Here is a 136,881-nt window from a genome sequence, read left to right on the forward strand (position 1 = left end):
CAACAACCGATCAATGTGACTCACGTCAAGTCCTTATGAAGTCTTGTGCAGCCTAAGTTTCACCTCTCTAGGCTTACAGTTCAGGCAGACTCAATCGAATACAGATTATCCCAAAGCAAACAAATACTATTTCAATCTGGTGTTTTGATTTCTGTTTTTGGTAAGAAACATGCTTGTGTTTGGGAAGAAAATAGCTTTCTCTGACTCACAGATTTGGTTTCTCATCTGTGGTCAACGGAGAAAAACCTACACTAGCTCCTTCACAGCAAGTCTTAGTTGAAAGTAAAGACTAAAAGAGAGAACAAAGTAGCGAGAGCAACTAGGACAGGACAGGTGAGACTCAGAAGATGAGATTGGTAAATAGATAAAGTGGACAGACTGAAAAAGAGGGAGAGAGGGGTGAACACAGGAAATGGGAAATGGGGGAAGGTTTAGAAGAAGGAGATTGGGAACAAGGGAAAGACAGACACAAATAAGAGAGAAAGAAAGAATGACAGAAGCACAGGGAGAGAGAGACAGAGGGAGAGAGGGAGAGAGAGAGAGAGAGAGAGGGGGAGAGAGAGACAAACATAAAGGGAGAGAGAGAGACAGAGGGAGAGAGAGAGGGAGAGAGAGACAGAGGGAGAGAGAAAGGAAGGGAGAGACAGAGGGAGAGAGAAAGGGAGGGAGAGAGAAAGGGAGAGAGAGACAGACATAAAGGGAGGGAGAGAGAGAGAGAGTTGGTGAGAGTGTCTTTATTTATTGCCTTTGGGGCTTCACCTGTACCGACAAGGCTGGGAGTTTACAATGGTCCTGAAAGAGCTACAAGCAGCCGCTCAAAAAAATTCCAGGCCTCTTTTTTCCTCTCTCCTTCTCTTTCTTTCTTTTCTTTTTTTGAACAAGGGAACATTATTGTGGAACATTTGTCAGGCAGCCAGTTGCTGAGGCAGGACTAGCCTCTGATTTATGGCAACATCTGCAAGTTGGAAAAGTCAGAAGGGAAAAAAAGAGAAAGAGAAAGAAATAAAGAATTGACTCATATCTGCTTTTAATCGAGCACGGCCTCACAGCTCCATGGAGAAACAAAGGAATTGGAAAAGGGAGAGAGGAGTGTTGGGGGTGGTGAGTGTGTGTGTGTGTGTGTGTGTGTGTGTGTGTGTGCGTGTCTGTTTGCCTGACTGTGAGTGTGTCTCTGAGAGAGTGCGTATATGAGTGTGTATATGTGGGTTTGTGTGTGAGAGAGAGAGTTTGTGTGTGTGTGTGTGTGTGTGTGTGTGTGTGAGTGTGTGTCAAAAAGAGCAACAGAGAGAGAGAATGAGAGACAGACAGGCAGAGACGTGCATGAGTATGTTGGTAGATGAGAAGGAGTGTGTGTGTGTGTGTGTGCAAGAGAAAAGGACACACAGAAAAAGACAGACAGACAGACAGACAGACAGACAGACAGACAGAGAGAGTGTGGGTGTCTGATGAGGGCGTTTATACTGAGTGTCACAGAGGCGTCTCGAGGTTGGCCCGACTCCATGCTGGAGCTTTGGGAGCTGGAGGTGTTACAGTACCACTGGGCTGGATACACAGAACCTTTTTTTCTGTGCCCGTCGGCGCTTTACAGCTTCTCTGCTGATTCCATCAGATCCAACAGACACCGGTGGTCCCCTCCAAATGCCCAGACCCCCCTACCTCGTCCCGGCGCCGGCGGCAGCCGACCCGTCCCAGTAATCCAGCGGATCGTCTTCTGTTGCGTTTACGGTGCCGCGAGGGATGAGCAGCCGTCGGGAAGCGCAAGTCCCCCTGGCAACCCGTGCCGCGGTTTTGAGTTACTCCAGAAAGGCAACGGCAAGAGCGAACTTGCAAACAATGCATCTGAGTGCTTTTTCTGTGGTGGAGTTATAAAGGCATGGCTGACCTGATAAACTGGAAAATGCTGAGAAAACAGAAGGGCCACGGCCTTCAAGTTCTGCTGAGGCGGTTTAAATTTATTCTCGATGTTCCCGACGCACTTACCAAAAGAATCTTGAAAATTGTATTATATACTCAACAAGTACGAAAAATGTGGTTCCTCTCTCAACCCCCCCACCCCCCCACCCCCCAGCACATCTCCTCGGACTCACAACAAAAGAATAACAATTCCAGCAGGACTGCCCGGCGGCCATCGAATATCACAAACATCTGTCTCCGTCCTGCCACATCTGGCAGCAATGAGGGCAAATTAGCTACGAAATTCCCAGTGTCTGGCAGTGAGATAAGGCTCTGGCATGGTAAATTCATTTTCTGCACTTAGTCATATGGGTGGAGGCTACACTGGGGCCCCATGCTACAGGCCTGGGATCAGTGCACTGCTGCTCTCTCCTCATATGACAGCACAGGGTCTGGGTCAGGGACTAGGAACAGCTGATTTCTGACCGGGGGTGGGAGATTATGGGGGGGGGGGGGGGGGTTACGGGCGTCCCCCATGCCAGTCACTGGTGGTCTGAGGAATAGTTGATTTCCTGTCTCGTTTCTCCGGAGCCAAAATCAAAGACGGGAAATTATTCCGGAATCCGGGAATGTACAACCCCGAAACGTACCCCCCCCCCCCCCCCCCCCCCCCCCCCATCCCCGCGCCCTCTTTGCTCCCCTTCACACACACACAGGCACACACACATACACACACACACACACACACACACCCTACACTCCTCACCCCCACCCAACATCCCCGGAGGAGTCCACCATGTATTGGCTGTAGCCCAAGCATGAGGCGTCTCAACTCTGATTTTCACTTTGATCAGATTTTTCCCCCCATCCACCTTGTTTGGGGCACAATTTGTTTCTGGATAACACTTGTTTGAAGAGCGTGCCCAGAGCCGTGGGTAAATAAACTGTCTTAGCTTCGAACTAAATGTTTGGAGGTTAATCACATCCACACGCATGGCTTTTTAACGTGCAAGAAGCATGGGTTTGGATGAGCGTAAGGATTATGTCTTTCTTCAGCTGTATGCAGTTGTATTTAGGACATTTTGTATATTTTACTATGCTTAACTGTGAAAAAATATCTTAAATGGGACTTTAATGGGCGAATGTGTCTAAACTCTGCATTGTGATTTACTGTCACTGCACTATGAAGAGAAAGGCTAACTCCTATCTTCAAAGACCCAATGCAAAGTTTGACCTACTTAGTTTATTCTCCTCTTTGTCTTAGTCTTTGATCAACCCAAGGCTGGAACTCTAGAGCAGCAGCAGTTGGTCAATGAACGAGATCACACGGCCCCCATGGCTCAGAATGCTGAGCTTTGTCTTCCAGCGCCTCGCGTCAGCAGCTGTCCCCCAGGTGTTTTGGCGGTGTGTGGCTCCGCCATCTTGAGTTAATCCTGCACTCACATAAGGCTCTGGCACAACACACGGCTCCACTCCTCTCTGCTCACAGGGTTAAATGCACTGTTGGCAGAGTGTGGCTGGAGAAGGTGTATTCACAGCATGTAAAACTTGGGAAGGAGGTGGGGGTAGGGGGTGTAGCAGGGAGTTGCTGTCTGAAGTTTACATTAGCATGAATTACCGAGATCGAACACCCCCCTCGCTGGACGTGATCCCTAAATTCCCCTAAAACACATGGCAGATTTTCCTGGGAGCAAAACACCAGCCGCATTTTTTTTAAATTCGGGGTAGAGGCGTCGGAGACTGTTTAGATTGCGAGTTTACCTGCCGAGACCCCTCGTGCCACTAACACACACACACACACATACACACACACAGAGACCCCTCGTGCCATCAACACACACACACACACTAACACACACGCACTCATTAACAAACACACACAGAGACCCCTCGTGCCACTAACACACACACACACACACAGAGAGACCCCTCGTGCCAGAGGAGCCATCTCCAAGCTCGCGCGCTTCAGACAGCAGGGGAAAAAGACTGGCCGCAGAGTCACTTCCAAGAGCGCTAGCCGGCACAAGCACACCTTTTTCCTTCCATGCTGAAACGAGGGAGGGGGGAAAAAAAATCTCTGGGAAAACAAACCTTTAGGATGCGTGAGCCAGAAGACTGTTGGGAGAATGAGTCACAGGGCTGGAGCTGAATGCACAGAATGAACAGAACGCCTTGTGGACTGTGCAGGTGGGCTTGACCAGGCGTCTCTCCCCCTCCCTCCCTCCCCTTGCTAAAAAGCTCAGGAGACCTCATCAGGTGACCATCTCCTGATCCTCTCGCCTCTTGGCTCTCCAGACTCCCCTGGCTCAGAAATCCCTTCTCAGAGTCAACCTCTATCCTGCTCTAAGATGAGTTAAGAAGAAGTGTTTTTTTTTTCTTTCTTAACAGTAAATTCTAACATATTTGACCCACCACACACACACACACACTCGCAGACTGTCCCTGGTTGCTCCTAGGGCTCGGATAGCAGTGTGGGGGGTCGAAATGGCAGAAGGAGGCCGTCTGGGCCGGTTAGCCTTCCTGGAGGTCTGAGGTGGAAGCGTAGGGAGAGGCCACCCCCTATGCTGCCAACCTCGCTGCCCACAACACGTCAACAAGGCCCAGGCAAGGACTGAGAGTGGGGGCAAGAACAGCCGCTCTGTCCTTGACAAGGCCAACAAACTGGTGGAGAAGTCTTTGCCCTCACCCTCTGTCCTGGACATAGCCACAGGAAATTAATCGGGGTGTTAATGGTATGTGGTTTAATGACAAACCTAGGCAAGTTAACTCAGAGTAAGTGGTAAACGTCTAAATAGAAGAAAGTTATGGCTTTGTTTTGCTGGGAGAAGGAAGCCATACGTCTTCTATTAGGACCCAGTTAACTTACCCAGGTTTGCCACTAAATGCATTTATTTGAAATATTACTATAGATCTGTAGTAAAACCAATTTAAGCTAGAAGACCAAGGTTGCTGTCAATTAATCAAAAAATACATCATGTCTTTTCCTAACCACTTTCCCTTGACCTCAATGGCAAATGTCATGAGGTCAACAAATGATAATTGGATAATTCATCAGAAAACCGCGGTACTAAGAATTCGACTGCACGTACACTAGGTTAGAAATTATGTGACGGCAGATGTCATTGACGTGGGTCATGTGAATATTTGGTTGTTGCTGCCGCAAGGCATTGTGGGAAGATATAATCCACCTTCCTTTCATAATGGATGGTCCAAAAAAATTACTATTCAACCAAATTAAAGAAGATGTAACCGAACCCGTTAAGCTCATAATGAATTGGCAATCACTGCAAGATTAATGTACGTAGCAGCACATGGTATGGTGTTTTATTAGGTTATGGGTATGTGCAAAAGGGTGCTTTACTCAGCAAATAGCTTAAGCATGAGTAACTGGATACACTTGGTCGCAACATTTCATTTTTACAACAACTTTACATTTTCAGGGAAAAAAGTAAGCAAAAATAATGGTTTGTATGTACACTATTCATTTACAAAATATACTTAGACTTTGTATAAAAATGTATATATATATATATATATATATTTATATATATATTCAATATCTTGTATTGATGTAATTTCCCAAAAGTAAAAAAAAAAAAAAAAAAGACTTATTACTATACCCCAATAAGGTCTGCATTTACTTTGAAAGGTTTTACATTTTGTACAATGGTTTACAGAGTTTACATTCATCCTTTCACAACGACAAAAGGTCCGTACATGAAATTGTCCATTTATCCTTTCACAAAGACAAAAAAGGTCCGTACATGAAATTGTCCATTTATCCTTTCACAAAGACAAAAAGGGTCCGTACATCGAAGTGTCCATACTGAGGTAGCAGGTCTGTCTTTTTGGTCATCTTACCCCTTTCTGTCAAAATTACATTGAAACATGTCCATCAAAAAGAGTTCATTGCTAGCGACACATAGCAATGTTGCTACGTGCTAGCCTGTGTGGGTCCTTGAAACGATCCTTCTGTCCTGTTGATGTCGATCGGCTGCTCATAGATGCCATGACTCTGGTCCTGCTGGACGTCTTGATACCTCGGGGGGGTGGGGTCTTCTTCGTGGCTGGAGTCAGTATCCAGGGCGGCGTAGGGGTTCTCGTGGAGTGTGACCCCGCTTTGAGACACCCCGGTCGCTGTGACGCCAGGGTACACTTGCTTAGGAGGCCTCCAGGGTGTCTTCCCAAATGTTCCTAAGAAAATGAAGCACAATATTAGTCTGATGTGCTGGACTGCCCGACTGAAGCTGAGCCTGGTCTTTACATGATTTATTGATAAGCATATTTGTATATCTGTTAATGACAAATGTCACATAAGATGCACTGCTAAAGCCAGCTGCACAACAAACAATAAAACTAGTGATTTAAATATCCAAGCGTGGTTGGACGTATACCACTGTATCTGACCTGCCTGCAACCTCAGCTCACCTAACCACCGTCTCTGCTCTGACATTTACAGATGATCACACAACGCTGACGGCCAATTCACCTCAGCTTATCGTCGGTACCATGAATGTACATTTGCAGTGGATTTGAAGTCGAGAAAAGGAAAACCTTCACTGAATTGCCCTAAGTTCCTCTATCCTTGGGGGAATGTGCTGAAATTTGTTGGTGTGATGTAAGCGCAAAGTTTGGCGCTTGGCCGCACAAGTCCTCAAGGGCTTATCTCTTTTGGCAGTGGAATTCAGAGTTGAAAGACTTAAAATGGTATCCTTGGCTGACCCTGGTACTGCGTTTAGAGCATACCACTACATGTAAGAGTAATGGATGCTTTAACTGAGCCACTGACTAAAGGCAGGGATATACTTCACAGTTTATGTCAGGTCTGGCTACCCAAAGCTTGCAGAAACCTGTGATATTTGCTGTTGTTATTGACTCATAGATCTTTAGACTGAGCCTTAAGGCAAAGGTTTAGCAAGAGAACAAATCACAGAGACAGAGTGTGCTCAATAATCAAAGGGCCACAGACCAAAGAGATCATTAATAAATAAATAAATAAATAATAATGTTTTTTTTAAATTCACACGCAAAACTAAGACTAAGACAAACAAACGTACCCATGAAGCCATTGGAGGGGGGTCGTGGACGCCTGTAGTCGCCGCAGTCTGGGTCAGCCAGGTGGACACCGCCGTCGCTCGGGGAGAGCACCACCCCCTGTAGGGTGGCACTGGGCAGCTGCATGAGGACGCTGGAGGCCATGTGGTCGTAGGAGTCGGCCAGGCCGGGCGGGCAGGGGAAGTAGTCCCTCGTCTTGGAGCTGCTGAGGCTGCCGCTGTAGGAGTCGATGCACATGGACCTCTGGTCCATACTGCTGCCTAGAGGAAGAAGATGGTGGAGGGGGGAACGTTTAGCAAAAACATGCAGAAAAATCCATAGCTAATGCTAATACTAGCACTGTGGTTTCAGTACAACGTGATTCTGAAAAAGGATTTACTGAAAAAGGATCTAACAGACAAAACTGAGTAACGAACAGATGACGGAGGAATTGAAAAGAGGATAAAATAAGAGATGCAGAGAGGAGATATGTTGAAATATGAAAAAGAGAAAGAGAGATCTCTACCTGAGAAGACATCAGTGGGGTCTGGTCCATACAGGTTCCCCTGTTTGAGGAGCGAGCCGATGGGGCCCTGGTAATGGCAGAGTAGGGGATCAATGGCTGCCTCCAAGTCGGCTTCACTTCCTGTGTCCAGTTGGCATAGACCTGAAAGACAAAGACAGCAAAGCACATTCTCAATTATTCGCTTAAAAGATGCTTTTACCCCTAGTGACTCTGGGCATCAAACTCAAGTCATAGTGTTGTTAGCACTCTGTTTCAGCATTGGGAACAGAATATACTATTAGGTCACTCCAGTCATTTTCTAATTTAAACAACAACTGGAAGACCCAAGGGCAAATTCAAATACCAATAAGCACAATATAAACTATGTTGTACACTGGCATCTGGGAAACTCATAGAACAGCATCTATATGTGCTCATATGACTTCCATAAACTAACCATAGAGCCAAGACGATAGAGAAACTTTATTTTTCATTGAGTTCATTGAGTTATCCGAGCTGAGTCTTACCATTCATGTCTTTGGACTGCATGTAGAAGCCACCCATCGAGGGGGCCATGAACTGGTGGTTACTGCTGCTCTCCGATGGCACGTACCCATCCTGGCGGTCCGCTAGTGTGCCCTGAGAGGACAGGTAGCTGGGAATGTCGGCTGGAAGGTTAGTCTCATCTAAGGAGAAATAAGAGCGGCATTTGGTCAGTCAAATATCTATGTTCTGTTTTGTATACCTTGGAATTACTACATTTGTGTAATACAAACTGTACCCTGTGTATATAATTCTACATAAACAAATTGTGCATATTTGTGACAAATGAGGTAGTGCTCACCTGTGTTGGTGACACTGCAGTCCTCGTTGCGTCGGCGTGTGTGGTAGATGATGACCACCCACACGAGCGAGGTGCCCACCACGCAACACACCACAGCGATGATCACGATGCCCACCGTGGTCCAACCATCCTCATCCGGGTTGGTGGAAGTCGGCTGCGGTAGGCTGGAGTCGCAGTTGGGGTTGGGCAGCACCGCCAGACGCAGGTGCCCGCGCTCCGTCCCCAGGGGGTTGGACATCTCGCACGTGTACTTCCCGGCGTCACCTTCGGCCGCATCCACGATGATGAGCAGCTGGTTGCCCGCGGCGAAGAAGTGTCGCTCGGTGACCAGCAGTGGGCTGTCATCTTTGGTCCAGTTGAGGCGAGGCGGGGGGCTGCCCCCGGCGATGCACTGGAGCACGGCCGTCTCGCCCTTAGCGATGGTGCGGTCGGTCAGAGGACGCAGGAATGAGGGGGTTTCTGGGAAGGAAAACACAACAGGGAAATTAGAACAAGGACAAATATAACCACAATGGAAACTGTTTACAAATAGGTCTCTAATGACAAAATGGACTTTGAATCAAAGGCTACTCCAGCAAGTGTTCGTTTAGACTTTTCATAATTACCACTAGTCAACACCTATACCACTAGCTAGCACAGTGAATATAATGTCACAAAAAGTTTTTTTATTTTATTTTCACAGACTAAACATCACATATTATTGCTCGTCTTTACCTAGCACCGTTAGCGTAGCATTGGCAGATATGGCTCCGGCTGTGTTCTGGGCGGTGCAGCTGTATACGCCGATGTCCTCCGTTTTCACATCGACGATGAAGAACACGTCGTCCTCGGGCATCACGTGCATTCGCCGCTCACGGGCAGCGGGGAAGTCGGTGCCACCGTCCTTCTGCCAGGCGATCTGCGGGGAGGGATGCCCCACCGCAGCACACTCCAGACGCGCAGTCGCTCCAGCTCGGATGGTCAGGTCCATAGGCATTTTGGTGAAAGACGGCAGCACTGTAAGACAGAAGTTGATGTAAGGTCAAATTTAAATGTTAGCTCATTTGTTTTGGGTTGACCCGTCTGACCAAGACTTGACAAAGAAATAAATCTAAATTTGTATGTGACCAATGCATCAGTTTCTGCACTACACAAAAAAACTAACATGCAAAACATCAAAAGATGCTAAACTCGACACATACTGGAAGATCAACTATGCTAACTAACTAGAAATGCATTCTTCTATTCCTTTAATACTATACTAATAGTATAACACATGTAACACTTGCCATGGTGATGTACCACTTAATTAGAGAAGAAACCGGCACTTACTGTTGACTGTGAGCTTGGCCTTGTTGGAGTAGGAGGAGCCAAAGTGGTTGGAAATCACGCACTGGAACTTCCCCTCAGTGGAGAACTCCACGTGACGGAGCTGGAGAGTGGTGGTGTACTCCGTCACCTCTCCGCCCTGGGCCCGGACGTGCGCCTGGTTGTGGATTTCCGCGTCGTTCAGGTTCTCGTTGTCCTTCTTCCAGGCGAACGTCATGGGCGAGTCACTGGAGCTGGCTGCCGAGCACACGAAGGTCACGTTGGTGCCTTTAATGGCCGACTGGGTTTCGGGCTGCACCGTGATCTGAGGCTTGGGGAAGTCGTCTGTAAACACACAAAAAAACAACAACAAGGTGCTCAGTGGGACCCAGGGCTTCAGAAAAATACACAAAACATGGAAATAGACAGTTGAACAGTTTTTTGAGCCACATGAACCACAGAGCCATGGGAGACATATAAATGCATAAAAGATACACCGCGAAAACCCAGGGTGTCTGAAAAAAAAAAAACATGCACACAACCAACTATGTTAAACAAGGTTTTTGGTCCATGTTAAGTTGACCTAATAAACTGTCCTAAATAATCTTTTTTGCCACACCATACTGAGGGAAAATAACCGCATTCTTCCCCCCCTCTCAGACACCTTGTGAGCTAATAGGAAAACCACTGCTTTCACAGCTCCTTCCATTACACATTTTCCACCTGTGAGCGCAAAAGAGTCGTGCAACAGCGACCATCCACACAAGCCCGAGGAGGGAGGGAGGGAGGGAGGGGAGGAAAAGAGTGGAAGTCCACTCTCTCAGTCCAGGCCCTAAACCCTCTTGGACAGTGAGAGGAAAAGGAGAGGTTCAACCTGGCCCTCCTGGGTTTGTTTGAACAGTAACGAGGGAGCAGCTAGCCAGCGGGGCGCTCACCACAAACAAACTGGTCCTGGCTGACGATGAAGACGCTCTTGGCCTTGAGCATCTGGGGATGGGCGCAGCTGGCGTTGACCAGCGGGAGGAAGGCGTGCTCGGCCACCCACTGAGGGAACCACTTCAGCTGGCAGTCGCACAGCAGGCTGGACGTGTTGAGGTGGCTGTCGGAAAGAGAGAGACAGGGAGGGAGGGAGGGAGAGAGGGAAGGAGAGAAAGAGAAAGAGGATTAAGGACTAAGACCAGAACAAGCACATGATGGAAGAGTGGATGTCTTGAAAGATAACAGAAAGTAAGGCAAAGTAATACAAAATGAAAATAGTAGCCGGTTGCAGCCCAGAAATCACACAGAACAGAGTAGTTTAATGACATTGAATTCAGCCGCCTGTCTGAGAAAGATTGGAATCAGGATTGAGCAAAAAGGTGTTTAGCAGAGTGACAGAATGAAATAGTGAATATGGTGAATTAATAATGATGTGAACTTACAGCTCAGTCAGCAGTTTCATCTCAGAGAAGGCATTGGCCTGGATGGACATGATGGCGTTGTTACTCAGGTCGCTGTGTTGGGAAGACATGAGATAGATTGATCAAAAACGGCCGAACACAAACTACGAGTCACCAACCAGTGGATAACCAACACTCTTTACAGTACATATTCGGTTCATTTCTTAACTAAACAACATGCCTGACTAAGGGACTAGGTATAATCCATTTTAGACTGAGCAAATATATGGGTTCAGTCCTGTTATGCTATTCTAAACCTTAACTAGACCATCATGTTTACTTCTGGCATTAAACACACACCTCAACACACACTTCTGTACTAAATGGCCTAAGGGCATTTATATATTAAAGCTGGAAAGCTGAGTAATGACAGACCCATGTGGCTCGTGTTTGCTTTTTAGACCATAAGGTATATTAGGATGGAAGAAACAACCACTCACAGGTGCTCCAGCATTTTCAGTCCAGAGAAGGAACTCTTGGTGACGGAACGGATGCGGTTCCCCTGCAGAAACCTGGAAAAGGACAGACATTTTCTTTGTGGTCAGTTGCATTCCACAGTACACAACAGCCTCTAATGTAATTTAATTTAAAATTTCATGCCAGAAAAAAGAATAAACTATACAACAAACAAACAGAACAAAAAAAAACACAAAAACACAAAGCAACTCACAGCTTCTTCAGCTTGTCCAATACCCGAAAAGGCCCGTTCATGTCCTCGATGGTCCACGAGATTTCATTGTTTTTCAAATCCCTGTGAGAGATCAAAGCGCAACCACACTGTTAAAATCCACACCCCAAACCTCGAGCCGGCTGCATTCACAAGCCTTCAACGGCCCTGGGCTCGTGTGAAGAGAGTCGCAGAGTTAAATGGGAATTCCAAGTAGGGGCCCTATTTTGCCAGTCGGAAGTCTCGGAGTGCTTTTTGTGGGTCTTTCAAGAGCCGCACAATTGCTTTGCCCTCTCAAAGGAATACTCAGACCTTGCGTGTAAAATACTTTTCAAGCTGTTCCCAAAGCCATAAGTACTTCCTGTTACACTGACAAAATCATGGTACTCTAAAAGAATTTTTTTTTACATTACTGTCTGAATGTAAAATATTTTTAGTTGTAGCCCACTGTAAGACAACTTGAGGCAACCCGCACTTAAAAATGTTCATTTTAAGATTAAGTACGGATAATAATTTGATTAATACACAATTAGGATTAATACACAATCCTTTAAATCTTGCTAGTTCCATACCAGATGCAGTCGGCAGAGGTAAAGACGGTTAGTCCTTTCAGTCAACCACACAGAGTAACTAATTGGTACAACCCAGATGTGGAACAAACGGGCAAAATCAGTGGGCCCTCATCAAAACTCACGACAAGAATTTAACTTTCTGAACCTGGTGTAACAGGAGCCAACCAGACGACCCCAACGCCCACCTCCCAGTTGTGACCCCCCTAAACACACACACACACACACACACACACACACCACCCCCCCCCCCTCTTTTGATAAATAATTATTTCCAACAGCTAGTTTTCCCCTTTGCATGCCTGGTTACAAATGATTGGGTCTTTTCGTAGCTGGGGGTGTTGGGGTTTGTAACCCCCCCCCCCCCCCCCCCCCCACACCCCCCTTCACCCCAGCGCTCCCTGCCTCTGTAACTCCCTTCCCCCCCTGTCACCCGTCTGAACACCTGCCCTGTAGTGACCCCTCATGTATGGCTACCATTTGGTTCTGTTTAAGGCAAAATGGAGGGTGATGGTTTGTAGCCTTGGGGAGGAAGGGGAGAGAAGTAGTTAGATGAAACAGGGGGGTGTGTGTGTGTGTGTGTGAGAGAGAGGGGAGGGGGTAGGTCTGACATAGAAAGAGAAATAGTGTGTGTGCACGAGTGTGCATGTGAATTTAGTTTTTCTTTGAGCAGACTCGTTGAGGTTTTGGGATTTTTTTTCTTCGCCAACATCCACAGAGAAAGCCACAATGCGCTAACCAGTCTCACGTACCAAAACAAACACCAGAGGGACATTTCCACCAGGGAGAGGAGAGGGGGTGGAGGTTAGAGATGGGGGGTGGGAGTCTACTGGGCGAAAACACTTCACCCCAGACCCCAACTTAACTCCTCTGCTCTGGTGCGGAAATTTCAACCCCCTGCTCCTGCCCCAACCCCACTTGCTTTGGGGGTAAAAAGAAAAACCTTTGAGCTGCGAGAGAGAAAAACCTTGAACCGTCAAAGAGGTGTATTTTTTTCTCTCTTTTTCTGCTTTACTCACAGGGTCTGTAGCCGCGAGAGACCGCGGAAGGCGCCGTCGGCGACAAAGCTGACTTGGTTGTTGCCGATGTGGAGCTGGTCGAGTTCGCTGAGGCCCGCAAAGCTGGACTCCTCCAGCCTGGTCAGGTGGTTGGAGCTCAGGTCCCTGAAACGCAGGAAGAAGAGAGGCATGTTGGGTCAGGGGAGAGAGACAGGGTGCCAACCTAAACCACAGTGTCTGTCTCCCCACCCCTTTTCATCTTTTTAAAGGCTAAAGTCTTCGCTGGCATGGAGACCTAACACAACATTATTACCACAGATTGAGACAGACTGCAAAAATGCACAGCATATTTTTGTGTGTGTGTGTGTGTGTGTGTGCGTACATTAGGGCAGGCCAACTTCTGAATGGGTTAGGCTATGGTGTCTAATTATTGGCAGTTAGCAGTTACAAAAAACATATTCGAGTAAAGGAAATTTAAAAGAAATGCCCTCCCACTCTAACTGTACAAAAGAGCCAAAATATGTCTTAATAAGTATGTTTGCTCTCTCAAACTCTTGGTAACTTTGAGACTGACATCAGAAAGATGAGTAAGCAGTGGAATGCATTATAGTTGCAGCATACTTTAAAACCACTAAAAACATAAACTAGCCTCTCCTGATACGGCAATACATATTTCCTAAAGGTGTGCTCCAGGCTTGGAGATACATTTCCCCAAAACACACACTCATTATTGGAATGCTTTCTCTCGTGCGCAGCAGGTCCCCTGCTCAATGACAAAATGGGGCCCAATGTACCCATTACATTTCCCATTCATTTTCTAAGGGAAACTACATTCCTGAGTAGGGTTGCTCATGAAGTGAGATCCACCAACCCCCTTTAAAAAAAATTGAAATAGAACTAAAATGAATTCGATTTAAAAAAAAAAATCAAGAGGCGATGCTAGTGTAATTCAACTTCACACTTAGAGTGCTAATCTCAGACTGGAGTGATTTCGAAGCTTGCAGGGATAACATGCAGAAAAGACACAGAACTAACGAGAGTGCACACACACACAACAAAGAGGCAGAAAAACACTCCTGACCCCTCTACAGCAAATTGGCCAACACAGGCTGCTAGCTGTAAACAATAACCCCACATAAAGAGGTGCTGAGGAGCCAAGTGTGTGTGTGTGTGTGTGTGTGTGTGTGTGTGTGTGTGTGTGTGTGTGTGTGTGTGTGTTGGGAAAGAGGGGGGGTGACATATTTCTCACTGCTGCTCATGTTCCATCACACTGGGGTTATGGACCGCCCTCTTACCCACTTTCTTGTGGGTGTGACATGATGGGAGAGGGGGAGGGGTTTGGGTTATGGGGGAGGGCGGGGGCGAGTTGTTGGCTCACTCATGTTTTAGGCAGCAGAATGGCATGGGTGGTGCCCGAGAGAGAGAGAGAGAGAGAGAGCGAGAGAGAGAGAGAGAGTGAGAGAGAGAGAACAAATCAGACAGACAAAGCAAGAAACGAGTGGAGAGAGGGAACACAAGAAAGAAAAAGCACACGAGTCAAACAAAAGTGAGCAAGTAAAAAGAAGTTTGAAAAGAGAGAATAGAGAGGAGGAGAAAAAAACCTGTGAAAATGTGAATAAAGGCCCAACTCACAGCTCGCTGAGCCTCTGGCAGAACTCCCAGGCGTCGAGGCGGATCCGGCTGATGGTGTTGTGGGCCAGGTGCAGCTGCTGCAGCGTCAGGAGCCCGTACAGCCAGCCCTTGCTCACCTCAGTCAGGTTGTTGAACTCCAGCTGCCTGAAATACACACACACACACACACACACACACACACACGTTAGCACTTAATGCACATGTGAGAAACCACCCACAAACAAAAATACAAACAAAGCAGCATAAATATGTTTTACACACACACACACTGATATACAAAATAAGCACATGAGGGGTAGCACACACCTGCTGACAATAACAAACAGCTTAGTTATTATGCCTACTATCCTGCCACTCGCTTGGATTCAATGTCCAGATTCAAACATGTTTTTCAAATTGGGAAGAAACTACTTGACAGATTGACTGGCTTGGACGGTTGTGGCTACTTCGTAGTGCTAAAAGAAAGGTCTAGGAGTGAGAGTAAAAGAGGACTTACAAGACTTCCATGTTGCTGAGGCCCCAGAAGGCTCCGTCCATGAGGCGGGTGATGCCGTTCCGCTGCATGCGCAGCGACCGGAGCCCGATCAGACCGTGGAACGTCAGGCCCTCAATGCGTCGCACGCGGTTCCGGCTCAGATCCCTGTTAGGCAGAGCACAGCCAATCAGTGTCAGTGAGGTCTGATGAGCATGAGTTTCAGCCAATGAGATCAGGGGGACCAGTAAGAAGGGAGGACTTACAGATGCTGCAGGTTGGGGAGCTGGAAGAGCTTGGCAGGGATGTTGGAGATCCGGTTCCGATTGAGACGGAGAACTTGGAGTGTTGCGGACAGGTTCCCGAAGCAGCCCAGCTCAAGCACAGATATCCGGTTGTTGTTCAGGATCCTGGGAACAGTTTCAGGAGTCAACGACATTTTATTTTACTTAAAAAAGCTAGCTGAAGTGCAAAGTTACAATACTTAAGACCAAAAGAATGAATCTGTGCTGTTTATCCCAGCAGCATTAAAGTACTAAGACAATCAAAGGGAAGAAGAGAAAAACAGTGTTACAGTAGTCATATCAAAAAGAAATAGATTTGTTTTATAAAGTTATGATTTTCGCCATGTTGTGATGCCTTTGAGAGGAGAGGCTCTGTGTAGTATAGAGTAGGTTTAGGGTTAGAGCGGCCCTAGTGGTCGTTCTGACGGCTGGGTGGGTGGGGCTGGGGTGGGGTGGGCTTGGGGACTTACAGGTTCTTGAGAGGCAGGGGGGGCAGCGAGCCGCTGCGCAGCTCGGCCAGGTTGTTGTTGCTGAGGTCCAGCGTCTCCAGGGCCACCATGTGCTTCAGGTGCTCCGGTGACAGCCTGCTGATCTTGTTGTTTGCTCTGAAAACACAGACGCCGGCAGCTCAATTAATTACGTCCAAACGAGGGGGAGATATTTTAATAACACGGGTCAACGAGCTCACATTTCAACCCGCACACACGCAGACACAAACAACCCGGTGTAGATCGTCACGGAAAGAGGTGGATTCAGGAGGAAAAGAAACCATGACAGGAAAAAGAAATAGTATCAAGACATGGAACACTTTACACCCTGCTGTGTCCCTCTCTCTGCCTATGTGAGATTTATTCAGTTCAATTTTATATATATTTATACAGTGGGGAAAATAAGTATTTGAACCCCTGCCGATTTCGCAAGTTTGGCCACTTGCAAAGAAATGTGTGATCAATAATTGTAATGGTAGGTGTATTTTAACAGTGAGAAATAGAATATCAACAAACAAATCCAGAAAACTGCATGTTATAACATTTATGACTTTATTTGTATTTGATGCAGAAAATAAGTATTTGAACCCCCAAGCAAACAGCAAGAATTCTGGCTCCCAATGACCAGTTATGCGCCCAAGAAGCACACAGATTAGTCCTCATTAGGCCTAACAAGGTACACCTGATCTCAACTGGTGATGTGTATAAAAGAAACCGGTCCAAAGAATCATACTTCACACCTTCAACCTCACCACCATGGGCAAGACCAAAGAGTTGACCAAGGACGTCAGAGATAAGATTGTAGACCTGCACAAGGCTGGAATGGGTTACAAAACCATCGGCAAGCAGCTTGGTGAGAAGCAGACGACTATTGGTGCGATTATTCGTAAATGGAAGCAACACCAAACAACTGTCCATCGCTCTAGGTCTGGGGCTCCATGCAAGATATCCCCTCGTGCGGTATCAGTGATCATCCGAAAGGTGCAGAATAACCCCAGAACTATACAGGGGGAGCTTGTGAATGATCTCAAGGCAGCTGGGACCACAGTCACCAAGAAAACCATTGGCAACACACTACGCCGTAATGGTTTGAAGTACTGCAGAACTCGCAAGGTCCCCCTGCTCAAGGAAGCACATGTACAGGGCCGTCTGAAGTTTGCCAATGAACACTTGAATGATTCTAAGGAGGATTGGGAGACAGGATATGGTCAGATGAGACCAAAATCAAGCTCTTTGGCATCAACTCGACTAGCCGCTTTTGGAAGGGTAAGAATGCTGAATATGACACCATCCCCACCGTCAAGCATGGAGGTGGAAACATTATGCTTTGGAGCTGTTTCTCTGCCAAGGGTACAGGACGACTCCACTGCATCGAGGGGACTATGGATGGGGCCATGTAATGTGGAATATTGGGCTTGAACCTCATTCCCTCATTCCCTCCCATTGAAAACGCAACCTTAAGGATTTGGAAAGGATCTGCAAAGAGGAGTGGACCAAAATCCCTCCTGAGATGTGTGTAAACCTGGTGACCAACTGCAAGAAAAGTCTGACGTCTGTGCTTGCCAACAAGGGTTATTCCACCAAGTACTAAGTCATGTTTTGCTAGGGGTTCAAATACTTATTTTCTGCATCAAATGCAAATTAAGTCATAAATGTTATAAAATGCAGTTTTCTGGATTTTTTGGTTGATATTCTGTTTCTCACTGTTAAAATACACCTACTATTACAATTATAGATCACACATTTCTTTGCAAGTGGCCAAACTTGCGAAATCGGCAGGGGTTCAAATACTTATTTTCCCCACTGTATATAAAAAAATTGAACTGAATAAATCTCACATATATATATTGGCAACAAGCATTGTCTCAAAGCACTTTACAGAGCCCACAGCCTGAAACCCTGAAGATTTTGGTGTAGTGGCTGCACCAGTACTTCCATGGTTGACGTGACTACTGAGTGTCTTCTGACACACTGATCATTCACCAGGAATGGATTCATTTTTCTGTCCCGGTGGCCGTCTTTGCTGGGCAGCTTTATTCGCGAAACCCACGACAGTGCATCTTATGGCTGGGGGTCAAAACCAGCCGTGGGGGCTTTAGCTCCATGTTATTTTGTTTATAAGGTACTTACTAACAAGGTATTTAAAAAAAAAAAAAAAAAAACTGCCAATTACTCGTCTGATGAATGGCATCCCCTGAGCGAAAGCATGCCACGGCAGGGCCCAGCAATTTCCTGAGTTGCACGCCTCCCAAATTGCAGTGCGGGGATGGCCTCGGTTATAAACAGGGCCCTGTACAGTGTGCGCTTTGTGTATGGAGAGGGAGAGCGAGAGGGAGAGAGTGAGAGAGAGTTTGAGAGGGAGGGACGGAGCGAGAGAGAGAGAGAGGGAGAGTGTTTGTGAGAGAGAGAGAACGAGAGAGTGTGTTTGAGGGAGAAGTGGAGGGATAAAAAGGAATTCCGTCGTGCTTGCTGGATTGGGGGTCTCGCTTCAACACTCGCTGCAATCACGTAGATGGATTTGACCTCCACCCTCAGTGAGCACAGTATAAGCTGGAGAAATATCTGATGCATGGCTCTTTGATGTAACCGGATCAAACTGAACACTAATTCAGTGGTACACTCAGACAGGCCTCACATGATGGTGTTCTCCCCACTCTTAGTTGTGCATCATGTCTCACACACACACACACACGCCTCGAGACAAATTCTTCCCATTCAACACGGCGATAATGAAAACCTCTGTTTACACCATTCGTTGGTGAGTTTGTGTGGTAACTGAACTTCAAAGTTGACTCAGCATATCCGGCAACCTCTGTATTTTACCTAGGGTGATAGATAAATTCCTACACTAGCTTGTTTCCTTGCATGGTATCCTTTTTTGGAGGAAACAAAAAAAAGTCTGCTTCCAAAAGAGTCTTGACACTTCTGAAGAAAAAAGAATTACATTTTTGTTGTCTTGTTGCCTTTGGTTATTCAACTGTAGCGCCCAAAGCAGAGTGGATGGACAGATGGAAAGATAAAAGAATCCATGGAGGTCGAGGAGGACAAAGGAAGTGTCTGACCCGTTCCTCTGGCCCACTAAAGAACACCTAAGAGGTTTTCCTTAGATTCTCTCGGAACATTTTCGTAAACCATCAGCGGTATCAGTAATGCTGCGGTTCTCAGCTCTCCGAGGAACTTCCAGAGAGCCATGACTCAAGTTCTCCTTCACCTGGTCCACAGTCTGGAGCTGGGGTTCGGGTTGGTGGAGGGGTTATAGGTCATGCCAGCCCTGCCATCGCAGGTCTACCCTTCACCCCCTGGCACCTCATCAGCCAGAGAACCCGAGCCTCAGTGTGACCTACGCCAGCCTAGAACACATCTTGGGGAACGCAACACTGAACAGCAAAACACCGCGCATTCCTCCACTCTCTCTGTGGACGTCTCTGTGTAAAGCCTCGGCACCGTTTGCATGAGTCTATGGCCACGCTGCAGGAAATAAAGGGAGAGAGTCTTCAGAGATGACGGGGAATGTCGACAGCCAGGCGGCGGCCATGGCAGAGCCGTCCCCCAGAAGACAGGGTCGCAACAAGCCGGCCTTTTGTGTGCAGATTTGCAAAGGGCTTAGCACGCACCGGCGGCCTCTGGCCCGCATACAAAAGGAGCTGTGCTCCACCTGCGGCTCCTCTTTCACCCAAGACACACACACACACACACACACACACACACACACACACACACACACACACACACAATCTGTCCCCTCATTCACACCCATTCTGTCTCTAAATCTCTCTTCCTCTGACAATTACTGTTACACTCACTCTCCTGCACGCACACACACACACACTTTCACTCTCGGTATGTCTCCAATTCCAACCCATTGTGTCTGTCTATAACTTTCACAAAGTTGAACTCATCACCTCAGACCTCAGTTTCTGAATCAGATGCTGCTCATGCACAAACACATTTTGCAGGAACAACAGAAAACAATCTCACACACAAAGACAGACAGACAGACAGAGACAGACAGACAATGAATGCAAAGGAGAGGGTTGTGTAGATCCAGGACTTCCAGTTTTGTCTTAAGGCCTAGAGGGTGGCAAACTAAGCCAATAAATGAAATCTAGAAACCCACACACCAGGGGGATATTGCAAGTCACATAGAGTAAAGCAGAGAGGAGAGACCTGTTTATCAGATCTGAACAAAAGCTTTGTCTCTCCGTCTGGACACATTCTGTCCCAATAAACCTCCCACGGTTATTGTAGGCCCGACCCGTACAGAAATAGCAGTAGTTCTTCAACAGGCATCCTCTGAGGATGCCTAATCTGAGGACCTGAGGACCCCAGAGGGCAGGAGATTCCGTAGTAAAGGTGATAAATCAACTGGTAGTTCCACTCAAACCTCAATCAAAAACACATCTGTCTCTGTGCCTGCCTGTCGCTCTCTTTTTCCCAGCCCATTCTTAAGAGCAAATGCCTCTTGAGTTGTTTCGAGGCAACGCTCACACACAAACACATAGACATAGACAGACACAGACAGACACACACACACACACACACACACACACACACATCTGCCATGAGATCTATTGCGATCATCTCCAGAGCACCTCACTGCTGCCTGCTCCCGGACTCTTATCTCTCCATCTGCAGCTCCACAGCCAAGGCCAGGCGGGGGCCAAAACAACGCTGCCATTGTGCGTCCGACGCCACACAAATTTCAATTTGTTTCACCAGTTTTCTGCAAATAAGGCCATTACGTGCCATTACTTAAATGGGCTCAGCAACGGCCTGTCATTCTTCAAGCCCAGGCCTCTGCTACCTTTCACATGCCTACTCAAACACACACACACACACACACACACACACACACACACACACACAAACAGCTAGCCCATGCTAGAGTATCATAACATCTGAAAACAAACCACTTTTTAGCCTTAGACAGGCTGTCTAAAAATGATGTTGCTAAGCACTGGTCTATTTACCACTATTGCACCATTATCATATCATAGAACTGATTGACAATATCAATAGCAAATAAATAACCGTTTAAAGAAAAATAACCATTCCCCCTCTTAGATATAGATTCACATGAAAACCGCTGAAAGCGAAATCTATGTGAGGTGAAACAGTTGAGTGAATTTAATTTTAGTCTTTATTGACTGGGTCTCCCACAACAGGAACGTCACTAATCACCAATTCTCTGAGCTACAACAACAAGGCTAAAAGCTGATCACTGCTCTCTGGGTCACATATCTACCCACACAGAAGCCTTACTATTACTATTACTATTGCTAATGCTATCACTATTGCTTAACTGGCTTGGGACAAAGCTAGCATTTCATCCAATAGTGTACCATACTAACGTGTATGGCATACTAACATTTAAAGTCTTCTACTACACCCATGAGCTTGACTACAGTTTTCTTTCAGGTTTGACCTTTGCCACAGGGTTAGAGTGTACTGGGCTTCCTAGGGTGAGTTGATACAGAGCTTTGAAACAAAGCTGACGGAGTGGACAGAATGGAAACTCAAATATCTACTTCACGACTGCCTCTAAAATGGAGGGGTTTGGCATAATCTCAGGAATCCAACAACACGCACGGCAACAAATCCATAACACACACAAACAGACAGACAAACTAACATGAACATTCAGACAACCAAGTGAAGTTTATTTCGACTTCATCACAAACTACACACTCTGACTAGGGGAACCCAGGGACGTTTTCATGTGTCTTTGGATGCAGTGCTCTGGCATGCTGGGAAAAGGTTTCTACTTCCAGACACTTCTAGAGTTCTAGAGCAGCTGATCCGCAACCCAGTGTGTGTGTGCATGTACATGTGTGTGTATATATATATATATATGTGTGTGTGTGTGTGTGTGTGTGTGTGTGTGTGTGTGTGTGTGTGTGTGTGTGTGTGTGTGTGTGTGTGTGTGTGTGTGTGTGTGTGTGTAATATGTAGTGCCCACTGATGGCAATGCTGTACACTCTGCTTTCAACTATTATAGAAAACACACACCCACAAGAAAACTTGGCAGAGGGAGTGGCTGAAAAAAGCCTCACTCCTTCACACACACACACGTCTGAAAATCATTACTTTCACACAAGCAGAAATTCCATTTTGCCATATTTTCCCCATGCGGTAATGATCACTTCTGCATGAGATTAATAAGATGGCAAAAACAATGGAGCCTTCCCTAAGCCTCCTCTGACATCTCGTAGAGTCGAAGAGTTTTTCCCCCATCGAGAGAGAACACTCTCCAAAACTCACTCTCTCTCCCTATCACTCCCTCTCAGTCCTCCTCTTTCTCCTTGGCTTGGGGGAGGGGGGGGGGTGTACAGACAGAGCAGAAAGACTGAAAAAAGAGAGAGAATAGTGAGACCACCAGAGAGAAAGTAAAAAGGAAAGTGAGAGACTGAGATGGAGAAGAGGTTAAGACAGACAGACAGTGTGTGAGAGATAGAGAGAGAAAGAGAGAGCGAGAGGAGGCCAAGAAAGAAAGAGAGAGCGAGACTAAAAGAGAGAAAAAGGGGAGAAAAAAAGAGCAGCAGAGTATCAAATGCCACTTAGTTCTTATTCAAACAGTCAGGCAGACATAGTGGCAGCTCTCGCGGACTTCTCTGACCCTGGAGTCTACAGGAAAAACAAACGGCTCTCGTGCAGCAGCTGGGAGTAATTGAGTCATGATCATTTTAATTAATTGAACAATTTCCCAGGAATTTATGGGGGTTTAACCATTAAAGGGACCTCTGCTTTTTTCAGCAGTCACCAGTCACCACTCTCTCTCTCTTTCTTTCTCTCTGTGTATCCATCTCGCTCGCTCTCTCTCTCTCTCTCTCTCTCTCTTACTCTCTCAACCTGTGCTGGGAGGGTTGTTTGTTGGCAAATTGTTCTTTGATTGCAAGGCTAATTTGGATCGCACTGAAAAAAATGAAAAGAACTTGGGACTGCTTTGATTATAAAGAGTGATACCTTCTCAATCTCTTATCGTGTGTTTGTGCGTGTGTGTGTGTGTGTGTGTGTGTGTGAGAGAGAGGAGTAGGAGACAGATGCCAGAGTGATCTTTTCCATACACATTCTCATATGTTTCTCACTGACCAAAATTTAGGGCTTGCCTCACAAAATGTGGAAAAAAAAACCTACACCACGCACATTCCAGAACTGTTCCTCGCCAGCAAGCAGTTCAAAAGAGAACGAGCCAAAACAAATCTGCAGGCTCAATTTCCCATCTCATATCTTCAAAGCAGTCTGCATTTGATAGAGTAAAACTAAAAATGAAATAAAAGAAAAGAAATTGGGGGTTTAACAGCATTGAGGAGCTGACTGAGCTGAACAGAGAGTGATAACTTCACCCCACTGGATGCCTCACCAGTACCCTAGCCTTACACAAATGAGTTCTGACACACTTTTTTCCCCCCTCTCTCCCTCTTTTTCTCTCTCATCAAGGCGCCTTGGTATTCTCCCCCCCCCCCCCAATCCTTCTCTTCCCCCCGACACAGGCAGGCAGCCTGGGCTTGTGTTAGAGGCGCCACGGCATGGAGCACGCAGTCATCTGACGGCCCCCGAAAAACTGTTTGCCGTCCAATAGGAAATACCACACTTACTCAGGCGCATTCTCCATCAGCGCCTCGCCAACAGAGAGAGAGAGAGAGAGAGAGAGAGAGAGACAGAGGAGAGCGAAAGAGAGAGAGAGACAACCATGGAGTTTGCCATTTGGCATTTAAAACAACCCACTCCCCACCTCTCCTCTCACACACACACACACACACACACACTCCTGATCACCAATCCCCTCCTCTCCGCCCCAAAATAAGGCTTTTGGGGGTGGGGGAAGCAGAGCGGGTGCTGCTGATCGAAAGTGACAGCGTCAATTTTCACCCCGTTTGCCTGCAGCACTAAGCCCTGTTCCATCCCCACCGCTACCCCTTGACTAAAAAGACAAAAACCACCCCGACCGCCAGTGAGTTCTTCTGGGGACAGACTGCCGAGGCTCCTCCAAGACACCCGCGGCTCTTTGGAAGTGTTCGGAGAGCCTTCGTCAAACATTGACCGATCCGGAAGTCTTGATCCGGAGTCTTGTAAGTGCAAGATGCTCCTAGAACGGTCTTCCTCCCATGATGCAAGAGCTAAGCCCACAGCCGTGGCCTGACAACAGAACTGACATCGCCATGAAGGAATCTCAGATTTATCTTTTCATTCGATAAGGCCTCTATTTCGCCTACAGATACTGCTGCAAGCAATTGCCAGTCTAATAGTTTCCACATGAGAAAGAGCAATGCCAATGTCAGAAGCTCTCTTTTTTTTAACCAGACAGTTCATCTAGTGCTGATGAGAAAGCACATCCATTAGAAACCCATCCTTATTATAAATGAAGGCTGGTGATTTAATGCCAGCTGCTTTGGATTAAAGCATGCTATGAATGACGGCATGTGAATGTAGGAGGTCAAAGAGTAAAGAAACAATGGCGTTGGAGCCACTGAATAATAAATGGTTCTGCTACTAACACACCAGTAAGATTATTAGAGATTATGGTAAAAAAAAAAAAAAAACAACATCTAAAGGCAGAGTTGTTTAGGCACTATCAGCCATGTAAGGGTTGTGTTTGCTTACAATAAGAGCAAAAGTCAAACATTAAAAGGAGTTTAAGAGGCAAAATCTCTGTGTTTTCTTGATTTAATATTCTGGATGACACGCATATATATATAAAAACGACAGGCCTGCGGAAGCACTTCAACCACTGGCGGGCGAGAGCGTTCTTTCATTCACACCTGTGGGTCGTGGCCACGCCTCAAAGTGTGAACACACACACACACACACACACGACATCTGAACACCTCCTGAATGGAGCCTCTCTTCATGTCCTGGCTTGTTTGGCTGAGGGGGCCGCAGGTAAAGGAGGAGATAAACCCTGTTTTAGTTTTCACCTTAAAATCATGTTCCTTTGTGGACAAACGCATCCAGTGTTCCCACATGTGGGGCAGATGTACGAATTTAAAGATGGAAACCATTTGATCCTTCAATATCTACAGGTGAGGTGTGATTTCATGTGTCTGGAAAGGGTGGTGAGGCCTCACAAGTATTGAAATAGGACAAACTTTAACCACTATCTGCAGTGTGAAAATATCTTCACTATTACTAATCAACACACCTGGAATATAGATATGAGTATACCAGATGGTTTAAAGCAGCATAACGGAAGAATTGCTAATCGCTAATGAGATGCTAGTGGCTAAAACTAGTGAAACCTCTTGAAATATGCTTACTTTGACACTATGACAAACTAGTTAGTCGACAACTGTCCTAACACAGTCAAACATCAAGCAAGTGCAAGACAAAGCAAGACGGCAAATAAGCTACTTACTAGTTCGGCAGACAGTAGAAACCGGGCGGCATCAGGCAAACCTACATAACGAGGCAATATGCCTACGGACCCTGGTATGGCAATGGCACGGAAGCGATTCTCCATATTTAAAGTCATTGTAGCGCCCCAATTTTTTTTTTAAGCTGTTATTTTAAGGTAAAACTGCTTATCCTAACCCTAACCCTGAAGTAAAATTACTGCATAATGCCACTTTAAATCTAGATATTAACGTTTCTAATTAAAATATATCAGTAAAGACCTTTGCTGAAATTAAATGGTTTAATGGACTTCATCCACATAAACACAATTGACATTATAGTAATAATAATTTATTGAAACTTGACTTTCAATTTAATGAGGAAAGACGGTCAATCTGGCAGGCTTAGGCCCTGCATGTCTCTACACTAGTCTGATACCAAAGATTTTCCAGAAAACCATTTATCTGTGAGTTCTGCTTTCTGTTTGGAGACACATAAACCTCAACCTGACATCTGAATGGACCAATAAAACCAGGACTACACGGAAACCAACACAGCACATCATTCACAAGCAAAACATAAGCCACTGGACATCCATCATCCAGACACACAAAAGACACTTTAAATATAGAGAGAACCCGCCAACAGATCACGCCAAAGAAGCGTATATACTGAATTTTATGTGTAAACCATCAAAAAAGCCAACGAGCAAGTAGGGGCAGCTTAATCCTGCACTGTTGTGGTTCTTTCCAGAAGGTTCTATGGCCGCATTGGAACTATTTCCGGCCATAGAGGGACACATTGCTTCAAACAACCGATCTGGGTAACGGTCGCTAAGTCCTACACTCTGAGGGCCGTTTGGAGACTAGCATGATGGGGCGTCGGGACCTTGAGAGAGGGAGGGAGAGGGAGAGAGAGAAGGAGAGAGAGAGAAGGAGAGAGAGAGAGAGAGAGAGAGAGAGAGAGAAGTTCTCAGGTTCGAGAGCACGACTACACCGGTGGCCGCTGAAGGAATCTTAATTACAGGCGAAAACTCTCGCTGCGGCCCTGACTGGTGTGGTGCAGCTCCCTGGTGTGTGGAGCAGCAGCAGAGACGGAGCAAACATGGACGACATGCAGAGGAACGGGGAGGGAGTGCGTTACAAATGCTACAAAAAAACACACAAATAAAAACAAAAATGCTGTTGCCGTCAGAAGAAAGATGCAAAAACGCACACACACGCACATGCAGATGAGAAAATACAGAAATACTCAAACACCTTCCCGGTGTGTGCTGGTATACAAGGCTAATCAAAGGCTCCAGCAATGCAGTAACAAACAAATGCCACACACATTTACAAATGACAGGAGTGTAGAACACATACAAATGCTCTTCTGCCCCTCAGGAGGCTTTAAGAAGGCCAAGAAGGAAAGGACAACACAGAATCAAACACTAACACAAACACCGTAATAAACACACAACGGCGAAACAAGCACATAATCAAACACTAACAGCGATAAACTCACAACAGCGAAACAAGCACAGAATCAAACACTAACAGCGATAAACACACAACACAGAATCAAACACTAACACTAGCACTGTAATAAACACACAACAGTGAAACAAGCACGGAACCAAGCCAGAGACAGTACTCACAGAAACAGAGCGGTGATGTTGCCTGCCACGGGACCCAGATCAGGAATGGCTTCCAGCTCGTTGTTGTTTAACTTTCTGCAGACAGAAACAAGAACGTTGGAAGACTGTCACAGGAGAGTCTCACAAGAACAAGGCAGAGGGGGTGCTGAAGGAGCCGTTTGTTTTAGGAAGTAAGGGTTTAGGGGGTGGGGTGGAGGCAGCATACTTACATTTCACTTAGGTGCTGTAGTTTCCCAAACAAAGAACCGTCAAGTGACTGCAGTTTGTTATGGCTCAGGTCCCTGCAAAGACAGGCATGTGTGAGTATGAGAGCGGGTGTGTTTGTGTGTGTGTGTGTGTGTGTGTGTGTGATGGCTAATCAGACAAACAAAAACACTTCGTGGTCGGTGGTTTATGATTCTTCAGGAGAATCTACTTTGTCATGATCCCGAACTCGGAATGGTTAAAAATAAAAAAAGAACTACTAACAAAAACAAATTCAAAATCGCGCACACACACACCTACCCCCTACCATCACAGCACAAGGCAGTAACTCCACACAGGCAACCTCCTGGTGAAATGTGGATATTAAGCAGGCCACCAGATAAGTGGAGTGGGCTGGGGGTGGAGGGGATGAGTGCTGGCTCAAGTCTTATTGTGCCTTGTGTTTTTCCTTACTACTTCATAGTAAAAGACCAGGGAGTTGGGTTAAGAATAGGCCAAAAACACATTGCCACAGAGAAACAGACAGAGGGAGAGAGGGGGGACAACAAGGAGAGAGAGAGAGAGAGAGAGAGAGACTGCCCTGGCCTCTTTAACAGTGTGGAGTTACTGACACAGCCGGTCGCCATCACACCGTGGTGCCAGACACTCGAGCTAGGCCCAGTGCCCCATCTGGAAGCCATTACAGACTGGGAAGGGAAGAGAGGGAGGGGGGGAGAGAGCGAGCGAGAGCGAGAAAGAAGGAGGGAAGGAGAGAGTGTGAGTTTATGTGAGTGTCTGCATGTGTGTGTGTGTGAGGGAGGGAGGGAGCAAAAAAAAAAAAAAGTAATGACTTGTAATCTATTCACAATGTGGGAGCGAGCATGAGTACTAAGCCTTTGATTCCCCCTCCCTTTCTCTCTTCTCCTCTCTGGTGCAATCACTTCTGTTGTGCCTGGCCTGCCTGCCTGCCTGCCTGCCTGCCTGCCTGCCCTCCACTCCACTCCACTCCACTCCCCTCCCCTCCCCTCCCCTCCCCTCCACTCCACTCCACTCCTCTCCTCTCCTCTCCTCGTTCTGTTGCAAGCGCCTGGTTTTGTGCTTCGACACCAGACAGTCTTTTTTTTTTTTTTTACTGGGCCCATTTCCCCAGACCCCCTTGGTACTGTAAGCACTCAGGAGGCCCAGGAAGTGAAGCAGTGCACACACGCACACACACACACACACACACACACACACACACACACACACACACACTCTCTCTCTCTCTCTCTCTCTCTCTCTCTCTTTCACTGCTCTGAGCAAGTCTTAGAACCAGCAAGGCATGACGCCTGATTTAGTGCACAGCCAAGCAGGGGGTCCCAAACCTGACACAATAAACCAACTCTCTCAGAATACGACCGTATAGGCCTACTTCTAATCTTGGGTGCACTTCTACATATGTGATGTGAGTACTCAGATGCTCAACGCATACCTCAAGATGTGTTTAACATGAATACATGTGTTATGTATGAACATAACATATTAGCGTGTTAACGGGATTGTAATAATATGCTAAAAAACATTACATAGATGTTAGATGTCTTCAACATAGTGACATTTAAGGGGTATCTGAATATAAATGGAAGGGGAAATTATTATAATACGTATTAAAAGTTTTTTTTTCCAGACAACCATCACATGTGAAAAACAGCTACTGCTAAAGGTGCCCATACTTGCAGTATGTTTGTGTGTGTGAGAGTTGTTTGTTTGTGTGTGCGTGTGTGTGTGTGAGTTGTTTGTGTGTGCGTATATCTGACATCTCAGCGCCATTTCTGGGCTGAGAGCGGTGTGGAGTGCTGCGCAAAGAGGAGCGATAAGGCAGAGCTCTTCTAAACACCACCACTTCCTCCTGAGGTTCCCGACACGCGTTTCATCAGATAAACACACACACACACACACACACACACACACACACACAGACAGACAGAGAGAGAGAGCAGTGATCACTCTCCTGGGCCCGCTTGGCTAGCTGACCTAACTCGCTCTATGTGGCTGTCTCTCTCTCACACACACACACCCAGAAAAACACATGCACACACAGGCTTGAGGGAACCCCAACCTATCTGTCCTCTTTGTAGCGATAAGATTATGCATGTCTGTTCTCTCAAGTGGGGTATGTATGACACACTTGGGCTAACAGATTATGTAGGACAGGGTGATGGTGTGTGTGTGTGTGTGTGTGTGTGTGTGTGTGTGTGTGTGTGTGTAATATCAAGTGCAGACATTTATGATCTGCCACCAAGCAGTGCTGAGGCCTTTAGTTGTTTGACACCTTTTGGCATTATCTACAAAGTGACCCAGTTCTAGCATTTCAGTTGTAGGCTCACTGAGAGTCTGGATGTGACTTTGGACACCTAGTCACTGGACCCATTACGTGTAAAAAGATTTAGAAATACCGTCTCCTATACTCCACAGGAAGCACTACAGTAAGAGTGTGGGACATGGCCACGTCTGTGGAGGTTTCAGGTTTGTATTCACCAACACCTTATTTTGAAGCTCGCAGGAAAAAGAAAAACGTATTTCCATATGAGATGTATTCCCCTCCTCTAGCCCCCTCCATCCCTCCTTTCTTCTCTCTTGAGTGAGTGAGTGAGTGAGTGAGTTGCACATGCGAACCCCACCATCGGCTCCTTAATCATTCCCATGGCTGGAGTGCGCAGCTGCAAGTTCAGCAGAAGTAATGGGGGACGTGCCAAACAAAAGGGCTAGCCGTGCTCACCGCTCTAAGATGTGCCCGAGAAAGGCTCGTAAATTAGCAGGCCACAGCGCCAAGAATTTATTCCTCCCTAGCCTGGAATTCTGTGTGTGTGTGTGTGTGTTGGGGGGGGCAGTTTATATGTGTGTGTGGAAGGCAGACATGAAGAGAAAGTGTGTGTGTGTGTATGTGTGTGAGAGAGAGAGAGAGAGAGAGAGAGATAAAGAAAGAAAGAAAAAGAGAGAGAGGAGAGAGAAAATAAGAGAAAGAAAATGAGAGATGGCGAGAAAGGGAAACTCTGCCAGGTCTTTCCACATGGTAAAAAAAGCAACAAAACAACATAGTGGAACATATTCATGCCATAGGGAATACAACCCACCAATGCATTAAAAGTCTCACTAACAGAGCCCTTATACACACACAGACCTAAAAAAACACTGGATTTAGCCTCACCAGATTATCTTAGATGAATGGATAAATGAATGCATATAATTATTAATTAGTTTCCTATCAAATAGAGGTTATTTTCTGGGGGAGACTGTACTCAATGTACATAATGTAAAAAAAAGACTATGCAGACTACACGGTTTTTCAAATGATTGCACTGAAAACCAAATAGGCCTTTTATATCAATGAATTAATATTAATGAAGTCTCGATATCAATTTCCTCTTCCACATTAAGCCAGTGAAGTATTATTCACAGAACAGTAATGTCAACCGTAGCCTCTTTTAGCATTTTGGGAGTATACAATAGATGTTTATGAGTAATCGTAAATAATAGCATGTTTCAGGTCATTAAAAGTATTTCGAATTAGAATGCATGTTCAATATGAACCGAGATAAACCACTCTTCGCTGTTTACAAAAATAAATCTGTGCCCAATCACGAAAATCTGACCTTTAAGAAAACTGATTTAGGAAAACGTCAGAAGTCAACCTTTGACTCAGTAACCAAGTCTAAAGATCTTTATAGATACTACTACTATTTTGTAATACTATAAAAATGGCATGCAGCTGTTACGGCTTTTCTAATAACAAAAGATGGATTGAGATGCAAACCCATGGCCTTCTATTTTACGACAGCTCCCCCCGCAAGGAGAAGCCCTATTCAGTGTGCGCAAGCACCCTGCAGTTCTTTGCGGGTGTCAGCTACCCCCCACAAGCCATGTAAATACTGCCATTTACATTTCGCGCGTTTCCGCAACACAAATGTTACAATGTCTCAATTTTGTCACCATAAATGTGTAACTAGTACAAACGCTACAATGAATAACTAGACTTCACAAAGGTCAAAACTCCAAACAGTTGTCTGATCATCAAGACCTGCCTAAACAGGCTAGCAAGCTAGCTAAAGTTTCTTAGGTTATAGTAGGGTGTTTGTACTGCACTAGGAAGTTACTGATAACCTATAAAGCCCCGCTATTCGAATGCAAGAGTCAAAGTAATACAACTGGAAACAATGTTCAACGGGGCCCGTCTTTGGAGCGCAGATTAGCTTCAAACTCTACGAGGAGCAACACTGTATTGAAACCACTTAAATCTCATCTCACCCTTACGTACAAGTAGCGTACATCCAAAAGATTGATTCGCTATAACAACGAATTTCTGCATATTCACGAAAACACCACCCAACAATATCCAATATCATATTCCACGAAAAATCGAAAAGGGGTATACCAGGCCGGTAGGTTTACAAACCATATCTGTAAAGATAAAAACAGCTAACAATTTTTGAAATACTTACAACTGTTCGATCCACAACGGCAGATTATCGGGAACTTTCCCCAACTTGTGTCGACTGCAGTCCAATAAAGTATCTATACACGTGCAGGGAGAAGGACACGACTGTGATTTTTCTCCATTTCCAAGTATTAGTTCCACTCGCCATAGTAAGAGGCAGACAACTGCATACTTCGCAGCCCTCAGTGGCCGCGTTGGAGAGGACATTTTCGACACGGTAAAATTCCCACTCCGTTCCCAAAAACACGAACTCCAAGCGACTACGATAAATCCGGAAAAGAATCGAACTCCAAGGTGGCAAAGTAAGAACCTCGTCTCGAAAAAGATTTACAAATCTCTGCGTTCTTTGGTTGTTTTCCTCCGTGTATAACTAAAGAGTGTGGAGCCTAAACTTTGCGTGAGACCTCCTCCATGCCTTGGAAAAAAGTTTCGGACTACACTTTTTTTTACTTCGTTGTAGAGGCACATGCCAGACTCCCGTGGCGAGCGATCCCATTGGTTGTTAGGGCAATGCACAAACACTGTGTGGACGCAAAGGTCTGACAAAGGGATTGTGGGAAACGTAGTAGACCATTGCGCAAGTCTGGACCGTCAAAACGATGGCTACATTCATAACAAATGTAAAGATAACATTATGAATCTTAGTAGTTACTTATTTCTGCCATTATCCATTCGTATTAGGTAGGTAACAACGAGGCTGTTGTTGGATGTGAAAATATTTCGATTAATTCGGTATCTTTAGGGGTATTGGTGCGTAATCAATTCGTTAAAAGTCAAATATGAAACCGATTTGAAATCCAGGTTTGCGAATTCGTAGACAACATTGGTTGCTTTATAATGAATACGAATGTAACTTTTACTGCAAAAGTATAGGCTTTTCTATTGTCATAATACAAAACCCACCTACACACACTAAATTTCACAACTTTCAATGTATGTGTTTGTTGCGAATTGAGGTCCTCGGAAAATATGTTTATTAGACCTGGCTTCTCTTGTCATGAAATTCATGATTACAGGAATTTGTAGTAATTTAATACCCTACACATAATGGATCACAATTCGAGCAAAAGCATTCGATTGTAGATTAAAAGGGATGTTAATCTATAACTTCATGATAAATAGACTAGAATATTGCTGTCATAATTAGATGGCTATAATTGACAATATAATGGTTATATCACTTAGACCATCTCTGGGCAATACACTATTTGTTGAGCTTCTCTTTGATTGTCAGCCTAACACATTTAAATGGGCGCAGACTTCCCACTCCCATAGGGTGGGGATGGGTGAGAGAGGAACTCTGTTAGCATTAGAAAGACAAGATGATTTGCTTTGAAAGTGTAAAACTAGTTGTGACCCAGCTTTCACACCCTTTACTGTTAAAGGCAACACCACAGTTAACTAATCCTCTCTCTCTCTCTCTCTCTCTCTCAGCCTGTCATCACCTCTATGATGCCGATGAATCCACACCAAAACAATAGAGCCATAATTATTTCCTGTTAATGGTATGCATTTGGTCTGCATTGAAAGGGGAACGAGATGTCCTTTGATCACATCTGACCACAAGTCTATTTATTCCTCCTAGGCACTTATGACCTCATCCCAATGCTCTTTGGTTTTTGCACTCGTCCAGGTGTCATGGTAGTGAGACATATCATGTGAGTGCTCTCCAGATGATGTGGTCAAACTGACAAGTCCAGTCATTGTTTTGCACTTGCCGCCCTAGAGGGAAATGGTCTAACTGGAGCAGATCCCGGCCAATGGAGATGCAGCCACACAGAGATAAATCAGAGGAGGGGGATATAGCCAGAGGAAATGGAGGGATGACAGTCAAATTGAAAAATTACCATAAATACTTAGATGTTTGCGAGGGAGCCACAATGAAATGGCCGTGTTGGCGTCCCGCACCACACACATGGGCCTGAGAGTCTGTGATGACTCAGATTTGAGTCTTGCCTGTGGTCATTTCTCATCCCCATTCCTTATCTCTCTCACCAACTAATTTCCTGCTTGGTCGCCAATGTGCCATCAATGAAGTCTAGAAAAGCCTGAAAATAAACTTTAAAAATAGTAAGCATGTTTCATGCTGTCAACACTGTGTTGTCAGACACGCATACGAGAAAGAAAAGCCTCTTTATTTTATGTGAAATCCATTGACAATCATCATGTATTGATTAGTGCAAGACAATATGTGCACAGGGACCTTAGAATGAACCAAACAAACCACTATGTCAAAAAGGAGTTACATGAATATATACGGCACAGAATGATATAACATATGCATGATTGATGTATTACATACTTTTATCATATCTTAGTTTGACGATAACCGTACTGACCAGTCCTTTACGGTGTCAGTATGGTTAGTACGTCATTTCCCGTTTATTTATCTCTGAAAAATCTGTGTGTCTTTACAAGTGTTTGTAACCCACCCCAGCAGCTGTCTCTTAGTTTGACGATAACTGTGCTGAGCAGTCCTTTACGGTGCCAGTATGGTTAGTACGTAATTTCCTGTTTATTTATCTCTAAAAAATCTGTGTGTCTTTACAAGTGTTTGTAAACACCCCCCCCCCCCCCCCCCGCCTTTTTCCTACTGTGAGGCGCATTGTGTTACCTCCTGGTATGAAATGCGCCGTACAAATAAAGTTTGATTTGATTTGATTTGATCAGTCAAACATTGTCCATACTCCAAATCCTTGCAAATAGTTGTTCACTCAACGGGCATATGGCCTACGGAGACTAGCTAAGTTGGCTGTTATGTGAAATAGTGTCCAGTTCCCCAACAGATCTCAAGAATATTGCCTTCTTATTTAGCTCTTGTTTGGGATATAGTGAGGGTTGTAAAAACTGATTTGGTTATTAAAACTGTAAAGGTGCTGCCATTTAGTTTGTTAATCAAGCAACACAATATATGGCAATGAACCTACACTTTGTGAGTCATAAGTATATATGACAGAACTGCAAGAGAAATAACATTATATGACCTGAAGGCTGAGGTTGGCCTATGCCGAACAATAGAGAGAATGTGTTAGGTGTGTGCTGGGCAATAGTTAAGCCAAAGACAAAAGAAAGTACATTGTTTCCTTGTGTCTGTGAATGCTCTTCTCCAAACTCTCCTGGAAAACCCATAGGCAATTTTCCAGTCCTTCCATCTTCAACTTTAGTCGTAGTACAAATGTAAGCCAAGAGCTTGCAAACTGAGATTTCATTCACTTACTGGCAATGGCAACTTGAGGAGGTGGACTTTCACCTCATGTTAAAGAGTCCATGGCCATGACATGGCATGAGACAAAAGAAAATTCATAAAAGTAAGCAGACGCTGGTTGAAGTGATGCAAGTCTAACGTATTGCTGACATCACTGTGAGCGTACAGTAAAATGCGGCTCCCATGGGGGAAACAAACTATATCACGGAATGGCTTTAGAGTTACCACAGCACATCTGATTTTACTTAAAGACAGTAACCAAGTTTTGATGGGAATGACTGTAGCTGGAACACAGTAAGATGGTTATTATCGTGTGCAGATTTTCTGAACTATCAAGAGCACAAGAGAATGAGGAGACAAAAAAAAAAAGAAAATTCAGTTCAGTGAAGGCAATGAGGTGAGTAAACACATCTGGTTCACAATGGGAAATGTCAAAAAAATCTTGTGAAAAAAAAGTGAAAGATGCTACCCTGTACCCAATGGGCTGCTGCTGCAGAGTAGTAGTGCATGGAACGAAACTCACAATGCCATGCAACAACGGATGTGTCCAAAAGTATTCTTCACTATGCATCTATACTTTTATTTTGATTGCTCTTGCAAGTGGGTAGCGCATTGTTAGTTCTGTATCTAGAGGCATGTGTCTCTTTGGAGTCTCCCAGCATCCACAGAGTCACAGAGTCATACGTTGTGTATATATGACTATTAAACAGTTTTAGTAATTGTTGAAAGTAAATTATCACAATTTATTTATTTAGTTATAGTAGTACTGTAACACACTTACCATGCTATAGAATAACAAAGCCTTTTATAGTTCACCTTACTGTGATGTGCATTAGGAGAAAACTTAAAGGCGTAGCCTATTATTCCAGCAAAAGGTTATTGATATTTGCACTCAACAGTCAATCAAATTACAACCCACACTTTGTTCCATGCTCCTGAAGCAATGGGTGGATTGGCTGGAGCTGTTTATGCCTCGTTCCAGGCCACTATGTTTCCCATGAACATAACCACACCAGAGTGAGCGTACAAACTGAATGGACAGCTTAAGGGCTTCGTCGAGTATTGCGCTGATTTTGACAAAAAGGGTACTGAATTTGAATCGCGGACTGCACCTTTAAGGTGGGGCTGAAATAACTCTGTCTCCACCACGTATGCCAGGCTTTTCGGGTCGCGGTAGGTGGCGGGCATTTATCAAACTAATGTTGCCACCTCATTTGGCCTCACTAAAGCCTGCATGATGGATGAGAGGCACCTCACACGGAGAGCATGACTGTGGCGGCCGTGTGTATGTGTGTGTGTGTGTGTATGTCTGTGTGTGTGTGTGGTGGTGGTGTGGTGGTGTGGGGGGCGTCCCAGGATGCTCCAGCAGTGGGGGACAGCGTTGTTGCTGCTCCCATCCAAAGACGAGCTTGCACCGAGCTGAGTGCTCTCTTGGAACCCTGAAAGGGATAGCTTTGGCAGAGCGCAGTATTCAGGAGCACGTCCCGGGGTTGGCTCGTCACTCAGTCTGTGCGCCGCTAACGCCAGTGTTTCTGCAAGGTGGCCAGTTGCCAGTCATTATACTCAGAATAGCAACAGCTATTAAAAAAAGTGTCCTTCCCAGCCTGCTTTGCGGCAGGTATAGCCCCCTAAGCCAGAACAAACATGGGAGCGCTGCGATGGAAAGTTGGAGGCTGACAGACTTGAGGAGGAGGTATTGTGCAAGTGTGTGCATGCGCATGTGTGTCTCTCTGTGTGTGTGTGTGTGTGTGTGTGTGTGTGTGTGTGTGTGTGTGTGTGTGTGTGTGTGTGTGTGTGTGTGTGCGTGTGCGTGTGCGCGCGTGTGTGCGTGCGCGCGTGTGTGAGTGTGAGTGTGTGAGTGTGTGTGTGTCTGTGTATTGGTGCCCATGTGTGAGTGGTAGACTGATTATGTGTCTGGGCTTGTGTGACAGTATGTGCAAATATGCATTTTTACATTTGCAAATTTCTGTCTGTTAGTGTCTATGCAAGTGTTTATGTATTTCTGTGTATCTCTGCATGTGTGTGTGTGAGTGTATATATTTGTGTGTGTGTGTGTGTGTGTGTGTGTGTGTGTGTGTGTCTCTGACTGTATACGATCTCTGCAGGCTATGGCGGCAGATCATGTTTACACTAATAAAATTTACCTCAGCATACCTTCGCCAGAGCCTGTCTGTGTATACACTTTAAAATATGCCACATGACATCGCTGGTGCTCAGCTATGGATGGTGTTGCAGACTCAACATTCCTACTGGTATGAGCAAGAGCTATAAATGTATGTCCCATTCGAATAGTTTCAGTTTTTATTCTCTTTAAAGTGCAATTTAAGTCTTAGTGACTATTGCTAAGAAACTTCGCTCATTTTGTCAATGCAACATTGTACATTTGTGAAGACACAATGCCTTTTCCATATGATTTATAACTACAGAAGTAAGTTCATGTAAACTGTTTGGCACTGTTGATATGAATTCTCCACTATCCCCAGGTGAGACTGGCTAGATCCACAGCATAGCTGGATGACCTGACATCCAAGGCAGTTTATGACAAGCTGACCCGAGGAATCTTAACTGCTCCGAATGTGAAACAAACAAGGTTGTTCTCCCAAACTTACAGACTGAACTTCCCCATTTCCCAGAGGCCCTCAGCACTTGGGCCCAACAGTGTCCCGTTGTCACAGTCACAGACTAGTCCCCTGTGTGAACATGTGTGTATAAGTATGTGTGTGGGTGTTTCTGTGTGTTTGCCGATGCATAAGTGTGTGTTTGCCTGCATATAAGTGTGTGTGTGTGTGTCTGCAAATGTGTGTGTGTGTGTGTGTGTGTGTGTGTGTGTGTGTGAGACAGAGAGAGAGGGTTTGTTGATGATCGTTGACTGAGTGACTGGAGAAGTGGTCAGTATTTCAGCCCCGTACCACATGGCTGGAGACCAATAAGGCTTGTGAGAGAGAGCCCAAGCTAAAACAAGACCCCTGTGCTCACTGGGCCAGCTTATGAAAGGAGAGCACTGTATGTGCACACATATTTTGCGGTTAAGGTACGTGCCTCCTGAAAAAAAAAAAAAAAAACAGACAGACGCTGGCATTGAGCATGAGCACCAGCTGATCGCCCAAGAGGTTTGCACTGACAAGGTCTTCACACTAAGGTCCCATCACACTCTCCACCGCAAATCCAAATCCAGACACCATGAATATGAAATGAACCTCGCTCCTGTGTGGCAAGTCTGCAGACTCACAGGTATGGAGGAGGAGAGGATGGCATGAGGTGAGGTTATTCATTTTATATGTCTCTTTTTGCTGGGTATCATGAGTGTGAATCATCATGGCAGAGCAATACTAAATCAGTGGTCAATATTACATTTAATAATTCACTTTAGACAAGTCTGTTGGAATTAGTTAGATGTTTCCACTGAATCTTATTACAGTGACTTTTACACTTTTATCTAGAACAACGCACAGCATAGACACACACATTTTGAGTAGTATTCACACATCATAGGAATTGTCTCCATGTCCTTGCTGTTGTCTTCACCTCAGCTGACTTTCAGGGACGCCTCAGACCATCCAGTGGCTGCGCCCCTTTCAGAGAGCCGCATAATGCATGCAAATTATTTTTGTGAATCAGATTTTGCACATTTAAATAGTATGTATTGACATTATGTCTGCAAAGAGAGGCCCATTTGGTTCTCAGTGCACCAGTCAGGGCAAAACAAATTTGTTCTCTACAGTGGAGGAAGTATTGAATTATCCTGAAATCTAATTACAGTGTCCCCTCCAGCACTTCTTTTCCAATTGTTCACAGTCTAATAATCCTGTTAAATTAACATCAATCCTCACAAAGCCTTCAATTTTCCGTGTCTGATTGAAGAGAGAGGCCAAAAATGAAGCTGTCTCCGACTGGAGTGTAATACAGCTCATGTTATAATGTACTAAGTTCCTTACTGGGTGGCAACACAGATATTACGTAAAAGCCAGTGTGAAGTTGAGACAACAACATGTGGGGTAATTCTTCTTCATAAATTAGATGAAAGAAAAAGTGTAGAGAACTCATAGTGCCCAGGACTGATCAATACAAACCACAAAGCTATACTGGGAGTAGGATAACCTCACTGTGTATGTGAATGATCCTGGAGCACCTTGAGCCATGTTTTTGATTTGGCCTGTTCAGTGACCTCCTGTGCAGCTGGTTCCACTACACTCCACTGCCCCACTTCTCTGTCCATCAATCTCTCATTGATTTGGCGGAACTACACATCATTGAACCAGTTAATATGTAACATGACCCATTATAATTTACTCGATTAGTTTTGTGTGCAGCTAAACCTTGAAATTGAACACTAATAAAGTCAGAGGTTTGCTGTCTTCACGATGGATTGACATACGTTCAAATCAGTGTATCTAGTAATCAAAGAATAGCAGTTGACATGGATAATGAGCAGAACAGATTTGTCTCTGATCTGTGTCAGAATATGTATGGGGGTGGGGGGGGGGGGGGGGGGGAGTTCTTGTCCGTGCCTGACAACATTAACTAGAGTTAATAGCGTGTCTGTACAAGTTAATCTCATCACAATAAATGTCTGGAAACTGCAAATGCCTGAAACCTATGTTCAAGCCCACATGTAACCTTATCTGGTTTGGTTTAGTCCTTCTGAATTGGGTTGGTATGGTCTTCATATAATTGAATTACTCTAATGTTAATCAATGCAGTCATTGCCATGTAAGCAAAACCCTTGCATGGCTAATCGGACTTCCCCTGAAAAGGAAAAACAAAACAACAAAAACTTGTCCTGGTTACCTTTGTTGAATGAGAAATAAATGTAAATATATTTTTCACAGTTAAATATCAATAAGGATTTGGTTTAAAAGGTGAGTGAGGTTACTTTTGTAGTAGCTTAAATTGAAATATTAAAATAGAGATGAATGCCTACACTTGTTTGTGGTCGGAATCCAAAGAACACACATAACCTTTCTCTGGTAAGTCGTGGAGAAATTCATTATGTGTTTTATATTTCATTCAAAATGGCTTGAGGAATCAGTGTTTGGTCAATGTAAGGTATGAGTCCTGGACCCTCCAAATGTAATGATTAGATTACTGCAGGACAGATCTGACATAAATAACTTTACTCTCTCAGGTGAGATTTTCTCTGTCCGCAGTTTCCCTCCCAGGTAAGTAATGTGTCTGTGTGAGGGTCTGTATTTCTCTTCATAATCATGTCACCAGAGGGGGGAGGGAGGGAAGGGAGGGGAGCCAGCAGAGCATGAGTCTTCCAGATGCTACAACATAATCCATCTTCTGAAAATGGTGAGTAGAAAAAAAAAGAGCAAAAGACATTACCACTCTGACACACACATACACACACACACACACACTCTCACACACACACACACACACACACACACAGGCTCTCCAGCTCTGTTAAAAAGAGACCAATGACGTCAGTGGAGAGAAGAGAAGAGTGTGACGCATCAGAACTGTGGAGACGAATGTGAAGAACAGACACAGAGAGAGAGAGAGAGAGAGAGAGAGACAGAGAGAGAATGACCAAAAGAAAAGAGAGGGTGAGAGAGAGAGAGAGAGAGCGAGAGAAAGTGACAAAGAAAGAAAAAGAGAGACAGAGAGAGAACCGATCCATCTGCACAGATCCATCTGTATGCCATTACCTCAGCTGACTTTCAGGGATGCCTCAGACCATCCAGTGGCTGCGCCCCTTTCAGAGAGCCGTCAGATTTAATGCAAGGCGGTGGCGGTGGGTCACTAGACAAGCCAGAGAGGACAAAAAACGGTGAAGGTTTTATGACTGAGAAATTATTGAGAAGTAACAGTACCTCACCATTTTTGAGGAGTCGAGGGCAAGAATTAGAAAGGAAAAAGACAGATCTTCAGTCAGACATGAAACCGCTGTGTCTGAAACACACACACACTCTCTCTCTCTCTTTCACACACACACTCACACACACACACACACACACTTTAGACAGTTCATCCACATCCATGCCCCCTTATGCATCTATTAAGTATGTAATTATCCTTAATGAATCCCGCTCCGCACAGCCCCCACTGTTTTGAACCTGGTCCTCACAGTGACCACAAAACCTGAAGAGCCAAGGAGATGTCACAGTGGGCCTATAATCACTGCTATTAAACGTACCGAAGATGTAATGTTTTATGAATGCATGACATTTACAACATCTTAGCCATTTTGCTACAAACTCTGCTTTACTAGGTATGTTCAGCTCGCAGTCAGCTACACAATGACTTTAGGGGCAAGTACTACTTTACTGCTTTATTGACGGTTTATTTTAATGAGAGTGTGTTGCTGCTATGTTGTCATCCCAAAGCCAAGAGGGAAGAACCCCCCCCCCCCCCCCTCCACACACACACACAAACTTTCCTTTTCCTTTCTTTTAATGAAATATATATCGACAATCATATGTTTCTTCTCACGTGTGAAGCCTAGATCTCTTCAAACACCACACATGATTGCTATGTTATTACCTGCATACTGAAACACTGGGATGAATTTGTTTTTCAACTGGAAGGAAGTGTGAAAGCCATGCACAGCTTGTCATTCATACGTCACATATATGTCATATGTCAATATGTCATGATGTTGATTCCAAGATGCAAACTTTGAAAAGGATGGTGTTAGTAAAATATGGCACTAGCATATTCTACTCTTCCATATCCTTTTAGGACAATTTCTTTGATTTTTATCCTGTGAAAAATGGTCGGAACCCTCAGGACCACAAAAATAGCAGCTAACTAATTGAATAGGTGTAGTCCAGTGTTTCTGATTCTGGACAGATCCCTGTCATCCTATCGCTGTTTGCTCGCGCTGCCACACAAACTTGCACTTTATATACATTGTTTATTTTTCTATCATGCCTATACTGTCTGTATAATGTATGTATAGAAACTGTATATTGTCCTTGCCTGAAAACCACCACTGACCAGAGTCAAACAGTCAACACATTTGATTCTGATTCTGATGCCCTCACAAAGCTCATTTGCACAAAAGCTCACAAAGCTCACATCTCAAATCCAAAAGTGTAGAAATAGAAAAGTGAAAGAAGAAAACCGTGCCTGTGCACATGGCAGTTGTCGTCATGACTCAAAATCCCCCTTTTGCCTCCATCTTTTTCTCATTAGACAAGCCCAACCAAGCATCCGTCAACATCCGTCCACCTCCACTCCCTTTTCCGCTCCATATTCCCAGAAAGCTTTGCGACACTAATGGCTGCCCAGTGTCAACAGTGGCTGCATTCTACACAGCCCCCTTTTGCGTTGAAGGACTCTACAGTTTCGTTTTACCCCCACCACCATAAGTCACTGGAGAGACTAACTGCCCCTATCAACAGTAGCTCTCAGCTCCTCCTGAAATGGACTATGTTGAAATGTGCTGTCAGGGGACAAACACTGGACAGAACCATGGATCAACCATTTGGACAGAAGAAGACAACGATGATGATGAAGAAGAAGAAGAAGAAGAAGAAGAAGAAAAAGAAGAAGAAGAAGAAGAAGAAGAAGAAGAAGTCATATTTCCTCTAAAGAGAAAGGGCACATTGTATTCACTTTATTTAAAAGAGAGTAAAAAAACAGAACCTGATAATAATACCTGATATAAATAATCTTATCATCAGTTGGGCAGTTCCTGTGTTGAGTTTTACTCTCTGCTCTGGTTTTTTTTATATACGTTTTAGTTTAATAGTGGTTATATCCAACAGATCATTGGCACAATCTCATGGTTTGGTTGTCAGAGACTTTGTCATGGGTGAGGGGGTTGAAGAATAACACCTCTGTCAGGATGCATCTCTGTCGAGTAAAGAAAACAACTCCCACTCTGTCACTGCCCCCCACCACCAAACTGACTCAGTGACCCACAGACTGCCCTCTCCCCACCAAGGGAAATTAGCAATGGAGTCCGAACCAATGATAAGGAATCAGCAGCTGTTAAAACAGTTTGCGCAGATTATCCACCTATCAGTCAGAGGCAAAACCAACAGGGAGTTATTTGAATTGTTCCCTAGAAAGGCACCGTCCTACATAAGAATGGCAAGGAAAATCCCTCTTCAACTTTGAAATAAGAGAATGGTCTTAGAGAGATTAAGAAGAGATCTCTTTCTCTTCTCCCTGACAATCTGTGGTTTAGTTTGGCCACAGACACAGACACAGCTCCATCTATTTACCATGCTCTCTACCTTTGCTTTTTTACACAATGAAATCTAAGACATGGTGAAGACAGAACAATGAATTCTCAGTTCAATTCCAATTTATATCTCAAGTGCTTTTAACAATGGCTGGCCTATTGTTGGAGAGCTACCTCACAGATGAAAGCAAAGCCTTCTCGAACCAGTGATCCCTTGAGATAATTATATTGGACTCATATAAGGATTATGTCATTGATATCTCTCTTGTGACTTAATATGAAAGTCAAAAATGTAGTCAGAGGCCCTTCACACGGGCCCAGTTAAACATTACACACTAAAATTAACCTCCAGATGAGTAATCAGCATGTGTTGCATGACCCAGGTGGTTGAAAACAGGAAATATTTTTCCTCTTGGGTTATGTTGGGTGTTGGATTCTTGGGTTGTTTGGAAAAGGGAGGTTGGGGGGAAGAGACTTGTGCTGTGAACCTCAGAACACCTCATGGGGGACCTGACAGGTGAGTGATGGATGAACCGACCAAACAACAGCTGGCTCCAGAACAGACCTGGGGCTCCAAATCACAGGGTCAGGCTACAGAAGGTTAGCTTCAGCCAGTTAGCATCAGGCAGTTTGGTGCCAAGAGGTTTGTGTCCCATCGGCTGTTTTTAACCCTTCAATCAAGTGTGGCTGATCAATGTAGGGGTTTGGTTGCTATGGTTGCACTGATCCTGTGGCATTTGCAGCTCAGGCTATTGAATCTTTGTACTTTTGGTGCCAAAAGCACCATGAAGCAAGATGGCGCCTGTCATTTTCGCACTTGCTGGGCGGAAGTAGCTAGCATATCACTGGCTATTGAAATGAATGATAGTAGTAATCTGTAACTCTCTCCAGGTACAATACCTCCATGCTCCTGTTCTACAGATTTCGGCAGACCAATACCATATCATCAGTGATTGGGTCCATAGCAGACAACCCAGGCTGCAATCTAGAGTCATTCTCCAGCTAAGAGAGATATAAAACATTAACTCACAACAGGTTCTGTCCTTATCTGTCACTACATAGTAACAAGGTGACAAACACTTCCATGGAAAGAGATAAAATAGTCAGTCTTAAAGGCTGGAAATGGAGAGGAAATGGAAGATGTAGTATTTGTATCACAGATAAAGTCAACATAATTCTTAGTGGTGAAATATATGGTCAGGAGAAGTTCCTTTACGATATTTACTGCAAGATGAAAATCATAGAACTTTGAGAAACCAAATCAAATCTCCAGCCAAAACAGACACACAGCAGTGAGTTTTCCTCTGATTTTGATGAAGTTTTATAACACAATGGATGGTGGAATACATAGGTACAAAAAAAGTTTACAAGTAAATAACAAAGGGAACCCTTCCCCCAATCCCTTCACCTCTCTCCCCACCTGGCTGGGTAGGGATGGATGCACTCCAGGGGCTCTCACTTTACTGTGGATCCAGAGGGGGGGGTTGGGGTTTAGGGGTTAGGGGTGGGGGTTCACCCCCAACAGAGAGCTGATTATGAGGCCTATTTCCCCACCTCCACAACCCCCCCTCCCCAGAAAACACCATCCCCCGCATCCCGATTCTGTGAGGTGGTGGTGTTTATTCTGTGGTTGATTCTGTGTGGGCTACCCAACCTCCACACACACACGCACACACACACACACACACACAAACACACACACACACACACACACACACACACACACACACACACATACCACACACGCACCACACACACACACACATACACACCACACACCACACACACACAGACACACACACACACACACACACACACACACACACTCACACAGCATACCTGTTACTAGTTCTCTGTTAAAATGTCAAGCATTTGTGGAACAGCAAAAAGGTAGGGAAAGATGTGTTGAGTGCTAATGACGTTCATGTGTGTGTGTGCGTGCGTGCGTGCGCGTGTGTGTGTGTGTGCGTGTGTGCGTGTGTGTGTGCATGCGTGTGTGTATATGTGTGTGTGTGTGTGTCTGTGTTTTTATTTGGTGGAGGTGCTGGTTGTGGGGCTGTGTAAAAACACAGCTGCTCTATGTCTCTTCAACCCACCCACCTTGTCTCGGAGGGAGGTGGTGAAATTGTGCATATGTGTCTGTGTGTGTGCGTGTGTGTGCTCTCTCGTAAGTGTGTTTAGTGTATTCCAGTGTTCCTTGCCAATCTTGTCAGCTACATTTAAGAGCCTGTCCACACATACACCGTCGCATCATATATGCCCAAACTATAGAACACCATTTTCAATCATGGCAAACCCTCAGTAAGCATAAAATTGAAAGACAGCTCATGTTTTGTATTCAAACATGGGTACTCTCACAAACCCTAAAGAGGCACACAACCACCAAAAATTATTTTCCAGACTCTACAGTTTTGACCAGCGTACCCTCTGCATGCGTATTGAAATGGTTAGAAACAGTACAAGACAACAGGTTCCTTGGAAAGCTAGATGTGAAACCTGAATTTAGCTTTCGGATTAAAAACCCACTTGATGATTTCAGTGGCCATGAGGGTCTGCCTAACCTGTAATCTGTCCATAGAGGAGAAATTTGAAAATAGCATTGTTTAGGAACACACACACACACACACGCACGCACGCACGCATGCACGCACACACACACACACATACATACACACACACATACACACACACACACACACACACAGACACACACACGCACACAAATAGGAGAGATTTTCAAGCTGGGGTTTTGCACCCACCTTTTTATATTATCTGAAAATGTGGTCACTATCCATTCCTATCACATCACCTATGTCACCTATTGTGGTATCTTTCTCACGAAACTTCTGTGGCTAATTGTGGCTGTAAGTGATACCAGACTGTTTGTTCTGCAAAGTACAAGCTCTTTAGTGCCTCCTATAGGCAGCAACTGAGCCGAGCAATATATGCCAATGTGCAGTGTTCCATTTCCTCAGGCTTTTGTATTGCTGAGTGTGTGTGCAGCCCCAGTGTCTACAGCAGAATACTCAAAACTAAATCGAGGTGGACTTCCTTACAGTCACCGTGAAAGCTATTAAATAAATAATTGCATAAATAATTAATAATTAAGTAATTCAAATACAAGTAAGTCAAATACAAGGCCAATACAAGTGGCCAATTCTGACTGGAGTTTACTGACACATGAATCACATGTCTACTCTGAGAGGCGTTGTAAATGTAGTCTAAGTTTTGGTTTGAGTCGATTTAAGATCCCTTAAAAGTGAAAGCCATCGGGTTGGATTATTTGAAAAACGTACAAGTGTGGAGATATTTCACAGCAGGTTTCACATTCACTCATTTGTAACCGTGTGTAGTGGAGGAGTGCTTTAAAAACAAAAACTGAATGTTTTTCGGTGAAGTTATGGAGTGGTCTGGATGTAAACACATTAATATTTTGCCAAGGCATTCTCAGCACACTGAGGCAGTTATCCCATTTAGTGGTGTGTGGTCGGCTATGTGGTCCCGTGTTCTGCAGAGTCGCTGAAAAGCAGCAAACATTTTGGCTCCAAAAAAGAGAGAAACATAGAGGCATGTCCGTGGGAGATATATTTGAGTAAGAGGTTTGGAATGAGAGTCGCCATGAATCTTTCAAAACTTATTAGAACTGAAAGAAGCACTGTATGCCATAAGAGTATGCTGTACAATCTTTTAATGCAGTAAGTGAAACATGATCCTCAACAGGTAGCTACTTTATCCTGTGAAGTATGTTGTGTATGGTTTTTGTTAAACTATATGATGGGCAAGGTCTTTCAGTATTTCTATGTTCATTTGGTGTACATGATCATGTTGCTATTTAACACTGACCCCAGGTGGCAAACTATGTGTTGCACATTGAGAGAAATTGTCCTGGCAAGTCAACCGAAATAGTTCGCACTGATAGATCTATCAATCATGTCATACAGCTGACAGCGTAGACTGATAGTGCTGTGATGCATTCTGTGAACAGGATGTCATGATTCTGTGAAAGCCATGAGCCAAACCCTGGGCGGGTAAATCACATTTCATAGATCTCATGCATTTGGACAATAACATAGGCAAAACACTAGCCACGTGGGTTGTTTTCTGTATTTGTGAAAGCAGCCATGCCAAGGAAGGATGCCTCTGGCTCAGACAGGGTCTAGTATTGGCATGTGCAGAGTGTGGGCAGTGGTCGTAGAAGCGCCACTGTTGGCTTGTCCGATATGCCATCATCCCAATGCTATGCAATTTTGGTTTGTCTGGGCCATTAAAATCCCAAGGTCTATGAGAGATAATGTGTTCTTTCACTATGAGAACTCAGTACAACATCTCATAAACAACAATAACAACAACCAGAAGTGCATATGCTAGACTGCTAGGCTAGACAACAACTGATAATTAGTTTTCCTTTGACCAGTTCTTTGTATGTCTATGGCGCCACCTGCTGGCGAGCATTGATCATAAAGAAATCAAACCTGTCCATCCAGGCATCCATTAAAAGATGATGGTGCCACCTCATAGGTTGTCCCTTACCTTACATTAAAAGAATGTGTGCAGCAATTTACATGGTTGACATGGTTGATACTCAAAATGGCCTCAAAAAGCTTGATGGTTTACAGGCTTTTCAACTAACTGAATATGCTGGTCAAATGTTCAGTCTTTTCAAAGTTGAAGTTTAAAGTTAAAGTTGATACGTTAAGCTAAACGTTGATCGTTTGGAGTTATTTCCTTGATCTAATCTTCAGGGGTTCCTTACTTTAGGTGCCAAGCCATGATAAAGCTCTGCTATCTCAGAATATGTCTAAAAACAGAAAGGCAATATTTAACAGCAATACAGCAATCAAAAGGCTTCTGCTAGATTAGAAGGAGAAAATCTGCACAGATGAAGGTCACTGGTGTATCCTTAGTTAACCTAAATGTATCTCAGCCTCTAATCAATAGTTATTGAGAAGACACAAAGGTACTGTACTTAGCAGGTTGCCCATAATCTCACAAGATAAAAACACCAGCACAGATAAAATTTCAATTCACATTTAATTTGTTGTATTTTTGTCTTTGCCCAGGCATGCCAAGGCCCAGGAGGGGCCATGCGAAGGTGTATGATAGTGTGTTGGAGAGGAGAGCTGTTATGCTGCGCGTAAATGGAGCGTAAATCGTGTGCGCAGGAGGGTTGGGGGTTGGGGTGCCCGTCAGCAATCTGTGCGGGGGGCAGGGAGGTGTCTTGGAGATCACCTTGTCCCCGGGCCCGAGCAAGACACATGGCGGGCCTGCTTGACCCACATTACTATAGTTCAGTTAACACCCCTAAGAGCTTAGATGTTTGTCTGATCGGCACAGTGGTTTGTTAGAAGGTATTGTTTTACACCTACACCCACCAATGCGCTTGTTTTGTTTGGCTTCCACATGAAAACCTATATGTTTCACTGTGATGAGAACTTCATAAGAGGGCAGTGTTGTTTTTGTGTGAGATGTTTACTTGTTGGAGCGCCATACTTCCTCAAACCTCACCCCCCTTTTTTGTGTGGAGGTTGTGATTGTTGAGCATACAATAGAAGAAAGGGTTTCCCCCCCTCCTTGCATGTTGTATAAGGAAACATCCTGCTTTGGCGTGAGTTTTGATGCGGTATGAATTTCCATTATTTCTAAAAGCGTCATTAATGTTGCTTTGTTATATGTCAGGCAACTGAGGTTCTTACCTTTACACCTCCAGTTTACCTCCAGTTAAAGTGGCTGGATATTTAAAGCTATAGCTTTTTGACCGTAGCTCAGACATACATGTTTGATCTTCCTGGATCAATGTCTAAAAGCTCATGTGGTTGAGAGGGCGAGTATGACACCTCTCCATGTTAAATTTTATGCATGGGCTGTAGATTGAATGACCAAGAAGGGTACACTTAACATATGGGAGAATGAAATCAATAACCACTGAGGATACCTCAGTCGGCAGAGACTCCAATCATCTAATTGCAACATAGATCTCTTTCTGACAGCTACAACTGAGGGTCTGTCAATGAAATGTCGTGGAGATGAAACAACATATATCTTAGTGACGGACAGAGGAAGCAAAGATGTGACCTGAAAAACAGCTGCAATATGTAGCTTGAAAGGTATGATATGGCAATGTATCATTGCGATGGTGGCTCATGGTATGTATGGTTGCGATGGTGGCTCAGGCCAATTACATGCTTATAAAAAACATATCTGTGTCTACAATATCTCACTCTAATATGTTCTATTACTGTACTATATGTACATTTGACCATAACAATGGCAATGGTGACAACATACACCGCAATCAACAATACAGAATATATAATTTTTTTTTAACTTGCTTTGTTGCTACAGGTGCCAGGTTTTAATGCATTGTTCTTGACTATAGGATGCACTAAAGAAGAATGTCTTTAGTCTTGATTTAAAGATGGAAAGGGTGTCCGCTTCTTGGATGGAGACAGGAAGATTATTCCACAGGAGGGGGGCTTGATATCAGAAGGCCTCCTATTGTGCTTTTGGATATTCTTGGAATAGGAGACCTGCACTCTGGGAACGAAGCAGACTTGGTGGGAAGTAAGGGACCACTAATTCCTTGAGGTCATTTGGAGCCAAGCTGTTTAGAGCTTTGTATGTTAGAAGGAGAACTTAAAAGTCAATTCTACTTTTGACAGGGAGCCAGTGCAATCAAGTACAGGTGTGGTATGTTCATATTTTTCAGTTCTAGTGAGTGTGCAAGTGGCAGCGTTCTGTATTAGGGTCTGTAGGTGGCTCTTTATTGAGTTGTTGCTACATGCATTGCAGTAGTCTTAATTGCGATGTAATAAAATAGTGGGTTAGTTTGTCTGCATCTTGGAGGGATAGGACTTTTCTGATTTTGGCAATGTCGCGTAGATGAAAAAATGATGTCTTTGATGCTAGTGTTGTATGTTAATGAGATGCCGAGTGTGGGTTGATGGCTGGATAATGTAATTCTACATTTTTGAGGGTCTGCAAGCATAACCCCAGTTTTATCTGAATTAAGGAGCAGGAAGTTGTTAGTCATCCATGCTTTTACGTCTTTCAGGCAAGCTTCTATCTAAGGCAGTTGGTCAATTTTGTCAGGTTTCATGGATAGGTTAGTTAGGTGTCATCATTCATGGAAATGGAAGTGAATGCCATGCTTCCTTATAACAGCTAAGGGAGCATGTATAAAGAGAAGAGCAAAGGTCCAAGCACAGAGCCTTGGGGAACTCCATGACTTACTCTGGTGTGATTGGATGACTTATTGTGGACATGAATTAACTGAAGATGGTCGGAAAGGTAAGACATAAACCTGGATATGGCACAGCCTTTGATACCAACATGATGTTCCAAAATATGATGATCTATAGTGTTGAAAGCAGCACTAAGGTCAATAAGAACCAGTATTGAGATGTACCCATGATCAGATGTGATTAGTAGGTCAATCAGACCTTTGACTCAGGCCATTTCAGTGCTGTGATGGGCTCTAAAGCCAGTTTGGAGGTCTTCTTGCATATAGATTTTATGTAGAAAGGAGTTGAGTTGCTATTCATTTTTTGGGTATTTTTGGCAAGAAAGGGAGGTTGGATATATACCAACCTATAGTTAACCAAGTTTTCAGGATCAAGGTTAGGTTTTATGAGAGATTGTTTGGTCACTGCTATTTTGCATGATTGTTTAATGTATCCTGAAATGATTTGAAAACATTGTTCTTCAACACATGAAGTACATATTCACATACAGTATTAGGCTGCCAAGCTCTGCCCACTCACTTTGTCTCTTTTCTTCCCCTCCTAGTCCAGACTGTCCCTGCTGTGGGATGCTCCTACAGACTTGCCACCTGATCTACCTGCAGAAACCCTCTGCATATACCTACCCATCCCATCACACTGTTAGGTATAAATTTGAAATGCTCATGATACATCTACATAATCATAGCCATGAATTACTATTTACCCGTAATGTAAATAATTGCCACACTTGACATCGTTTTCTGTTTCATTGGTCTATTTACCCTTGTACTAGTAACCTTACGAGCACACTGCATACCCACTGAGCTGTTCTACAATACTTGAATGCTCTCTCCCTATCGTATCCACTATCAATTTTGTGTGTATCATGTATTAACCATCTTCTGGTTAGCACTGTCGCCTCACAGCAAGAAGGCCCTGGGTTCGAATCCCGGTCGTTCCAGGTCCTTTCTGTGTGGAGTTTGCATGTTCTCCCCGTAGCTGCGTGGGTTTACTCCGGGTACTCCGGTTTCCCCCACCATCATAAAGACATGCATTGCATCGTATGAATATGAATGAATGTTGGTGGTGGTCGGAGGGGCCGTTGGCGCTGATTGGCAGCCACGCTTCTGTCAGCTGTGGCTACTGAGGTAGCTTACCACCACCGGTATGACTGTGTATGAATGACAACTGGACTCTGGACTCTGTAAAGCGACTTTGGGTATATAGAGAAGCGCTATATAAGATTGAATTGATTGATTGATTGATGTATCATGTACATTTGCCACATGTATGCTAGCATGCTTATCCTGATACATGTATGAGTTAATATGCCTGATTCTCTCCCCTCCCTTCCCTTCTACCACCCCTCCCCTTTCTTCCTGTTGTGCCTTTGTGCTAGCTTCAGGGGGGTCCAAGCACCTTGAGACAATTTTATTGTTTTGCCGCTATATAAATAAAATTGAATTGAATTGAATAAGATTTCTGCTGATAGATCACAGGGGAGCCGTAGCACAGCAGTAGCATCATATCCCATGCCACATACGGGTCTGGTTCCCACGAAGACCCAGGTTCACAACCACTCCTCATCTCTCTCTCCCATTCACGCTCTCTTTAATTTTCACTGTCCTATCAATAAAAGGCTTGAAAAGGCAAAAATAAACTATAAAGAAAAGAAAGATCACAATGACTCTTAGTGCACACAGCCAAGACTGTACGTCAGATAAGTTGTCTCCAGGAAACCTCCGTGGACACCCAACATCAATCCCCAGCTATTTATATCCCACTACCTTTCACATGCTGTCTGTTTCACCCTGTTTATCTGAGAGACATATGGTTTAGCTCTGGGACCACACAACTACAGCAGGGCATATCTGCACATCACTGCACATCTTGCTGTTGTGACAGCAAATTTGATTTTGACGTTATGCATGGAATTGAATACAGTACATTTCAGGTTTGATTGTGGGTATTTTTTCTTATGTCAAATGAACTAGACTCCTTTCTCGTTTCTCATACTCATTTCTACTAGGTACTAGGCAACGAACCACATATTTACAGTACCATGCCACTTATAACTTCTAATCGTGGCATGTGACAGTGGCCAAAAAATCCAGGATGCCATGCCAGTTAATGTTTCTACCCTGCTGTATGGCATATATAATCACAAGCATTTTCCAAAGCATATGGAGGGGGTAGTGTGGTTACTGGCAGTTCAGATGAATATGAGAAAAACCCTACCCTTCTGTGTGAGGCACCCCAGACAGAGTGAAGCACGAATGTGTGCTTACAGCCTAGATTTAGGGGCCGTTTACATGGAGCCTGGATTGCCTGAATCCGGAAAGAAATGTTGTCGGATCGGCCTCTCGTTTACATGAACCGGGCGGATTGGGTCACTGAATCCGCAACCTTTTCAATCCGGTCACCAGAGTGGGTAGATTCGAACCCGCCAGCGGATCCGTGTTCGTGTAAACGCCCGATCAGCACACTTTTTAATCCGATGAATTAATTGCCCCACGTGAACGCCTCGCAACCTCAGCCTGAACCCCCATTAACCCTGCTGCGTCACACGTCAAAAATTAACTAAATCGACGTTGTTAAGAAGCTGGTTAGCAAAGGGATGACATTAACAAGCCACACTTTAATCAATCACTGTTTAATCTATTTGCATCAGACCATTGTTCAAAACCGGTTTTTGTGTCAGCAAGTGTCAGCAATAGCCTGTATGAGCAAATATGACGTGAAAAGATTTTTATTATAGACGGAAGTTTCAAAACAGTAACTTAACACAATCGAGGGTTATGGCAAAGTGCGTGATTCTAACTCGTCCTGTTTGAGTGCTGTGGTAACATTGATTTCAGGTGGTAAAGAAGTCGTTCAGCAATCGGAAGATTGCTAGTTGGATCTCGACTTCTGTCACTTTATGCGCATGCTCCATGACATCTTTACAGCGTTTTCAACCACTCCGCTCCGCTCCAGCGTTTCCGTGTGGACGCAGATTTTTGTTGACACGGCTCCGTGTGGACGCGATAAAAAAAGGTACCGGATCCAAAAATGTGACCGGATTCAGGCAATCCAGGCCCCGTGTGGACGCAGCCTGAGATCTCAGTTAAGGGTGTGACAAAAAATCCCTGTTGTTGTCTGGTGTCTGACCGCAGGTTATGGAGGTGACGAATGTCTGGCTCTGTCCTTGTCAGTATATGACAGAACATCTTCTCCATACCAAGGATTTGCATTGTATAAATATAAATGTTAATATCCATACAGAACACATACATCAGTATGTCCCAGGGGAATCTCATAGGCACTACTGATTACTTGTTCTGGTCTCTCTGTGGACAGCAAGCATACATTAGATAAATAACACAAACACCGGGTTGTGGCACACACATGCTTACAACACTGTGGAAAGGGCTGTCACGGTTGAGTATGCTGCGAGAGTGAGTGCTCTCTCTTCGCTACAGATTGTAGGAGTGTAGTGGTGTTATTTAGGAGCAGTCGTTCTTTGTCAGGGACGGTGTAAATCTTAATGCCACCTAGTGGATAATTTCAGAATTGAGCCATCGCGCCAGAGCAACGGAAGTCAATTTGCAGAAGCCAGAAGGCATCCTTTGGAAATCCTCTGGTTTAGCCTCGCCTCACAAATCGTGTTTATATTGACTGAACAATATGGATTATTACTCAAAGTTACATTATCAAAGGAATACCCTACCATGTTTCCCCTTTATATCCACATTACATTTTTTCTCTCGATTGTGATCACACGCATGTTGGAAGTGTCATTGAGCGCACCTATCCAACGCTGCGTAATTATAGGGTTTTACATGACCCTGGATTAATCCCTCTGGATGAAACGCGATGACCTAGTTCTACGTCTGCCTCGTTTTCAGACAAACAGAGTGATGATGCGCTCTGAGCTGCGTGCATCCCACACGAGAGAACGGGGTTAGGATTCCCGGCAGATCCATAGGAGGCAAGAACCACAACCGAAATATTTTTACGCCCCTTCTATGCCTCCCACCCATATGCTTCGCTGCGATTGGAGAGCAGCCCGGCGGATCCAAGCGGTGGATGCCGGGTCCTTTGTGTGCCGGTGTAGTCGACCTGTGGTCCCTTCGCTGTCATCCCTACGCTACCCGCTGGTTCTCTAAATAGACCGCCCTTTTGAGCTACGTCATTTTACAGTTTAGTAAGCGACGAATTCAAACTGTGCACAGATCTGTCCTCTTACAACACTGACAAGGTCAGCATTCAAGGACTACGTTTGGAGACTTCTATAAGGTAATTACAGTTTCACTGACAGATCTCGGATGATGCGATGTGATAACGATGGTAGGCTGTTTCTCCATCAGGTGTCTGAAGTTACTTTACCAGGGATCAGTGTCTAGTGTCCCCGATGATGCGCTGTGATTCTTAATATGAGCATTAGAACAAGCCAACAAGTTCAGCATGGGTTTGTGAACACCACTTGAAAAACCATGCGCAACATGTTAATAATAATAATACGATAAGTTAAATATCACTATGCGTTCACTTGCTGCAATGTTAAACATCTTGTCGTCAGGACGTCAGGACGTCCCATGTGGAATTGGTTTTAGTAACCTCGGCAACATGCCAACCATGCCCCACTTATATGATCGGACGCTAGCAGACTATAGTGTCGAGAGGTATTTCCTTATTCCGTTTGTACATATTGATGATCAAATGCCCAAATAACTGGTTCTATCCGGTTTGTTAGTGCAGTGGCCGGCAACACTTCAGTGGTGTATCTAAAAGATGACCGGGCACGCGGGCGTATTGCATCATTGTGTCGAGTTGCGGTGAGTCGTCCACTCATCCCAAGCTTTTCCACTTACCGTGGAGGATATAGAAAGCAAAACAAACCAATGCCAACTGTTTAGGCAGTGTCGCAAATATCTTTCTATAATTATCTGAGGATTTGATCGGGACCTTTTTTCCTTAAGCAGGTTTGGCTCAAGCCATAGACAGTTTCATCCCTCGCAGGCTGATACAACTGTTCGTCTACACACGTCACATGACGCGACTAAAGACCACTGTGTCTAAACAGTGTAATCTGCAAAACACAATGACTGCTTTCGATTTTAAGTAACAGATTGTTAATTCCTATTTGGGGTGTTTGAGTCGTGTGGGTTTGCATTTAATCAATGTAATCACCTCGATGGTGAATTAAGTGAAGAGGGGAGAAGAGACATCACAAACCAAAATAGGCTGAGTGAACGCTTGGGGCACTACATTAATTATGAGACCACACCAGAGCTTTATGCCTCTGCTGATTTCACATGTTTGTCAACATCACTGGCCTACATGAAGCAATATACTGCTGCCCTGTGCGTTTTACATATAATTTTCTCGGCCATGACGTATATGTTGCATACACTATCGTTTGCTCCACTTGATTCAACAGAGAATATAGTATCTATACTAACACCAGTGCAGGGAAAAGACCCAAACCCTTTCTCCAGACAGCCTGAACCACAAGTGCTCTCTCATGGTGTGTCGAACAATTTAATGGAATAAAGATGATGGGTCACTGACATGATGGCTAGTGGAAGCGTTGGAGGCGTAATCATCAAGTGCCTCTCATATAAAGAGATGGGAAAGTTATAGAAAGTTGGCGCAGATTCATTGTTCCTCCTGCTGTGTGTAGTCTGAGCTGTGTGCTTGTTTCCTAGCGAAAAAGAGATCCATATTTGAAAAGTATCACTCGCTCACTCTGCGTTCGCCGCACTGGTGTACTAACTCAGCTACGTGAGTGAAAACACTCTATAGGGCAGGGGTATTCAATTAAAATTCAACGAGGTCCAGTTAGAGTAAATGTCCTCAAGCAGAGGTCCGGAACATCATAATGTCTAACTTGTGTTATGATTCAGTGCCATATATATTAAAATAGCCCAGTATGTAGTCAACAACTGACTGTCACCTAACAAGTCTTCACAGAACTTTTTCTTCTCCTTGTTGAATAACCTTACATAAACAGCTGACCATTGTCACACACATCAGTGGAGTCAGCTACAGCTAAGCCTACACATGGTGCCTAATGAATTGCTTCATCCAGCTGTGCTAGCACATCCTGAGTTAATATTTCAGTTTTCTTTGTGGCTGAGGATGCTGCCATAGGTATTTGCTTCATTTTTTCACAAAACTCTTATTTTCTTCGGATTTGAGTGGGTATGTTTGCTCGAAAGATTTGTGCTTCGTCTCGTAGTGGCGCTTCACATTGCCGCTTTTAATAATCGCCAGAGTCTCGGGACATATGAGACGTACTGGTTTTGAACTGCCCGTGGGAAGAATGACCATATAATAGTCTGTCCATTCTTGATTAAAAGCTCTGTTTTCGCTGTCTACTTTTCTCTTTTTAGAGCACCCCATGTGATGTATACCTTTCTCTCTCAATTATTTCTCGGACTACTGTCTCATCCCGTCTCTCTCCACTGAGTGTTTATCTCACTCACTGACTCGAGTCGCAATGCTTATCGGAATGCACAGATTTGATTGGCTGAGTAGCATCACGTGAGATTATTTACAACGAACGCAATTGTTCTGTGAGTTTCCTGGGCCGCTAAACCAGTGCCGGTTTAAATAGAAACGCCCAGTCAAAATGTAAAAATTCTCAGTCATTTATTGGTTATACTGTAGGTCTGGGTCCGGGCACGGACTGCGGTCCGCCTATTAGTGACCTCGGCCATAGGGGCACAAAGTAGACCTCTGTTTTGGGAGGCTGGTATTCCAAGTACTTTCAGGTATGACATCCTTGGAGTAAAGGACAGAATATGTCCACATTGCTACTTAGACATCTGGTGCCCCATTCATTTGATTTAAGTAAAGGCTTTGAAGGTCAATTGGATATTGGGAGATGATATTGATGATACGTTTCATCATAGATGCTGTAGGCCATTAAAGATGTTCAATTTCATTTATGGCCATTTGTGGGGTTTTCCATATGTAAGTTAATGCTTACTTGATCAAGTGTGAATTCAGGATTTTATAAATGTATTTCAGTCCTTAAAACATTATGCTGTGAATATACAGTCCACCCGTATACTGCAATACCTATTGTAGGTGTTTGTGTATTTTTTAAAACTTTTTTGGCAAGCTTTAGAAGTTTTTAAACACTGCCATTGTGGACGTGGTGGACGAGGACGTAGTGACTCCGTCTGTAGTACTCTTTGCCGGTTCAGTAGTCACCAAGCATGACTGTTGGCAAGGTAACTTTCCTTCCTAAACTAATCTGCTTCAAGTTACTGTATGGATGTGTGTGTTTTCATTAGGTCACAGCTCAGCTTCATTGACTACAAGTGAAGGCACTTTAACTTTTATTGCAAACTCATTTGCAGGTGTTTTCAGCTTTTTAAATGGTTTATGTATTTTACATCTTGAAAATACTGTAGTAATTGCCTTAGTATTGTTAAACAGATCTGAACTTTACTCAGTTGTCCTTCCTGGAGTCGAAGTTGAGTGAGTGGTGTTGCCGTCACACCGTGCTTTGGTAAACAGGGAAGTGGAAAGAGCTCAGACCGTAATCTGTGGTGAGTAAACCCCCCCTGTTTAATTTATTTAAAAGAAACCGTGGCTGAAAAGTTGACATCTGGTCAGTAGAGCAGATGTAGCTCTCACACTCTCCTGTCCTCTCTGTGTCTCCAGTCACATGTTCTATGTGACTCTGCTGTTCTTCGTTCCTCTTTTGTGATAAGGTCTCTGCTTAGCCTAGTTACAGTTGTGAGTACCATCACCACACAACAGGTGTATTCCACGAAGTACGATCATTCAGTCGGGTAGAAGGTCAGAGAAAGAGAATTTTTCTTTTTCCAGTTATCCCACTGCGTAGGTTTTGTTGTTTCGCTCTGGTCCGTCACGCAGAGTGTGAAATGGTTCCCTGTGGAAGACGCAACAGGCATCCTAGTTGTAAAAATAACCGTTCCATCCCGGTTTAATCTATTGTTTTCCCTACTATCTCAGGTTACTTCTTTATTGCTTAACCAAGCAGGCAAGGTAGCGGCTGTTTATTGCATTCGCAGAGACCTCTTGCTTTTACAGTGGGCGTCTCTCAAGTTTGAAAGGTGAGTAGAAAGTAAATAGACACAACGCCATACCTATTCACAGCAGTTTGCATTGGTGAAACACTTCACGTTTTTCAACTGGGTCAGAGGTGTTGCTTTGTGTGAAAAACATTTGTTTGGTACCTGTTAGAAAGCGAGCAGGGCGACAGGAAAGAACATTATTAGGGTCACATCAGTTTGATTATTTGGCTTTTGAAGAGATGGGAAAAGTAGTGGTGCTCTGTCATACATGAGAATGGAGGGAGCAACATAGATACACTACCTCACCACAAGGGTAATATATTCAAATTTGATCTAGTTAGACCAATGGGTTGGTCTTTGTTTATTTTTGGTGTGTGTCAAGATTTTACTACCGGTTCCTGCTCCTCTGTCATACTTTGATACAGCAGTATTAAAGACACATTTTGAAATGTAAATTATATTCATTATGACTAAAAACGTATATGTTTAGGATATCACAGCCCAGCACATTGGAATACAAATAATGGTGTCTGATCACCTGCTTTTTGAGAACAGTCTCTTTATAGCACATTACTTTATTACATTAAAAAGGGAAGTTTAGTACTTGATCATAGACCCTTTGGAGTATGGGAAGGCTACACGGCCAAAAACAAACAATTTGTTTTTCTCACATCGTCTTGAATGATCTGCACAATTCAAATATTAACTGCATTTCGTGAGGGGTGGGTGAAGAGGTGTACCAAGCTCCCACTGATTATTTTGGAGAAAAGACCTTTCTCATCTAGCTTCTGAAAAGCAAAAGGGATATCTACCCCAAACCTCAATGGATCTATTGTTCCTTAAGAGCCATTCATCTATGGGGAAACTTTAGAGCCAGAAGTTCCTGTTCGCTGTGCTTTATGCTAAAAACCTTCGTCTTCAAAGGCCACCTGGAACTTTAGCCAGCTCCTGTTTCTCTCTGATAGTGGCCCATATTTACAGAACTTTATAGTCCAGCTTCTGAAGATGGAGACTACTATGTTTCCTTCTTCTTTTTCTTCTGGACACCATGGCGTCAGCGGTCACTTTGAGAGTGTTAGAGAGCAGGTTCATGATTTTCAGAACCTGTTTGAAGAAAAGTGGCCTTTGATCACCCACATTGACAAATGACCTCATCCACTTGCTTGGATTAAATGTCTGCTTTAAATGTGTTTTGTCTGCCCCATTGATACACTGCAAATACATGGCGCTGAAATAGGCATAAGCCACAATTAACCATGTTCTCTGACTGCCACTGTGTGATATATGCAAAATGTTTTTCATCCAAGTAATGTCACTCCTCAAAGGAATGGGGAAAACTGCCCCAAGGGCCCACACCTCTGGTGACAAGTCTACACATGGTTCAAATATGATCACGAAAACAACCCTTATGTAATGGAATTGAAGATTTAAAACCATGTCAGAAAAAAAAGAGCTTAAAGTTTAATGTCATATGGACTGAAAGCATCCATTTACATGTGAGTATGTGTAAATTAAGTGAAAAGATACCACAGACCCTTAGAAAACAGTGATGATTTTGTATACTGAGAAGTTAATTGACTGAGCAAAGTTGGCTCAGGAGGGGGAAAAAAAGAGTTAGGTTCAGTATAATCTTGCAGTGTCAGATGTGACTGTGACACGAAAAGTTCAGAGTTTGGAGACATCTCGTTGAACAAGACCAGAGAAGCCAGTCAGAAATGCATCATGGCATCACCTACAGGCTTCCCATCAAAGACTCACTCCTAATGTCAACATATCATTGTGCCCTTAGCCCAACCATTTGGCAGGGCAGTCAATACAAACTGTGGACCAGAACAGGGCCAGAACAGGGCCAGATTTGGGTCAGATCAGGGCCAAACCCACGGCAGAGTCATTCTGGACACTGTTCTGTCAGACTGGTCTATGCCTGTGATCTTGGCACCAGTTTCAGCTTGCTGTACTTTCTGAGCTACGCAAACACATTCAAATCAGCTACAAATTACATTTGCCTTTAATGTTGGTTAGCATGCAGACGTTTGGTTTGAAGAATTAGGGCGCGCAGAGCTCAAAGCTACCTATATTAAAAGACCTGCAGGGGAGGCAGAGCCGTGTGTGGGGCGTTTCCCACTTTCTCCTTAAATCACAGTCTGACGTTGAACCTTTGACCTCTGCACATTCCTTGAGCATGTGGCTAATGTAAGGCCACAGCTAAGTCAAACCAGAAATTCAAATTCAACAAAGCCTCAGGGTAGCCTGAGAAAAGTGCCGTTTGACATTGTTAAATGCTTTACTTACTTCACTGTCCTCTTCTGGGATCCTAGTGGTATTTTGTAGTGCTTTGACAAAAACTGTGATCTATGCAAATGACTCCTATATTGAATTCATCTTAGTTATCCACTGGCATGAATAAATAACAGTTAAGAATTTTCTCGAGAATATATATGTACAAGGAAATATCCTGCACAGATATCCAGAGACTTTCCCTCTGGCTTAAACAGGCTTTAAAGACCTGGCTGGGGCTGTGGTGTCCACGTCTGGTCTAGGATTGGAGCAGACCTCAGGGCATGTAAAATGATAATTTTCTTAGTTTCTCTCCGCACAACTACTGCCACTGTTTGCACAGCCAACTGCCACGTTTCTAGATAAACCACAGGAGTGAAAATGCACAGTGTGAAAGTGTGGAGGAAGTGGAGGAAGTGTCGAGGGTGTTGAACTTGCTGAGGCACAGTATCTCTGTATAAGTTGTCTTTATTCTGGTAAACAGTACAGCCAGCTTTGGAGAATGTGTTTCTGTGCAGAAAAGACAGAAAGAATATACATGAAAACAGATTTGCATATTATTTTATAAAGTGAACATTGAGGGCCTGAGGAAATAAAGGTGGGCTCAGCCCTAAGAAGTGGAGAATAGCATGCTATGGCTTTGTCTAAAAGTCTGGGGTATTGTATTTCCTTCTTTTCTTTCTTTCTTTCTTTGTTCGTTGGTCTCTTGCTTTTTTTCAGTGGCTCATTCACTGACTGCTATGTGATGACCTTCCCTTTCTCCTTTGCGCTGTCAGAGAGTCTTACCTGCACTGTTCAAATGCACTCTATTTATTGACAATTTTAATTCCTTTATTTATTAGTTGTTATGCTCTTTCAGCTTCTTTTAAAAATCTTTTATTTCTCCCCTGTGCGCCGGGGTCCTGTCCGTCCCGTCAGGATTTATTTTTCCGATACTGGCGGACTATACATTATTCCTCATCTGCTCATTTGTAAACCATTGTGTATAAAAATTGTGCTATATTATTAAATATGCCATGCGCATGAATTGCTATAAATAAACTTGCCTTGCCTAAGGTCCACGCTGTGACTTTAGTCAAAGCTCTGGTCCCCTGGGCACCGTCCCCACCGAGACGACACAGAATCCGCTTGGGTGAACACCACATCAGGTGCACCACTGCATACCTCTGACTCTCACATGTTCAAGCTGGGCTGCCAAGAAAACCTTGTTCCGTGTGCAAATCACACACGAGTGTAGAAGATGAGAGCTATTACAGTGTTTACAGTAATTGTAAAAGTGCTTTGTGTAAAGGCTTACTTTGTTGTTGTCTTGGTTAAGTACACACACTGCAGTGCTCACTCTTAAGGGATGTTATTCAGAGGATGAAGTAAATCTAAAATAGCTCTCTTTGGGGAAGTCAAGTGGCATACTGGTAGTGTATTTCAAGCCTTCTCAGAGGGGCATGAAGTATGGACAGTGAATGTGATCAGCCTACTGAAATACTAATGGCAACTTAGGAGAGTCATTTCTGATAGAGAAGTGAGAAAAGGAAGTGAGAGAAGGTTTTTTCTTTTATGTAAACCAGAACTTTTTGAGGTATGTTTTTTTTTATGAGCAACTACGTTTGGTATCATCTTCCACTTAATTGTGATGGAATATGGTCATGTGGAGGACAGATAAACACACCTGTCGTTCCCACTACCTGTGCAGGCTATGCGCTATGTAGCTCTGTGGTTCAGGTCGGAGCACCATCAAATGTTTTTAAAATGTAAGAAAATCCCTCACTACATGACATCGTCAACAATATCGCCAAATGACGCCATTTAGCATGTTAGCAAGCGTTTATCACTGCCAGCTGGGCTGTTGGTGGTGCTAGGACTAGTTTGGTAGCTCACTAGTATTAGACCAATAATAGACCAAAGCTCCATAATGCCTGTTTAAGTGGCAGATGCAATTTCCGACTGTATTTTTTTAGTAATATACCCCACGGCTATATTTGATTGATTTCCAAATCCACAATTTGATTTGTGGTGAAATTGATCAATGCTGTTTATTGATCACACCTTAGTTCCATAATGAATCATGGGTGTACTTATCTAGAGTGTGTCTTGCAAGTGGAGTCACCCCAGAGAATCGTGCAGAGCTAAGAGAGAGTATGGCAGAGTTTCACAGCCAGTTTCCATCATTATGCGATCACACTTTAGATCACACCTTATTTAAGCATTTTTACTCTGTAATGTAGGTGGTTTTCCACTTTTTTAAATAGGTTTAACAAGTAGGTGATCCATCATGTGCATCAATGTTTTTTGGGTGGAGACTGATTGTTTTCATAGACTTCCAAATGTTCTGCCCTTTCATTGTTAAAACACCATTGCTGGTTGTGTATTGATGAGCCTCATTCAGTGAATCCAGCTCATTTACTGGCTGAAGGTTTGCTTCTGCTGTCTCTGTATCCTGTGTCACCATGGCAGCGGTCCCCTTCTCTCCCTTCTTAAGTTACTCACACTAGGCTCACACCTGTCTCCTCTAGCACAGATGCTAAAAGCAGGCGCAAGCAAAGACCGGCTAGCTCAAGCAAAGACCGGTTAGCGCAAGCAAAGACCGACTAGCGCAAGCACTACAGTTTTGTACTTTAAGTCTCCAGACCATTGCGTCTGACCATTCATCTGATAAATTGATTACTGTTCATCACATCACATCACATTACATTACATGAATTAATGCATCAGATACCTTCATTCAAAGCAACTTATAATACATGGAATATGTTGTATCAGCATGTGTGCTCCCTGCGAATGTCCTGTCCATGGCACTGGTGTTAGCACCTTGTTCTGTAGGAATATAGGAATATGTAGGAATATGTGCAAAGTAATGTAAAAATAATTGTAGGTAAACTGGATGTCCATGTAAACGTTCAAACTTAATGTCTTAATGTCAAACTGAATGTGTCGTCTGGGTGAAGCTTTTTTTTTAGGCATTGGGCAACAGTTGGTAGAGACGTTGTATTGAAACTGTACTTTTCACAAGTCATTCAGAATTACCACCCACTGCCACCGCAAAGTCATTGGGCGCTGCCTGAGAAGCACTGTATGGTATCCTGTAACAGGTAGTGCAACATGGATACACAGTGACTTGCTTCTTTTACTGCAAAGTTAAACATACTTCCTGGTGTGAGGTCAGTTCAGACAACTAAATGTTACCCACCAGTATTTAGCAAATTACACAGCGTCAGGACTGAAGTGACCTAGGCTGTGGTGACCTTTGGCTGAACTGTGAAAGGCTAAAAAACTTAGCCATTATAGAGGCCAGAAAATACATAGAAAAATAATGTGGGAGCGGAACCAACATTATAGGAAATGAACACACAATGAAAAAAGAGTGCAATATATAGTTCTAATTCTAGAATACTAGTAAGAGTACTAATACAGCACAGGTGGGTGAACCCAGGGCTCAGAGCCTGGGTGTAAATGCAGAGTGCACTAATTAAAAATTCATGATTAGCTGTTCCCAGGCTGGCTCTAGGCACACTTCCAAGCAGTCCTTCTTCAGTGACCTTGAGGGAAGATTAGCAACAAACTGCACCAGAGAGAAACCGAGAAGTGCACAAAACATAAAGACACACACTTATACATAGGTGCACACAGACACACACATACACAGCAACACACACGCACATACACAGAAAACACACACACGCACGCACAGAAACACACTCACACACATACATGTCCTTATTGAGCTGCTTACAAGCTCCAAAAGGCCCTTATTTGGTATGTGTGTATGTATTTGAGTATGTGTGCGTATCTACCTAGGTCATAGGTAACACTATCGTATGACTTTCCAAGTCACCTGAGCATCATGCACTGTGTTGCAGTATCTTACTGAACACAACAACTGTAGTCAAGGGCAGACAAATGCTCTGCCTTGTGATTGGCCTATTGCTGACACGCCCCTCTAGTGAGGGCGGTTAATCGTCTTTGGTGTGTGGGCAACCAACATAACCATAAATACAGGCTTTCTTCGCCATGGCAACACGTCTCTCTTAATTGCAGTGTGTCTGATAGAGCAGGAGTTGAATTGTGTCATTTAAATTTTTTTATTTCCACCTCAGTCCACCTCTGAACTACTATTTTCAGTGCCTGAAGTGTGTGAATGTGTCCTTTTATACTAAATGGTGGGAGATGTTTGTATGCCTTAGTTGTAGGGGAGACCAGGTACAGTTGTAGCGCTTTTTGCTTCGGGTAAAAGTGGTGAATCAAATTAACTTGTTAGCTACACTCGCTGGTTGCAACTGATCGTATGTAATGCCTATTACAATTGTCCCAGCCAACCAGCTAACCCTAACCCGAGATAATTGGAATGTAATGCATTGTATGCAGCTAATAATTATACCATTATCTAGATTGGAAGTCACTGATCGCAACCACGTGTTACGTGTGTTCCAGTCAAACGCATCAATTAGGCAGAAAAAACTGCTTCAAAAAAAGTTACAAATTTGCCCCACAAACAACTTCTGTCTATAACCTTTGACAGAGATTGAAACACAAGATTACATTTTGAACGTAGCATGCTAATGCCATCACACATATTGTCTGTGAATTTCACTGGAATACACTATACACGATCTGAGAAATGAAGCGTGTTACAACTACGCCCGTGTTACAACTGAACCTTGTCTCCCCTCGTAGTGATGACATGTCTTCATTAGTTGCTGAAGTTGGAGACATTCAACTTTCATGTTAAATCCATGGACCATGGCCCTAAGCAGGCTCAGTGATAATAATATGATAGATGATGCACTGTGTGTATGTGTGTGTGTGTGTGTGTGTGTGTGTGTGTTAAATTCATTAATATGTATATATTTAATATTTATAAGGTGTAGTATATTGAATTTACACATGTGGCTACATTCATCCCATTGCATACTGATATTTGGCCCATAGTCAAAATATTCAGCTCACTCGTATGCTCATTATAGCTAAATGTGTTGACGTGTGTTTGTCACTAACTTTGGAAGCCATGGCAGACTTCATGACCATAGCACCCGGTGTAAGCAGCTTACAGTTCCTTACACCCCTCTGTGCATTGTTGACACATTTGGTGTCCCACTCATGTTATGGCCTGTCAGGGTCTAATCTGATTACTGCATATCACCATATGGTTGTTTCCTAAAGACCGTGAGAACATGAAGAGATTAAACTTAGTTAACAATACGGAAAAATGCAAGAGATGACAGTTTTAGCATTGTTCTGTTTTTAAAGACTCTTATGAAGTTTTTGTCTTAAACTCGTGAGCTAACTAGCTAAAAGCCAGCAGACTGACAGACAGTCTTGAAAACACTGACAACCGCAAATCGGACACTGATAAAAGCTAGCTAGTTTGCTGATGTCTTTCGGCAATGTCATGCTGGGGTTCTAACATTTTTGTGGGGCTCTTGAACGATACCACAAATCTGGGGGTGGCTTGAAAATATTAGAAAAGAAATCACCAATGGAGATGAGAGCTTCACAGCATATTTTCAATCCTCTACAACAACAAAACCAAGTGCACATTTGAGGTAACAATACCATGTGTTTAAATGTCCCTTCCATGACATCCATCACCATCAACTCAGCCTGGATTTGTATTCTCATGGCAACATCCCTAGTGCTGGCATGTGTCTTCTCTTTGTAACCGATTGCCGTTGACAGCCAGGACACATAGTAGGATTCCTGACGCTGTGCCGTAGACCTCAGTAAGTGTACTTTACTGCTTTAGTCACATTACTCAAAGACACTGTAGATGTAATTTTAAAGCCTTTGTTCCTTGTGTTGGGTTTGTCATGGCCAGTATTGTGATACAAAAATAAACTAAAAGGAATAAGCAAATATTAAGGGAGGGGGCATGGAAATAGCAGAACAGCAATCACTCCAGTGAGATTTCCAGTGAGATTCCCCAATAGAAATGAACCATCTTTACATGTACATATATCAAAACCAAGCTCACCTTTTGAGTGGCAGCACCATGTGTTACATTTTCCATCCATGACTCTCATCACCATCAACTCAGCCTGGATTGGTATTCTCATGACAACTCCCTCCGTGATAGCATGTGCCCTCTCAGCTGAACCAATCACAGTTGACAGCCAAACCGGTTGACAGCCAGGGTACGTAGTACGTAATATTAGTGACCCTGCTTTTTGCTGATGTCACTTGGCTGAGACGGAGCAGAGTCAGAGAGCCATTGCCAGGGCCCTCGCTAATGTACCTGAGTAATTATTACAGCCATATTTAGCTCAGTTAAGTGATGTGATTATATTTGGGGATGTTATCATCAACAGTGCTGACCTTTAGTTATAACTGCTGACGTGCTTTTTCTGAGTGACATTGCATTTCTCTGGTTGTGTGTGTGAATGTGTGTGTGTGAGAGAGAGAGAAAGAATGTGTGTGTGTGTGTGTGTGTGTGCACGCATGTGTCTGTGTATTTGCGCTTATTTTTGTGACATGGTGAAAAAGGGAGAACGTGACCTGTTTCTCCAGGCTGACAGTAGAGGTGAAGCCTGATATATACTGAGAGCAGGGTGGGGTTGGTGAGTGAACACACACACACACACACACACACACACACACACACACACAGACACACTCTCTCTCTCTCTCTCTCTCTTACAAACACACAGACACAGACACACTGGAACGTGACTGCTCTGCAGGGAAAGAAACATTATCCTTGTTCCCAAAAATGCTGTGTCATTGCTTGTTGTGTGATTATTGAGATGATTAAATTACAGCCAAGTAGCATGCACAATGTGCACAGATATGTGAAGTACACCAAAATCTGTCTCAAACCAGAGTAATGATGATGTTTAAACGGTTCATTGGCTTCTCATATGCACAAAGCACAACGGGAAAAAGAACAGAAGTGTTATTAGGTTATTACAGTTTTCCCAGTTGCAATACATTTGCCGTTCTCGGAAAATTCCGAACGCACATTAATCTAGACACACACACACACACACACACACACTTAGCCTACAGGCTACAGTAGTCGTCCATGTTATCTACCACTACATCTAGAAAAAGCTTAGAAAGCTTTTGGATCAGCTGAATACATTTTGTGTCTGCATGCCGTGTATGTGCAAAGCGTGTGTGTGCAAGGGTATACGAGTACGGACATATGCATTCAAATATGTTAAAATGTCAGTGTGTGTGTTGTGTTAAAATGTCAGTGTGTGTGTTGTGTGGAAATCGGACAATGGAAATCAAAGCCCTCTTCCCTCAGCTCTGCGTCACCCTCACAAACACACACACACACACACACACACACACACACACACACACACACACACACGTGATAAATATCTGTTTGGTTTGTAAACAGTGTTCCTGAGTTGGCCCCCACTGCAGGTCCAGCCTTTATTTCCACTCCCCCCTGAGGCAGCTAAGCCTCAAGGTGAACTGTTGGAGAGTTGGCTAGAGATCTAGCTGCTCATGGAAGACACACCTCTCAATCTGAGATCTGGCCAAAGTCATATGCTTTGCAGTCATAGATTTGGCCAATACTGTCAGATATACTCCTCTGTCTTAGATTTCTCGCCAGCCTTGTCAGGTATGCTGTACTTCTTAAGGAACAATGGGGTGCAAACACTGTACACAAACTGTATCTATGGATCAAACACGTACGGCAATCAGTGATTATGACCTTTGTGAGAGGAAACATGAATGACCTCTGTACGTGACTGCTAAGCTAAGGTCCTGTGACTGATTCAGGCTTAACTCGGGCTCAGTCTACTGAAAACCCAACACTCTCCTTCAGTAAAGGTGATGGAAATAGGTCAAATAGCCCTACAATGTTACTGGGGAGAACATGGCACCTGTCTGACTCACTGCAGGGCTTCCTATTGTAAATCCTGTAATGACTGGCGATTGACGTATGGTTGTCTGCCGCAACCACATAACGAGATTAGATTTACGGGTCTGACTTCATGGTAATTACTTGTTCATATGGCGCTTGGTGTTTGGAAAATCTCACTCCAAATTGAACTAAATAGCAAGGCAGCCCATGTAATTTGGGCCTGGGGCCCAGGGGTGGCCTTAATAGAGCAGAAGAAACTATGTAATGTTAAGTGTATATATTTATAGTGTAAATATCACATAAATCAATATGTATAATTTTGTTGTATAAAAACATTTCATTATAATTATTTTATTCATACTTAAATAATAAAATACAGGTACAGGTATCCACTTATCCCTAGTGCTCCATTCTACAGGTTTCTTTTGCAATACCTTCTTTTGAATTTCTTTTCATCTTTCTTTCTTTTTTTCCCTTCTTTCTCTCTCCTTTTCTCTCTCTCTCTCAGAGCGAGCAGGGCCAAAGATGCCACCACCTGCTGCAGGACCAGCGGCGGTGCCCCCGCCTGACGGAGGCTGGGGTTGGGCTGTGGTGTGTGGATCCTTCATCTCCATCGGCTTCTCCTACGCCTTCCCCAAGGCCACCACCGTCTTCTTCAAGGACATCCAGACCATCTTCGACGCCTCCTACAGCCAGGTGGCATGGATCTCCTCCATCATGCTGGCTGTGATGTACGCCGGAGGTAAGTGATGGTCATAATTCAATTCCATTTTGTTTATTTTTAAAGCGCTTTACAGAGCCCAAGGCCTGAGCTCCCCAGAACAAGCACATAGGCGACAGTGGCAAGGAAATGCCTTTTAACACGAGGAAACTGAGAAGAAATCAGCACAAAAGGGGGAACCCATCTGCTTGAGGCTAACCTGGTAATGGGGTAGAGAGAGGTGTGTGTGGGGGGGGGGGGGGCAAAGAGGAAGGAAAATGAAGCATGGTGTTGAGAGTGCCTATGATGGATTTGATTGACATGTTTAAGCACCAGAGTGAAAGTAAAACATCAAACAGGATGTGCACACCACTCTGTTTATTAGAAGAGGAAGAGCCGTGTGACAAGGATTTAAATGTTTAGGAGTACTATAGATCAATGTCAAGGGCCAGGACAAAGTCTTCTAAGGAGCTGTTTGTCAATACAGATAGATTCAATTTGTTAGTAGTGGGTACCTGGTCAGATACATGTCTGCATTTTTACTGCATTGCCACCCTTTTTGGGCTTGGACAGAGAAGACAATGGTGAAAATGTGACCAAAACAAAGAAAAGGAACTCTATACAGTGCAAGGACATTTTCAGAAATTGCAGCTACATCTGCTTTGATCTCTTAGAAATCTGGTCCACTATGATATATGAAATTAGTTCAGGGTGAACTCTGATATTAGAACTTTGTCCAAAAGCATTTTTACTGTTTAAGCTTGTCCTTGCAATTGCTTTCAAGCAATTAAGTCAAAAGTACAATTTATACGGCCAATAAAAAGGTGACTTCACCCTCAAAGAAATACTGCCTGTGGATCAATACCGTTGTTAGGAAACCATCTAATGGGCAGAATAATCAATAAGATGTGTTTTAAGGCCAGTGTGTCGCTCGGCAAAACTGAAGGGGGTCTAGCGACAGCACAGCACCTCTGTTCTTTTGTAGTCTGTTGCTGATTACGGTTACAAACGGGCTCAGACCAGAATGTGTAATTTCAATGACTCAACTAACTAATAAACAGGTTAACTAGTTCAAATCGTGTTGGCCACAGAAGAGAGGCAGAAACAATCCTGAACAGCACGATATCATTTTTATACTTTGTAATCTCGTTTTATCCAATCAGAGCACTTTCCATGTCTGCACCCTTTCAAAATTCGAGATGTACGTGGACACCTTAACAGACACAACTTTTGTCTCTTTTAAGTAATTTTTTACTTACATTTTTTCTCTGTGGAGAAAATGTAACGGCACTCAGACACACATGAGGAGCCCTTCTAGAGTGAGACTGGTCTTTTATTTTGCCAATTAACCAGTAATGACCGAGCTGACATTTTGGCACAACTTGCCTGGTAGACTAGTATTTTGCAAGCACATATTACAAGAAAACATGGTCAAATCATCCCTTATTTTGATGTTAAAATATCATAAATATACCAGCACAGCAAGTATTCATATGGGATTTTTTCACTGTTTTTGTTGATATTATTTGTCTCCCAATAAACCAGGGGTGTCAAACTCAAATACACAGAGGGCCAAAATTTTAAACTGCGTCCAAGTCGAGGGCCGGACATATTCATTGAAAAAAAAAAAGATATATTATATTTTTTATATGTAAACATGAACTTAAGTTTAACATATCCCTATTGAATCTGGGACAAGCAGCCTCAAGCTTAGGCCTATTAGTTATTGCCTATAAACACAGATTTCAAAATAAATGAAACATCAGTGGCATTCATTTCTTATGCTTCTCTTTTCTGCACATCGCAGGCGCTCCATCTGTGGTCAGTCCCACACGTTTCTCCCAAGGCAGCCCCATTTCATTTACACATTTGGATACCTGCTCAAAGAGACCTTTACCTGTTGTTGTGCCATGCATTAATTTAAATCCCAAAAGTTCCTCTATAATGCACAGAGTCGAGTCCACTCCACGGATGAAGATTGACAGCTGGGCAGTATCAGATGTTTTGATGCTCTCATCCACAGCAAGGGAGTGTGCGATTAAATCTTTTCCCTTTCCCATCAGCTGTAGATCGGTGGCAAGGTCACATACACAATCAGCAAGGTGTTTCTGCTCAGGCTCACGTTTAAAAATGCTGGCCTTTTATCAGAGCACACGATGTCGCAAACTTTTATCATGCAGTTCTTGACAAATTCTCCCTCGGTAAAGGGTCGGGCTGCTTTAGACAGGCCGCAAGCTAAACTTTCAGGTGATGAGGCTGCAGACAGTGGGACAAGGGCTCGCGCTTGCGGGCCTGAAATTGACGTAGGCTACCAACGCGATGGCAGTGCATTGTGGGACTTGCAGTATTAGTGGTGAGTGCGACATACCGGCGGCCGCGGCAGGCCAACTCTGATAGACATAAGATATTATATGGCGGGCCAAATAAAATTACACCGTGGCCCATTCAAATCAATGGAACTTTTTGCAACATTCAGAGGAGCCGGCGGGCCGGATGAAATCGGCCTTGAGTTTGACACGTGATGTAGTGCTTTCTCACATCTGGCATTTAGTTGAACACTGAGTCATGTTTATTTCTTGTTGTTGATATTTAAGAAGTACCTGAATACATCCAAGAAGACTACATATTAGAGGGAAATCTGATTCCGCTTCTCCCTTCTGGTCTTACACATGTTGGCTCAAAGAGCTCAGAGAGCCACCACAGCAATAGCCACATTTGCAGTTACTTTTTTGAACAGCTTTCTGCATCTGCACCGTCTTCCGATTGCAAACGTTCAGTCTCACATCTCTCATTTTTTTTTTTACATCACGTACACAACATCCAACAACGCCGTGTCAGGCAGCACGTACAACAAAACCGAAAATACAGACCGTTAGCTTTCCACAGGGGAAGTGGGTGGGTGGGGGTGGGGGGGTTCCAGGTTGCATTAGTCTGACTGTAAGAGAATAACATGTTGCCTGTGGTCTGTGTGCACATGTGTTTGTGTGTGTGTGTGAGAGAGAGATAGATAGAGAAAGAGAGAGAGAGACAGTTTTTTTGAGTTTTGAGTTAACTAGCTGATTAGAGCTCTTCTCAGGTCGACATTTCTGTATTTTAAATTCTTTATTCTAATATTTTGAGATACTGGATTTTTGATTTCCATGAGCTGTAAGCCATAATCATCAAGATTAAAACAAAAAGGCTTGAAACAGGCCACTTTATGTGTAATGATTCTAAAATATATGGTGTCACTTTTTGAATTAAATTACGAAAAAAGGAACTTTTCCACGATATTCAATTTTTTTTAGATGCACCTGTATGTTAGTGTCTTCCGGGTGGGCAGTCTCTACCATGACAAGAAGTGCTAAATCATCAGGAACAGTTTCCAGGGTGGTCTTCCAAGCACGTGGATGGCAGGTTGAAGTGTACACGTATCCAAGGGCCATGTTTAATTGTGACCATTGGATTGTCAAGTCCTTCACTTTAGTCTGAGTATGTGTATCCCTGGAGAAAGGTGGACAGTCCATCACCTTAGCATGAGCCCACAGCTCCAGGAGGCCCAGAAAGCCCCAGTGTAACGATCTGTGTTGTGACAGACAGCAGAACTCAATCGCACGACTCAGAGACAGGGGTAAGGAATAAGCAATATATTTTACTAGCAGAGTTCGGTACAAGGCTAGACAGTACAAAGGCAGACAAACAAATCCAACAAGGAGAAAGCGACGACATGGTTCGGTGTGGGTCAGGTCGGGGTTCAGTACATAGGCAGGCCGTTAAAAGATCATGCAGACAAATCCAAAAGGGATGCGGCAAAAGCAGGGTTCGTTTATCAGGCAGAGGTCAAAAACACATTTCTGCTTCTCCCTTCTGGTCTCACACATGTTGGCTCAAAGAGCTCAGAGAGCCACCACAGCAATAGCCATAAAAAACGGATTATACAGTAACAGATGGTTCAATCCTTTTCATGTACACCACTGTGTTCACGTACATTTGCAGTTACTTTTTTGGACAGCTTTCTGCATCTGCACCGTCTTCCGTTTGCGAACGTTCAGTCTTACATCTCTCAGTTATTTTTTTTACATCACGTACACAACATCCAACAACGCAGGCCCCCGTGTCAGGAAGCACGTACAACAAAACTGACATACAGACCGTTATCTTTCCACAGGGGAAGTGAGTGGGGGTGGGGGGGTTCCAGGACCTCAAATGCAGATATATGTCATACAGACCATGCATTTGCAGGTTACATTAGTCTGACTGTAAGAGAATAACATGTTGCCTGTGGCCTGTGTGCACGTGTGTTTGTGTGTGTGTGTGAGAGAGAGATAGATAGAGAAAGAGAGAGAGAGAGAGAGAGAGAGAGAGAGAGAGAGAGAGAGAGATAATGTAAATTACTGAAAATAAATGAATGAATGACTGGTAAATCTCTGCATGAAGTGAATGATCTTATTTTTTGGGCATGACGTTTATGAAAAGTGAACGTGTAAGTGATATTATTGTTGTCAGTTAAATCCAATGTAAAGTGCTTTATTTATGTAAATTAATTAATTACTGGGAACATTGTAAATAAGCCTAAAATCAAACGTGTCCTCTATGTAAACAATGTAAACAACCACCACCTATATGGAGATTCCTTCTATGTAAGTGACACCTTCATATATTCTAGAATCATTATACATTAAGTGGCATGTTTCAAGACTTTTTTTGTTTTAATCTTGATGATTAAAACAAAAAAGGCAGTCATTTGTGCAAAAAGGGCCCCAAACAAGTATTGAGTGCATAAATGAACATTTATGAGTGAGTTAACTAGCTGATTAGAGCTCTTCTCAGGTCGACATTTCTGTATTTTAAATTCTTTATTCCAATATTTTGAGATACTGGATTTTTGATTTCGATGAGCCGTAAGCCATAATCATTAAGATTAAAACAAAAGGGCTTGAAACAGGCCATTTTATGTCTAATGATTCTAAAATATATGAAGCTTGCACTTGCGGGCCTGAAATTGACGTAGGCTATCAACGCGGTGGCAGTGCATTGTGGGACTTGCCGTGTTAGTGGTGAGTGCGACATACCGGCAGCCACGACAGGCCAACTCTGATAGACATTAGATATTATATGGCGGGCCAAATAAAATTACACCGTGGCTGATTCAAATCAATGGAACTTTTTGCAACATTCAGAGGAACCGGTGGGCCAGATGAAATCGCTTGGCGGGCCGGATCTGGCCCTTGGGCCTTGAGTTTGACACATGTGCACTAAACATAGAAAGAAGTGACTACAAGAGTGACTACGCCTAGTTGTTCTCCGAAAGCAAATCCCATGAAATTCAGGTCACCGGACCAAATCTGTTTTTTTCACGTCGCATGTAATAACAGTTCAGACAATATTTTATGCCCAAATGTTACTAGGCTATTTTACTAAGTGTTTCAGTACAACCTTAAAGGGAGACTTCAGTTTTTATATATTTGAGGTAAACAGACCCAGGTCTATCTCTGTAGGGTTTCTTTCCATATAGTCAGACACTTATAAAAACATTATGAGCCTGTCAGTCATGGAAAAAAGCGGTTTACCATGAGGCAGATGCTTTCCCCATAGTATTACTTTGTGTAGCCGTTTTGGGTTTAATGGTTATAGCGTTCTAACTCAATACTGGACCTATTTAGATTATTTTCGTCCCTAGTAAAAATTTTGACCCAAAAGGATGGGAAAATAGGGTTAAAAAATCCAGAAGTTTCCCCTTTAAGTCTTGACATGCTGACCAGGCACTCATTCGTTTCACAGGGCCTGACATGACCTTGAAACTGACATCACTAGATGTTTAGAGACAGCTGATCGAACATGTTAACTAGAAGTGCTTCCAAAACTGAATGGCAACCTGGCTGCGCCTACTGACTATTTGGGTTAGAACCACCCTGTTCTGCACCAAATTCCATATTTCCTTTTACTTTTAGACAAAGACTTTAACTTTTCCATCAAGCCTCGCCCGAGGTGATTCAGGTTGGTTTAGAAATGTCAAATTCCAGTAATGCTGTAATCATCCCCTCTCACACCCACATCCCCTTTTCACTATGTTTGTCTCCAGACGGACATGTTAATATGTTAGGCCCTTTTAAGTCTTCTTCGCTCCATCCACATTCTCCCACTGTACATTCACGTCAATGCTGATCAGGGATAAACGTCAGTCATCCTTCATTCCCTTGGGAGGGTGGTAGCGAGAGAAAAACAGAGTAGGGAAGGAGAGGGTAAGGAGAGGGTAAGGAGAGGGGGAGGGGAGAGAGAAAAGGACGAATGCCATCCGCTCCTCCACATCTCCGCTAATGTCATAAACGAGGGGAAAACGACAAAGCAAAACAGCTGACAATTCATCCGTTGCATTTATGACTATATGTGTAGAGCTTTGGCAGCTCAGCTCGGACATGACGGAAGTAAACATGTGTGTTTACTCAAAAGACCTCAGCGTGCTTTAAACGGATTGCCAGCCGTCGTTCACTGGGTCTGGACTACAACTTAATTGGATTAAAGTGTGTCCACCTGGTCTCCCATTTGCTTGCAGGCTAATGTGTAAAATGGATTCAGATGGAATGAGATGAATCAGGCTCATTCCACGAGTGAAATTAAATAAGTTGATTTAATGTCATTTCACATCATCACAGAAAAAAAATCTTACTCGTTGCAAGATAAAACTGACTCGTATCAAAAGTGAAAAAAATCTACGGGGTGATTGCGTTTGCTCGGAACAAAGCATTGCAAAATGTGCGCATTTAGTGTTCCGTAGATTGTATAGGGCTGGCGCTGCTAATCAAGTGTAGAAGTACTGAAAGTTAGATATGAGTCGTCTGAAGTGACATATGGCTAATTTAACCGACCATAATGGCCATTATCATTATGTCAACAATGGAGCTGGGCACTTTACACAGCTCTCATGTTTACCTTCTGCATTTCTGAATCTTTGATTGGCCTTATGTGACACACACACACACACACACACACACACACACACACACACACACACACACACACACACACACACACAAACACATACATGCACACACATTCACAAGTGCACACACACACACACACACACAGTGATACACATACATGCACACACATTCTCAAGTGCACACACACACACACTGTGATACACATACATGCACACACATTCTCAAGTGCACACACACACACACACACACTGTGATACACATACATGCACACACATTCACAAGTGCACATGCACACACACACACAGAGTGAGCGAGAGAGAGAGATTACATGAAGGCAATTGCAGATGTTTGCAAAGAGAGAAATCCATGAGGTCACATTTGACTGTAAGTCCTGTGAGCCTTATTCAGTGAGTCCATCTATGATGTGTTGTGATTATTGAGGACTGAGGATTGAGGATTATTGAGGAGGTGGTTGGATTTGGTCCGACTGCATGTTTTGACACACATTCAGGGCAATAGCAGGGGGATATCAGTCTCATAACCTTCAGCGGCTGATGCTGGAACAGTTCTGGTCCAGATTAGAGGCAGATCTCTCCATAGTCAGTGGATCTCTGGGCTCACAGGCAGTGTGACAGTAGATGGTTTTGGACTTCCTGGTTATGCTTCAGTAAAGTGTCAACACCCCACCCCCCTGCCCCCGATCTGTTCCTCTCCATAAAACTACAGTGCACTGAATATGTCAATTTCTTAAGAGAGTTTATTCTGAGTTGTTAGACTCGTCTCATTTAAAATGTAGGTGGAGGGCATGCACCGGAGAGAGTTGCTTTCATGTTTCGAGGTTCTTCATCCATAGAGACTGTGTGTGTATTTGTGTGTGTCTGTGTTTCTATGACTTGTCTGACTGTTTATGTGTTTGTGAGTGTGGTGCGGGGGGGTTTGACGACCGTGATCTGTGTCACCGTGCCATTGTGGATGAGAAAACGCTTCTATTGTTGTCCTGCACAGAGTGTCTTAACCTGTCGCCATGGCTACAGCATGTCAGTTTGCAATGCCCAGCCACAGCTCAGGTGCTGCACCCAGTCCTGGATCACATGTCCTACTGTTGGCTGCTATATTTAGACACAGGTTATACTTAGTGAGGTTTAGGCAGGAAGCCATTTGGATTAATGCGGCATATCAAACTCCAAAGGGTGGATAACGGTGACTTTCCCAAGCTCTTTGAAATAGAGATCCTTGGAAAGGCAATTTTCCCAGGTTAGGATACTAGTGGATACGGCTGTTAGTATGATGTAAATTAAGGCACAAGAATTAGAGAAGATTTTTACAAGAGCAAACCCAATCACCCATAGTGTCACATAAAAACTGTCATTGTTTTATTTCGTAATTAACGGCAGAATTACTCTGAAGCTGAAATGAGTGCATGACTGGCAGAGATATGGCCTTGATCAGACGCGGATTCACACCACATTGATCTGTCCCTGAGTCAGATGCCCTTTGTGTGTTTTTGTGTTGCTCTGTGTTGCTCACCGGCAGTGTGTCATCTCAGTGTGCCATCTCAGTGCGGCATCGCACGTCACACACACCAGCTGCTCATCCATATAAAAAAAAACACGGCTAGATGACGTGACAAAATCTCAATCGCAAATCACCACTAGGGCAGGACTGGGCTTGGTTGATGCTGTATTCAATCAGTCCGGGGTCGTATTTCAAACAACGTCATTCGCGCGTCCGTTGTGTATCCATCCAGATGGCTTAATGTAAAGGTGACATGCTCAGTGGTAGATGTGTAAATGTCAGTAAACTATTTTGGTTTCCTTAATTTATACTGTGTATAAATACAATGAAGGATCCGACTGGCAAAATGAATCAGTGGTTGTAAGGCATTAAAGGGCAGCTGAAACAAAACAAATGCTAATATGAAACTGTGACGATGTGATCGTCACTACGGATAAATATGCTCTCTGGCTGCCATGCCATCGAGCCGGGCTCTTTGGTGTGGCGGTCAGAGAGCATTTTTGGCACCCTGTAGACCTGGGTTCGAGTCCGGGTAGGGTGACCCTGCTCTCCCTTCGCTACAGAAACTCTTGCTTGTTTAATGTATTTGCATATTTTCATTAAGGATCCTTGGGTATTTACTTTGCCCTGATATTTATTTCAACATCTACATCAGCTGTGTGATATGTGAAGATCAAGGAGAGGTCACTTTGAAAAAAAAAATGTTCAACCTACTCTAGGTCATGATGTTGCACTGTAGTTGATTGCACAGGGACAAAACTACACTCTCGGGTACTGCAATGTGTTATAATGCTATTTTAATCTGTCCTGTAGGTATATCAGAAGGAGAAAATATATTTTTTTCAGCCTGAGTATGCTTCTCTTCCCACAAATTCAAGAGTTCAGTTCTCCCATTTATAAAACACAGAAGTGTTACATCTAATGTTTTTTTTTTCCTGAATTGTACCAACCCCAGAGGTATCCATCCAACTTTTACAAAATCCAGCTTCTGTTGTCCTTCCAACTTCCTCCCCTGAAATGTTAGCTGCTACTCTGTGTGTTTTGTCTTTGTTGTTGGTTTTGACTTCAGCCTAATTAGCCCCTGCGGCTAGTTTAAGCGTTATTTATTTTAAGCGTTATTTATTTAATTTCCAGGGGATCCTTGAGGGGTAATCTTCTTAAGACATTTAGAGTCTGCTTTGAGTTGAACTCACTCTCTTTCTCTTAATACACTTTTTCCTTGCTTATCACAAACACCACACTGGAATAAATCTCTTGTTGCTGTCGTGTTTTTCTCTTTCCCTCACAGGCCCCATAAGCAGCATATTGGTAAACAAATATGGCTGCCGACCCATCATGATCATGGGAGGCATGATCTCTTCCTTCGCTATGATTTTGGCGTCCTTCTGTAACAATGTCATCCAGCTTTATCTCTGTATCGGTGTACTGGGGGGTAAGTTCAGAGAGAGAGCCTGTACTAATCCTGTTGAGCTATTCATTTGATTAGGGTTGCCTTCCTTTGAGCAGAATGACAAACACTCACCCATTGAGGAAAAGCTGAGATGTTTTTAATGCTGAAATGAAGGCTGTGTTATACTGTAGTTTCATAAGTGCCCAGATATGCTATCTTAGTCTGCTATGCCCTGCTATAAATCATATTTTGTCATATTTTATTATATTTCTATTACATTGGCCTTAAATGTTTCACATACATTTTATACAACGTAATGTGCGCTTAGTTTGGTTAGCAGTACAAAACACTTCTCTATTCCTTTCTTTCATTCACACTGTGTCATTGCTCTTCCTGGCCAGGTCTCGGCCTAGCCTTCAACCTGCAACCTGCTGTGACGATGATTGGCAGGTACTTCTACAAGAAGCGTCCCATCGCTAACGGCATGGCCATGGCGGGCAGCCCTGTCTTCCTCAGCACCCTGGCGCCGCTCAACCAGTACCTGATCAACGCCTACGGGTGGCGCGGCAGCTTCCTCATCCTCGGAGGGCTCGTGCTCAACTGCTGCGTGGCCGGGGCCCTCATGAGGCCCCTGGAGCCTCCGATCAACCAGAAGAAGAAAGACGAGGAGATGCCAGCACTGACGCCCGCCACCACCTCCACTGAGAAGGTGACCTGCTGGGAAACGGTGAACAAGTACCTGGACCTGTCGCTGTTCAAGCACCGCGGCTTCCTCATCTACCTGTCGGGAAACGTCATCATGTTCGTGGGCTTCTTCGCACCCATCGTCTTCCTGTCGCCGTTTGCCAAGGACAACGGCGTGGACGAGTACTCGGCCGCTTTCCTACTCTCCATCCTGGCCTTCGTGGACATGTTCGCCCGACCGTCCATGGGCCTGTTGGCCAACTCGCGCTGGGTGCGCCCACGCATCCAGTACTTCTTCAGCTTCGCCGTTCTTTACAATGGGGTGTGCCACCTCATGTGTACGCAGGTCGAGACCTACACGGGCATGGTGGTGTACGCCGTGTTCTTCGGCTTCGCCTTCGGGATGGTCAGCGCCGTCCTGTTTGAGACGCTTATGGACCTGGTTGGGCCGCAGAGGTTCTCCAGCGCCGTCGGCCTCACCACCATCGTGGAGTGCGGCCCGGTGCTGATTGGCCCACCGCTTGCAGGTAAGCAGATTCTTGTATTCAAGTTAGCCACCTAATTGTGTTTTGCAAGATTGCGTTCGTACCTGATCAAGTTAAGTAACTTAAGTTTATTTGTTACCTGAATTATGGATCATGCATTTGTTGCATGCATGATTGGTCAGATCATTTCTAAGGATTGTAAGCCTCTAATTATTAGTAAATATATGATAGTAGTCCATTCTGTGAAAGAGTGAAATACTATGGAGAATTCAACAGAATGATTCAGTTGTCCAAAATGACCAGGATCATGTAAACAACGCCATCATCTTATTTTGTAAGATTGAAAGCAGAATTATGAATTAGTTATAGATTGCTCAACAGGCATTTACAAACGGGCATACATTTTGTAAGATTTGAAAGATTTGGTGAAGACTTAGACAGTTTGTCAAATGTTTTACCAACATAGGCAGACTGGACTTTAATTTTCAATCACAGTGTAAGCAAATCCCCACATGTGTGCCAGTCACCATCAAGGCACCTTAACAGTTTCACTGACTTCCAGGCAAACTGGTGGACGTCACCAAGAACTACAAGTACATGTACTTCTGCTGTGGCGTGGTGGTGGTTATCGCCAGCATCTGGCTATTCATCGGCAACTACATCAACTACCGCCTGCTGGACAAGGAGCGCAAGCAAGAGGAGATGTACAAGCAGGCCGAGACAGAGGACCCCGACCGCGACGGCAAGGAGGCCGACGGGAACGCCCAGACGTCAGAGAAACCGGACGATGCTATGCAGCGCGAGACCAATATTTAGACTGGGTTCTGTTTCTGTTTTTTTTTTTTTTTTTTTTTTTTGAAGACCACATCCAGCCACACACACACACACACACACACAAACCTCTCTCTCTATGTCTCTCTCTGAACTATGTTTAGGAGACGATGTGTTGTGGGTGGGTCTTGCGTAATGTAAAACTGCCAAAGCAACAAGGAAGCCAACATGTTACTGTCAGCAATGCTGTTATATATGCTATAAACTGCGTTAGGGAAGGTGAACCATTTTGGAACATTTCAGGAGATGGAGGAACTTATGGCAAAGGAGTGGAACTAGGGAAGTTCTGCGACATATTTTTTTTGCTTTGAATAAAATTGTGTGAATGTGAATGATTCCCAGAGGTCAGTTGGAACAGGTCAGGTCAGGTTCTAATTCAAGCCAGATATAGACCAGGTCCGACCCAAAGTCAACCACTTTCTGAGTAGATGTAGCTCCTTGAAATAGCTCACACCACTAATAGCATTGAGAACTAGTGGCAATGTATTCATTTCTGATTTGGCAAGAGGCATTTTATGAGTGGGGATACCCTGGTGCAACCCTGTGCCTACAGCCAAATCACAGCCGTGGGGGATATCCTTTACCAACTCTCATTCTCATTCATCTCACATGGCTTACTAGCTCCTCAAATTAGCGCACAGCACTAAATACCATTGAGAACTAGTGAAGCAAGGCCTAAGTTCCTCCTTAAATAAGTACGGTCTTTCAGGTTTGCAAACCAGCAGGTAAAAAACATAGGCTTTATGCATCACGTTTGGTGTTCAGGTCAGGGTATAAGTTGAGTGGAGGGAAAAGATGGGAAGATGAAAAGAAAAAAGAAAAAGATAAGATGTGGAAAAAGAGAATACATGTGCTCAGTGGCTTGTTTGTTATGTATCGTAATATGCTGCCCTTTCTTTGCACACGAAGTCCAGTGTGTGTGTGTGCTGTACGTTTGACTAATCTACCCCACATGCTGCACCTATTGTATGCTGCACTGTTTCAGTCTGCCAGTAGATTCAAATGAAAGACACATGCAATTCAATCCAATTTTTAAATGCGGTTGAATGTAAATGCTTAAACGGCTGCAAAAGTATGCAATAGTATCCTTGTGTGGGCCTTACGCAGTTTGGTGCGTTCCTGACCAAATTCTCATTCATCCAAATAACATGCTTTGATGGCACTGATCTATGATTTAAGGCATTCCTAGACCAGTGATTGCTTGTTAATGTGAGGCTTTATGAGCAATATGCTATGTGGTAGTCGTGTTCATAATTAACATACATACATTTGATGTCTGATCAATGGTAAATGGTCATTCTTGAGAGTGAAGCTGCATGAATTGAAACTTTCAACAATGATGGATTGCCTTAATTGTAAATTGAAACTGATAAGATGATATTATGTATGCATATGATAAACAGTATACAGTATAGCTGATGTCATGTACCTAACAAATTATGAAATATTTAATGAGGGGTTGACCAATTATGGTGTTAAATACGACTTTTTGCCAGTCTGATTAAGGTATTGCTTTGTTTGTGTCTCTGATTGGGTTGAATTTGATTTAATATACTTGAATGTCATCACCCTATAATGCACCTACAGACATAGTGCAACAATGATATTTAAAAATACGTTCACAAAGGTGACCTTCACAAAATATGTGCTGTGTAACTCTTGTGTGGTGAAACAAAGCTGAAGATTAGCTGAAAAGATATAGTCCAACTTTCCATGTTTGGTGCATTATTGACACAAGTACAGGGGGATCAGACACAATCGTATGCAAAAAATAGAACTGAAATGCTTACTACCACATTTTTGTGCAATATTCCATGTTATTCATTCTAACGATGCCATCCAAACCATTGACTATTTACTTCACGTTGTTACACTTTTACACTATCATTCAATAGTTTGGAATCTCCTGTGATGATACTGCTTAAGCTTGTTGCAGTAGCTATTATAATCACAATGTGACACTGACACCACAGTGGTTTGTAAGGTTCTGTGTTTTATTAACGGGCCAGTTGCTCAATATTTTGCACAAGCGTTAATGAACTTATAGGTAATACAATCACTTAATGGTATTTTATGGTTAAAGTACTGTACTTGCTCCTAGATGTGATCCCCACTTGAAATGACATAGGGTTCTGGATAGAATTTGTTGTTAAAATAGTGTTGTTTCTTTTCCAGGTAGTTTTTAATGTGTAAGATTACAACATTGAAGTGTTACTGTTTATTTATGTGCAACAAAACTTTCCAACTTTGTGGCTGGTGATTCCAAACTTTTGACTGGTAGTGTGGCCATAAAAATAGTTCATTGTCAGTCATGACACTGTGGGTATTGTGAGTAGGCGAAGACGGACTATAAAACTTTACACCAGCTAAACCTCAGCTGTGTTCTTTTGCATCTCACAGCTCTGTAGTATTAATGTGATTACAGTCAATCAGCGTGATTTCAGTGTGAATCTGTTTTTTCAAGGCTATGATTCATTGAATTAATTAATTGATTGTCAGTTTTTCTGGCAGGTAACACTGCCCCCTATAGGCAGTAGTGTACCACAGAAATGGAAAAAACAACAACTTCATAGCATGCAATTCTTTCGGATTTACTAGGAATCTGAATCATATTTAATTTTCTAAACATTGTCTTCATTTTCTTCTTTTCACATAGTTTTATTTTTACTTTTATTCAGAGGTATGCTATTGTGAGCATTTCACCCTTTGACACTAGTGTAACATAGGACGTTTGCAAAGCTGAAAAGCCAATGCATCATTAAATCACTGTTTAAATTTGTAAAATACTAGAGCTGTGGATTTTGTAAGACAGATTTATTTTGTCCTTTGCTATATTATTATTATTATTATTATTATTATTGAGAATTCTTTTTTGTTTTGAGTAGTAAAATCACCAAGTGTGTCTGTCCTATTTCGTTGTTTATTTTAGATGTAATAGGTATCCCTATAAGGATTCTGGGATGCAAACCAGTACTTTTGATATTATTGACAATAACTATTTAAGAATGATACCGCTTTTGTTCATTTGTCTGTCACTGCCCTGGGGTTTGAATGCGGTCTTCTTTGTGTGGTGAGGTTTTCATTTGTGCCACAATTGTATAAGCTTTTGTGAAATACAAAAACAACTTTTATTTTCCTTTTTGTTTGTTCCGTTTTGTATTTTTCTAAGGACCAAAAGGCTGTAGTTTTGCTTGTTATCACACTTTGAAACACCTGAAATTAGTACAAATTGAACTCATAATTATGCACCAACAGCCTTATAAAATATTAATTGAATTTCAATTATTTCTATATTCTCTTTCTCTCTCTCTCTCTCTCTCTCTCCCTTCTCTTTCTCTCCCTCGTCTCTCTCCCTTCTCTCTCTCCCTTCTCTCTCCATATATACATATATATACTAATGGTAGTATATACACACAGGGTTATTGTAGAGTTACACTCTTTTGTTGTCTTCAAAGAAAGACTTTGTAATTCTGTCTCCAAACAAAGTATTTGGTCAAATGGATGAAAACAATGATGAATCTTTTGTTTAAAATCATTTAATCAGTTGTCTTTTTTTTCTAACCCCAGGAATAATTGAATAATTATATGTCAATCATATACTCACTGATGTTTGTGTGGGTCTCTGATATAATACAATGTAAGTAGTTTTGTTTGCATAGATTTGTCCTCTAATGTGAATATAATGTAATCTACTTATATACTCCACTATACTTACTTTAACTAACCTTTGTCAGACGCACTCATAGCAGGACTAATTCAGGATCTATGGTTTCTCTCAAGCAGTAGTTCAGATTGTAATACAGTTGCACTGTGAAATGTTTGGTTATAAGTTAAGTTTTATGGCATGTCAAGCTATGCTGTTCACTTTTAGCCACCTGTTTTCTTCCTAACTGCATGTTGTATCGTTCATTCAGTACAGCATACTGTGTGCTTTTGTACAATTGATGACATTAAATGCTAAAGGACATTTCTGAACACTTCCTCACAGTTTGCCAAAAATTGATAACTAATATAATTAGACTTTAGTGAAATACTTTGAGGATTGACATGCCAATTTAGTAACCTTCTGGTCAGCATATGAGGTGGGGATCTGTTTTTGTCTGCAAATGCAATTAGCCATTATGTAATAAAACACCACTAAATCACAGCTTCCTTGCTTTAAGTTCACTTCTCATTGGGAGGCTGTGGTTGTCAACAGTTGGTACTGGTCAGCATCTCCACTAAATTACTGAAGTGCCATGAATGTGAATATGAAAGCAGGCCAGCTGCAGCAGCTGCATCAGTACAGCCATCCAGAGACCAGGTGTCAAAGTAAAAGCTCTTTTGAATGTCAGCAGACCTAATATCTTATTATGTCATCTTGACCCAATTTGTCACCAATGACGAAGGCTGTTAATTACATTAATGCACTGTAATTGAGAATTAAAACTAGCCACACATAACGCATAAAGACACGCATAACACTTTTAGAGAAACCTTCTCCCTTTTTTCCCTAGGAGTATGAGACTAATTGTGAACATGATCTTGCTACTTCAAGTAGACTAGCTAGCAATATGTGATTGAGTTAGCATGCATCTGTGCCTTACTGAACCCAAAAAGTATAATATCACTACTGCTTTTGAGTTTATCAGGAAGTGACTATTACTTGCCTCCCCTAAGTAATGTTTTTTTTCTTTTCTTAAAGAGGAATATTGAAATTTCAGGTGATTTTTGCTAATTACCTCTTTGAATCACATTAAGGTTTACAAGTCATTGTCATCATACGCACATGTTAAAAACATGCCAAGACAAGCGCAAAGAGTATAAATGTAAGCATCGCCTTTGCCCTGAAAGGGTGATTGAGAAAGTGCTGAAGCAAGCTTTTGAATGTCCTGTCTCATGTGAAATCAACATGTCCACGATCTTTCTCATTGTTGTCCCCGGAAACAGAAAAGCAGTGTATTAACCTCAAATTAGTAATAGTGACCCATGTAATTGTACCAGTCCCATGCATACTCAGCAAAGAATCACTTTACAGATAATCTTGAGGAGAAAGTCTTTTGACCTAGTATAGTTGTACCAACACTAGGTTCCTAAGAGAAGGAATGTATTGTTCCGTGAAATGATTGCATTTCATCTTGTGTGTCTCACAGAATGTACATAAGGTTGTGCTATGGAATTATATATTCAAATGTGAGCTCATTTTGTTCAATCTATCTAATATATTCATACATACTTATACATTGCTTTGTATCAGGTGTCAGTTCTTCGTTGACGCTGAAGTTAACTGTAATTGTCAGTGTATTGCTCCCATTCAATCCGCCCACCACTAACACCTGTGTTCAGATGAGCCCCAGATTGCTGTGTCAATACTTCCTCTACCTCTGCAGAATTTAAGCTTTAGGAGGGAAAACGCCAGACGGGTATCCAGACATCCCATGTATTTCCACTGATTCCAGTGTTTTATCAGTGCAGATAACAGTAGTTCAATAAAGAATCACAGCTGTTTCAAACTACTTCCTGTGTTTGACTCTTAATTTCCTGTCTGCTGCAGAATTGCTGCATATTCACAGTTTGTGTACAGGTGGAGAGTGTGTGTCTGTGTGGTTAATCAGAAGGGTATATATTGTCATACTGTTGTTTTACAGAATTTTAACAGTATGAGTGAGTGTAACAGTAGTGATGGCATTAGCTGATATCGTGATGATTAAAAGCATATGTTTGAGTTTCTTATTTTTTATAAACCCATGATGCATCAAACATGCTAGTGTTGAAGTTTATCAAAGGCCTTCTGACAAATGAAAGTGCACTTGTTTTGTGGTGCACAGATAATGTCTATCTGACATGAATTAGCAGACAACGTGCATATTTTACAACATGCATATTCAGCAATGTATTGTAGGTTTTTTGGTATTATGTTCTGTAGCGAAGGAAGAGCATAGTCACCCCACCTGGACTTTAACCCGGGTCTACAGGGTGCCGTACATGCACTCTGACCGCAACGCCAAAGAGCCAGGCTCATTGATATGGCAGTCAGAGCACATACTCATGTGTAGTGACGGCACATCGTCACTCTGCCCTCCCCACACAGGCATTCCTCGCGCATTTACCAACCGTACCAAGCCATCCCACCGCTGCCACCAAATGTCAAGGGGTAACCATAGCGAGAGTCTTTTAGGGTAGGCACAAAGGGCCGCAGGGAGACAAATGTAAATGTATTTGTCCTCCACCATGGGTGCATAATCCAAGAAGAGAAAAATATAAACAAAAAGACTGAGAATATAAATGAAAACAAAAAGCTATTTACAAACTGTACATGTACAGTCAATAGTACCATGTCGTACACTATGTCCCTACACTGAGACAGCACATAGGAATTATCCTCACTCTTCTGAGGAAAATAGAGAAGAGCATAGATATAGCTCACCAACGAACTGTCATCAAAGAAGTTCTCAGCACAGAAGCCTCCTCACTACTACCACGCTAACCCTTTTAAGAGGTAACTGAACTCACCCTAATTGGCCAATACCATCACAGGCCCACAGCTCAGGGGTGATGTCATGTGGCAGAAGAAATACACATTATACAACTTTAAAATGCTACAAACAATGATTATAACTCAATCAGGGCTTCCCAATATTGATAACAATAGTTATAGGTCTGATTCACCATTGGAAACCTTATACTATAGTGAAACCATGTTCCTCATGAACCTGCCCAAACCATGAAGTTGTTCCGGGATGGCAGCGCACTTCCTAAGAAAACAAGGACGATGTAATAGCGCCAAGGCAATCATCCAACATTGTCCATTGAACCAGGGATGGATTACCGAACGGGCCTACCGGGCACAGGTCCAGGGGCCCATGAGCTCAGGGGGCCCCTAAGACAGAGCCTCTGCGTGAAGTCGCTGTTATTAACTTTGCATTTCTTGTTGCATTGTCAAAGGGCTTAAGGCTAAAATACAATGGCACCCCCCGACGCGTGTCAAAACAGCGCGTCCATTATATTTCATATAAACAACGCACCCTGGCGGCGGCGCGTTGCTCTATTGCCGCCACAGTTCTATTCTTGGTTATATTATGGAAGAGGAAGATCAGTCATGTGTGTTAGTTCTCACGAGTCATAATAAAGTAATCAGTTTATAATACAGTTTACGTGTACCTTTCAACATTTTATGACAATCACCTAGCTACATAAAGAAAAATGTTGTTCCATCATGATAAAAACTATATGACACGCCGCGCCGTGGCAGAGCTGGTGTATTTTAGGCTTAACACATTCATGTCAATAACAGAGCCCCAAAAGTCCTACTTAAAAACTGAAGGAATATCCTAAACATTCCTGTGTCAATTTGTTTTAGATATGGGTTTTTGTTAATATTAAGATGTCTTAAATGTATCTGTTATTTGTGGTTGAAAGCCGGTGTATTTTGTAAATTTGCTGTTGGCTTTAATTGAGTGTACCTGCGCTGTGTTAAAAAATGTGTATATGCGCTGTAAATCCTTTTGAGGTACAGGTAAATTTAGTTATTGTGCTGTTGAATTTTTTTTCATTATATTTAAGTAATGTTTTGCGAGTGCACAAGACATTTTTTAGGGCGCAGGCGCTCGCGTGCAAAGGGTTTATCAATGGGATAAAGTCACCATCACCTTAATTTTTTTGAAAAAGGCAACAGCAGGTAAGGGGAACATTTTATGAATAATGTGTGCAACAATGTTTTATAGTACATCATTTATGGTCTTTCAACTTCAAAGGATTGGTTGGGAGCACACACATTATTCATAAAATGTTCCCCTTACCTGCTGTTGCCTTTTTCAAAACAATTAAGGTGATGGTGACTTTATGAGCAACGTTGCTGGGGCAACCTGTATCGTGAGTTAGCCGTTGACATATACAACTTTGTTGCCCAATAACAATATTATGGTCCTGTGTATCATCACATTTAGATGAGAATAGTCTCAGTAGAGATGATTAGTGGTGGCATGGAAAACATTTAAACAGGAAAAAGACTGTGAAAAGAATACAACACCAATAAGATGGTATGATATGAAAAAATGCATATACTGCATGCGAACATCAGCTGCTTTCACTATTCCTCGTGTAGTGAGGCAGTGAGGTCATGTACAGTCAACAAGAAGACTGATAATATTGACAAAACTAGTAACTGATTAATAATGACTGTAAAGGGTGTGCTTCGGGTATGGTGGTGTCGCACTGGTGTGTCGGCAAGAACACCTCTAGAGTCAGAATGCCGTTTGTGGGTTTACTACAAGAATGCAGGCAGCACAGTAATGCACACGGTTCAATTCCGATATAGCCAGCAAAATCAGACACGTTTTGTATGTTTGTGATACTTTGCTGCAAGTCACTGACGAACTAAGTGAAAATGCAGTCCAACATCCACCGCTAAGATACATAAACGAGCGAACTAGTTGCCGTGCTGACTAATCAGGTGATCAAAATTACTCACGAGAGTAGTGCCGCGAAACAGATCTCAAAGGTATAGTTGTGATTGAAGAGGTTCTGGTGGTCGTCCCTGTAGACCAGGAGTCTCAAACTCCCGGCCCACCCCAACGTTTACCGCTGCCATTGGCAATGGGTTTTTCGCTCGTGTGCAAAGGGGGGGCCTTTTACACGTCAAGGCCCAGGGGCTCATGGTTTCATAATCCGTCCATGCTTACACACATGCTATATGTAAAGGCAACTTAACAGTAAATTAAGGCAATAAAACGGTAAATGAATGAGTGTGCAGTGAAATGTTTGTTGAAGTGTCAGCGATAAGTGTGCACCCCTATGCTTCCACACAGCCAAGACGAACCAGTTCATAACTGCTAACTCAATTTTGATCCCCAATTTCAAGACAGAATATAAACAATGATAATTTAAAGTGCAAAGTATACACATTCTCTGTGTAAAATCACACAGTATTTTACAGCGAAATTCCTTCATCCCACAAATCTGAGAATCCAAAACATACAAACTGGATTTTAATTACACCATTTTGTACTGAATTCAAATTGCCTTGAGGGCTCATGTTTTTCTGATTAAAATGCATCAAATCATTCTCATCAAGCTCTTTAAAACTCTTTGTCACGAAATATGCTCCCTCGCATTGCAGTATAAATCCTGCGAGTGTGTCAGCAACTCAAGACGCAGGGCACTGCACCGCTGTTGACCACTAGGGGGCACGCCTGATTGAAATGCAGGGTCAGCGAGCATCTGCATACAGACAACACAGACAACGACCGTAGCCCCTTAGGCGAGGTTGGAGGCTACATTTTAATAGTGCATTTACGGGTCAACCTGAGGCACGGAGAAGCACCTTCCCTTCAGCGCTGTTGTGATGGATTGTAGGAGACGCAAGGGCCTCATTGAAATGCAGGACATGGTGCTTGTCAGAGTGGGTAGAGCTTCATGGGAAGTTTGTGCGCTCAAAATGATTCAGAAAAAGGACATGACTACAAGCCCTAAGAGTTGTGGGACAGTGGGCAATTCAAATATGAAAGATGTATTATGTGTTTGAATTGACTAGCAAGGTTTGAATTGGTTTGCTACATATCATTTTGTTACATGTTGACATCAGTAGCTTATAGAAGCTGTTTGTGGGGACCTGATTGTTTCAAACATCACATGAAGCTACCCAATACCCTACTTTGGATAGTTAAAAACTAGCTATTTGTGTCCATTAAAATTAACTGTCCTTTGAGCATTGGAATATCTGTAATAACAAGGCTATTGTTAAACTCTAGAGTACAGCAAGTGGCTATAGTTGCATGTAGGATGAATATCCATGAATGGAGTATTATAGTAAAGTTTTTATTTTACCAGACATTTGTGTAGAGTGACACTGAAGTCCATGTTCAAAATACATTTTTTCAGTATGTATAGACCTATTCAACATGAAGTGATCACTGAATAAAACACATAAACAAATGTTGTTGTTTTTTTTCCCCATTTCATTTCATTTCAAAGCAACTGTGGCCTGGTTTTATACAACTATGATTGCTACTAGACCCGTCATCCACAGCGGGGGAGTGTTCATTTGCACCCTAGTCACACTACAAAAGAGAATCATCTGCTTGATGCCCTCAGGCTTCTCGTGTGTGCAGAGAACCTCTGATGACCATGCCCAAAGAGACAAGCTGCTCTGGTGCCCCAAACAAGACTCGCATTAACCTTTTTTTCCCTCCGCTCATGTGTCTCTGGCACGACTGTTTGCTATGAAACGTTTCCATTTAACCTTCATCTCACTCTTTCGTGCCACGGAGCTCCCCCGTGTTCCGCTTCCGACACCAGAAAGCCTTTAGAACTGTTGTGCGTGGCCCGAGGCGATGGTGGAATATTCCAGTGCAAATCTGCATATACCCCTGATGGCATCCAGCGCAAGAACAAAGCTGCCAGCGCAGTAGGCCTTTTCAAATTTCAGATTCGTCTTCTCGGTTGTCTTGTGGCTATTTGTTGTGTTGTTTCTCTTTCCTGTCCTGTCATGCTCGCAGCTCCCTCGCAGCGTCCTCCCCTGAGTGTTCACTTTGTGTGTTGAAGTGGGTTATATGAATCATGGAGATGTAGTGGTCTGTCAGGTCTTTATGTGTTGTATAACAGCGGTAGATTTCTTCAGTTCTTTCACCTGACAAGTCATATAATTTGTTGTTAATTGAATGGAAATCCTTGCATAAAACTTGTGTATGAAAATGGACTCAGCAGTCTGAACTGATTCATTAAATTAAATTTTATTTATATAGTGCCAAAACAATAAAATTGTCTCAAGGCGCATTACAGAGCCCACGGCCTGAATCCCATTGTGCCTCCTTCTGGGGCTTGTGGCAGGAGGGGAGGGAGGAGATGGAGATGTATCATGAACGGGGTAGAATGAATGCATGACAGTGTGTTGGGGGTGGGTAGGTGTAGGGCGAGGGTTTCTACAAGTGGATCAGGTGGAGAGACTACGGCAGCACCCCACAGCGGAAACAGTTTGAACTAGGAGGGGGAAGAAAGATACAAAGTGAGTGGGCAGAGCTTAGCTGCCTAATATGCGTGTATGTCCTTAATGGGTATAGTCATGAGGAACAATGTTTCCACAGCCATCAGCATTTACGAGCAAAGGGTCCCGCTATGTGAGAGAGAACATTTGGTTGGTAAACATCAATTTGAGAAACAGATAAAGAGATACATTTAGGTAAACAATTAACAGTAGGTAATATGGCCACTTTATCAGTATCAGTATTAGCTATGATTAATATGATACAGAAGGAGAGGAAGAGGCTGCCCAGCAAGGTGTATTGGATTTTTTTAATGTTTAGTTTTCATGAGTAAATGTATAGTTATGGTTGGCTGCCATGGTGCAAGCGGATTTTGTTAGAAAAGGATAGCAAGGGTGGCAGAATACAACAGTGCACAACTGGCTGACGACAAGCGCAACACGCGCCGCATGCTGTCCCCAGGATCGGTAGGAAATCTCCTTCACAGTACAACATGCGCTGTCTGTAGCCCAATTTTATTGATATTGGGAATTTTATAAATTTTTTGTACATTTACATTTTTGTTCTACATTAAGACTGTTTAATCATAGGCCCACCATAATGCCAAATACCACAGAAGAAGTAGAAAGAAGAAGAATATTGAAAATGGCCCTTTGTGTGTGAGGTCAAAAATATTTGTGAATTAGGACAGAACAGTTTGGATTTATATCTGAAGACACCCAAAACATGCAGTTGAAAAGTTGAAGTAGTTTCAGATTAGATTAATATGCAGACTCATTGCATTTCATTGCATTGCAATGACTTCATCTAGGCCTAGATTTGAAGACGCCACATCGCCTGGAGTCAACTAATGAAACAAGCTCTAATCACGTTCTTGATGCTTGTGCAAATCCACAAGATTACATTCAATTAAAAGCCAATTCATTGAAACAAATACCCATCATCCTATGTGAGAAAATCATCAGTGTCATTAATTATTCTAGCTTCTGTATGGGAATTCCTTTGATGGGGAGACACTCATATTTACAGATAGGGGGCACTGTTCTCTTTAGAAACATTCTCACTGTCCCCTCAGAAGTACACATACCTGAATTTATTTCAAAATGTTCATGGTCAGACATCAACACACACACACACACACACACACACACACACACACACACACACACACACACACACACACACACACACACACACACACATATATGAACGTATATTGTCCATAATTACATTCCCTTTTCCTCTGTCTTTTTCTCTCTTCTTTAACTCTATGCCACAGTGTCTCTATTGCTCTCTCTGAAATTGTATTTCAGTCTATTTCAGTCTATCACCACCCTATTACGTTTCCAGGTGCAACTGTCAGATGCAGTAGTATGTGGACCATGGGTGCTCGTCCATTTCAGCAGATGAAGCAACGCTTAACAAAACATTCACAAAGCGACACACATGGACTCAGACTGCGTGTGTCAGTTACATTTAACGATTGCTTACTTGCCTGTGTTGCTGAGTATTGCATTGGCTAGTGGTTCCCAAAGATTGGTACAGGGCCCCCCAGGGGGTAGGGTGTGGGTTGAGGCCTGAAAAAAAAATAGAACTAGGACCCTGAATGAAAACAAGTACTGATCGAATTAAGTGCCATGCTCTTACAGTATAGTAGTCTGTAACTGATCTATCCGGTGATGAGTTAACAGCTTATGTAATATGGTCAGGGCCTATCGCTTAGTCTATATGAAAGAAGGAATAGCTAGCCTGATTATTAAAACAACGGACATGCGCCTAACATTTACCGATCCAAAGAAAGGAACGATACAATTTCGTTTTCTTTGTCAAGGGGGGCCAGCAATAAAAAGTTGGGTAACCACCGGCATAAATAAACTCACTTGCCAAATGTTATCGCATGAAGCACATACATGGATTAGTGTAGGTGTAGTCTATTTTTGTATTGGTCAACTGCCCATTTGTCCAGGTTTTGAAGCTGTGAATCGCTGCCTTGTCGTTTTGAATCAAAAGAGTCATTGCGCGTTCATGTAAAAATGATTGACAGTAAGTCTGACAAATTACAGTGTTTGATCACTCTCACAACATTCTGTGGGTCTCTGTAAGCACTACAGTTATGCTAGGTTATTCCATGCATTCAGACAACAAGAGAGGTTACAATGATAAAGATGTACTTGCTTTCAGCAAACATTCATATGGTCGACAGGATCCTTGCATATGAGTAAATGTGCAGTTTAAGCGTGAAGTTAGAACATCAGACTTAACTCTGTACCAGAAACACAGGTCTTGTACACATTTTTCGCTGAACTGGTAGGATAGCCATCATTTTGTCTTCTTGTGAAACTGCTGATGTGCTGTTTAGCATAAACTGTCTTTTTAGCTACAGTTAGCTAATGTTAGTTTAGGACACTTTTCCAACTAGCTGGCTCATCTTACATCTTACAAGCGTATTAAGACCACCTAAGGTGTAATTTTTTCTCTCTCTCTCACAATTCCTGGTAGGAGCATGATCATGTAATGCTCGAATGCAGTAATATGTGATACCTGGAATCTGTTCAAGGTTAGTCTCATACTTTTTAATTAGTCTCAATTAGTCAATTTGTTTCCCAAAAAAATCAACAGAAGTCACCATTAAAACTTTTTTAAAAAAAGTAAAAAAAAAAAAAAAAAAGAAGCTTTCTCAAGTTCACAATTTCATGCTTCACACTCTGTTACACTCCCAGAGGAACCGCTGATGGTGTTTGTTCTCTAAAAACCTGAGGCTGAGACGTGTTTTCGAGGGATGAAATAAAAGGCTATTCAAATGCTGTAATTGGTTGAGATGTTAAGCATGGCGGGCCTTTTAGGAAGCAGACAGCACAGCCGCTCATGGAGAAAACAGTGAAGCATTCTGAAGGCATGGCTTGTTAAGCTGTCAAAGAGGAGAAAGGTGAGGTACACACACACACACACACACACACACACACACACACACACACACACACACACACACACACACACACACACACACACACGCACACACACACTTCTATATCACCATACCATTTTCATCTTTGAGGTGCACTTGGACAACAGTCAAGCAGAATTTGTGACAGAATAAAAAAAAATACATTTACAGCTTAATCAAGTTAAAGGTCAAGCTGGTTCCCTTTCCCTGCCTTTACCTAGCATTAATTATATCCAATAGGTGTCTGGAGGTTTTTTTGTTCTTTTTTTTTATGTACACAGCACTGCTCTGTTGTTACAGGCAACGCAACAAACATCTCACCAAATCATTTCCATTAGTCCAGAATTCAGTGTTTTAGTGTTCGCCCCCATCATTATTTTTCAGCGTTCAGAAGTCCCATTACCATTTATTCCAACTCAAACTTCAAAAGAACATCTGATAGTTTTGTTTATAGTGCTGTTTCTGCCGAAAGATAAGATTAGGGCCTGCTTTGTTGTACTAATAATTGGTTTGCAGATCAAATGTTATTGTGGAACAGTCATACCACACAATGGGAGAGGGCAGAAAAGGGAAGACATCAGCTTTGTGTGGTTAAGTCAGACTACTCAACGGATACAATCACACAGTCGGGTCATGAAAAGAAACAGTGGTAAGAACAGCTATCTGGATCTAGTTTGCTAAAACTCTCTGTGGTGATATGATGGAAACCAAACGATAGAATCATATTTGGATATAATTCATATTGAAATCAGCAGGTTAATAGCCAATGTGTTTAATTATGATTGTGTGGTACAACCACCAGAACACACAAAATTTCACAATCTTCGAACATGTTCAGACCAGAGAATCAAAAAGAAAAATCTCAAGAGTTTACACATCTTCACTCAACTCTTGGTTAAACTTTTTAGATTAAAAGAAAAAAAAACAGTGCCTGGTGGTTATCATTTCACAACTCTGCTCCGTGCTAGCGGGGAGCTCAGACAGCATGGCCTCTCAGAGATCATGCCCCAGACCCCTCTTCACACAACTCTTTCATCTTAATCCCAGCAAGCAGTTTGCCAATCTGAAGCCCCACCCCCTCCCCTGAATGAAACGAGTGGGAGCAGCCAGAGATGGCGTCTGCCTGCCCACCTGCCTGCCTGCCTGCTTGCCTGGGCCTGCCAGCGGCGGTTTCCCTGGCACTGGAGCCAGGCGGGAGGGTATGCCCGGGCACGGCGTTAGCAGGGGGAGAGGGGTCAGGCAGGATCCAAACGGCAGCGGGGATTCCATGGCTCGCCCCTGCGCACCCGTGCTAAAGAAGCTGCCTTTGTCGTCTCACACTCACTGCAGTCCCAGTATGGTCTCTGGACTCAGCTTGACTGGCAAATTTAACTTTGGACACTCAATATATATGTATACATGTGGAAGATCGCTGAGATAGAAAAGTCAATATGGTTCTCTGGTTTTTCGATTAGGTTATTTTGCTTGGAGGATTACTCCACCGAAATGTGTGGGTGTTGATTGAAATGGGTGGGAGATTGAAATGTAAATTTTGTTTTCCAGTTTTTTTTCATTAGTTTACTTTGAGAGTTACTAAGTTGATAGTTTCAGATGTTTTTTTTATGAGAATAAAAGATGTGGGAGTTGTAGCAAGTGCCACACTGCAGGCTGTTTTTTTTTTTTCTCTTTTCAAATCATCTAATTACATTACAGGAAAGTTCCAGAGTCCTCACTTGCAAAACCACATGCAATGAATGAGACAAACGCAAAGCCTATTTGAACTAGTACTGCAGTACATCACACATGGACCAGAACCTCTGTCAGGGCCCAGCTCTGTTGTTGGTGAAATCAATAGACAATCTCAACCCTTTAAAGTTCTGTTCTGTTCTGTGCTGCACAGAAAACCTGCAGGATTTGAAAGCTCTGCACGTGGTAGGAGTTATAGAGGCTCCTATTTAAGAAATCATGAAAACGAGAGAATCCTTTTCCAATTCCTACAGTATGTGGCTCCTATTCACTTACTATGATCTTAGAAGCGGCAAGGCATATTGCATATGATTAACATATGCATGTACTTCAAAGTGAAACAAAGCCTTACATGATGGTATACGTAGGCACAGCAAGTGGTCGGGTCTTCTGTGGCCTTGCTGTGAAGAATGCACAGAGTGACCTGTGCAATTATACATTATAGTTTTTAAATACATATTATATGAACATACTACATCCCCCGCCATCTCTCTGACATTGGAACAGGTGTCAGAACTCCTTTTCTGAGGCCTTGTTTTTCCAAAGCCTCTGGATTCTTCAAGTGTCATCTTGGGACCAGCGGGCTGGAAGATGCACCTCTGAGGAAATTAACACATGACAGTGAGGTAAATATAGGGTGACCGTGGACCGACGCGGGGAGCCTCGTTAACACACCTCACCACCTCAGGTCAAACTCAGAGCCTACTGGGGCCGCCAAAGAGGAAGGTTGTGAGATGTGTGGAGAGGAGAGATGTTATAATGCATGTTGTTTGATTCTTTCTTTCTTTCTCTCTCCCTCACACATACACACACACACACACACACACACACACACACACACACACATGTACTGTATGTCTCTCTCTCTCTCACACACACACACACACTTTTCTGCTCTCTCTCTCTCAGTTTTTATATCTTCTTTTCATTTCATTTTTTCTCTCCACTGTTCATATTGTGCTCTATGTTGGGGCATAAACATGATACGTCTACAGGACAGAATAACATTACGCTCTCCACAGCATCCCCAGAGAGACTCAAAGTACCAACCAAACGCTCCATTTCACCGAGCTGGGAAGCTAAGTGTGCCTTCGCTTTTCAGAATACCACCAAAGCCCTCTCATCGCCCAAGCGCTGCACTATGAGAACACTACTTCACCTACCAGAAATGATTCGATATACCATGAACATCAATCTGTGAGAGAATGCATGGCAGGTATTATTTCTGACTCTAAGCATATCACAATGAGAACTCAGAGTGAACTTGCAGTATAATTACTTCAGAATACAGAAGTCCTCCATGCCAAGACTTATGTCATGTATATACAACCTCTCCTTATGAATCCTGTAAAGTTTATTCACCCTTCCCATCCACATACAAAAGGTTATGTGGGATGTGTTATTTAATCAGTGAATCCTCAATTTGCGAAGAGATCTGTTTGAGGAATGAGTCAGGAGGGAGCACAAGGCCGACCCCTTTGATACCAAAAATGATTAAATATAGCATGAACATCAATCTGTGAAAACATGATCGCGCCGTGCTATTTCTGCGTGGCATGATTAATCTCCACTGAGGTGTCGCAGCTAACCTGTAGTGTGCTCATTTTCCTCTAATTAAATGCAGTAATGTGCATTTAATTGGAACTGTAGTCGGCATATGAAATAGATCTTAATAGAATTTTGCCATGCAGCTTGCTTGTCCTGTATGTTGTCCATGGTGTAGACTTCCCCTTGTGTCACGCTGTGCTCGTTCTGAAAATAAGCCGTCCTATTCGGGATTCTGGAGCATCAACTGTCCAAAAAAGAAGAAAAAAAAAACATGGCAGGGGGATTAAATGTGCACTCTCACCACACGCAATATTCACATTTGCTTCTAACAAACTAATTACAACTCGCACCTCTTAACTCTCCACGAGACCAAAATAATCCATGGGCACATGAGACTGTGAGTGATCAGAGAGAGAGAGAGAGAGAGAGAGAGAGAAAGAGAGAGGGGAGAGAGAGAGAAAGAGAGAGGGGAGAGAGACGTACAGGGAGAAAGAGAGAGCGTGAGCGAGAGAGAGAGAGAGAGGCTGTGAGGAGTGTAATCCTGCAAGGCTCTGGCGTGCACACCAGAGGGTCTGAGACAACACAACTGTTCTTTCTGAGGGATATTGGAGCGCGTCGTCCAGGCAGGCAGGCAGTCACAGAGAGCGTTCGCTGAGGGAAACGCTGGCGCCACTGACAAGTCAATGACATTGAAGTACCCCAGTGACTTATATCCCCTTCAACTTCATTAAAGGCAGATGAAAAGCAGATCAATTTCCCTCGGAGAAGGACAAGGCTTGGGCTGAAATGGATGGGAGCCCACCCCCACTCCCTCCACCACACACACACACACACACACACCATCTCTGTGTCACACACACACACGCCACTTCCACCGTGTTCCTCTGTGGCACACGTCTTTTCCCTCTCTCTCTTCCCTCTCTCCTTCTCCAAGGAGACACACAATCCCCCTCTGAGTAATTATTGTCTCCCTGTTTGATAGCCAGTCTCACACCAGTTAATCACTTCACCCATGTCTTCTCCCTTTCCCTCTCTCTCTCTCTGCCCCAATCTCTCTCTCGCTCTCCATCTCTCTCTCTCTCTATGGGTTCATTCTCTCTCTCTCTTTCCCTGTCTCATCCTTAAAGCCCCAAAGCTCTGTTTCTCTCTTCTTCCTTCTCTCTCTCTCGCTCTCTTTCTATCCCTGTCCTTCTTCCATTATTCTCTAGCCTTGTTCCTTCTCTCGCTCACTCTTTTAGTCATTCACTCAACTTTTTCCTCCCTCTCACTCATGGACAACATTGAGGTGTCAGAAAGAACTTGAGAGGTGTAAGATGGCACGTTTCTCAGGGACATACTATCCTGTAGTGCAAACTTAGGGACACATTAGACTAGTCATAGTGCCAAACAGAGTGGGGAAACATGAAAAGCTCTTTAGTGACAAGGTCAGGCATGATTCCCAGAAACAGGATGGCCAGGAGCCATAGTGTGCTGCTGCCATATTGCACATTTCACGTCTAAGTCTTTTCTTTTATAGGGCATGTCTGTGATGTTTTCATTGGAAAAGAGAACTGAAACATATGTAAAACGTTTATAGACATACTGTATATATAGATATAACTTTTTGTTGCTTTTACACAAACACATGGATAGAACAGAAACATACAAGAAGAAAGACAATGACCAGGAAAGAAACCTGGGGAGGAAAGTGATTTTTTGTAACAGCTGAGTAAGCCAGAAGTAAAGGCCTGTTGCCTTTGATTTAAGAATATTTGTTTCAGTCAACTTTCAAATTGAGTCCTTGACTATGAGATGGGCTCAGCCTGAAGTGACTTTGTCAGAGGACAAACCCAGGACTTTTGAAGCTGACGCACACCCTTTCAGTATTGGCCAAGGTTAATATTGATGAGGAATTAATGACAACGACATTACCAGAGCTCGTTGCTAGGTACGGCAAAATGTCAGCCATATTTCAAGGTTACTTTTGACACGTTAATCATGTAAATTGAGTGACAAAAAAAAAGATGCTCAGAGCGTTTTAATAGTGCTCACAAATAATCCATCAGTTCAACATATAAAAGAGAACAACAGATGCCTCATTAATATGGGAATGCGACAATGACAGTCTCACCTGCAAGACAAAAAATGATCTTGCTTTGTTACTATGCTTTGATTAATAAGGAGACCGATTTGGAGTTCAGAGCTAAATTGACAGTGCTCCTCATTAAAAGCTTTCATCAAAGTTTTCATGGGTTTGAGGAAGACAAGTAAAATGTATCAAAAACGTTGATTGGGATGACAACAAACCGCCTTTTATTTGGATCTTATATTGGGATGGTAATTATTCCTTAAAATCATCCATTCTCCCTTTTAATTAGCTGAAGACCACTCCAATACCAGAAGTAATTTTTATTCTGCCGTTGCCCAGTTGAATAGATAATTATTATGTGAAATTAATAGTGATTCTCTATTTTTCACATGTGCATTGAAAACTGTGATTCACCCCAATTAAACAGACCATTCCAAATTCATCACATTTCCCTTAATATTTTTGTCATTAGGAAATGGTAGATACAGACTAATTTGCTGGATGAAAGCAAATAAGGAAAAAACTTAAATGCTTTGCTTGGAGAGAGAAAGAGAGAAAGAGAGAGAGAGAGAGAGAGAGAGAGAGAGAGATAGAGAGAGAGAGAGAGAGAGTTTGAATGCAGGCCCTGTAAATATTAAATGAGCTCAAGAATTTAATGGACGTTAAAAGCGCAGTGCAACTTGTAATGGCTTTGGGGGAGACATTTGAGACGATACATGCTTTGTGATGATAAACTGACTTTAGGTCATTTTGAAACAGCAAATTAGTGCTTGACCTTTTACAATTTTGCTATATGCATTCACTACTGCAAACTGAGAAGCTTGAAGACTTGTATGGGATCAATTTAGTGACTAAAAGATTTACAAATATCCCGCGATTGGCAAATTTATGAATGTCCAATGATTTGCAAATATGCACACCATGTTTTACAAATACAAACAATGTGCTTTGCAAATGCAAGACACATCTATCAAAAAATACAATGTGTTTTGCAAATAAAAATGCTACTCGCAAACAAATAAAGGACAGATTCCACAAATGTAAACAAAAAATTAAAATAAATAAACCATGTTTTGTTTGTCTGTATAATGTGCTTTACAAGTGTAACACGTTTTTTCTACAAGTACACAGCAACCACAACATTTGTGGACCAAGTGATTTTTGGCACGTTTTTTTCCACTTTTACAAGATGCAAATGCAAAGGCACCAAAACAGCAGTGGCATCTGCTTTCCATTCAGTTCATGAAATAACTGGTGGGTCGTGTGACTACAAAACAAGAAAGTTGATTTGTCTTGTTTTTATATTAGTTAGAAACTATTTTGATTCTGTTGCTTAATTTTCTTTACATCTTTATTATCAGTTGTTAGTATAGATAGCTCTGTCTTCCACATAATGTAAGGTATATCGTACAGATAGCTGCACATTGCGGACATGTAACTAACTGTATTGCTAATCCTATAATGTTAGCTACTTTGCCCCGGTTCGTACAACACATCCAAACTTTCAATTATATCTGGTTGCACAATAAGTTTGCAGAGCTCAGTCTTGGTAGGCTATGTATTATATAATGTGAAGTAAGGTTATAGCCCTACACTAGGTCTATTTCTTTCTACGGTCCTACGGTCTTCAATATTACTTTGTTTTTGCTTTCTGTGTGTGTCCTTCCCTGTTGTACTTAAACAAAACCCATTTTGATTACATAACCTGCTGTGTCAACATCCATGGGACCGACATACTTCAAAAAGACCGTCCAGACACCCATTACTTATTCCCCAATACCTCAGACACTCAACATTTGAAACTTCAAATGAAGTGCCTTGGGCTCCTGTTAGAAAGGCACGTTATAGCCTACATAAAGAAATTGTTATATTACAATATTTTTTTAGTTACACACAGGAAATGTTAATGCTATGCTATTGGTTGGGAACATAATAACATCATCATCATCTTATCAGGTACAGTTTAAGTTACTTAAGTTAATAACTTTAGTCAATGCAAAATAGTCTATCTTCTAGTCTACAATGGGGAAACATTATTGCAAAGATATTGATATAAGTGACATTCTTTTTGTTGCCAGACAGTGGTGGTTTTATCATCACAAACCGGATTCTGGACCATAGCCTACTTTTCAAGGGTGGAAAGAGCTTGTTAATGAGATAAATGTCATTAGGACGAAGACAACCTCTTCAGAACAGAATCCCTAAACACACATCACACACCACACCGAGCAGAAATCATTTTGAGGTTTCACAAATATCACACTAATGTTTGTGTACGTAGGTGACATAATCGCTGCACTGCAACCCTTTGGGGTTTGGTGGAACAGGAGGTCCTGGCATGAAGACTGTTCAGAGTGCAAAGACATAAATAATGCATACGGAGACTGAGCTCTGCTAACTGAAACTTTATTGGGCATCCAGATATCAAAAATAGAACAATTAAGAGAAAAACGCTGCATTCGGATGTGCTGTACGAACCGGGGCAAACTAGCTAACATTATAGCATCAGCAATACAGCAATAGCAATACAGCTAACAATATAGTTAGCTACATGTCTGAAATGTGTTGCTATCAGTGCAATATAACTCAATGTGGAAGATCTATAAGAGCTATCTCTAATCATACTTGATAACAAATATTGATTGTTTCTGACTAATGTAAAAATAAGACAAATCAGCTTTCTTGTTCTCTAGTCACACAATCCACCAGCCATTTGATGAGGTGAATGGAAGGCAGATGCACCACCTGCTATTTTGGTGCCTTTACATTTGCAACTCATATCAGCAGGAAAACAGTGCCAAAAATCACCTGATCCACGAATTACATGGTTGCTGTGTACTTGGTAGGTGTAGCTGGTTCTTGTAAAACCGGTTATACAGACACGCAAACTGTGGTTTATTTATTTCCATTCTTGGTTTACATTTGTGAAATCTGTCCTTTATTTGTTTGAAAGTAGCATTTGCAAAACACATTGTACAGACATGTCTTGTATTGGCAAAGCACATTGTGTTTGTTTGAGAGGTGTGTTTTTTATTTGTAAAACATGGTGTGCATATTTGCAAATTGTTGGACATTAATAAATCACATTCTGCTTTCTGGGGTATTTGTATCTTTTTGTCACTAAATTGATCCCACAGACTTGCCCTATCCCTGTGGATATCTTCTCACGTCAAAGCAAATTAGATATGTGAGAATTACACTGTCAGCAAGATATTCTCCCGAAGCAAACTAGAGTGATATGAGCTTTGCATTGTGTTAAACTGGTTTCAGCATTTCATTTTGTAATATACTGGACATTTTTGCTAAACCTCGTACAACCCTGTGGTTTCATCCTGATCCATTATGATGCATGAAACCTATTAAAGAACTACTACAGTAAAACTTATTTTTGGAACCTTCATGAAGGGTTCTTCCTGGAAATGTTTTGACTTAAAACTTTGTAATGTTTTTTTTTTTTTTTTTTAATCAGTCAGGAATTAGCCTTTTCATCTGTGAACAATACTTTTTTTTCCAGGAAAGGATTCACTTTATAGCAATGTCATTTGTACGAAGAATAGCTTACTAATCACAAAGAAGTCTTAATTGTGATAGATTGGTCCTGTTCTGTCTCAGACTATCCATCTGCTTGAGAACACCACTAACCTACAGATGATGGGGTCGGCTGGTGTTAGATGGGTTTGGTAGTCTGGGTTTCCTCTCCATGCGATGCTTCCATTATCCAGCCAGAGCCTGTGACCGCCATCACTCATTTAGACAGGCGGAGAGTCTCGCAGGCCACTGAGAGGAATAGAGAGATTTGAACTGTGCTTTGACGAATGAGCTTTTAAAATCCAAAGTTCATCTCAATGTGATCCCTATCACTCCCCCCCTCAAATTGCCTCTGGTCGGTAAGGGGGCGAGTGTCACCTTACTGACGATCACCACAATTCGCCCTCCCCCCTCCCCAAACGCACACACACACACACACCTCACACTCTGACCTCGTCACCGTTGTCCTGTTTTCACATTTTTATGGGTCTCCCATCACAGAAACCACAACCTTGACCAAGTTTGAGCCCAAGGACCAATAAATGGAATGCAGGCCAAAGAGTTACAGTACCGACACTCAGTTTTCCTGTCTTAATGTGCCAATTTAAACACCACTTCACTGTGAAAAAAGCCTCAAGTAAAATCCTATGGGTCAATTAGTTACCGTTCACGTGCGTTCGTAACAGTAGTCACAACATAAGAAAACAAATGTATACATCTTCGAAAGTATGAGGTGAAGATAATCAAAATGGCAAGTAGAATAAAGTATGTGGACAAATGTGCCCACTAATACTCTTGTTCGATGTAGACAACATCCAATTTAAGACAACCAAGACAACAACATCCAATTTAAACACTTGACTAAAGGAATGAGCTGAAATGATAACTTACCAGTTGGACAGTTACCCAAGCCACAAGGCTAAGGCACAGTGTTTTATTTGACACAGGTGATATTGATGGGTGATTAGGAAGTGGGAACTACTACGGAGCATGGAAAGATGATGCAAAACCAACTACTCTAACAGCCATAGACCTCTATAAGTAAGGAAACAGGAGAGGAAAGTAAGATCTCAGTTTTAACTGTAGCTTCACCATGTCGTCACCTAAAGGCAGACATTGAGAAGTTTGTCACCTATTCATAATTGCTTAGGATTGTGTCATAACTCATATTCGGATGAGCTCATGGGTAGTTGATTCTCTTTAGTTTCCATGCTAAAATATCACAACAGTTAAACAGTCATACACAGCGGAACATTTATTTGACTTGGTATGAAAGCGACACTCTTTTGAAGAAAAATAATGACTGTTGGATCACAGAAAAGTCTAAGCCAGTGCTTGAATCACAAATACACCCTGACAGCCAAAAGTTCATAAAAGAGTGCAATTCTAGATGACTTTATTTAACCAACACATACATTTAGATATGGCTCAACTACATACTGCTGGAGACTGGCTGTTGAGCAGCATCTGTGAGTGGTGTTCTGTGAGAAGGCTGTGAATGAATGACCTTGACATGGCCTTGTCTGAGGGAACAGATTTGGGCACAACTGGAAAAGGGAACAAGGTACGACCGGATCGAGTGGGCATTTGGGCACCTAGAGTAAGGGACAGCTGGTACAGAATGTGACCAAACGCCCCCTGTGAATACCTGAGCAATAGCACAGACACGCTAAGTAAACGACAAGAAAAAAAAAACTGAACAGAATGCATTATGCATATCAATTGTGGTTTTGGCCAGCTGTGGTCACAAAGACTCTTAACAGATTTGAGCGTTAAGCCCCGGTGGACATTTACAAGGGCAAGCCTTTTCAAAGTCAAGGTGTCCATATCCAGAACATTCTGTTTTTTCTCTTCTTCTTCTTCTTCTCTTTAGACTCTGATGTCAGTTCCACGTATGGCGGAACGTGCTGATCGTGATGTACTCTGCGAGGTAATGTGATCTCACTGTTACCTCTTTCCTGCCAAGACTGGCAGATATTTCACTGACTCCACTGTATCCCCTCTCCCGAGGCGCCTGAGCTCAATCACTGAGATACTGTCTCTTCTGAGTGGAAGCTGAGCAGTCAGGAGAGAAGGTGGGAACTGTCTTGAATCGCACGCATTCTGACGAAGTGTCAAAAATATCGCAAGTGTTGGAAGATGGTGTACAGATGTTGTTGCGTTCTTTAATCACACAACCAAGACAGGGGATCCTATCACTCACCATCCGAACAAATTCTGTTATGCAGCAAAAAACACTTTTCTTTTTAAGTAAAGAGAACATTGGCTACTGTAAATGCTCAACAATGATGACTTAAATCACACTTGAATCAATAAAATCAATTCATAAAACTTTGTTTCTTAATAACAGGTGACCATTAACCTTTACTGGGTTGGTCATACCTTTGTCAGTATAGTGATCATTCCAAGCTGAAACGATTCTGTGTGTTAAACATGTAAAACACCTGCAGTGCAGTGTATACAGAAACAGAAATAACTTTTCCAGATCTTGAGTGCTAACTTTTAATGAATATGTATGCATCTGCTAGAGGCTTTCATGCAAAGTGACTAGCAAGAGCAGCAGCTTGCAGTACAAGCACACAACTGTTAATGTGATCAACATCAGTTAGATGAGATTTCCAATGAAGCACAAGATAATGGTGCAAGTTGCAGTGGTGAGAAGTGAAGAGAGGGCGTTATATTTCATTGGTGATACTCCCTGAGTGCTTGGAGATGGAGGTGCTACAAGCAATAACTCCCCAGAACGATCCCAGTGCATAATACCAAATGCAATTAGAAGAGGAGTTATTCCTGAAAATATGCAACAGCAATGCTGTGCACTGAAATTGTGTAGACCATCATTGTTTTTGAACAGATTATTTTATCGTTATCAGATAGGGAAATGTATATATTTTAGCAATATGTTAACTGCCTAGGTATTAAACCCAGGGCAGTTGCGTTGTGCTTGTTATTTCTACCGTTGAACTGAATGAACATAACATGACTCAACAATGCACATCCATAGAATGTATCGCGGAAATTGAATTGCAATATTTATTTGCCACTGTATTATATCGAAACAATGGCGCCAATTATCGCAATATTTATTTAATATTATGATTTGAATCTTAATTAGGTAAAAATGTATACTCTGATAACATTGCTTCTGAAGTCCCGTCGTTCCTCTTTTGCGTCACAGCGAAAATTGTAAAGGAAATCAGAGTCAACAAATGTACCGCGCCAAGATGGCTGAAGAGACTCCTGGTATATGAAACATAATAAATGGGAGAAGACACAGAATTGAATCACAATACTGTATCATATAATGCCAAGAATCTTTAATTTCTATATTTTATTTATTTGCACAGTGATTTCAGGTTTGCTGAAATTCAAGTTCAATCTTTCTGAACATCAAGTTCACTGAACATCACCTTGACCAAACCCAACCCCTGACCCTAACCCTAACCATAAAATGCAGTTAACAAGTTTCAACAGATAGTTTGTTTACAATCTTAGCATCTGTAGATAGTCTATAGGGGACCATCCAAGTGTGACCAGATTTTGTGATTGGAACATCACCTCTGTGGAAATTCCTACCCCTAGAATGTAACATACTGCGTCAAAGTTAGCAGTTAGCAGTACAGCAGCACCCAGAGATAGCAGGGAGAGGGTACAGAGCAGTTTGAGGTAATTAAGGTTAGCCAAGATATCAGGTCAGCCTCACAGCCATATGATATTTATACCTGAGAGCGGGCCTGTTAAAGCCACTGTTTGCCCTGTGAAGATCCGCACTCCGACTTGCAGTGAAGCATACAGTCAGATGAAACAGGAGGTGAGACTAGAATGGAGATGTGAGATTGTGTGTGTGTGTGTGTGTGTGAGAGAGAGAGAATGCAGGTGAAAGTGTCACTGTGCGAGTGTGTATATGAGAGGGTAACTGTGTGAGAGGGCAGGTGTATGTGTTTAACTGTGTGTGTGTGTGTGAGTGTGTGTGTTTAAAGAGAGGGGGATCTGGCAGGAGAGGGCACCTCCAGCTGTCACTGGTTTGCAACCCGCATTCTCACACCCCAGCAACCTGCCCTGGGCTCGTTGGCGGTTGCCAGTTGCCGGGGGCGTCACTGTCTTCCTGTGGGATTTGCTGTCCACTTCACATTACAACCTCTGACCCCACTCTGTCTTTTCCCCTTCTCTTTCTCTCTTTCTAGCTCTCTTTCTCCATTTCTTTCACCACTCTCTCTCACTCGTGCACATGCTTTAACTCTTCTCTTTATCTCTCACACTCTCTTTCTTTCTCTCTCTCTCTCTGGCCTCTTTGTTACCACTTTCTCTCTTAGACTTTCTCCATTTATTTCACCTTTCTCTCTCTCTCTCTGCCTTTTTCTTTCTTTGTGGGGGGGCTAGAGAGTCTCATTATCTCTCTGTCACATTAAGGCCTCAGCCAGACTGCCAACAAGAGCTGCTTGAGGTGTGAGAGCTCCCAGCCTTGTGCTGCTGCATCATGTACCCTGGCATGTGACACCTGGTTGCACACTGACGTACACACACAAACACACACACACACACACATTCACAGGCACACACACACACACAAACATTCACAGGCACACACACACACACACACATTCACAGGCACAGACACAACAGACACACACATACACACACACACACACACAGCATACACATGTCAACAGATGCATGTCTACATGCGCATCATATGCACATAAGCTAACATGGATAGCCTTTTTTCCCTCTCTCTCTCTCTGTCTGACACACACACACACACACACACACACACATGCACAGACATACACACACACACACACACAGACACACAACAAGACATGTTTTCGTGTGAAAGAGGCAATTTTCTGCTGTGAAACCATGTGATGATCTGATCATGAAGACACTGAAAGATCCACACCACTATTTCTACCACAAATGCAGCTTGACAGCCGAACCTCACCAGATTCTCACTGTTCCAAGACCAAACACATTGCGACAACAGTGCCTTAGTAACACCTTGGTAATACCTCGCAATTCATTCCGTTTATTTGCCCTTAAACAAATACAAATATGAAGCAATAGTGAAACATTTGATGATCATACTCTGGAGTCTTATACAAGGCATTATGTCGTAAGCCATTATGACTAAATTTTTAGACACTATACCTGCTAAATCATGACTGAGTCATTATGTGACTTGCATTAAAACATGTGGTCATTGCCTACGGATTAGACAAGGGTTTATTTGATTAATCTTACTGTTTGAGACCCCGTAGTGATACAAATAATAGTGTAATCTTTTGTGGCAGTAAGGTTATTAATGAATCTTTTGGTAATTCTGTAGTGAGTTACAATACATTATATATATTTGTAGGGCACTGTAGTCTAATACTCTGACTAGTGCACTTGCTGCAAATTCTGGATTTCTGTGTGAAGTCATGTGTTTGAATTACTTTGATTACTAATGATTCATTTGTATTCATAGACAAATTTTAACACAAAGGCAGGTGTGAAAAATAGCTGTGTGTGCGTGCGCGCGCGTGTGTTTGTGTGTGTGTGTGCCTCGACACTGGTCTTAAGTGTAACTGAATTCTCAACAACTTTTTTTCCTGATTGCAGAAAGTGTAATCAGGTTGTGTGCTAGCATGCACACGCACACATGCAAACACACACACACCGACACACACACACACAAACACAGACACACACACACACACACACACACACACCGACACACCGACACACACACACACACACACACGTGTGTAGCCCCGGGGCCCTCAGTCCAACTGCAGTTGTGTCAGATTGCAATCAATAAACATTTAGGCACCCTTGGGGTATGAGTTTCTTGTTTCATTAGCGTGGAAGGAAAGCTTAACCAGGGGTCTGAAGATTACATACAGCAAACAGCAGACAGAACAGACACCCATGAAAGAGGGTCATTTAATTACTCATACACGTTTGTGTGTGAACCGAATGAAAGTTCACAAAAAGGGATTGAGTCTGTAATTGAGACTGGTGACAAGGGGTGGCAAAAGAGGCATGTCCACATACTATTTTGCTTTTGGGTCATTTCTTTTTTTTAAAGTATTATTTCCATTATTACTCCTGTAATTAATATTTAGCTGATCGTTTTTTTTTTATTAGCAGTAGTAGTCATAGCAGTTCATTAATCACAAAAAGCTTTTGTGTGTGAGTGTAGCAAAATTGCAGAAGAAAAGGGGTGATGTTTTCAAACTTTTAGCAAAATGACAGAAACAAACCATTCCACAGATCAACAATCCACAATGGTGACATTAATGACTTCATAAAGGACTTAAAGACAAACATAAACATCTCTGGACAGGGAACACGTACATGCGCTTGTGTGAGAAGGTCCACTGTCATTCTACAATTTTTTTTATTATTACCAGACAGAGTTGTAGAGTGAAAAAAATGTATTTCTGTCCTGAAATAGTTGGAGTTTAATTTATATGCAAATTTGTTTCTTATACCTTATTTGTGAGCAAAATATTTGTCCAATTGAAGGATGGATTGTGTGTGTGTGTGTGTGTGTGTGTGTGTGTGCATGCGCGTGTGTGTGCGTGGTGGGGAAAGATGTGTGTTTGAAGCGAGCTGAACAAAAAAGGGGGCTGTAAAAAAAGAACAAGAGAGAAAAATAAATCACAACATAAACATTTAAGCCTTAGCCCCCAGAGGACTGTGCTGCTACTTTGATGTTTAAAACTAATCTCGCAGACCTAAATTAAATGCCGAGATTCCTCCGCCTTACCAAAGGAGGAAAAGATAACCAGGGCTATTTGCTTTGTGCTCTTAAAAAGAGTAGACAATACCATCATTACAGAGCAAAGTGCTTCATTAAATGGAACACAGCTTAGACACACACTGATTTGTCGTTGCCATGGATTTGATGCATTGTTACCGAGACCACTGGGCTGGGCTGTGCTATGAATTTTCAACCGTTCTGTCCAAATGACATTGTAAACAAGGGCAATTAACATAGTTTCGTAATCCCTTTTTTCCAAAGCATGTATTTGTAATGATTTATGAGTTCATAAGGTCTTATAATCCGTTAATAACTTATGATAATGTTTGACACTATATAACGCTTTATAACTCTACATTAGGCTTTAAACACAAAATAACACAATTCAAAACGAAAATGTGCTACGCATGTTATTCTCAACGTTACTGCACAATTACAAAAGTGTATAAACATTAACACATGATGATTATGTTGATGTATGATGATGACCCCTAATAATACATTTATAATGCGTTATGGATACCTGGCTTGGTAAAGTCCTATTAGTTTGCTTGCTAGGGTCGAGTTGAATAGAGTACAATCGAGCGGAACACAGTAGAAATGCGTAAAGTAGAACTGAGTAGACCATATTATTTTACTGTTCCGCTCTTCCTTGTAGAGAAAAGCCTTTTTCTGTCCTGTGCTTCTGATTCATCTGAGTGGCTTTGAGTGTTAAGACTTCATTTGTGAATAGCAGTGTAGGCTGTAGTGCAGTTTCCTCTGGCGCATGAAGGCTTCTGGGACAACCCCATTCATCTTCACTGATCATACAGCCATGGCTACAGAATGACTTCTGGATGGAATGGAAATGTCTTAGATCTGGATGCAGCCAAATGTTACCAAATGTGACTCAGACATGTATGTATGCATCAAAGGGAAGTCTTAGATTTAGTGCTTGAACCTAGGAGGTAGTAATTAATTCTGGCCCTTATCAAACCACTTTAACACTTTAATATACGTATATAATTTATCCAGCTCTATATAGTTGGACTCTTATAATCCCTGTCTTTTAATTAATATCATTAGACCCTAAAGTTGCACCACTCCACCCTCCTTGCTCAAGTATGCCTCCAGGACCACTGCTGACACCTTCAATCCACAGGTGCCCAATGGACTCTATAATTAAATCAGTATCTCTTGTTTCATGTGTGACTCAGTATGACTCGTTTGTTGATAGGCAATATTTATCCCCAGGCCTCCTTTGTTCTGTGTGTGTGCTCGTAACCCCGCCTCAAATGCATTTTCATATCCTCTAGGTTTTGACCGGTGAGACTTGATTGAGATTCACTTCACAGACATTTGGGCAGCCATTTCTTACTGTCTTATTGGACGCAGCCATTTCTTACTGTCTTATTGGACGCAGCCATTTCATACTGTCTTATTGGACGCAGCCATTTCATACTGTCTTATTGGACGCAGCCATTTCATACTGTCTTATTGGACGCAGCCATTTCATACTGTCTTATTGGACGCAGCCATTTCATACGGTCTTATTGGACGCAGCCATTTCATACTGTCTTATTGGACGCAGCCATTTCATACTGTCTTATTGGACGCAGCCATTTCATACTGTCTTATTGGACGCAGCCATTTCATACTGTCTTATTGGACGCAGCCATTTCATACGGTCTTATTGGACGCAGCCATTTCATACTGTCTTATTGGACGCAGCCATTTCATACTGTCTTATTGGACGCAGCCATTTCATACGGTCTTATTGGACGCAGCCATTTCATACGGTCTTATTGGACGCAGCCATTTCATACTGTCTTATTGGATGCAGCCATTTCATACTGTCTTATTGGACGCGGTGGCTTGTACTCCCTCTCCTTCTGTCGAATGCTGTGCTGGTTCTCATTTATGTAAATGACACATGCAAGTTTCACTCAACCTCCCCCCTCACTGACTGACTGACTGACTGACTCACTGGAAAAAACAAGGTTATGCAGGAATCTGGCTTTTGAAAAGGTCATCAAGTAATTTGGCATGCAGGAGTACGTCCAATTTTCATCACCTGCGCTTATGCACCATTGAAATGAATGAGCCACATGCTGTGAACACATACTGCCCCTCTCTTTCAGACACACACACACACACACACACACACACACACACACACACACACACACACACACACACATTCTTTCTCTCTCTCTGTCATACAGGCAGGCACACTCTCACACACCCGGACACACACTCTCTCACACTCTCTCTCTCTCTCTCTCTTGCACTCTCTCTCTTTCTCACTCAGACACACACACACACACACACACAGGCACTCACACTCAAATTCTCTCACATACTGCACACAGACACAGTCACACACTCTCTAACTCTCACGCTTTCTTTCCCTTTCTCTTTGTCTCACACACACACACACGCACACACACACACACACACTAACTAATATATACATTCATATAAAATAGATGCTAAGATAGCTACCCTATCTGAAATGCAGTGGACCAACCACCTACAAGATCCATCACTTTCTCACCACAATCCCTCTCCTCAAAAGCAAAAACTGCCAATCTCCAGGAGCAACCAATGACTGCCGGCCATGCAAAATGTATGAGGAGCTGCGCTCCCTTGCGAATGGGGGTGGGGGGGGGCCTCTTTAGATGATCACTGGCCGCCTTGGAGGTCAGTCTGCCCAGCTGTGCCAGGAACACTGGCCTGAGAGGATCCTAGAGGAGGCCCAGCATGCAGTCCGACCCAGTCCTCACACCCATGCTAACGCTTAGAGTCAGAAGAGCAGCATCCAGTGCTCTTACTCCTCCGTCCATACAGCTGGCAGTTGGGTCCTCTGAGCATGTGGAGAGCAGAGACAGAGATGTTGTTCTGATCCTCTGAGCATGTGGAGAGCAGAGACAGAGATGTTGTTCTGATCCTCTGAGCATGTGGACAGTAGAGACGGAGATGTTGTTCTGATCCTCTGAGCATGTGGACAGTAGAGACGGAGATGTTGTTCTGGTCCTCTGAGCATGTGGACAGTAGAGACGGAGATGTTGTTCTGTTGGTGTACCATAGATAGAATTGTTTATTAGAGACATGAAGGTCCGTCTGATTCTCTGTCACCTGCACCACGCCAACAGCCCTGTAAACATTAGAGGCAGCTTTGCTGTGAAGTTCTACCAGAGCTGCTGTTAGTAATTAATTATATAGACAATCTACAGCTGTTCAGATTATAACACACTATCTGTTGAAACTCTATTACCTACAATGTATGGTTAAGCGTAGGGTTAGGGGTTGGTTTTGGCTAAGGTGACGTTCAGTAAACACGTACAAAGACTGAACTTCAGCAAACCATCAGTAAAGTTTCTGTAGGCAGACTACCCAAATAAAGTGTTACCAATTAAACAAAGGGGCGTACCTGAAGACTTCTCTGCCTCTGCTGTCCAATTACCTTTACATGACAGAGCTCCGGCCTCTCACCTCCAGGAAGCAGGACACGCAGCAGGGTGTTGTTTTTCGGCCTCATACCTGTGTTGATGAGGGGCCAGGGAAAGAGTAGCGCACTTGACAGGATTGACCTGCCAGTCTACTTACAAAGGCCATAAGTGCTGGATGAGCAAGAGGCAAAGATGTGCCTGATTTATAGAGAATGACTATGAAAATAAATAAGGGTACACAACTTGTGTACAACAGGCGAACAAGGAATAAAATGCAGGTAACTTTACTATTTCAGAAGCAGCATCAGTAGCAGAGGTAATGATAACACGTTACATTGTTTTTTTGTTCAATGTGGGGCACTGACCAATAGTGCGACTATGTTCATTTTGTGTGTAACCTGTGTGGATGTGTGAACTTCATAATGTTAGATTAATGATAGATATTTCAGCAGTAAGGCCGAAGTGGCCAGACCATAGTATGGATGACGATGTAAGTCCTTGGAAGGTCTCGTTAGGTGAAGTGAGGGGCCGTATTGCTTTTCTGAGTAATGTTAGAAGTTCACAAACTCGTTTGATATTTCCAAGATGAAACTTAATGTATTAGACATGAACTAATAAAAAACATAACAAATGTATTAAACTTGAACTAACGTAGATAGATAGATGGATAGATGGATACTTTATTAATCCCGAGGGAAATTTAGGAAACGTATAGCAGTCTAGTGTTAAACAGCAGTGAAGAGGTAACAAAGGTGCTCAAGAGAACAAGAACACTTTACACACATGGATGGTGTGTACTGTGGGGACCGGTCTAACCACACAGCTGTTGTGCTAGACTTCAGCCCCAGGAGAAATGTTTTTGATGACCTCATTGCTTTAGGGATACACAGAGCCTGTCTTGGCAACAATAAATAAAAGTTATAAGTTGAAGCTTCAGCTTTATAAGGAACCAACTAGGATCCATTTTAAAAGTGGGATATATTACATGCTTCCATGCCTGGCCGTGCCTGCAGGGCAACAGTGGAGCATGTCGCAGCTCTCTCCTCAGCTCGGCTAAAATGGAGTTTGACTCGGGTTGTTTGTCCTCGTAATTCCCCAGGGAACATATTAAAAAGGCAACGCTCCGATTGTTGACAGGAATACATTATCAGAATCGGGTTGCCTTTCAAGGGACATCTGGGGACCAACTGTCGCAGGGCACCTGAGACTCACTGGTGTTTAGTTCCTGAACCATCTCAGGAAAAAAAAAAAGCTCAGGACTGATTGTGAGTCAAGAGATATCACCAACATGGACAAACAAGTCAACATTTGAGGTACTTGTATGATAAATGCATTACTTAATTCTTCACCAAATGACAATAAATGCATATTCATTTTCACATTCATATTGATGCTGTGATTCTTCTTTAGACTATCCGAAATTGTCAGACATTTTTATCTAGAGATGTAATGGTTCAGCTGCTGCAACAATAAGCTTACAATATTTATATTGTCCGGATGGTATTGTTGTATTTACCCCATGACCAAGCATGTGGTGACCTGTCCTAAGACTCAATTCAAGAATTGAATAATTATTGTGGAATATCCATTCTTAATGATAAATATTGAGCATACTATACGTATATTGTCTGTACACATTCTTATCCCCACTAATGTCCCTAATTACTGTGAAGCCGCATAACCGCTGAAAAAAAGCATTAAGTAGGCTGTCCAATGTTTCGCTAATTATTTCTGTCTTTCATACTTTCATGCTTTCTCTTATATCTTGTTTCATTTTCAAATTAATCATCAGCACTGTATTGGAGTGTTATGCATGACTGGTTGTACAAGCAACTAGCTGTGAACACAAGCAGATTTTTTAACATCTTTGTACTGTGTTTACAATGCAAAGTCTCTGAATCGCACTCTCCAACCTAAAGATAGCCTAAAGGCCCGTCTTATTTCCATGACCACATTTAATCAAGCTTTGTTAATGTTAATGTTGTTAATGTTCTGTACACAGATCATTGTTTGAAGCTGGCCTGCAGCCATAAACAAAAGATTCTGTGTGATTTTTGCAGAACTGTTTTGGCACCTGGGAGATACTTTTTGGCAGAGCTGCCAACTTTTCAAAAAACCTTGGAGTGAGATTCTGTCGGGGGTGACCAAAATTTTGCCGCGCACGCAGCCACACACGTTGGTGGCTCAAATATCAGGGAATTGGAATTAATTTGGCGTTGTACCCATGTTGTGCCCTGCATTCTTGTGGTTTGTGGGGCCCAAACTCGTTGATAGGGGCGGCCTACTGGAGATGGACAACATTGGTTACATTCTGTGAAGCAAAGACATAGCTGAAGGTCCACCCCCAGGACATTTTGGTTTAAGTAGATGTTATTTCCTGCATTCTAGTGGATTTTTGGGTGGTATGCTAAAGATGTGCAATACCTGAACTTATTCTGATTCATGTTCATCTGATCATGACTTGTAGGGCCTTCTAGACTTGAGCTGAACATTCAACCAGAAAACTATTGTTGTGCCTCAATGACTGTCTATGTACCACAATATAGCCTAATCAATAGACCTGTGTTTAAGATTTGACCATAGGTTGATTGACATTTTGATTACAATGGTATTCAACTAATTCTTAACTGAAACCTAACCTAGATTGTTAATAATTGTATTCTTAAGAGCACTTCATGATTTATGTTCAGAAAAAAATTACACAAGATTAGTTAGGGAGAAATATTTTTCATTATTCAAAGCCTCCCACCACACGTTCCATCAAACAACAAAGTGTAACAAATAAAGTGCTTAAACAGTAGCCTTTTTAAGCAATACAATGGATCAACACATGACAAAAAAAATGAGGTATCAGATGCAGATCAGAAGCTAGTTAGTCATTTTCTAAGATCTGTGGGCAAGGTTGTACTGGCCTGTGGCCTTCTTGGAGGCCTTGATGACCTCTGAGGGGGGCTCCCATCTGAAACAGGGCTCCCATCTTTATTGCCATCATTGAGGACAGGGTGCCATCCAATGCCAGGCTATTTCTGGTCTTAGTTTTGTTCAGTCCCACAACTGAAAACACCCTCTCAGCATCTGCATTCGAATGGGCAACACCAGGACCAGCTTGGCGACGGCAGCAAGCATCTCAAAAAAATCAAAATGAAAATCAACACAGCTTCATGGAATGAATCCACCTGCCGTGGTGTGATGTCACCCTCATCAAGATATCTGTTAAGTTTAGCCCTGGTTGTGAACCCAATGTTCAACTTTTTCCCTGTACAGATACAGCATATCAGCTTAACATAAATGGTTTAACATAGGCTACTGATGCAGCAATATCAGCTTGACACATAGGGCAATAAATCCAAACAGAAGCTCACTGTTGGAAGGACTACCACAAACCTTAGGTTTCTACTCATGAAGTGGCAAAAGGCTAGGTACAAGACTAAATATCACATTTTATCTATCACATATCACAGTGTATGATCATACTAATAGCCAAACACTAACCTGGCAAATGGTTTGCCTTCTCTTTATAGGCTATTTCACAAGGCTCCTCATGGCCTTGCAGAGCTGCTGGAACCATACATTTGGAACATAGCTTGCGTACAAATTTCACCATATATGACAGACATTTACAAAACTAGTATTAGATACCTGCAGACAAGGGCGTCAGCAGCATTTTGAGAGTGGGGGGGACATATTTTGGCGGGGGTTCTGGGGGTTCTCCCCCAGAAAATTTTGAAAGATGTAGATGCAGTTTCCCGCATTCTGGTGCATTTACCATGTTTTTAGATAAAAAATGATCTCTCTCTTTGATTGTTTTTCCTTGGAGTCGGCATGGTCTGCAATTACTGACTACTATTATGTTCTGGTAGACTGGGTAAACCCAGCCCGATCTGCAATCTTAAATAAGATTGAGCTTGGTCTGGTGATAGCCAGGATAATGTTTTGGTGTAATACACAGAGGACTGACACTGACAACTTTGGCACTTTATTCTCCATTTAATGAGAGCAAAATATTTAAAAGGAGGATTTAAAAAGTCGTTAGAAAAACTAGAATGTTAGCTAACGTTAACTCCAGATTAGCTCACGGTTGTTAAAAAATAAACCACCTCATTTTTTTTTTGCTACTTGAAAAAAACATCCTGGTCATCGCTTTCTGCCTGAAACAGACGCCTAGGTCTGAACACGGCCAAAAGCACAACATATTTCAGTCCCAGAATAAGAAATCAAGAAATGCTGTTCCACTTGTAATGGGTAAATAAAGTATGGTATTGCCTAGTGCTAGTTGTAGGTAAATAGCTTGCCTATCTAGCTATAATCATAATGTTTGCAGAAGGATCTTTGTGACTTAATGCTATTATAGCCAGATAATGTCTCATAAGGGTGCTTCGGCCACTAAAGGGAAAACTTGGGCAACTCTGACTTACTTTACTCTTCCTCGAAAAAAAACCTCCTTCCATCTCATCTGTGGAACAGCTAGCGCAACGCTTCAATCAAAGAGTATATGGGAGTTGAATCTGGTGCGTGATGTGTAGGAAACCAGGAAAACGCGGAGTGGATTTCTATTGCTATGGGTATTCCCCATACTGATAAAGTGAAACAGATTTGATTGTGAAGCAATGGAAAGAACGCTGAACTAGTAGACCAGTCATGCACTAATATTTTTATGGCAAATGTGGGGGGATCCGAACGACTTTTTTTTTAAAGTGAGGGGGACCCCCCCAAGTTATATTGTGGCGACGCCCATGCCTGCAGATAACAGTTGAGTTTACATTCACCACACAAAATCAAGTTCACACGCACAAACAAATAATTTCTTTAAAGATTTAAAGTTTAAGAGAGTGAGTACTTAATTGAACCACATGTCATTAACATACCTAGTCTCTGCTCAGTTTGGAGATGAAGATTTTCTTCAGCGATGTATTCTCTTCCCGAGTTTCTACCGCGTTTGTCTCTCTTTGTAACTCTTCTTCTGTCGCTAACTTCTGGACTTCTTGGGGTAAATAAGATGTCTATGCAGCGAATAGGGTTACAGATGCGCTCCTTAGCGCCAGCTAGGCCTCGGTGAGTTTGAAAAGGAACGAACGCGTCTCGGCCCAAAATCTCATTTTTTTTTGGCGTGAGAAATTGGATGTGTGGCGTGAGTGCGTGTGAAAACATGCAAAAGCGTGTGTCACACGGCGAAACCGTGTGAGTTGGCAGCTCTGTTTTTGGTGACTTTTGACTTTTGGAGAACACCTAATATTTTTGCTGATTTTGAATGCATACTAATAGTAAAATGGGATATGAAAATCTCATGCATTTTAAAACATCACAGGCATTTCTGTGTTTTAAGATCCATTCTATATTCACGTTCATGTATGTTATCACCAAGATCATCCATATGGATGCGTGTGACTGTTCTCTTTGATCCGTGGGCTTGTTCTGCATTCAGACACACTCCTCTCTTCACATTAAAGCTTCTCCCTCTTTATTCTGCACTGTATCTGCACTTCCAGATGCACCTATGAGACAGGTGAGCCAGTGACCTTGACCCTAGCATGCTGGGTCCGATTCAGGCTCTGTCCTCTCTGATGTATCAGTGGTTATAAAAGTGAGTGGGACTGTTTTAAAGTAGCATAACAGATCAATTGCTAATCGCTTACGATATGCTAGCGGCTAAAACTTACGAAATCTCTTGAAATGTGCTGACTTTGACATTATGACAAACTAGTTAGTCAACAACTGTCCTAACACAGTCAAACATCAAGCAAGTGCAACACAAGACAAAGCAAGACGCCAAATAAGCTACTTACTAGTTCGGCAGACCGTAGAAACCGGCCGGCTTCAAACCTACATTTAGTAGTAATATGCCTACGGACAATGGCACGGAGGCGATTCTCCATATTAAAAGTCATTGTAGCGCCCCAATTTTTTTTAAGCTGTTATTTTAAGGTAAAACTGCTTATCCTAATCCTGAAGTACAATTACTGCATAATGCCATCTTAAGCCCTTGACACACCAAGCCGACGTTCGGCCGTCGGCCAATGTCGGGCAGTCGGTGAGCGTCTTCAACCCTAGTCTCTGCGGTGTGTCCTGCACCATTGGCACTAGTCAGACCCCCGATTGGCTGGCTTTTTGGCCAATTCAGCATGTTGAATTAGCGGCAGAGCCCATCGGTGAGAGAGATCACTCTGATTGGAGGTGGTTCAGTGACATTTTTTTAAATCGGTGGTTTCATTTATCTCCAGCTCTCGGCACAGGTTTCGGGAGCCTGTCACTGATGAAGGCCTATCCATGACTGCACCCATTTAGTGTGGTTCTCCTTATTTTTCACCTCCAACTTTACCTTTCTTTTTCCACAACCACAAGACCAAGGGCTGACAATGCCAGAGCCATTTGTAACTTCTTATCAGACATATTCTCGATTAGACTTAGCTATAGTATGAAACCGTCTGTGGTGAGTGAGAGTGGTGAGAAAATGATAAGCAAACGCTGCTTTGTTTGTGGTTTGGTATAGAGAGTAATTTCCTTTTCCGCAGGCGCAGAACACATGTGCTAGTTGGTAATTGGTTTTAGTCTTTACCGTGTGTTCAAGTGCAACCTTTTAGCCCCAACACAGGCGATGTGAGGCGATGCAACAGCCTGCCTTCATCACTACTAGTTCCTTGATGTCAGGTTGGTGTGTCCTTGGCTCTACAGCGCATGAAGAGAAATGTGTATATTTTAGTTTGTTGTTATTTGTGAAATTAATATTGTATTACTTTTAGCATCCTGACAGGGAACTATCACATTTGTGTGAGTTTTTGTATAATACGCATTATAACCTTGAAAGGCATACATTGCTCGTCCTGTTAGTATTGAATGTTTCTCAGAATGCTGGACCATCAAAAACTGGTGTCATGTCAGGGTTGTGTTGAGCCTGGGCTAAATTTAATTACTTGGCACTGGCATAAATTCTTGATGAGATGCATTGTACAGCCAGTGCAGTGTTATTCGTCTTGTTATTATTAACAATTGATAGGTCCACAGAGAGATAGAGAGAGAGAGAAAGATGGAGAGAGAGAAAGAAGGAGAGAGAGAGGCCATCTCAGATCCTCTGATATCAGCTCATCAGAGTAATCAATATTACAAGCTCGTTACTGTGATTAATTCGCCCTTTGTCTCCCAATCATCTCGCCACCTCGTCTCTGCAGAAACTCTTGTCGGCTGTCCGTAACTTGCGCCTTTTGCCACATGCCAATAAAAGGCTTTCTCTTCGAATTACTTTAAAGAGGGGCAATTCGATGGGTATTAATTGTGTCCCACGATGCCCTCATTGCACTCTGATGCACCCCCCCTTCATCCCCCCCCTCTATCTCTCTCTATCTGGACTCATCTCTCTGGGTCCCTGGAGGATCTATTTAACCCGGAGGAGGGAGCAGAAATGTCAGGCGTGAAGAGAGGGGCGCACTCGGCGAGAACTAATCTCATGGCGGGGGCTCTGACTCGGTCGCGAGAGAGTGTGAGGCTGTGCTATACCAGGAGAGGGAATGTGTGTTGTGTGTGGCTTGAAGGTGTGTTTATACCTATGTGTGTCTGTGTGTGTGTGTGCATGCGGATGTCTGTGTATGTGTGTGTGTGTGTGTGTCTGTGTGATACTTTCTGTCTTTTCCCTTTCTGTCTGTCTCTCTCTCTCTTCATTGCTTTCTCTGTGTAAGCCTCTTTATATCTTTTGTTATTCTGTTTGTCTCACTCTCTCCCTTCTCCTCACATTCTCTCTTTCAGTTCCTTTCCTCTCCATCCTTGCTTTTTTCCTACATCTCTTGTGTTTTCTACCTTTTCTTCACTGCCGCTGGCCTAGTCTCTCCCTCTCTCTCTCTCTCTCTCTCTTCCCTACTATCTCTTTTCACTCTCTTTCTCTCTCTCTTCCTCTTCCCTCCGCCTGAGTGGCTGCCAGATCTGACAGCCGAGCTTCCCAGAATTCCCTGGTGCCTGACCTCCTGAGGTTCGAGGTTCACGTTGCTATGTGAACCACACGGAGCAATCTGCGATGTGCAAAGGGCTATTTTTCATTACTCCCCTCTCCTCCCCTCCGCCGCAACCCCGTCTCCACCCCTCTGGTGTTTAACTGCGTGGTGACAAATACTCTGTGACATTTTCCCTTTTAATGAAGGGGCATGATCATAATAAGTGAGAAAATTCCTTAAAAAAAAAAAGAAAATGTCGTAAATGTCGTGGGTATCCTCATATTAAACCAATAAGCCAGGTACCAAAATAATTCCAAGAAAGTTAAGGCAGAGAGCCCACTTTGTGTAATTAAGTATGTAATCTGCTGGACAGCAACCATGGCATAGTTTTTGTGGTGGTATTTGCTGCTTGCAGTAGCAACACCATTTTAAGCAACAGATTTGTGCATTCCACAGAGCACAGGAGGCCACACAAGATGAGATTCACAGACATGGCCGCCTCTACAGATACTCAGACTCCACACACTCACACACAACTCTCCTCGCGCTCTTCATTGTCTCTCTCCTTCCCTCTTACTCGCTTTCTATCTCACTTTCTCTCTCTCCCTCTCCCTCTTGCAGTGATGGGCATGCAATTGTCCTGTGCTCAAGTGTGTCGGGAGTGTGCATGCCCGTGTGTGTGTGCGTGTGTGTGTGCGCGTGTCTGTGTGTACGTACGTGCGTGCGTGTGTGCACTAATATATGTGAAGGACCCTGGTGTGTGTCTGGGAGTGTCTCACCGTAGAGACTAATAGCGCTCACGTCTGATTAGCCGCATCATTTCATCAGAGGAGGAGGAGGCTCTGGGGCTCTGAGACACGATGGTCGTGACGCACATCATGGGCTCAGCCATGCCAACACCGACACCAACACCAACACCAACACCAACACCAACACCAACACCAACGCTAACACCAACACCAATGGTACACAGGTCACATACAGGGCATGCTGTTTTAAAGTTACCACCCAGCACAGCTTCATGTGAATGAAGCATGTGTTTCCAATTACAAACATCTTTACTTAACTACGTTAGAGTAGACTACGTAAAGTAGTGAGAGATGCACAAACACACACAGTCACAAAAACTAAATTGAGTCATTTGATGAAACCGTGTCTGTGACTGTTACATCTCCATATGGTAAACTGTAACCACAAACACTTTATCCTAAACAACTTTGAACATGAAGGGTTATTGTTAAAGGCAAACCCTTAGGGAACATTTAACATGATTGAATCCTATTTCCTCCTCCTAACTTTGGGATCATTTCAACAGTGATGTATTTGACATCTAACACAATGTGTTTCTTGAAAGCTTTTGTAGTTATGATTACAACGATTAAAGGGTGTAGAACCATGTCTTTTCAGGTGTTCAGCGGTTTTCCTATAATGCCCATGATGACGGCAACAGATAAATACCGGCGTGAATCACATTTTAAATTCACATCTTTACACCTTGTTCCCATTTCTATAGTGCCCTCCAGTTGGTTTTATTTCTAGACAGTGTAGCTTCTTTGATATTTCTTCGACGTCTGTGTGCATTGTGACAGATCTGCAATAACACAGATGCATTTCTATGCACTCAGAGTAAAACTTTCTATTTGTGCTTTCATCGATCGTTCACTGTCATTGCAGTCTCAGTTCTTTGTGCTGACATACTTAATTTTTTTAACCAAGTGTTTCATTTAAATTGAATTCATCAGGATATTTCACAACTAACACAACAGAACACCGCAACTAATATTGAAATTAAGCCTGGGGCTCAATATCAAGACTACACAAATTTGTTTCATGAATCTTGCAAAGTGCAGACTTTATATTTTCACAAAGGATTGATCACCGCCCCCAGATTCTAATTGAAACGTTAGGAACGAGAAAAGAGAGGAAAGGCGTGTTAGGAATTGTGCATGCAGAGATTAAATTCAAATTGAGAGGTCAAGTGCCCTCATTACTTCCTCTGAAATATTAAAAATGTGTTAATATTTCTACATTAAAAATGCAGACGCAGGAAGGAATTGATCTGAACAAGACAGAAGAGGAAGAAAAAAGGGGAAAAAACAGCAATGAAGAGCATCACAGTGAAGAAGAAATAAAAATGAAAGAAAGAAAGATATAATAAATGAAAGTCTTAACAGTCCTAAAGGGTAATACATGTTTGCCTGTGTTGCCTAACAAGATGGAAACTGAGGTGTTGCTTAAACACCTTAATCCTCCACAGTAATATTTATCACAGGTCTCCTTAATGAATTTCGTATTCTCATGCCAAAATGAGCAAATAAGCCTTACTGGGTGCCAATGAGTTTCACACACACATACACGCACATGCACACGCAGAAACACACACACACACACACACACACACACACACACACACACACACACACACACACACACACACACACACACACACACACACACACACACACACACACACACACACACACACAAATAAACAGTTCTGGTGGAGAAGCTTTTCTAAGCAAAGTTTGTGATGCATGAACACCGGATCATTTCTTAAAGTATTATTGAAAAATCTAGAACAACACAGAATGCCTGAGGGTTGCCATTACCTGTAAATGCCAAGTCTTAAGACATACCTTGGCACCTTGCTCAAGTTCATACCACTGCACTGTGCTACCTATCACTGATGAGTTGACTGTTAACCAGAGTTGAACAATCTGCTTTGCTTTGCTGATGTGTTCACCAGTAATTACAACCTTAATTTAACCTTACAAAACCAGGTTAGAGGGCTGGGCACAGGGCATATGAATATATTGACAATAGCAAAACATTTGCAATATGGAAATACAACATTTGCGGTGGCATTTCTGAGTAATTAAGTTGAATGTCCTGTGTTAATTATGGTTTTGTATCACACATACTTAGTGAAAACCACAGCAGACCCACACCCACACACACTCACACTCACACTCACACACTGGTTAGCAAATGTAAAACATCATGGCTCATCTGAAAAAGGTTCTTCGGCTCGGCGTCAATCAGAGGTCGCAAACTTGCGCTGGGGCGGAGAACCGGAGGGTGAGGCAGAGCATCTGCACTAGATCAAACACGGAACGTCTTAAGCAGAGTTTGCCCGAGGTGAGAGTTCTAGTTTCTTCCCCCCCACCCCCCAGCGCCCTGTTTACCTGAGCACTCCCCGGCACTACCTCTGCTGCCTCCCTTCCAGCAGCTTCTTGTCTCATTATGTCCACATCACGAAAGCACACAGCGGAAAGGTGTGTGGGTGTGTGTGTTTCAGTGTTTCAGTGTAGGTGTATGTGAGTGAGTGTTTGCTTGTGTGTCTGTGTGTGTGTGTGTGTGTGTGTGTGTGTGTGTGTGTGTGTGTGTGTGTGTGTATATGTTTGTGTTTGTGTCTTCTTGAGGAGAACTGAGTACCTTGAGGATCAGTTCACCAGGTCCCTTCAGGGAACACACACACACAGTGAGGTGTGCAGTGGAGCAACAGTGATTCAGTCATTAAAGCCTACATTCAAACTTTTAAATGAGTCCCATCAGACACAGTGAAGATGGCATTCATCTTCTCATCTCCAGCCTAGTCTTGACGTTAAACTTGACCTTGATCCAAAGACTGTCATGCTCTGCCACATGTGTGGTGCTGGTGTCTCGTGTGCCAAACCAGAACCGTTAGCCTAATTATGAGCAGGAGTCTGTGGCTTCTAGATGCTTCTAGCACAGGGCTAGTTTCTCCTTGCCTCTTTATAACTACACGTTCAAATTTGAATTGAACTCAAGCAGAGATCCCAACATGACTCTGATTAGTATGGTAGGCCGTTTTGCTGGTATCTCGTGTGCAAATCCAGAACCAGAAGCGGACTAATTAAGAGCTGGATTCTGTGTTTGATAGGCATCTAGCACTGAGGCCTTCGTTCACTTCCCCCTCTCTTCTTTTCTGCTACGCAACACTGTTAAAATGAAACTAAAACTGAGACCCAATCCTGATGGTAGCTTGTCATTTACATTATGACCATATATTCATTTAAGGGGTGTTTATTAAAGTGCCATACAGCATTATGTATATGTATAAAATAACTCTCTCTCTCGCTCTCTCTCTCCCTCTGTGTATATATATACTGTATATATACAGTGGGGAAAATAAGTATTTGAACCCCTGCCGATTTCGCAACTTGCAAAGAAATGTGTGATCTATAATTGTAATGGTAGGTGTATTTTAACAGTGAGAAATAGAATATCAACAAAAAAATCCAGAAAACTGCATTTTATAACATTTATGACATAATTTGCATTTGATGCAGAAAATAAGTATTTGAACCCCTAGCAAAACATGACTTAGTACTTGGTGGAATAACCCTTATTGGCAAGCACAGACGTCAGACTTTTCTTGTAGTTGGTCACCAGGTTTACACACATCTCAGGAGGGATTTTGGTCCACTCCTCTTTGCAGATCCTCTCCAAAGCCTTAAGGTTGCGTTTTCAATGGGAGGGAATGAGGGAATGAGGTTCAAGCCCAATATTCCACATTACATGGCCCCATCCATAGTCCCCTCGATGCAGTGGAGTCGTCCTGTACCCTTGGCAGAGAAACAGCCCCAAAGCATAATGTTTCCACCTCCATGCTTGACGGTGGGGATGGTGTCATATTCAGCATTCTTCCCCCTCCAAACGCGGCAAGTCGAGTTGATGCCAAAGAGCTTGATTTTGGTCTCATCTGACCACATCCTGTCTCCCAATCCTCCTTAGAATCATTCAAGTGTTCATTGGCAAACTTCAGACGGCCCTGTACATGTGCTTCCTTGAGCAGGGGGACCTTGCGAGTTCTGCAGTACTTCAAACCATTACGGCGTAGTGTGTTGCCAATGGTTTTTTCTGGTGACTGTGGTCCCAGCTGCCTTGACATCATTCACAAGCTCCCCCTGTGTAGTTCCGGGGTTATTCTGCACCTTTCGGATGATCACCGATACCGCACGAGGGGATATCTTGCATGGAGCCCCAGACCTAGAGCGATGGACAGTTGTTTGGTGTTGCTTCCATTTACGAATAATCGCACCAATAGTTGTTTGCTTCTCACCAAGCTGCTTGCCGATGGTAATCCATTCCAGCCTTGCGCAGGTCTACAATCTTATCTCTGACGTCCTTGGTCAACTCTTTGGTCTTGCCCATGGTGGTGAGGTTGAAGGTGTGAAGTATGATTCTTTGGACAGGTTTCTTTTATACACGTCACCAGTTGAGATCAGGTGTACCTTGTTAGGCCTAATGAGGACTAATCTGTGTGCTTCTTGGGCACATAACTGGTCATTGGGAGCCAGAATTCTTGCTGTTTGCTTGGGGGTTCAAATACTTATTTTCTGCATCAAATACAAATAAAGTCATAAATGTTGCCATAGCGATCAACTTAACTTGAGATTTCCTCAGTGAATTATACTACAGCTAAACTTACTGAACAAAATGTAATTGGAAAATTGTGAAAAGTATTGGTTGTAAAATAGCACAATGTGTGCCGCATATGTTTACTCCATGTGCAGCATGCATTTGTAGACATTAATCTTATTAACACTTTAGAATTTAGCTTAGAATATATTGTTATTATGATCATATGTCTAAAATAGCAGTGCAGTAAATATCAAGTCAAGGCTGACACTTTTGCTTCTGATTTTTGAATGAATGCCGCTAAAAACTTTTATGTTCTGTACCAACACTAATGACCAAGTCACAAATAGCAAAGGCAACCACTGAGCTAGTACAATAGAGGTGGATTTAATGTGTTTACAACACTGCTCCAAACAATGAGTGAGTTTCTGCAATTGTAACTGTCGTGCAAGCTAACACATTAGAACGTTAGAAATGGGAGTTTCACGGTGATTATATATATCGACCCAGTTAAGGCAAATCATCTGTTCTTGTGAACATTTTTCATTGTAATGAAAGGTTTTACCACCTGCCTAGAAAGAAACAGAGGAAACTACAGTTCCAATCAGCTGTATTGTAATGTCCTCTTAAATATTCATAATAATGTCTTGGAAATGTTTCTGACATTTATGAGCAGTTCTAAGTGAATGGCAGAAAAAAAAGCAGTGTCCTTGAATGCATGACAATGCTTGCCATCTTCAGCAATGACATTCACAGTGCGTTGGCCCAGATTATCTAACAATTGCTTTTTATTTAGTGTGCTGTAACAAGCAGTAGCAGGAGTCCGGGCCAGCTTTTACCAGCAAGACAATGTGTAATCATCTCCTATTCAGGGCCCTAATTCTCCTCATCCACAGCCCACTGTCACTCTCTCTATCAATCCTCTTTCTCCTCTTCTCTCTCGCTCTCTCTTTCTCACACACACACACACACACAATTTGTCTTCCTCTCTCTCTCTCCCTCTCACACACACACACACACACACACACACACACACACACACACTCTCTCCTCTCTCTATATCTCTTCCTCTCACGCACACACACACACACACACACACAAACGGACACGCACACACACACACACACACACACACAAACTCTGTCCGTCTCTCTCTCTCCTCTCTCTATCTGTAAATTTCACTCATTAGTTTTCTTTTTCTCTTTCACATTCTTTCTTTCTTTTTTTGGTTTCTCTCCCCATTTTGTATCTCTCTTACATAAGGAGGGGGCTCCAGTGAAGCTGTCATTAGTTCACAACTCGTGGCCTCATCCCTGCATGGCACCGCCACCAACCTCTCTCTCATCCACTCCTCATTCTCATCTCAACCAGTCCGGCCTTGCACGCCACCAACCTCTCTCTCATCCACTCCTCATTCTCATCTCAACCAGTCCGGCCTTGCACGCCACCAACCTCTCTCTCATCCACTCCTCATTCTCATCTCAACCAGTCCGGCCTTGCACGCCACCAACCTCTCTCTCATCCACTCCTCATTCTCATGTCAAGGGAACCTCACCGCCACCAACCTCTCTCTCACCCACTCCTCATTCTCATCTCAACCAGCAAGCTTCCATGAACACCCACAAGCCTCTTATCTCTCTCTTTTCTGAGGAGGCACAGAAAAAAAACATAACAAAAACAAAACAAAACAAAAACAAACAAACGAACAAACAAACCAAAACTGACCTTGACCTCCCTCCCATCCTCTTTATTTTTGTTGAATGTAAATAAGTTCCTTCAGAACCAAAATCACAGACGACCCCATGAGAGAAGTGTGTGTGTGTCTGTGTGTGTATCTGGATCAGTGTGTGTGTGTCTGTGTGCGTGTGCATGTGTGCGTGTGTGTGTGTGTGTGTGTGTGTGTGTGAATCCGGATCAGTCTGTGTGTGAGTGTGTGTTTGTGTGTGTGTGTGTATGTGAATCCAGATCAATCTGTGTGTATGTGTGTGTGTGTGTATGTGAATCCAGATCAATCTGTGTGTGTGTGTGTGTGTGTGTGTGTGCGCCCTGCCTAGATCCCTGGTGCCTGCATGGCCTCTGGCCTGGTCCCTGAGCGTGAGGGGATGGCGGGGGGAGACCGCAGGGCAGCCAGCAGTGCAGACGCAGCAGGAAACCACCGTGACAAATGACCTGGACGTCCAACCTCCCAGGAGGCAATTAAAACTTGCCGACTGGCAGCATCTGTTTATTTATTTATTTCATGTTTTTGGGGTGGGGGGGGGGGGGGGGGGAGCTGGTTCCTACTTCAAATAAACACACTAAAAAGCACACTGACATCACTTTACGGATAAATGCGATGATTCTGCGTTTCCTACCGTCAGTGCACATGCAACGTGAATGGTGTGTTCACCATTCAGTGGAACTGCTCGAGAGACTACTCGTCTATATATATTTAAATTTAGTAACTTTAAAGAGGTCACAGTACTTTCCTCTTTGTAGAACGCTATTAAGGTTCTTTGGTTATCAAACAACCTTTGCTACCTTTGCTGTTTTTGTACCAAAGATTCCCTGAGCTATCATGTTGATAGATCATCTGCACAGTCTTGTGCTCTCTTTGAAGAAAACTGATAACTGCACTGTTGCAAGCAACATTCTTTTCAAAACGTGACAAAACAGTTACCTTACTAGTCCTTGAATAAGCTAAGACCTTTTACAGCACACAGCTAATTTGCTAACTATGGCAAAACCAAAATAACATTTGACATTAGAAAATTAACTTAGAAAATTATTTCTTGAGAAACTTGTTCCTGTTCTTTTTCCACCCGAGGATTGGGCAAAAACCTCATTTAATGACTGTTCCACTAGACTGAAGCCCCTGTGCATCCTTATCTAAGGTTTAAGTATAAAACGGTGAGTGGTCCTGGATACCCCCCACTGCTGCCAATTAGAACCTAGACAGACACCCCACAACCCCCCCACCCCATTACGGCATTTTATTACTGGGTTCACAAAAGATTGAACGGTTTGGCTAATTAAAGCCAGTTCACATTTGTCATTGTGGGTTTCATTAGTGCAGTTTTGATCTGTGAGCCAGGTGAGCCCGTCACCGTTCAATATGGACGTGTCCTTTTTAATATGTTTGGACAGAGGAATCTGTTTCTTCTCTATGATGCTAGCCACTCCCAAAATCAGTGCAAAATCACCATTCAAGCTTACGTGCAGTTGTGCAGAAACAAGTATTTACACTTTAATTAAGGATCAGATTTGCCCGATTTTACCATGGGTATGAATCAGATTGGCCAAAGCAGATGCAGGAATGCATGGCATGAATGAACACACCAATACTTGAAGACTGAGTATATATGTCTCCAAAACGAAGTTGTGATTGTGAGGCGTCTGATATCATATGCAATAGGACAGTGGGGTTATTTAGGATATTTAGCCAGAGAAAATGCAACAGAAGCACTCTTGTGAATAAACATCTCCAGACAGTTTTTAATCATGTGGATTTGTTGCCAACATTCATTACAACTGTTCACTTGAACACAATTATTTATTTGGAGAACATTACAAGTGAGTTTTTTAAATTTAGCATGGATTATTCTGCTACAGCTGAGAACTTGCAATTCGGTGTCAGACAATCAGACACCACACAATGTTTATTCAGAGAGAACATTAGCACTCAAGAGCTCATATTAAACAAAACAAAAAAAAGTTTCAGTAGGAGAGCGACAATGAACCATTGCTAAAAGAGGCCGATACCATATCCATGTTTGGTCTGAGAGTTCATCTTAGGCCAGTTATGTTTGGTTAACAAGGGGATACAGATATTTTACACCAAACAAAACACAAATATAAAACCCCCACGCTTGTACAGAGTGGAACTAAAAGACAACCTCCACGGGTGTTGGAGTGACACTATTAGACACCTGTGTCTTCAATCACAATGTCACAGGATCAACTCCCCCCATGGACATCATCATCACATTACCTAGAATCTGAAGAAGCACCAGGCAGGTACCGCTATGCCAGCAGGGCTCTGATCTCAATACCAGATGCAAACAAGCAGATTAATGAAAGGTGGGTCGCTGGGAGACAGCATACTTATTGCCTGGATGGAATGTAATATTCTTAACTGAGTCATTGATCATCTGGACTCTGACAGAGCCTCTGTCCAGCAATTTCTTTATTAATGGTTTAATTTACAGTAGACACCCCATGATTGCTGGTTTGATATATTGAAGAGAGACCTCATTAAGACAAATATGGGTTGTGCCAGAGATGTTTTAGAGGTGCTGAATAATGATCGTGATTTTGTCTTTCAGTCACTAAAGAAAAAAATTAACCATTTTAATATATCTTAATTGTAGAATATTAAACTGGTGGCCTTAAATGAACTATGGAAATGATCATGATTGCAACACAGATACAGTATGTTGGCTTTAGTATTTAGTATAGATTTCAGGTGGCTGGGTTTGCTGTGTTGTGATGAATATCAATCTTCCACTTCAGCTCTGGACCCCAATTAATGAGAATCCACTCAGAGTCGAGGAAAGGTTTCTTCTAACCTTTTAATTCTTCATTTCATCCTCATAAAAAAATCACAGGATGTCTCTCGGGATTACCCTTAATATGCCGAATGTGCGGAACAAGGCTAGGTTTAATCATAATGGCATAACCTTCTCTAATTCTGCTCATTCTACGCCCAATATACTCTCCACGAATGAGGGAAATTAACATTTAACAGCCTTTAAAGGCAACCCACTTATGTCCGTTGGCCTAATAACTCTACAACTTTAGCTCAAGAGCAGCGACTACGGACCAGTCTGTTACTGGAAGTAATTTGAGCCTTTTGCGGGCCAACCAGTCCTTAGAAAAAAAAAAGTCATGAGAGGACTGATCGCTTTAATTACCAATGCAATGTGGCAATGAAGCACACTATGCAGCAGAGTGCTCTTTATATACGTACTTGGGAGACAGGAAGACAATGACAAGCCAGTTCAGGAGGATCACTACTGAGACAGAGACACCAGAAGTCTGCACAGACAGTTTGTGCATTAGTGAAAGAGAACAACACCAACATGGTGAGATCTGACACCCATCCTCACAGTGATGAAGACCTCAACCTGAAGTCCTCGATATCTGATTCTTGCTTGCATCTGTAATTACAGATTATCATATATTTACATCTGCCAGTGAGCGGCTGTTGTCATTCCTGACGTCTTAATTACCGCTGTCACTTCAGAGTGTGTGTGTGTGTGTGTGTGTTTGTGTGTGTGTGCCGGGAATTTCCTGAGCCTGAACACCGCCAAGGGCACTGCTGCCATCTGCGTGCCATCCTCTCCTTCTCATCCTCTCAGAAGATCACACACTCACACACACACACACACACACACACACACACACACACAAAGAACACTTGCACACACACACACACACACACACACACACACACACATACACACACACACACACACACAGGCACACACACACACACACACACACACACACACACACACACACTTACACACAATGAGTGGATGGCATCAGAAACACACCAACACGGAGAATAGGAAAGGGGCCTTTTTCACTAGTTGAACTTTCTTCACAGGTTGTACGGAGGAAAAATGGTGCCCTTGCTAATTTGTCCCTGAAGGGAACTGGTATTGTAGCAACGCTGTTTGAAAGGTCTTCACAGCTTCTTCCCTGCAATGTAGAGACCAAATGCTGAGAAACTTCAAATTATCAAGGCTTCATGGTGGAATACATTTTTCAGTTTTCTGAGCTTTTGACTACACTAAGGTTTGCAAGTTCAGGCAAGAGTTCAGCAAACTTGGAGAAAAAGCACCTGGTATTCGGAGGCTGTCTCTCATCCAAATATTTACCAGGCCTGACACTGCTTAGCTTCCAAGAGTGACACACACACACATACACATACACACACAGTGACACATACACACAAACACACACACACAGTGACACACTTCTTTTTCCTTTCTAGGTCGTTTTTCTATTTCTTATGTAAAGTAGTATTTATTGTTACACCAGGTTTTTTATTGCTCTTAGCTTGACTGTTCTCTCAAGATTGGGCATACTCACGTGGTATGGTCATAAGTGATGAAAGGTTAACCTTGATATATCACATGAGACATGATAGGACTTAAAGATACCATCCCCAATTCGATTTAGGTTCAAAAGGTTGTTAACATTTCAGCTCAACAGCCAATCAAATTACACCCCTCCCTTCCATGCTGGTGAAGCACCGTGTTTATTGGCTGGGATTGTTTATGGCTCGGTTCGAGCAACTATGTTTGTTTCCAATTTATAGAGCCAGGACTGTGTATGAACATGGGAGTTGAGCGCAAACACTGAGCAGACAGCTAGAGGACTGTGATGAGCTATTCGCTGAATAAGTGTGTGGGATAAGAATCATTTTTGAAAAAACTTGTTAGGGCAAAAAAAGAGAAACGTTTTTGTTACCTGCAAATGGCAAAACTTTATTTCTGAGTCAGATACATTTGTAAACTTTTTATGAGGTCAGAAATTACTAGTTATAGCTTTTACAGTGTGGCACTTGGTCTCAGGCGACTTTTTCCTAGCTGGTGATTGCCAGTGGTGATTGCTAGTGTTCTGTTGTGCATTAGGTGCAATTCTATTCTATTGAAATAACAATGGCTGGGCAAATTTATCTGATTACAGAATTACACAGGGTACACTGTGTTTGTAAAAATGGAAGAACAGGAAAAAAATATATACGTATATAAAGAGCCATCTGATTGACCAATAATCTACTGTCAAGGATCCTTGAGGAGATTTGTAATGAGTGAAAAAAATTAAAGTTGCGAGAGAAGCCATGTATTAATAACAGAATAAAGAGATTTCAGGTGAGACTAAATCAATGTCCTTGTGGGTACAATACCGCACAGCAGCACCATATTGTCAGTGTCTGTTCTGGCATGAAACTGACAGATATCAGGGGATTGACAATCCTACATCATCAATCCCATACAAAGTCACTTAATTTTCATTTGTATGCATGCATCTTGCCGTGGGATATTCAAAGATTTGTTACCCCAACCTTCCTTGCTCTCTGCCTGGTTGCTTTTCGAGTGTGTGGCGTATAACTGATGCAATCGCTCAGACTACTCTCAGGTCACTGCCCTACCGGCACTTCAGCTGCTGTGCTTTTGCGTGCGTGCGTGTGAGGGAGAGCGTGTTAGCATGCTAATGAGGCTCTGTAATGCATTCACACAGGTGTACGACACAGCCATTTAAATCACATAGCAAATGGACGCCTTTCACGGTCTCTCAAAAACAACGAACACTACAGCGCATGGCTGTAAATTGTGGAGAGTCTGTGGTAATGTTACTGTTTGCCTAACTGACAGCCACTCTCTGACAGATGAGCACCCACTAAGCGAATGCTTCATACACCCCAGTGAAGTGCCAAATGCATGGTGATGGCCAAAGTTCAATAGAAACCCCATACTGTTGCAGTTCTCCTGAAATTTTAAGTGAGCCACTGGTCTCTGGAGAGTTTGCATCAGATGTTGTCTGTTGGTCGGCCGCATGGATCCTTCAGCTTGAAGTGTTGGCTGAGTACAGTCCAGACTATGATTTAAGATATAACACTATGTGATGTTATGTACAGTAGCTATCTCTTATATGTAGTATAGTATAATACACTGTATATCTTTGTATAAGAGAATATATAAATATACTTTGTTATTACAGGGAACTTGGGTTATAGCACATGTACAAATATTTACGTCCGGCCCGCGAGATAGTGAATTTTTTTATTAATACTGGCCTATTTTTATATTGCCGCACTGTCAGCATTATGGGCGTGGGTACTAGAAATTGATTGTGATTTTTTCATATGGCTCCTTCAGTGATCGGGTTTGACAGTCCGGGGTTAGAGGGAGAATGAGGATGAAGGTTATTTAAGTCCATAGCACCAGTGTGCTGTTGAGACATCGACTGCATTCTAGTAGAGCAAAAAAACGACAAAAAACCCCAGCACAATCTTAACTTCAGATTCGCAGAGATTTGTGAAGTCAGAGAAGTGTTACCATTTCTAACGCCCCCCTCCCCCCAAAGTGACTTGTTGGGGAGTGACGCTGGGTACAGAAGCTTCCGGAAGCTTCCCTGGCCGGACTCCAGGGCCTGCTGGGGCCCGTGTTTGCCAGCGCTGCGACAAGCGTCGGCTTACTCCCCGAGCCTGCTGTGGTCGACGTGTGGAGAGGTGCATCAGTGTAGAATTGTCTCTCCGCTCTACTGCAGCCATCTCTACAGGACTGCATTCTGGGGATGTGTGTAACCCCCCCTCCCCCCCTTGAAAATGAAAAATAGAGTCCCGTAATGAGCCCATGACTGGCTTAGAGAGGAGAAAGAGGGAGTGGAGGAGAACAGGGGGAGTGAAGGAGATTATGAATGTCAATCCGTTTTCCTCCTCGAGCCGCTGGGGAATAGTGAGAGAGGAGGAGGAGGAGGAGGAGGAAGGAGAACGGGGAAGAGAAGAAAAGAAAAACTGCGGCAACTTTTCGTTTTTTGTTCTCTGTGCTTTGTTGCGATTGGTTTTGCCACAGCGGCAAAGTTCACTTTGGGTTTCCCAGCATTCTGCGGAAAAGGGGTGCTTGTGTGAGTGTGCGTATGTGTTTGTGTGTACGTGATGGTGGTATGTGTGAGTGTGCGTATGTGTGTGTGCGTGATGGTGGTATGTGTGTGCGTGGTGGTAGTATGTGTGAGTGTACGTGTGTGTGTGTGCGTGGTGGTATGTGTGAGTGTACGTATGTGTGTGTGTGTGTGTGTGCGTGGTGATGGTATGTGTGTGTTGGGGGGTGGGAGGAGCAGGGTTGCAGAACGGACCATCAGGAACTTTTGGTGAACTTGCGGCGGCTTTGTGTCTCCGGCTTTCATCTAGGGGTCACGGCTCGGTGGGGGGATTTAGCGCGATGAGATGAGAAAGAAGCGTTGCAGCGCTCCGGATGAAGATCTCAAAGGCCAAAGTTGTCTAAATCGTCATGACAGAGGCAATACGCCGTTTGAAGTCAATGCTTTGTAGGTATTATTTCTTTGCCAGTGTTCTTTCAACTGAATTGTTCATTGGAAATTGTTAACAAAGATGAAAGTCAGTGATAAATCATGTGAAATTATAGGAGTTTACTTTGATAAATGATAAATGTTTACCTTCAGATTCATGAGAAAATACAGTATGTTGTGTCAATTCCTGAGTTAAAAAATAAAAAAAGAATATTCAGGTCTCAGAGAGTAGTTTTCATTGTCGAGCAACAGTCACATTCAAATTCCTTTTTTCAGTGACAGTGGTCTGTCTCCAAGGTAAAACTTCATCAATCTCCGAATAAATTATCCTTTTACTGTCTGCATTCTCCATTGAACTACAGCTTTTGTACCATTTCCAATGGACACTTTCAGAAACAAAACGACAGGAAACAGGAAACAAGTGAAATGTCTAACAAAGACACATCATTTCCCTGGTTGACAGTTATTCTATCATTCTTTGTATGACCCAATATCCCACATACTGGTTGCTGTCAATCACGGGACTTTTCTTCACCATCTTGCTCTGCCATTAAGTAAAAGACTTGCTGTTTAATTTGAATATGTTAACAGTAGACTTGCACAATGGTAGCGGAATGTACAGCCCAGCAGTAGATGCTGTTTTGCTTTTCTTTGA

General features: G+C 42.9%; 2 protein-coding genes across 4 annotated transcripts; one reads left to right on the forward strand and one right to left on the reverse strand.

Moving 5' to 3' along the window:
- Positions 1–5,180: 5,180 nt before the first annotated feature.
- Positions 5,181–32,210, reverse strand: lrig3 (leucine-rich repeats and immunoglobulin-like domains 3). The gene is made up of 19 exons (XM_012824395.3): positions 31,743–32,210; positions 27,291–27,362; positions 27,082–27,156; positions 16,095–16,229; positions 15,607–15,750; positions 15,365–15,508; positions 14,869–15,012; positions 13,258–13,401; positions 11,673–11,753; positions 11,443–11,514; positions 10,985–11,056; positions 10,499–10,662; positions 9,588–9,908; positions 8,991–9,272; positions 8,277–8,735; positions 7,960–8,118; positions 7,454–7,594; positions 6,951–7,208; positions 5,181–6,087 (listed from the first exon to the last, which is right to left on the reverse strand). The coding sequence occupies exons 1-19, from the start codon at positions 31,943–31,945 to the stop codon at positions 5,828–5,830; spliced, it is 3,330 nt and encodes a 1,109-aa protein (XP_012679849.2). The 5' UTR covers positions 31,946–32,210; the 3' UTR covers positions 5,181–5,827.
- A 21,890-nt stretch (positions 32,211–54,100) lies between these two features.
- zgc:165507 (uncharacterized protein LOC561188 homolog) lies at positions 54,101–86,449 on the forward strand. Of its 3 annotated transcripts, none has more exons than XM_042710009.1 (5): positions 54,101–58,378; positions 68,938–69,171; positions 78,853–78,996; positions 79,356–80,165; positions 80,686–86,449. In XM_042710009.1, exons 2-5 carry the CDS (start codon positions 68,955–68,957, stop codon positions 80,937–80,939), a joined length of 1,425 nt encoding a protein of 474 aa, XP_042565943.1. In that variant the 5' UTR covers positions 54,101–58,378; positions 68,938–68,954; the 3' UTR covers positions 80,940–86,449. The 3 variants fall into 3 exon arrangements, with proteins under 3 accessions (XP_042565943.1, XP_012679862.1, XP_031438245.1); XM_012824408.2 differs by having other exon boundaries at positions 54,101–57,847; XM_031582385.1 differs by having other exon boundaries at positions 54,101–54,581.
- The last annotated feature ends 50,432 nt before the right edge of the window (positions 86,450–136,881 follow it).

Source organism: Clupea harengus, chromosome 16 (assembly GCF_900700415.2).
Source record: "Clupea harengus chromosome 16, Ch_v2.0.2, whole genome shotgun sequence".
Taxonomy (NCBI): Eukaryota; Metazoa; Chordata; class Actinopteri; order Clupeiformes; family Clupeidae; genus Clupea; species Clupea harengus.

Bases quoted from the DNA above. Each gene is read 5' to 3' on its own strand.
- zgc:165507 (XM_042710009.1), top strand. From the start codon at position 68,955: ATGCCACCACCTGCTGCAGGACCAGCGGCGGTGCCCCCGCCTGACGGA. The intron at 78,997-79,355 runs GTAAGTTCAGAG...CTTCCTGGCCAG, and splicing joins CTGTATCGGTGTACTGGGGG to GTCTCGGCCTAGCCTTCAAC. The intron at 80,166-80,685 runs GTAAGCAGATTC...ACTGACTTCCAG, and splicing joins GATTGGCCCACCGCTTGCAG to GCAAACTGGTGGACGTCACC.
- lrig3 (XM_012824395.3), bottom strand. From the start codon at position 31,945: ATGTCCTCTCCAACGCGGCCACTGAGGGCTGCGAAGTATGCAGTTGTC. The intron at 16,230-27,081 runs GTGAGTACTGTC...CTGTGTTTTCAG, and splicing joins AACATCACCGCTCTGTTTCT to AGCAAACAACAAGATCAGCA. The intron at 13,402-14,868 runs GTGAGTTGGGCC...CCTGCGTTTCAG, and splicing joins TGCCAGAGGCTCAGCGAGCT to GGACCTGAGCTCCAACCACC.